Raw genomic sequence first — 144179 nt, 5'->3', positions numbered from 1 at the left:
CAAGTAAGCCCCACGAGCCTGGTTCACTCGAATGTCGACGACTCTTCACCGTCTTGGAATTTTAGGATCCAAAACAGATCCCTCTCTCTTCATTCTCAAAATAGGCCGTGTTATTGTTTATGTTCTTGTTTACGTGGATGATATTATTGTCACAGGTAATGACACTACGACTATCGATCAGATCATTCATCAACTGGGATCTACCTTTGCCGTCAAAGATCTTGGCAAACTTCATTACTTCTTGGGTATTGAAGCTGTTTCCCATGGCCATGACATTATTTTGTCCCAACACAAGTGTATTTTGGACTTACTTCAACGCTCCAGTCTAACATATTGTAATTCGGTATCATCTCCCATGAGCACTACTCAGATCTTGACTCCCGATGATAGTCCATACCTCTCCAACCCTGTTGCCTATCGACAAATTGTTGGAGCACCTTAGTATGTTACACTTTCTAGACCCGACATTGCCTTTGCTGTCAATAAGGTATGTCAGTTCAAGCATGCTCCCACTGAGAACCACTGGTCTGCTGTCAAAAGGATATTGCGCTATCTCAAAGGAACTGCTAATTTTGGTTTATTTCTTCATCACAACTCGGACTCCTCTCTTCAAGCCTTCACTGATAGTTGTTGGCAACCTACTGATGGCTCAAAAATTAACGCCTTCTCTAATTCTGATTGGGCTGGCTGCTTGGTCGATCGACATTCCACGGGAGGGTTTGCTATCTATTTGGGGTCCAACTTGATCTCCTGGAATACTCGCAAACAATGAACTGTTTCAAGGTCCTCTACGGAGTCCGAGTACAAGGCTTTTGCAGACACTGTTGTTAGTTGCTTTGGCTAAGGGCTCTCCTACATGAACTAGGAGTTTCTAAAAAATTCTCTCCCACACTATGGTGTGACAACCTTGGAGCCACATATCTCTCTGCAAATCCGGTTTTTCATGCCCGAACAAAACATGCTAAAGTAGATTTTCATTTTGTTCGTGAACAAGTTGCCCGAGGTCATTAACAGTCCAATTTATATCTACCAATGATCATATTGCTGATGTGTTCACTAAGCCTTTATCTTCTCAAAGATTTCTCTTTTTACGGTCCAAGCTACAGTTTATATTATAGTTAGACATATGTTTATATATCTTCTCAATGATCAGATTGCTGATGTGTTGCCCGAGGTCGTTCCCTGCCCTCAGCTTGCGGGAGAATGTTAAACATATGTTTAGATAGTCTATTGATAGTGTTTATATTATAGTGTATCTAAATGTAACTATCTATCCTATATATAAGATTGTAATCTACGCTTCATAATATACAATCAATTACCCTTTACATGGTTTAACTGTCAGAAAAGTTTCAGGATGCATTATTCAGTGGTGGAGTGGTGGATGACAGGTTGTGTGGTTAGAGATTGAAAAAATAGATGTTATGGGGCAAAGTGTGCATGAGGACTATTACAAAGAACCTTACTTAGTCAACAAAAGAGATAAAAGTGTTGAGTATCATGAAGATAAGAATATGGGTTCATTTGTTTCAATACATTCCCGGGAACATGATTTTTCTTATGGTGGAGTTGCATACTATAGTTGTTGCAAATGAGGTAATTAAAGCCTCTACTCCTTGTATCTCCAATCTGGATACCGAAAACAAGGTTACTAATGCAGGTGTGAATGGTAATTATGGCCAACTCTAATGACTTCAATGGTAATCAAGATGTTTGTAAGGAGATGAACAGGTTTTTTAGCTCAAATGAGGCCGAATCAGGCATGGGGTTATGTGTTGTTAACGCTGTTAAGGACACTGCGGACATGAAAAAAACACTAAAGGAGAGTGGTCAAAAAGACCACTGATAACTTGATGTGGATGATCTATTTTCAGCCTCAAATGACCATATTTGTAAGTCTAACTTTGTTGCAAAAACACTACTGATAACTTGATAGGATATCAAGATGAGATGGAAAATAAAAATCAATGAGAATATGATATTCTTTTGACAACAACAAATAGTAACACTAAAGATATAGAGGACGGTAAAGATAAGATATACAAATTAATATGTGATACTATTACTATCCTGTCTCGTGTGGTGGAGAAAAAGGGGCGGCCTAAAAGTGTTGCTTCTGAAAAAAAAAAAACACAAATGATACAAGAAATCTCATCTTTCAGAATCGGAGTCTTAAAATATTAAGGTGTAGCAAGTGAATTTTACGTAGTATCCAAATAAATTATAGAATCCTATCAAGGATTTGAGCTTTTGAGTCCATACACACGATAGACATTGTTGATAAGGCAACGGTCAAGATTTCAGCTCAAATTATGATCAAGAAATAGCACACAATTCAAGAAGTGTTTAATTTTGATACCTATGCTTAAAAGAATCATGGGGAAATAACATATAATTCCAAATGTGTTCAATTTTGTAGTAGAGGCTGGTATATATTATCTTAATTCTTCTGGAAAAGTAGGTCATAGACAATTGAGTTTGCAATAGCATCAGGCTACCCATTTTCCGAATGCATCTATTTTCAATTCATGCCAGTCATGTAGCCTCACTTTCTCAATCCTTTTCATGTGAAGGATGAGACCTTGAAGATCCCCCCTCACCCTACATAGAAACGAAAAGTAAGAAAATTTTAAAAGTTATATATTATACAGGATACAATACAAAATGCTATGAAAACAGATAGTTACTTGGAAGCGTATACATTAAGCGTATACATTATGTTACATTTTCTTGATTCAACAGTATTAATGATTCCTAGTGACACATCTCTTCCAAATTCTTGAAGCAATTTAAGCATTCTCAACATGTTGCTTGGTTCTATCCTAAGAATGAATCTATCAATAAGATTCCTTAAAATCAAGCAATATGCTTAAACAATTTCATGTTGTTTTCCAAAATGAAATAGTTTGTTTTTAACATAGAATTTACCCAAGAAATCTACTGAAGATGATTAATCTATGAATTGGTCCCAATTGCATATTACACTGTGACAAGTACAGGGAATGGTGAGAATTCAATCCTAGATTTTGACCCTTAGTGTTTAGACATGGTATGAACAGATATTTGTAATATTCAATGATTCCAAATTTTAATATTTCCACTTCAATGCATTCAATGAAAGGTTATAACTCCCTTATTTTGTTACACCCTAAACCAATTGAGAACTTTGATTCCTAATATTCGGTTGTGTATTCCTTTTGTTCACGCGATGAGAGAAAAGGTTTGGGTGTCAAAAAGTATACCTCATGTGCGCGACCACTTATGTCAGGCTTCCTTTGGGATAAAGCTCTGAACCAACAATATTCCTTTTGTACTGAAAACAGATAAAAAGTTATGTGTTAATCATTATTCACAAAAAAAAAACACTTGGACAAAGTAGTTGTACGAATTGGGTCCAGGTATATTTATGTGATCCAGCATATCAAAAAAGCCTTGATCAATTGAGTGTGCTGATAAGCCCCACACAGAGTAAAGAGAATAAGCAGGAAATTCACAACCGGAAACAAGTAACTGATAATTAATGATTTATTAGGGTTTTCCCATTCTTTCAAGAGGAAGGGCCTCTCAAATAGTTTTTGCAACTAGAATTTTCTTAGCTGACAATCTTCTAGAAAATGAAAAGTTTAAATACTCCTCAGGGTGGGGTAAAATGGATGCCACCACACCATATCAATTCACTTGATTATGACAGAATGGAAACTTCAGCTGTGTGCAGAAAAGAAACAGAGCATGAGTGAAACAGGGGAGGATAGAAATCTGGGAAAATTACTTGTTCTTCAAGTTTTTATTACTGAAAAGACTGAAAAAAAACTTAATTAAAAACGTCACACAACCATATCCTATTTATACTAAACTAATTGGAATCCTAAACTAACTCAAAACTTTAAATTAGGAAAGTTTTCCCAAAATACCCCTGGGACCAAAACTGTCCCCGTTTTTGAATCAATGTTTGGGTCTATTCATTTTATAAATTAAAAGTACAACTTTTATTTTTTACATTTTATAAAAAAAAATCTTATCTTATAGGTCAATAAATATCAATAATATATATATGATCCAGTTGTTTAAAAGATTTAAGTTATGATCCATTTGTTAAAATAAGTGGGTCATTGTCCATCTATTTAAAGAAAGTGGGTGATGCGTCAGGTAGGTCATTATACATAAGACATGAGAATAAAATATATTTAACAAAAATCACACCTACCTTGAAAGTTGGGGCCGTCTGGAATGAATTTACGATGATATGGAAACAATTGAATGCCATGTGAAAAAAAGTGCACGTGGTCCAGGATGTATTGTCCTGTAGTTGTTTGAAAAGGAGAGAGATCTCCACCAATTATGTGATTCCATGACTTGTAATAACCCAACACATCTTCTTCTTCTTCATCCATCTTCTCTCCATCATCCTCATACACAAGACTCACCCCACACTCCTTTACAAGTTCAAAATGTGGCGGTGTAACAGTAACAGTAATGTGGTCACCACCTTCCATCTCATTCATCCCAAACATCCAATGACTTAACACCACCCAACACTCTTGCCCTACACCAAATGGCATCCCGTAATGTTCGTATATCCACATACTGTTCTTTGTTATATTACTAACTGTGACCATCAGTGTAATGGGGAAATGATCAAGTAGAATTAAAGGCCTCTCATACCAAACTCGCCCTGTCTGCAGAAAGCAGAAGTTGATTCCTTTAAGGAGGTTGTTTGGAGATGATGATGGGATGGTAAATGATATCGATGGCCCTGCGCTTCTATGAATAAACCAACTCGGCATCTCCTCTGTGTCATATGTTGTGCTGAATATTCCAAATTCATATAACATCTGCCAAATACAAACATCTTAATTAAATGATTATATTATAGTATTTTATGTAGTCAAATAAAGAAAGACAGTTAACTGGACAAAACCTGCATTTGAGATTCCCTAGGATTATTTCCCCCGTTCCTTTTGTTATGGAGTAAATTAATCCAGCCCAAGCTACGTAATACCTTTTCCTCAACACTCATCATTGCTTGGATTTTCAGCGTGCCTTCAATTTCATACGGCCCACGTGTGAAAACTCTTGAAGAATAAAGTAACCTGAGGGGGGACATTTCAGGATCAAATACAACTTTTTCTAAAGACCCGGGATAAGAATGGAGCCACATTTCTTTTAGTGTGTGTGGAGGAAGTTCGACTGACTTCAATTTATTACAGTATCGCATACTAAGTATCTCAACCCTATGAAGGGTTCTCACACAATTGGGCATGGAATGGATAGGATTATTATCTAAATATAATTCCTTTAACAAGGACAGACTACTGAAATCCATAGGAAAGGATTCGGTGGACAAATTATTATTTGCAAGGGACAACCTTACTAGAGATCTTGGCAAAGAACTTGAAAAAAACTTCAAACGGCTTGGTATAGCACCCACAAAGGTGGAGGAAGAGGTTCTTGTGCTTATGCTAATGTTTTTGTTAGCATTGCACATGTCCAGTGAATCCATATCTAAATTTGTATCCTCAGTTTGAGATTCACCCAGATTACAACCATCTAGCAACATTGTTTTAACCTTCTTTAGCATGCCTATGATTCTTGGAAGGTTTTTAAGCTGCTTGCAGTAGCTTAGATCGATGAGGGCAAGTTCAACACACTGCTCAATTGATTCACTAACCTCAAGCAAACCAGTGCAATTTCTGACTATTAACCTCTCCAGAGCTGGGAATTGGTCAAAGTCACCAAGACTACAAAGTTGTTTACAGAAACTTAAATTAAGAACCTTCAATGATCCAAGCAACCTTTTGTTTTTAAAGCATAATCCATCCAACTATAAAAAATGGAAGAATTTAGAACTGTAGTAAAATTCAACTAAGCATAAAAAATAATAAATGAAGATAAGTTACCTTTTGCCTCTTCTCAAGTCGTTGTGGATTACTATAACAACCGATAAATGATTCAATATTGCTATATGACATGTCAAGAGCAACAAGATTCTCCATAGGTAGTTCTGAAGGTATATACTTCAAATGAAACCCATGCATACACAAACCTCTTAGTTCCGGTGGAAAGTTCTCATAAGACCCATTCATGTGAACATAATTGAGTTGTAATAGCATCAAATTATCCATCTTACTTAATGCATCTGTTTTTAGCTTATATGATGCACCCAACATCTCTTTCTCAAGCATGCGCATGTCAAGGGCAAGGCCAACAAGATTTCCCTTACCCTAAGAAGAAACATAATGTAAATAAAAAGTTAAGACCATACAAAATATTTTTAACATGCATACTTTTAAAACCACATATGACCTCTTACCTTTTTTTGTTTTAATACTCTGAATGACTCCTCATGACACCATAATAGACTTCGCTTCCATGGCTTGTCAAGTGATTCTTGATGTACTTCGAATCTTCCCATCTCTTGAACCAACTGATGCATCTTCAATTCGTTTTTCCCTCCAATTGTAAGAAGGAATCGGTCGAAGAGATTCGGGATTCCAGATCTTATGTTTATATTGCATGCCTTTAATATTGTTTCAGCAACATCTCGATCTATTCCAACAAAAAAACAAGCAATATACTTAAACAAGTCCTTATCATTTTTGGATGGCAAAGAGTTAAAGCTCATTCTCAAGACATTATTCACATGAGAATCTGTTTCTTTCTTTAGCCCTTCTATGCACCCTTCCCAATAAGTTACATCTCGATCATATAGAGATTTTCCCAATACTACAAGAGCCAATGGATGTCCTTGACAATACTTCACAAGCTTATATAACACCCCTTCATAACCTGTCTTGGGATAGTTGCATTTGAATGCATGGAGACACAAAAGTTTCCATGATTCGGTCTCATGTAAGCCTTGAAGCAAGAGCTCTGTATGCTTTGGTTTAATGTCTGTTTTGAATAGTGCACACCTCTCTATCAAACGTCTTTCCTTTGTGGTTATAATTATTTTGCTTCCTGGATGAAAACCTTTGCTCCCAAGTAATGCATCCAACTGATCAAGAGTGTTGATATCATCAAGAGCAAGAAACACCCTTTTACGAGCTACAATATTCTCTATCTTTGAGGTGTATACCAAAGCATCATGAACTTTAATTGAACTTGTTTTTGAAATGTCATTGCAGAGTTGTTTTTGTAAATCAAGCAACCCATTAAACTTTCCATCACAAGCCCTACTAATATCTTCGATACAACTGCTTTTGTGGAATTCATGAGAATATAACCCATAGACATGTTTGGCTAAAGATGTCTTCCCGATCCCACCCATACCCGAAATAGTGAGTATGTCTGCCGTATGTGAGGATCCATCTTTCAACCATGAAGTTACAAAGTTAATATGATTTTCCATCCCAATAAGTTGTTGTCCAACGCTCCTTAAGTGTACATGTAATCTATGATGGATGTCCTTCACAATTTCTTCAATAAACTCTGTCTCTAGCCTGAAATCAGATTTTATAAGAACCACAAAACAAACAAACCAGATTTGGAGATTTAATTTGTCCAACGATTCAAAATCAAAATTATATCATAACTAATAATTATAATCAAGTCCTTCACATTAAAACGATATTGTGTTTACACTTCTATGTTCTAACCATACAGGAATCCAATGTGTAAGGTCGTAAATATTTATGTATAAAAAGTTAAAAGATGCCAATGTAATACCAGATTTCACTAATGGGTAACCTAACTTCACTGTGTTTACACAAGACCATCATAACTATCCTTGTGGTGTGGTTGAAAAAAAGTGCCAGTTATAAGTAATCTTTTACTACTTAAAGGTAAGACTGTAAGAGAAGTTATTTATCATACAAGACACTATGATTTGAAGGTGGCATGGTATAATTAATAGTAGATGCATAGAAAACCCTTTAAATCTTGTTTTTTAGTAGAAAGCATACAAAATAATTGAAATAGTTTGTCTAAATGAACTAACTTATAATGAAGCACAAAATGCATAATAAATGTGTGAAATTTATATCCTAATACATCAAATATATGTATACTAAATGATGTTAAAGAAACTTATTGACATGTATTGGAGAACATGATACTATCATACATGTTTTAATCAAACAAAATTGAAGGATTATGGAAATATGGGTAAGAAAGTGGTTACCTTCCATTTACATCCTTTCCTTTCAAATTAGCTACTTCCATAAGCGCTTTATTCCATCGGTCCATCTTTCGAGCCCATTGACTTTTCTTATCTGCATTTGTCTCCGCCTCCATCATCCGTCTATGCTTAACCATTGCATCTCCAAAGCTACTTTGTTGTTTCCTTACATCGGTGGGCTCCACATGATAAAATATTGGGATGACAATATGGTTGGATGTGATACGCTGCTCAAGGATCAACACCAATTCATCCAGACACCATGTTGAAGAAGCGTAATTTTTGGACAAAACAATAACAGAAGCCCGAGATGCCTTAATTGCAGTCTCCAGTTCTGGTTTCAGATCTTCCCCTGTTTCAATCTCTTCATCATCCAAGAAGGTATTGATATTGGCATCAATGAGAGCCTTATGAAGGTGATCAGTGAAACTATGACGAGTGTCAACACCTCTAAAACTTAAAAATACATCATATCTATGATTATGAGTTGATGAGTTATGACCATGAGTTGATGAAGTAGGAACACGAGCTGATGAACTAAGACCATGAGTTGATGAAGAAGATGAAGATCCTTCTGGAAGATCAGATAGAACCACCATAATAAATTACGGGTTGATGACCCTTCACGTTTCTTAGTGAGCTCTCAAACTCCTCCTCAGATGTTATTAGTTACGAAAGTTGGTTTCACCCGTACAAAATGCCTCTGCACAATAGTAAATTATTGATTACAATATGCAACTTAAATCTCATCTGCTAATAGCAAATTATTGATGTAAAATAAAAATTACATTGCCATGTGAGTTATTTAAAAAGTAGCTGCTCACTTAACTGAATTGAGTTTTTTTGGCTAAGTTGGGGTGCAAAAAAATATCTAACCAATTTGTTTGTTGTACAACATCTCTATTTTATTTTGGTAAACCCACATAAGTATCCTTATTGTTGTCTAAATAAAATCCATTTGAAGTTCAGTTACATATTAAACAAATCAGCACCAAATACCATTCCAAAAACAACTAAAAGTCTTGAACAAGGAGTGTTCAGCACTTCACTGCTGGAACCAAAATCTACACAGACAAAGTGGTAAATACTTGTGTCCTAAAGATTATGAACTCACTAACAAAAATAGTGAGTGAGGATTCTAGTGCTCTAAATCTTTTTGTCTGCTAAAGCTTTAAGGCCCCGTTTGTTATGCAAGATAGGATATGATAGAACAAATTGTAATGCTTGGGACAAAATTGCAATTTTTGATCTCTCGATCTCTCGTGTATGAAAAAGACATAAATGCCCTGCTGATCCTCATAACTGAAATGCCCTTGAAAGTATATCTAGCTTGACAAATGCAGCCTAAAAGTTAGATCATGTAGCCTTCTGTCTAACTATATCAATTTGTTGATTCTTTTAGTAGGTGAAACAAATCCACTTTACCAAAATAGGAAAAAGATATACAGCCAAGAAAGGTGTCAAACAGAGACTCCATTGGCAATGGAGATAGTCATGGTAAGTTTCCTCTCTCATGTAACCCATTTACATTATGGTGTGAAAATTCCCTCATAATGTTTCTTTTCCATTGAAGTTTAGCATCAACTATAAGGTTTTCATTTATACAATTTTTGGGACTTCATTGCTTTTTTCCATAGCCGACTGTTATGGAGGCTGTTTCAGTTATCCTAGGAGGCGAACTACATGAAGGGTTAGTTGTTTGAGAACAAAAAGGTCCGAGACAACAACAGAACCCTACAACAAACAGGTATTTCCTTGGATTCTGACCTCAAGACTTTGGGATTTACATTTCCTCCAAGCTATTCCTTCTCCATTTTAAGATAAGAATTAAGAAGCGATTGCCAGGTCAGCAGCTAATCCCATTCTGATGCCATCCTTGGAAGTGAAAACTGAAGCATTATCAGCTGACCCAATTAACCACCAAATAACCAAGAAATGTGAAGTTTCAAAACATAGAACTTGAAGACTGTTTTCTGTATCAGAAGTAGAAGAACTTATGGAAGAAGTGGAAACACTTGAAACCGGAAGGTATGAATGATTTAAGTCACAAATGACATCAGCTTAGCTGACCAATGTCATATCATATGTCTTAAATCTACAAAGAAATCTCTTATCAGTTTTGTACCTCCAAACATAATTACATAAACCTAATCCAGCTTACTTTCAAACAGAAAGAGCAAAATCCTAATTTGTCTTGACAGATCCGCAAGTTTTGAACAAGGGGAACATCAGCTAGCAGGTAATCTAGAATTATGGCAATCGTAAATTGAAGTTTCTTGATTTTGAGTTTTTGGTTTACAATTAAGGATCTATAACACCATTCAAAAAGAACCAAATGTAAAAATTGTGTTTATGAATTCAAAATATAGAGTGATTAAGGAAGGAGTTTTTGAGAATCCGAGAATTGGACTGTAACTGATATGTAAACTAAACAAAAGTAGCTGAAATAAACAGAATTTTAATCACCTGTTTATGAAAATTCATATGATTATGTTGTGATCTGTGATTGATAAGTGAAATTCTTAGACAAGCAAAAGTAGCTGGTAAAGATGAGCAGAGTTTACATAAACCTGAATGCGATAACAGAGGAAAAATGAAAAGAGACAAAGGCCAAGAAAGATGAGCAGTAAGTCAGCAGTGAGTCCACGATGAAAGGAAGGGAGAGGGCGAGAGACTATAAATAAACAACGAAAATGTTGGTGTTTTCTTACGCGTTGGGATTTTCAGGGTTCTTTCCAAAAAAAAAAAAAAAAAAAAAACACGGTTTTGTTTCTTTTGAATTTCTTTTTTTATTCTTTTCTGGAATGGAAGACTAAATTACAAATATGGTCCTTGACATTTAGTGAAATTTTCACCTTGAGAACAAATTTTAAAAACGACACACAACCACCCGCCTTTATGGTCACATTTCTTTCATCGGTAGTCATTTTTACCAAAACTCATAAACTTTTCATTTAAGTTCAACTATAATAAGACTTTTTTAACCTTCCTTTGTCTTCTCATTTTTTAAATTGTGAATTTTAAATCTTTAATTGTTTTAGTAGGGTTTTTTTCGGAAAGTTTTTTATAAAAAAATTAGATGTTAGTACTTGATAGTTGTGATGAAAGTGGGCGATGATTTAATGAATGACGCTTATGTTTGTTAAGATTGAAAAATGATGAACTGTTTTAAAAAATGATTAAACAAAGAAAGAGGTTAACTTTAAAATGTAATATATATATATATATATATATATATATATATATATATATATATATATATATATAGTTGTAAGACCTGTATACTATACGAGTTAATTAAAATAAAATGTAAAATACAACTGATTAAACAAGAAGTTCATTTGAATTTGAAATTTGAAATAAGTAAAAATTTTGAGAAAAAAAACATGCAAAAACTAAATATTAAATACGAAGGTTTAAACTGTAAATCTATTTAAAATTGAAATTGAAGTTTGAAATATGAAATTTGAAATTTGAAATTAATATTCATTATGGTATATTTAATTTATAGAAACTAAATCAATGATATATTGAAAAATGAAAAATTAACTAATGACAAGTGGAAAATAAATATCTCAAAATTATGACAAAATGACAAGTGACATAATGCATGATAGAATGACATTTGGCAAAAATTATTTTCATTTATTAGGGATGATGAATACATAATTAGACTAGGCGAATGCCCGCGCGTTGCGCAGAAGCATCTATATAGCTGGAATCTTTACAAATATATGTTTTTTTAAATATAACAATAATGTTGTTAAATTTGATATAATAATTCGTATACTAAGTTGATATAATATATTAAAACTGCATAATCTTAATCTTTTGAATGACCTCTACCCGTGGGTTAATAATGAATAAAATTAAATATAATATATGGTTTAAAGTTATTTATAGTTGTTGTTATTGTTAATTAATTTTTTAAAATTTATTTGCTTGACGTTTTAATTTCTATCATTGTAATCATTTAAAATATCAAACAATTTTTTTAAAGGTAACAATATAATCATTTATATGGAGTTATTTTTAACTATTGTTATTGTAAGCTATTTTAAACTACTTATTTGAAAACTTTTATCGATTATAAAAATATCTTTAAGAGATATTTTAGTTAAATTGAGATTACAATTTAGTTTTTGCATTTAGCACTACAATTTATCACTTTTAACTATTCACAAAATATTCTTTGGGTTTTTTTAAGTGGAACTAAAATTTATATTGAAGTTGACCCTGTAATGTTATATTTAAATTAACAATTTAAGTAATTTGTTCAAACTGTTCAAAAGTTGTAGCTTTAAACTGATAATTGTTTACATACAACATCATATTAAATATAATAAATTAAGCATAATATGTTAAAAGTTAAAGACATAACTTTATAAGTAGAAGTAAAAATATTATTTTTGAATAGTGAAATTTAGTTTATTTATGATTACACTTTAGGTTTGATACTTATTTAACCTTATTAACCAACTTATAATCATTATTAGAAATATACTACAATTTATCACGTTTAACTATTTACAAAATATTTTTTGGGTTGTTTAAGTTGAACTAAAATTTATATTTAAGTTGATTATGTAAGATTATATTTAAATTAACAATTTAAGTATTTTATACAAATTGTTCAAAAGTTGTAGCTTTAAAATGATAATGGTTTACATATAACAACATATTAGACCTAATAAATTAAGTATAATATGTTAAAAGTTAAAAATATACCTTTATAAGTAGAAGAAAATATATTCTTTTAATATTGAAATTTAGTTTGTATATAATTACGCTTTAGGTTTTATATTTATTTAACCTTATTAACCAACTTATAATCATTATTAAAAAGAAATTGAAAAGTCATGGGAGTTTCAAATGAATGTGATGAAAGGAAAAATGAATGGGAGTTTCAAATGAATGTGGTGAAAGGAAAAATGCTTCTTTTATAAGTATATAAAGTTCAAAAGTTTTAAGACCAAAGTCTTAAACTAAGGAGCTTAAATTTCAACCATTAATTTTACATCTAATACATCTAATGGTATAAAATAGTGATCATTGTCACTTAAAAATAACCAATCATGTATCTCTTACTTTTTGATACCCACGACCATTAAACTTTCTCTTTCTAAATTTTTTATATTCCAAGTAAAATCTACATTCTCCCAAAATCGTTTCAGGAGACAGATCAAGCTTCAATAATGTTGCTATATTCTTCCAATATTACCCTTTGCCTGATTTTTTGTTTCTTTAACATCCTCTCTACTAGATCCACTTGAGCCACCATCAAATCTACCTGTAATTTTTTCCGGGCTTATCTTTCATATATAGTGGCTACGTGTCCTACACGAGCTTCTCATGGAACTTTATCCTTGCTTCGACGGTTCCTATTTTTTTGTATATTTGTGTCGTTCTTTTATTTTATGGAGTGTTTGTGTATTTGTTATATTAGCATAAGATGTTTTTTTGGTTTTCATGAGATGGCTGTATATTTCATTGTGATCTACTTTACTTTACGAGATGTCAATATATGAGGAGACATATTATCTCCACACCTTATCTAGATCTAAGAAAACGGAGGAAAAAGATGTAATCTCCAATAAGAGTGTGATAGAGAGGGAAGGGTTTTCGGATCTGTTACGACAAAGAGTTTTGAGATGAAATCGGGTTCTAAACTACGTGTCTGTCATGTTTGTGTGTACAGGTTTTGATTTTGTTATCTCCACACCTTATCCATATTTCTTTTAGATCTACAGGTTTTGATTTTGTTGTGTCTATAATTTTTGCTAATTTGGTCTTTGTATGGATTTACAGGAAAATAACGAGAATGTTGAATGTGTATGAATCTTATTTGGAATGCTTATGGATCTAGCAGAAAGTAACCACTTGCTTTCTCTTTTTTAAATCTTATTATTATGAATCTTTTGTTATATTATTATTTTGATATTTGAATGTATCAATTTCATGGATCTGGATAAATAGAAAAAAATTTCTTCATTTTTTAGTTTTTGATATTTGAATGTTTGTTTTGAGTACGCTCTTGATTTTGAACGATTTCATTGCTTGGAACATACTGATTTAGTTATTTGATTTTGAAAAGCTCTGTGTTTAAACTTTTAACTTTAATTTATGTTTTTTATTTTTCGTTTGCAGATGATTGTTGGCTACTTTTTTCCTGGAAGTAAAAACCAAACAAGATTTGAAGGTGTTGAAGTAGCTACACTACAAGAAACGAGACCTATAGGGACGACAAATGTCGTCTCCATAGGTTATAGAAAGTCGTCTCTATAGATATTGTATAGAATTTACATTCAGCTTCTATTTTTTGTTTACTTTTCCGGTTTTCTCAAATACAAAAGCGCAAAAACACTAAATTTAACTACAAAAACATTAAATCATACAATATCAAAACATTTGAATATCTTATACAGTTGTTTACTAAAACATACTACATAATTTGAACTTGTTTAAAAGTTTCATATATACAATATCAAGAAAACTGATTGTGTAGCCATGTTTACTTGTTTGCATCACCATCTTCAGACCTGAAAACATACAATTGGGAGAAGCTCATGACTTGGAGAAACTTTTGCAAGTAAGATGAAACCAAGATGGTTTGAAAGGCCTACTCACATGTGAATCCCCACAAAAATTAAATTGACCTTGTTGTCCAAAACTATTTTATCTGTTAATCTTCCTGTGCTAAAATTGAATACCTGAGACAATAGTTATATAAAAAAATAAGCCTTTAAAATGTACAAAATAAAACAGAATTTGACAAAAAGAAAAGAATTAATGATGAGACAACTTTTATTTGTGTGATTTTTAGAATGTACAACAGTAACTGTATATAGTAATGTTGTTTTAAACAACCAACTATCTGAAGTGTCTACTTTAGTCCCTCACTTAGGCTTTCAGTTTATTTGTGTGATTTTTTTATTAGAAATATTAATAACAGACAAAAAATAAAATTAGAAAAGCCACATCAGCAAGTGAAGTTTTTATTACTGTTTCTGGATTATCTGTTTCCGCTTCTGTTGTCACAAAGGCAATGAACTTTCCCTTCGGTACTACATTGTGAGAATATGAACAGCAAAACAAATACCTAAAGAAAAAACTTAAGAGCCATTTGAAAATTTGTAAATATGTTATTTTTGAGGGGTAAAAAAGTTATTATTACATGTCAGATTTGCGGCCTAGTTGTTTTTGGGGTAGGATGACTTGGGTTGAATGAGCATCATTAGTGTGTGGGATGGGGTGACTCACGATGCAAATAGCACGTGCTACTTTTCCAACTGCTTTTACCTGTTTCAACAAATGAGATTTTTTTTTTAATTTTAATTTCTAGTGATAAAGGTAAGATTAAAAGTTTATTAAAATTAAATTTTATACCTTATCGGGTAAATATGAGGGATCACATACTACTTTCTTGCATTTTGCAGTTTCTCCTTCTGTTGTAACACCAATTGTTTTCCCATCTTCAAACTCTACCTGTTTTTTGAAAGTAATTGAATCTGTCAATGGAATTGGAATATGACAAAGGATATTTTGGTCTTTTTGTAAAAAAATGAAGAATGGAATGGAATGAAATTGAATTCCCTTCACTCATGAAACATGGGATTTGAAGGAATCTAACAAAATTGAATTCCATCCTTGGAATGGAATGGAATCCGGAATTCCAGTTCTGTGGATTACCTTGCATTCTGGTTTGTTGAGCATGTAGCTGCCACCATAGACTGCACTCAAACGAATATTTTGGTCTTTTATCAAATAAAGTTAAAATATTTTCAAATAGAAAATTAAATAATTAAATAATTAAATAAACGAATCTTTTGTTATTGATTATACCTAAGGTAATTCTCCTAGTCCATAGAGAGGGTAGATATATAGAGAACCTCCTGCAAACCTAGCTAATGATTCTACATATAGCTATTTAGGAAATATAAAATACTATCACACAATGAGAAAAAATAACATCACTGTCCTTTCGGAATATCCGAATAGACGTGGTTCCTGAAAACCAAATAGACCAATCAATATGATATATCTTTAAAGCATTGTATTCATTAAAATTAGGGCTTAAGGTTTAGGGTTTCTTACCTTCTACACAGGTCAACTTCTTCAGTGCAGTCAACCCTCCCCATAATGATACGGCATCTATTTCTGGATCATGTCTGGGAACACAAAGGTGAGTCAGCAAGTAATAACCATTTAGTGAACATCAAGTAAAAATGGCAATCACCTGGTTCCAGGACTACTCAGGTGGCTAGGTGGCTGCAACTTCATTCGATTCTCCAGCCTGGTAATAAAATTGCGATAAGCCACATAACCTTTGCCATTGCATCTCCATTCCTACACACACCACAATTGTGCAATTCAAAAGCATAAGAAACAAGTATGCATACAGGAATTGCACAAAAACCAAGTACACACACAAGAATTGCATTAAAGGAAGCCGATAGTCAGAATTATAGGTTTTAGAAGATTCGCATAAAAGGAATGTAAGGAAAAATAGGTTTTGTGGTGGAGATCTGGATACCAACTTGGATCGTGATATCGCTTTCCGAACTGATATTTCTACCCTATGCCTGGGTTTCAAGAAATTCAGCCTAGGATAATCCAAGTGGACACTTACGATTCTAGGCACAGAAACTGTAAGCCAATATGCTAGAGGATTCTGAGAGTATGGTGAAAACGAGAGCTTAAGAACGTGCACTCCTTCTGATAATGAAGAGTCGTTTATATAATAAACGAGATTAGGGTTTCATTAGGGTTGGGCCATCATTAGTTACTTTGGAAGCAAGTCAGGATTAGGGACCCCAACCAGGGGCTCTGCCCCTTGGGCCCCGCTAGGGGCGCTGCCCCTAGACCCGGCCAAAGGGGCACTGCTCCTTTAGAAACCCCGGACCCAGGGGCTCTGCCCCCGGACCCCCAACTAGTCGTCGAACCGGCTTCTAATTTGATCTTATACATGCGTGCACTCCGCACCAACTCGTACACATATTAGAGTACAAATTATGAAGCCCCTTAGCTCACATGCTAATTCCAGTTACATAAAATGACCTGGTGACACTAAAATCACCAACAAGGAAGCTGATAGTCAGAATTATAGGTTTTAGAAGATTACCGAGTTGTACATACAACAGATTGACATGATTGCAGCTAACTTTGTTTACATCACAGAGTTATCAAGATTTGTAAAAACAAAGATGAGGTTCAACAATAATATAACTTACCTTGATTTTTGGTATGGTGTAAGATAAGCTTCCGAAATAAACCATTTGAACATACAATAACCTTGTTGCAGCCAAAGAAACCGTACAGAGCAAAATTGAAAACAAATCTCTATCGAATTTGAGTTTGTCGTCGTCATCATCGTTAACTTATATCCCAATTCCAGTTTCAAATACGTAATTCCTAACATATACCTCAATTATAGGTTCAAACAGAGAATTACTAACCTGGTAGCCGGTGTAGGGTTGGTATTCAATAGTAATTGTAACTGGATGTGAAAAGGATGCCGATAGTCAGAATCGGTGGCGTTGAAACTAATCGACATTGTTGAGCCTAATGGTGGTGTTAGACAACTAGCATGAGAATCCATGGAGAGAGGAAGAAGATGCACGGGGAGTGGGAGGTGAGGAAGTCGCCAGAGGAGAAGATAATGGTCGAAATTAGGGAAGGGAGAATCTCCGATCGAGAGTGAGAGAGAGAGAGATAGAGACTAATGATTGAGTGTGCGTGAACGAAACAAAGGAGGTTTTTCTCCTAATTTAAGTCGTAGAAAGATATGGGGATGACAAGTCGTCCCTATAGCCTTCCCCAAAACGCTCCTAATCCAGTTTCCTTCCCGCTATAACATGGTGAGACCGCTGTAGCTGCAAAATTCAAAAAAACAATTGTTAACTATATGGAGACGACATGTCGTCCCTATAGGGTATCTATAGAGACGACATGTGTCGTCCCTGTAGACCTCGTCTCTTTAGATGCTTATTGTTGTAGTGTAGCGTAACCTTGTATTTTTTTTTTCTTTTTCCTTTTTCTTTTGAATTATGCTACCGAACTTGATGTTTATGGGTAGTTTTATGTCATCAATTATGGATGCGGATTCTTAGATTAAAGTGTAATATGTTAGGTATGGCTAAGAAAAATGGTTAAAATTTATCTACTTTATTTATGTAAATAGTTTATTGGTTTTCATATTGTTTTATGATAATTTGGATTTCAGTTTTTGGGGAGAGATTGTCTTTAGCTTTCCTTTAAAAGATAAATTAGAGAAAAAACAATTGGATTGGAAGTATCCAAAGTAAGCATGAAGAGTTTGACTTTGTTTCTTTACAAACTTATAACTTCTAACTGCGAAAAACATATATTAGTAGTTATTCGTGGTCTAAAATATATTTGACACCTACTTTAAAATTAATACTACTATCCAATTTTTTTTATATAGCATAAACTATTATGGTAGGAATTTTTTTAAAAGGGTAAATGGCACAAAAAACACTCTTTTTACACAAAAATTCGATTTTGACACCGTGTTTTTTTTGTGTCAATTTTGACACTGTGTTTTTCAATTTGTTACAATTCTGACCACTTGACCGGTTAACCAGGTTACATACTGACGTGACATGATGACGTGTCAGTTTTGATGACGTGGCATGCTGAAATGATATGCCGACGTGTCAAAATTGAACTTTTTTCTCACAAAAAAACACTAAGTTTTCATTTTTTTCGATTTTGACACTAAGTTTAATTTTTTCTTTCAACTTTGACATTATGTTTTTTTGTTCCAAGTCGAACATCATTTTTTCCAATTTTGTTCAATGTTGATAATTTTCTATTTGAAACCGTATAAATATTTTTTTAATACATTTAAACCGTATAAATATGTTTTTTTTCAAATAAAAACCATAGTTTTGTATAAATACAATTTTTTTTCACTAAAACCATATTTTTATGTATAAATATGTATTAGTTATATAAAAATTGTATTTTATATTAAATATGCAACTTTAAAATGTGTTTGGAGGTTTGGAGGCGTGTAGTCGATCAAAACTTGGATATCAAGTTTGCAACCCATCAAATTTTTACATCTTATTAGAAGCTTATGGTTAGTTTGATTCTCATGATATAACTAGTGCTTTGAATATAAGAAAAAAAAACACCTTGTATTTAAATAAAAATGTGTTTTTTAAACAAAAAAAATATATTTATACGGTTTAAAATGTAATAAAAAAATATATTTATACGGTTTCAAATGGAAAATAGACAAAATTGAACAAAATTTGATAAATGATGTTCGATTTGGAACAAAAAAAATATAGTGTCAAAATTGAAATAAAAAATTAAACTTAGTGTCAAAATCGAAAAAAAGTGAAAACTTAGTGTTTTTTGTGGAAAAAAAATCAATTTTGACACGTCAGCATATCATGTCAGAATGCCACGTCATCAAAACTGACACGACATCATGCCACGTCAGCATGTAACCTGGTTAACCGGTCAAGTGGCCAGAATTGTAACAAATTGAAAAACACAATGTCAAATTTGAGACAAAAAAAACACGGTGTCAAAATCGAATTTCTGTATAAAAAAAGTGTTTTTTGTGCCATCTGCCCTTTTTAAAATGTTAATAAAATGTATAAAATGTTATTAATATAAGACCTATTGCAAATTAGTTAGTTTATAAGCAAAAAGCTTTGATCTGGGAAGGGTATAAAGGACATATTGGCTTATGATGAAATATGCATGCATTTTAACTATCAAAAGAAGAAAAAAGAAAATGGATTGAAAGTCTTTTATATTATTTTTTGGAAATGATTTTGTTGGGGAAAGTATACACCGTCAAAAAAATCATTTATGATGCCTGGTGATTCTAAATATATTGTGTAAAATTAATGTTCATATTTTAAACTTTCTTCAATGTAAAGCACTATTTTTCTTTGATTTTTATAAAGAGTTTATTTTCATTTATTTAAAGTAGATGCGTAAAATTGAAATAGAAAATATTTTTCAAATAACTTAAATAAAATTCAAAAAACGAGATTAAATTAACATTGGTGGAACAAAATACTTATCGATTTGGGGGATAGCGAAAACCGCCCAAACTCGAACATGTTCGGTTGGGGGGGGGGGGGGGGGGTGGAGATGCTTACGGTGATACCAAATATGAATTTATAAAAAGAGTTAGCTTATGAATAACCGAACTATCAAACACCGCCACATCTACGTACTTAGCTATAAACTATTATCTGAAAGGAACTATCCTACCAAAAACAATCCGTCAAAAGGTTAAAACGAACTATCTGACATGAAAACGAAACTAATCACCGCATGAAAACTATCTAGAGACAGTTGATCGCCGAAATGAAACAATTTGATGATCGCCGAAATGACACTAACTTTCGATTGGAACTAATCGTTGGAATGAAACAAGTCCCAGCCGCCGCATCGGGCGGCTACACTACTAGTATATATGTATATATATATATATATATATATATATATATATATATATATATATATATATATATATATATATATATATATATATAGAGAGAGAGAGAGAGCTAGGTTCAAATGTTTCTAGCAACTATTGTGTGCCTAAATGCACCAATGAGAATTCAAGAAATAATAAATAATTAATTAAATCATTAAAGGGTATTTTGGACTTTTTGTACTTTTAATTAAATGAAATAATTTAATTGGAATCCTATAATTAAGGTAATAATAGATTATCACGTATTTGATCCCTTAAATCATGGTTCCTTCATCTTCATAACCCTAATTCTATATCAGAGTATTCATCAAACTCCAATACGATTATCTTATTCACCCACCATAGTCGAAATGTACAACCACGAGATAGCCACCTCCACCGTATACAAATATGTAACAACATATCACACCACCGGCGACACCGTTGTTTTTCCCCTTCCAGCATCCAAACCCTACATCTGAAACCGTAACCACTATCCCAGTTTTGGTCAATTAAGAAACAAGTGTTCGATTTTGGTTCCAATTTCCCTATGAACAGATCGGTGTTCATCGTGTCACGCAAATAATCGAAGATGGTGTTGGCGGAGTTAGGGGAGCATTTCACGTGCTCTCCAGCAGATGAGCAATGCCACGATCATCGACGAGAAGGTCCTTAATGATTGTTTAAACGAGATCACGCGCGCTCTTCTTCAATCTGATGATCAGTTCAAGCTCGTTCGTGATATGCAAGCCAATATTAAGAAGATCGTCAATCTCGATGATCTCACTGCAGGTCATAACAAGCGGAGAATCATCCAGCAGGTGCATATTCTTGTTGTAGTACTAGTTTTTTTTCCCTCATATTTGTTGATCCGGTGTAATCTAAGCATATGTTGAATTAGTTAATTTGTATTGGTAATCGTTGATTGGATTATATGTGGCTGCTACAAGAAATTTGAAATAGGAAAATAAGGCAATGAAATTTGAATATAGTGGAATAAATTACAAACGGGGTGTGATTCAAGAAGTCTGGTTCCAGTGATTGAAACTGTACTTCAGCAAAATGTATAAAATCGTTTCAGATTGAATTTCAATTCCAAACTACAAGCATTCTAGCAGATAATAGTTGTTTACATAATGGAGGATAATGGAGGAGACATCTAATTTCTATATTTTTCTAGTGTTGAGTGTTTGCTTATGCTGTAGACGCTCATGATACTGTAGCATGTATTGGCCCAATGTTGTTAGGTTCACTTTGTGCTGTTTAACAATGATTTATCTATTTCTTCTAGGCTATATTAACCGAGCTCTGCAAGATGTTAGATCCTGGGAAGCCATCTTTCACACCCAAGAAAAGCAAACCAAGTGTTGTCATGTTTGTGGGTTTACAAGGTACCATGTTCATGTAACTTTTCTTGTTTGTAAACTGTAAATTGTCATCATACATTTATTTGCAGTATTTTATGTATTTGGATCCTTGATGACATGTGCTACTGAATGTGAATGACTCAGGGTCTGGAAAAACTACTACATGTACAAAATATGCCTATTACCACCAAAAGAAGGGCTGGAAACTAGCTTTGGTATGTACGTAAGTGTCATTGTCCTAATGTTGCTATGAATTTCACACCTGCAATTTAAGGGGTTGGTTGTACGAAAAGGGTTAAGCTGGGATTTTTTTTTCATATCCGAATGCAAACACCTATTAATTATATGAGAATATAAATATTACATAAAACATGTGTTACTAGTAATTCTGACAGAATACATTTATACATTCTGTGGTTTAGAATGTTTATATATATAGAAATACGATTGCAAATGGTAAATCACATGATTAATTCTTTATAGTGGCATGTAAAGTTATAACTAGCAAAGTTTATTCTATGTATTATGAGAAATGTATTCTATGTATTATGCAACATTGTATTCTAATTATTCTACCAGAATGTATTATATGTATTTTGCCAGAATGTATTCTATGTATTCTGTCAGAATGTGTAAATTGATAGGAATTGCAAGGAACATGCTTTTAACCATTCTTAGTTTTTGTTGCATTTGTGATAGAAATGGTCAGAAGAAGTGCTTAAAGACCTGATAAGAATGACTTGAAGAATGAGTCAAAGTTTGATCACACTCACAGTTTAAGAATCTTCTTATTTTTTAAGAATTACACTTGTAGTTATTAATGAATTGTATATTTAAGAATGCTGATTTTTTTGTGATATTCTTTTAGAATATATATAAATATATTAAAATGTGTAAGGTTATTAGTATGTAAGAATATGTATGAATTTGTATTTAAGTTCGAATGTATATGAAAATATAAAAATGTTGTTATTCTTCAACAGGTAGTTTAAGAATTCGGTTATTCTTCATTAATATTCTAATAGAATAAAGCTTTGAAAGAAAATTATTCTAATAAAAAAACATTCTGACGGAATAAAATTGGTTATGTTTACAAATTATGTTTAGAATTAAATTGAATTAATTTTAAAAAATCAGATTCTTAAAATTAGGAGAATTAATTATCCCTAAAATTCCGAAAATTTCCTTTTTTAAATATAGTTAATTGTCCAAAATACCTTTATGCTGAAATTTGTGTGATTATATAGTACATGTTACGCTATTGTAATATCATAGACTCTCAGATCATGATCATTGATTCTATTCCATCTGTGGTCCAAAACTGTGCATTCTGACACACAATAGTTACTAAAAACAAAATAACCTAACCCTTTCAAGGTTTTTTCAGGTTTTGCCCAAAGTTGAATTTTATGTCCGTTTTTACTCTAACATTTTCGAAAAAATGTTTGGTTTTACCCTTTTACCGGTGATAACAGGTTTTTCAGGTTACCATTATATTAAATTCGCAAAAAAACCCTTAAGTTTACCCTTTTTTTTTTTTTTGCATTTTTACCCTTAAGTTTATAATTTTTTTTAACACTTTTACCCTAAGTATTTTTTTTCATAATATACGTATTCATGCAGAAAAATCGTATTTATATACGAAAAAATGTTTAATTAAATATTGTATTTATATTTTTTTTACTGTTATATATATATATATATATATATATATATATATATATATATATGTTTGTTTGTTTGTGTGTGTGTGTTTGCAAGGTTATACCATTTAAAAAGATAAATAATATTTTTAGAATTATGAATACGTGTTTTATAGATATAGTTTTTAGAAGTATAAATACATATTTTTACATTTTTATATGTTAATATGTATCTATACTTCTAAAAATATATTTATACTTTAAAAAAAACCTATATCAAAATACATATTTACACTTCTAAAAATATATGTATTTACTTATATAAACATGTTTATGATTTAAGAAGTTTATATATATATATATATATATATATATATATATATATATATATATATATATATATATATATATATATATATATGTGTATTTAAATACATAAAAATACGTATTTGTAATTCTAAAAAGATATTAATTTGTTTTTTTTACATCTTAAATGGTTTATCCAAGAAAAAAATCTCATACACACACACACACACACATATATATATATATATATATATATATATATATATATATATATATATATATCAAGAAATAACATTAAAAAAATGTAAATACAATATTTAATTAAATTTTTTTCGTATATAAATATGATTTTTCTGCATGAATACGTATAATATGAAAAGAAAATACATAGGGTAAAAGTGTGAAATAAATTATAAACTTAGGGGTAAAAACGTAAAAAAAACTATAAACATAAGGGTTTTTTTGCGAAGTTAATATAATGGTAACCTGTTATCACCTGTAAAAGGGTAAAACCGATCATTTTTTGGAAAATGTTAGGGTAAAAACGGACATAAATTTGAACTTTGTGCAAAACCGACAAAATCCTGAAAACTTGAGGGTTTTTATGACATTAGCCCTATATATATATATATATATATATATATATATATATATATATATATATATATATATATATATATATATATATTAGTTTCTTATATCTAATGAAATCATAATTTTCAATGTTTTTTTTATCTAAATATCTATCTATATTTTATCAAGAACATTTTTGGTGCTACCCCTACTAAAACTATTTGGGTCCGTCCCGGCCTACTACCGCTACTGGCACCCACTACCATACTCCTTTATATTTTGCCATTTTTAGAGAATACAATTGTTAGAAAATACAAAATGATAATCCAAAACGGTCTTATTCTCTTATGGAAAATCAAAAAATCGAAACTAGATGTAAAATATATGAAAACTCAAATGAAAATTAATCCCAAAAATTGATTATGGTATGAAAACCATCTTCATATTCATTTTGGTTCACTAAATCTCATAAGAAGTTGAAGAAAAAACAAATATGAAATCGAAGTTAAACCCTACAACCCGTACTTGCAAAAAATCCAAATCTATATTTTAGAATGTTCATCCATGGCTATAATTTTTCTTAGATGCATCTTCAAGGGTTGTGATTTTGGAAGTCATCAAAACAAACGTGGTTGGGATTAGTATATTGACCAAAACATTATGTAATAGCAAATCTTAAAGCCCATATCTACATAGCTAATTATATGTTTTAAACACCAACGTAAGACCTGATGGGTTTTGTGCAAAACAAATAAACATTAACTCTTAAGTGTGCACGCAACCCTAATAAGGATCTATGTTTTCTCTATTGAACATAAAACTATGAACATAAAAAAGAAACCCTAATAACACTAGGTTATTTTCTAAAGTACTAAAAGAGATTAGGGTTTACACACCTTTTAGTTATTGTAGTAAATAACTAATGAAAACCTTCTTGAAAAACTCTTGGAAGCAAGCACCACAAATGATGTGTCTCTAATGGTTCACACCCAAACCCTAGCAACCAAGAAGATTTTGAGGAAAGAGGAGGGAGAAGGGAAATTTCGATTCTTTCTAGGAATAGGGTGATCAAAATTTGTGCAAGGTCTAAGCGCCTTTATATAGTACAATAAAGAAACCGTAGATAAGTCCCAAACCAATAAAATAGCATTATCTTATCTTTGGTAATTATCTAGCTTTCTAATTATCCTTCAAGGATAATTCTTAAGCTCCAAGAAAACCTCTAAAACCGTCCACCACCTTGAGCGAAGGTTCTGGAGCCTTTTGCTCAACTATTTAATAATTGCACTTTTAGTCCCTGCACTTAAATTAATTCCATTAATCCAAAAATTAATTCCAATTAGTTTTTGATTAATTATTAAATAAATATTACTATTTACAATTAATATATTATTCTCATAATGTATTAACTAATTATTTATTTTGATTTCTAATTAATTTATTAACCATATTGTAACATTCGTGTCCTTGGATGAATCGAGTTAGGGTTTTGGAGGGTCAAAAGATTGGATTTTTGTGAAAAAGGGGTCACGACGTGAGGAGGGCCACATGAAGATTTCATCCAGGACTGAGCTCACGACGTGAGCAATAAGAGCTCACGACGTGAGGGGCGCTGCAACCCAAGCCCACGAAGTATAGGGTTTTCCACGTATTTAAGCCCCCTTATCTCAGTTTTAGGGTTCATTTCTGAGCCTCCATTTTCCCCTAACTCAGAAAACCCTAACCCTAATCCATCTTGGTGATTTTGGATCCATTTTAGTGTTATTGCTAGCTAGAAGAAGAGGAAGAAGAGGTTCTAGAGTGTTGGTTCAGCAAGGAGGCTTCATCATCATCATATTGTGCACATTTTGGACCATTATAAGTACCCAAGATCAAATATTTATGAGCCCAAATTGCTAAATCTAAGTTCTAAGCTCCTTTTTGCATGTTTATGTTGGATTACATGCTTGGGATCAATAAAGTTGGCAACTTTATGGATCAGTGAGTCATTCTCCATGATTTAGTCTTACGGATCTGGAGTGTGGTTGTAATTTATGAATCTTTATTGAGTTTGAGGCAATTTCTTGTCATTTTGACCTAAGATGGGTTGAGGACATGCTTGGAGCATGCATATCCATAAATTAATCGTTTTTATTGGCCTTTGGAGTCCTTGATAACTTTTATAAGGAATAGGATTAAAGACTTAATGGATTAAGGACTTAAAAGTTGGGTTTTTAGCCTCAAACTGTTCTCACGACGTGAGACACAAGGTCTCACGATGTGAGAAGCGTTTGATCCCATTTCTGGTCATCTGTTTGGGGCTCACGACATGAGGGCATCCCCGTTGACTTTTCCTTGGCTGAGTTGGCTATGTCAAGTCGTGATGAGCTAGTAGCTAATTGAGTGAGCTCTCACGACATGAACAAGGCTGGACACGACGTTAGATGTGGTTTTTGGGCATTTGACCCTTGTTGGGCCCTAGTTTTCTGTATGTGGGCCTTTTTGGTTCTTCGGCCCATTAATGAAGTATCGAGATAAAAAGCAAAAAAGAAAAAGTGTGGGACAATAAGAGAGGGAAAGAGACAGTTTCCTCTCCCTCTCTCTCTCTCTCGTGAAGTTAACCACCACCACTCCACTCGACGCCTACTAGTACTGAGTTTGCAATAACATTAGGCTACCCAAGATTTCAGTTCAAATTATGAGGAAATAGCACACAATTCAAAAAGTGTTTAATTTTGATAACTATACAAGTTCAAATGTGTTAAATTTTGCACATGATTGAGTTTGCAATAACATTAGGCTACCCAAGATTTCAGTTCAAATTATGAGGAACTAGCATCTCTTTCTCAATCCTTTTCATCTGAAGGGGGAATCTTCACGGTCTCATCCTTCTTCTGAGTGTTGCCCTGTTGTTGTTTGAAAAGGGGAGAGATCTCCAACAATTATGTGATTCCATGACTTGTAGTAACCCAACACATCGTCTTCCTTCTTCTCTCCATCATCCTCATACACAAGACTTACCCCACACTCCTTTACAACTTCACCATATGTAACAACCCGTTATTTCAGGTCAATGTAATGACTAAAAGTCAAATCTTGTAATCTCTTTGTGAAGTAATAAAAATATCATCAAAAATGAAATGTTCAAAAAAATCTCCGTTTGAGTGTACTAAGTGGTAGATATCGTAATAAGGTTTCCAAAAATATAAAGAACACTAAAATCCGAGTTATAACGAAGAAGTTATGACCAATCGAAGATCCGTAACAATACCGGTAAAACGCTGTTAAGCATAAAATGAGAAATTTCAATAAAATACTTTTTAGCCTTAAGTATCTAAATGAAAGTCGTAGATATCCCTAAACCGTGAACATACATAAAAAGAACGCCCAAATCTGACTTCGTATGAGGAAGTTATGATTTTTCGAAGTTTTCAGACCTAGCAGTAGACAGCTAAAAACTCGAAATAGAGATCGAGCGGTTTTTAGCCCACACAACCTAAATGAAAGTTGAAGTTCTCGACAATAGTAATACAACGGTAAAAAGACAGACGAAAACGGACGTCGGATGAAGAAGTTATGGATTTTTAACGGACTTTTCCAGTCCCGGCCTGTTAAAAATATATTATTAAAAATAAATTCAAAATTAGCCGACGAAGTCTAAACGAGAGTTGTAGAGCCTTTTCTCACCTACGCGTGCATATAAAGAACGTTGAAATCGGAGCTCGTACGCGAAAGTTACGGATTTTACAAGTTCGGGACACAAAATCCGAGGCTGTCAGGCAGCCCACGACGTGAGCCAGAAGCTCACGATGTGGGATTTTGATTGATGGGTTCCAGACCTGGCCAGTAGACGTCGCGTCCATGGAAGAGATAAGATCAAGCTTCACGATGTGGGAGAGACTTTCACGACGTGGACCTCTCCAGGTTCACGACGTGAAGCCTGAATCATCCCTATAAATAGGACTCAAGGGCTACGGGTTTAGTTGCTCAATTCTTCTGGACCATCTTTTCATCTGAATAAGATGTATTGCCCTGTTGTTGTTTGAAAAGGGGAGAGATCTCCAACAATTATGTGATTCCATGACTTGTAGTAACCCAACACATCGTCTTCCTTCTTCTCTCCATCATCCTCATACACAAGACTTACCCCACACTCCTTTACAACTTCACCATATGTAACAACCTGTTATTTCAGGTCAATGTAATGACTAAAAGTCAAATCTTGTAATCTATTTGTGAAGTAATAAAAATATCATCAAAAATGAAATGTTCAAAAAAATCTCCGTTTGAGTGTACTAAGTGGTAGATATCGTAATTAGGTTTCCAAAAATATAAAGAACACTAAAATCCGAGTTATAACGAAGAAGTTATGACCAATCGAAGATCCGTAACAATACCGGTAAAACGCTGTTAAGCATAAAATGAGAAATTTCAATAAAATACTTTTTAGCCTTAAGTATCTAAATGAAAGTCGTAGATATCCCTAAACCGTGAACATACATAAAAAGAACGCCCAAATCTGACTTCGTATGAGGAAGTTATGATTTTTCGAAGTTTTCAGACCTAGCAGTAGACAGCTAAAAACTCGAAATAGAGATCGAGCGGTTTTTAGCCCACACAACCTAAATGAAAGTTGAAGTTCTCGACAATAGTAATACAACGGTAAAAAGACAGACGAAAACGGACGTCGGATGAAGAAGTTATGGATTTTTAACGGACTTTTCCAGTCCCGGCCTGTTAAAAATATATTATTAAAAATAAATTCAAAATTAGCCGACGAAGTCTAAACGAGAGTTGTAGAGCCTTTTCTCACCTACGCGTGCATATAAAGAACGTTGAAATCGGAGCTCGTACGCGAAAGTTACGGATTTTACAAGTTCGGGACACAAAATCCGAGGCTGTCAGGCAGCCCACGACGTGAGCCAGAAGCTCACGATGTGGGATTTTGATTGATGGGTTCCAGACCTGGCCAGTAGACGTCGCGTCCATGGAAGAGATAAGATCAAGCTTCACGATGTGGGAGAGACTTTCACGACGTGGACCTCTCCAGGTTCACGACGTGAAGCCTGAATCATCCCTATAAATAGGACTCAAGGGCTACGGGTTTAGTTGCTCAATTCTTCTCATTCTCGTGCTTATGCTCTGCATTTAATCCCTCGAAGACATCCCGAAACCCCGGTTCTCATATCCAAGTTCTGAAGGAAGTCTAGACCCCCGAGATTCCCGAGAATCCCGAGAAATCCGCTCTTCTAGTCGAAGTTCTGCTCGATTATTCTCTCAACTACTTCAAGCTACCACTTCAACCAAGTGAGTTCATACCCCTATAACTACGTTTTTAAATACCTTTTTAAATGCTTTTAGGGGGGGGGATACAAGTAAACACACGGCTAAAATTGTGTGAAACGTCAATCTTTGATATACTCTTCATACTGTTGTTTTAACTATCCCATGAAGTTATCATCATGCAACATGCTCACTACACCACTTTACTCTCTTGGGAAAACATCATGCTTTATAAATGAAATATGTTTTGTTTATAAGTTTGCATATTATAGAGTAAATATTTCAACTACAACATTTTGCATTTACAAGAACATGGCGATTTCTATTTTGCCTTTGTTAACATTGTTAAAAAGGATAATCAGTTCAGAAACAAATGCATTCGTTTTAATACGGGACTTAATTGAGAATTCGTGAGACGTTCATCTTCACTATACCTTTTAAAGGTACCGCTAGAAGTCCTGTTTATAACCAGAATCTCCCGTCTGGAGAACGTGATAAGTGTGTATAAATCTATACGGGACTAATGATCCCGCGCCCTGACTGTTAGCTACAGTCCTTTGGGTGACAGTTGTCATAACATTTCCACGCCTGAAGAACATCGCTACAGGCAAACTATGATAGTATAGTTATAAAAACTCACTAACTCACTGGATAGACAATTATTATGGTATTACCTTTTCACGGGAAAAGTAACTATTATGGTTCTTTTCACATACAAACACTATCTTCTTACAGTTTTATTTTATAATAAGACTATACATCATTCATTTAAGCATGTCACTGTTGCTTACAAGTTACGGTCTTGGTCATTTGAGACTGCATTTCACACTTAGGAAAATAAGGGTTTTTCCTGTTTCAAATACATATGGTTTATACAACGATCTTTCATACGCATTTCATACATTTATAAGAAAATATCGGACTTTCTTGGAAAACATACACAAACTTTCGAATGGCATACATTTTCTCAATACACTACTTATGAACTCACCAACTTAATTGTTGACACTTTTTCTTGAAATAACTTGTATTCTCAGGAAACCGCTAAGCCAGGTTTGCAACAACCTTTGGGGATTAACGCTCTGGCGTTAATAATATCTTTTGAATCATGATTTTGTATTTAACTTTCAAGAATGTAATAGTTACAATCATGTAAACTTTTTGAAATATATAATATGGTGGTGTGTACTTTCCTTACTATGCAATTATTATGATACTGAATATGAAGTCCTCCGCCCCCGAACGTTTCCGCCGTTCAGGTTTGGGAGTGTGACAGATTGGTATCAGAGCATTGTTTATAGTGAATTAAGTATATCAAAACCATTTTTGATATACAACTATAAATACAACTGGGCAAAAACACTCTGAGTGAGAGTTATACTTTTAAGAATTTAATTTTTATAAAGTAGACCTGCATTCATTTCATATCAATAGCAGTATCATAAATAGAACAAAATAGAAGTATTATAAATAAGTTGTGTAGTGCAGGTGTGCCTTGGAACATGTAATCGGAACTGGGATGAATATAGCCTGATCAACTATATTTTTCCGAGAGCCGACTAACGTGTGTCAGGGAGTGTCTGCAGTGGACAACAAGTTTAAAACTTACCAAAAGCATAACATTTAGAATACTATAGGAGTATTTGGGTAACAACAACAGTCAAACTCAAGTGTAAATTTACGTGCTTTAGTTTTTAGTCAATTCTTAACCCTATTCTCGTATAGACTCAATGGCTGGATTCCATCACCCCGGCGACCCCTACTACCCCAATCAAGGTAAAGGAGGATGGGTGGGAGATGACCCAGAAGAGGAAGAGGAACCCTTGGAAGATGAAGAAGAGGAAGGCTTTGATGGGACAGACTCAGAGCCATAAATAATCAATCCACCAGCCGTCCGACCCCCTGCCGTTAGGATGGGTTTTCAGGGACCAAATCCCATCTGGGGAAGCCACATCCACCATTGGAGCCAGCAACAAGGATTGCGCCCTCCTTACGGCATGTGTCGGGACTTCTACAACGTCAGTGGAGGAAGTTCAGCTGACCGAGCACTCCCAGTCGTGGTGGGCAAGCTAGCCAACTAGTCCGACAAATCAGGAGTCCAAGCGAACCGGATTCGCGAAGTCAACGTGGAGGTTCAAGGTAACGCTGCGGATATCCATCGCCTGGACAGGTTGCAGGAAAATGCTCACCTCCACACCGACACACTCCAGGAGCAAATGATTGCAGCCCTCTCCGAGATAAGGGAATTGAGGGAGCAGCAAGCTTCCTTTGACAGGCGTCTCATGGGAGCAAAGCAATCGGATGCGGAGTCAAGCTCCAAGCGTAACCCGCGTCGCAAGTAGTACTTGCCCGACTCCCAAAATTTTTATATAGAATAGGACTTTCGGCTAAAAGTTTTACTTTTCTTTAACTTTGTCTAATCGGAGACCTTTAGAAAGGTCAAATTTTCCTGACTTCAAAATGTAACCAAGCATATGTTTAATATATAATGACATATTTCTTTTGAGTGTTAATCCTTTGCATACCACTCCAATTCATAAGTTTATATTTTAGTATTTAAAATCTAATTATGAGTCAAACTCAAAACCTTGTTAAGGTAGAACCAAAATCGTAAAAGATTGAAATTTAGCTAACTCATTAACACGCGACTTTCAATCATTAAAGACTTATAGTCTTCATTATTATTTCTTTGTCAGCACGATGCCTCCTCGAAGGTCAGCACGCAGAAACGCAACACCAACGCCACCACCACCACCTCCAGCTTTAAGATCTCGCGATGGTATAGGCTGCCATCACCGCAGTAGTAGCAGCTGCGCTATCCAAAATAAACTCCAACGGCAATGGAGGGGCCGGGAGTAGCACAAATCATCAAAACCATGGCACCGGTCATGGTCATGTCAAAGAATGCACCTATAAGGAGTTCTCGAACGCAAAGTCGAAAACATTCAATGGCACTGGGGAGTGATTGCACTGATCCAATGGTTCGAAAAGACCGAAACGGTCTTTGAGATCTGCTCATGCCAGGAAGCGAGCAAGGTCAAGTTTGCTACTTGCACCTTCACGGACCGAGCCCTCACCTGGTGGAAGAGCCATGTGAAATCCGTGTCTCTCCCAGTCGCCAACGCCCTGAGCTGGGAGGACTTGAAAGTCCTACTACTAGAAGAATACTGCCCGAGGGGCGAGGTACAAAAACTAGAGCAGTAGCTCTAGAACCTAAAGATGACGGGGTCTGACCTAGCCGCCTACACGGCCAGGTTTAGTGATCTGTCCGCTCTGTGCCCGACCATGGTCAAACCAGAACCAAAGAAGGTGGAAAGGTACATTTGGGGGTTGTTTCCCCAGATCCAAGGGCATGTCTTGGCCTCCAACCCTATCACATTCAACAGCGTGAAGCGCTTGGCACAACATTTAATAGATCACGGAGTCAAACAGGGTACCATCACCATTGCTGCCGACCCACCAAAGGAGATACAAGATCCAAGGAGACATTAGAATAAGAGAAGGGGACAAAACCCTGCAAGGGAACCCCAAGAAACAACAAGTAGTGACGGCTCACACTGTTACTGTCCCTACTACCCCTACACCGACAAGTTCATACGTCGGTCAACTACTGAAGTGCAAAAAGTGCAACTTTCATCACCACGGGCCTTGCCGTGACTTTCAGTGCACTCGATGCTACAAGAAGGGACACACGGTCCGCTTCTGCAAGGAGCCAGCCCAACCAGCCGCTCCAGCCGCGAATGCCGGAGTAGGCCGCACCTGTTACGAGTGCGGATCAACAGGGCACTTCCGAAGGGACTGCCCGAAGGCAAACAATAGGAATGCCGGCGGGAGGGGCCGCGTATTCGCGATGGGCCAGGAGGAAGCCGTTGCAGACCCCACTATTGTTACGGGTACGTTTCTCCTCGATAACTCATATGCATGCATTTTGTTTGATAGCGGGGTGGAGAGGAGTTTTGTGAGCCATAGTTTTAAAAATCTACTCAAGCAATCCTCTCAATCATTAAGTGAAACCTTTATAGTAGAGATCGCTAACAGTAAAACAGAAGGCGCTAAGGAAATATACTTAAACTGTACCCTGACATTAAACAATAATCCCTTTCCAATCAACCTCATGCCAGTCTCAATAAAAAGTTTCGACGTCATCATAGGCATGGACTGGCTGAGTTCTCATCGTGCGGACATTTTATGTTACGATAAGGCCGTTCGCCTTAATCTGCCAACCGGCGAAACCCTCGTTATATATGGAGACAAACCCAGTACCACTCTTCGTATCATCTCGTGTATCCAGGCTCAGAAGTATCTACGCAAGGAATGCCACGCGTTTTTAGCACATGTAGTAGATGTGAAACGCGAAGTTCAAGACATCAAGAGCGTGCCTGACGTATGTGAATTTCCCGATGTCTTTCCTGAGGATCTTCCAGGAATACCCCCTGCCAGGCAGGTGGAGTTCAGAATTGATCTAATTCCAGGAGCTACCCCTGTAGCCAAAGCACCGTATCGATTAGCCCCAGCGGAGATGCAAGAGCTATCCAGCCAACTGAATGAGCTGCTCAACAAAGGATTCATCAGGCCGAGCTTCTCGCCTTGGGGAGCACCAGTGTTGTTCGTGAAAAAGAAGGACGGATCGTTCAGAATGTGCATCGACTACCAAGAGCTCAACAAGCTTACCATCAAGAACCGGTATCCCCTACCACGAATTGACGACTTGTTCGACCAACTCCAAGGAGAAAACTACTTCTCCAAGATCGATCTGAGATTGGGATATCACCAGCTGCGAGTTCTAGAGAGTGATATTCCCAAGACGGCCTTCCGAACAAGATACGGTCATTACGAGTTTGTAGTGATGCCGTTCAGACTAACCAACGCTCCTACCGTGTTCATGGACTTAAGGAATCGGGTATGTCGTTCATTCCTAGACAAATTTGTGATTGTATTCATAGATGACATACTCATTTATTCAAAGAGTAAAGAAGAGCATGGTCAGCACTTGAGGCAAGTCTTAGAGACATTACGAGGTGAGAAACTTTATGCAAAGTTCTCGAAGTGCGAGTTCTAGATTAGGAATGTGGACTTCCTAGGTCACGTGGTCAGCGAAGAGGGAATCCACGTGGACCCATCCAAGATCAAGGCTATCAAAAATTGGTCTGTGCCAACAACACCAACCGAGATTCGACAATTTCTAGGCCTTGCTGGCTATTACCGCAGGTTCATACAGAACTTCTCCAGCATTGCAAAACCTCTTACCTCCCTGACTCAGAAGGGTGTAACCTACAATTGGGGAGAGAAACAAGATACTGCATTTCAGACCCTGAAGCAAGCTCTGTGCAGTGCACCCATTTTGTCTCTTCTAGAGGGGACAAAAGACTTCGTAGTGTATTGCGATGCTTCCAATCAAGGGCTGGGTTGTGTACTAATGCAGCGAGGGAAGGTTATTGTGTACGCCTCACGACAACTGAAAACGCATGAGGTCAACTACACCACTCACGACATAGAACTTGGAGCGGTGGTTTTCGCTTTAAAGATTTGGAGGCATTACCTTTACGGTACAAAGTGCACCATCTTCATAGACCACAAGAGCCTTCAACATATATTCGACCAGAAGGAGCTAAATATGAGACAACGACGTTGGGTGGAGCTACTCAACGACTACGAATGTGAGATTCGTTATCATCCGGGAAAAGCCAATGTGGTGGCTGATGCCCTTAGTCGTAAAGAGTACTTTTGGTCGAAGAGTAAAGTCATTAACCATGACGATCCATTCACATCTGTCAACACAAATCAAGGAAGCCCAACTGGAAGCCTTGAAACCCGAAAACATGACAGGTGAAGCACGTAGAGGGATGGACAAGAATCTGGAGATCAAGAGTGACAGAGTACGCTACCTCATGAACCGAATCTGGACACCGAGGTTCGGTGGGTTTAGAGAGATAGTTATGAACGAAGCACACAAGACCCCATAATCCGTGCACCCAGGTTCAGATAAGATGTACCTGGATCTTAGACAACTCTACTGGTGGCCAAACATGAAAGCATAGATTACTACCTATGTGAGCAAGGGCTTGACTTGCGCCAAGATCAAGGTAGAACACCAGAAGCCCTCAGGTCTACTCCATCAACCCGAAAAACCTGAGTGGAAGTGGGAGCAAATTTCCATGGACTTCATAACCAAGCTATCCAAGACGCAGGGTGGTCATGATAGCATTTGGGTGATCGTCGACAGGTTAACCAAATCTGCTCACTTCTTACCGATCAAAGAGACTGATGAGATGGAGAAACTAACAAGAACCTACATCCGAGAGATCGTGTGACTTCATGGAGTGCCAATATCTATTATCTCGGACAGAGACAACAGATTCACTTCCAGGTTCTAGCAATCGCTGCAAAAAGCCATGGGAACTAGGCTGGATAAGAGTATATCCTATCACCCACAAACTGACGGGCAGAGTGAGAGAACGATCCAAACCCTAGAAGACATGTTGCGAGCATGTGTGATCGAATTTGGTAAAGCGTGGGATATCCACTTACCTTTAGTCGAGTTCTCTTATAACAACAGTTATCACACTAGCATCAAGACTGCTCCATTCGAAGCCCTTTACGGCGTAAGTGCAGATCACCTCTGTGCTGGGCGGAAGTGGGTGATACGCAGTTGGCAAAAGGTCTAGTCCCTAATAGCACTCTCACTGGTCCGTAAATCATTAGGGAAACAACTGAAAAGATTGTTCAAATTCGAGAGCGTCTGAAAGCCTCGAGAGATAGGCAAAAGAGCTATGCCGACAAAAGACGAAAACCGTTGGAATTCCAGGTTGGTGACCGCGTTCTACTAAAGGTCTTACCCTGGAGGGGCATGATACGCTTCGGGAAGCATGGAAAACTAAACCCAAGATACATAGGACCTTTCGAAATTACTTCAAGGATTGGTCCAGTGGCTTATAGACTTCAACTTCCAATCGAACTTAACAAAGTACATCCGGTGTTTCACGTATCTAATCTGAAGAAGTGTTTATCCGACGAAACTCTTGTAATTCCACTCGAGGAGATTGAGCTGAATGAAAATCTTAACTTTGTGGAGGAACCCGTCGAGATCATGGATAGGGAAATCAAACGAACTAAACAGAGTCGCATACCAATAGTGAAGGTTCGCTGGAATGCTAAGCGGGGACCTGAATTCACTTGGGAGCGACAAGATCAGATGCAACAGAAGTACCCGCATCTCTTCCCTAGTCCATAGGCTCTTATTTTGTAATTAATTTCGGAACGAAATTCCCTCTAACGGGGGGATGATGTAACAACCCGTTATTTCAGGTCAATGTAATGACTAAAAGTCAAATCTTGTAATCTCTTTGTGAAGTAATAAAAATATCATCAAAAATGAAATGTTCAAAAAAATCTCCGTTTGAGTGTACTAAGTGGTAGATATCGTAATAAGGTTTCCAAAAATATAAAGAACACTAAAATCCGAGTTATAACGAAGAAGTTATGACCAATCGAAGATCCGTAACAATACCGGTAAAACGCTGTTAAGCATAAAATGAGAAATTTCAATAAAATACTTTTTAGCCTTAAGTATCTAAATGAAAGTCGTAGATATCCCTAAACCGTGAGCATACATAAAAAGAACGCCCAAATCTGACTTCGTATGAGGAAGTTATGATTTTTCGAAGTTTTCAGACCTAGCAGTAGACAGCTAAAAACTCGAAATAGAGATCGAGCGGTTTTTAGCCCACACAACCTAAATGAAAGTTGAAGGTCTCGACAATAGTAATACAACGGTAAAAAGACAGACGAAAACGGACGTCGGATGAAAAAGTTATGGATTTTTAACGGACTTTTCCAGTCCCGGCCTGTTAAAAATATATTATTAAAAATAAATTCAAAATTAGCCGACGAAGTCTAAACTAGAGTTGTAGAGCCTTTTCTCACCTATGCGTGCATATAAAGAACGTCGAAATCGGAGCTCGTAAGCGAAAGTTACGGATTTTACAAGTTCGGGACACAAAATCCGAGGCTGTCAGGCAGCCCACGACGTGAGCCAGAAGCTCACGACGTGGGATTTTGATTGATGGGTTCCAGACCTGGCCAACAGACGTCGCGTCCATGGAAGAGATAAGATCAAGCTTCACGACGTGGGAGATACTTTCACGACGTGGACCTCTCCAGGTTCACGACGTGAAACCTGAATCATCCCTATAAATAGGACTCAAGGGCTCCGGGTTTAGTTGCTCAATTCTTCTCATTCTCGTGCTTATGCTCTGCATTTAATCCCTCGAAGACATCCCGAAGCCCTGGTTCTCATATCCAAGTTCTGAAGGAAGTCTAATCCCCCGAGATTCCCGAGAATCCCGAGAAATCCGCTCTTCTAGTCGAAATTCTGCTCGGTTATTCTCTCAACTACTTCAACCTACCACTTCAACCAAGTGAGTTCATACCCCTATAACTACGTTTTTAAATACCTTTTTAAATGCTTTTAAGGGGGGGGGGGGGAATACAAGTAAACACACGACTAAAATTGTGTGAAACGTCAATCTTTGATATACTCTTCATACTGTTGTTTTAACTATCTCATGAAGTTATCATCATGCAACATGCTCACTACACCAATTTACTCTCTTGGGAAAACATCATGTTTTATAAATGAAATATGTTTTGTTTATAACTTTGCATATTATAGAGTAAATATTTCAACTACAACATTTTGCATTTACAAAAACATAGCGATTTCTATTATGCCTTTGTTAACATTGTTAAAAAGGATAATCAGTTCAGAAACAAATGCATTCGTTTCAATACGAGACTTAATTGAGAATTCCTGAGACATTCATCTTCACTATACCTTTTAAAGGTACCGCTAGAAGTCCTGTTAATAACCAGAATCTCTCGCCTGAAGAACGTCGCTACAGGCAAACTATGATAGTATGGTTATAAAAACTCACTGGATAGACAATTATTATGGTATTACCTTTTCACGGGAAAAGTAATTATTATGGTTCTTTTCACATACAAACACTATCTTCTTATAGTTTTATTTTATAATAAGACTATACATCATTCATTTAAGCATGTCACTGTTGCTTAAAAGTTACGGTCTTGGTCATTTGAGACTGCATTTCACACTTAGGAAAATAAGGGTTTTTCCTATTTCAAATACATACAGTTTATACAACGATCTTTCATACGCATTTCATACATTTATAAGAAAATATCGGACTTTCTTGGAAAACATACACGAACTTTCGAATGGCATACATTTTCTCAAAACACTACTTATGAACTCACCAACTTAATTGTTGATACTTTTTCTTGAAATAACATGTATTCTCAGGAAACCGCTAAGCCAGGTTTGCAACAACCTTTGAGGATTAACGCTCTGGTGTTAATAATTTCTTTTGAAGCATGATTTTGTATTTAACTTTCAAGCATGTAATAGTTACAATCATGTAAACTTTTTGAAATATATAATATGGTGGTGTGTACTTTCCTTACTATGTAATTGTTATGATACTGAATATGACGTCCTCCGCCCCCGAACGTTTCCGTCGTTCAGGTTTGGGGGTGTGACACCATAGGGCAGTGTAACTATAATAGTAACATCGTCACTAGCCTCCATCTCATTCCTCCCAAACATCCAATGACTTAACACCATCAAACACTTTCGATATCCATTATATAAGTCGTAGTAACGTTCGTATATCCACGTGCGGTTCTTTGTTATATTACTAATAGTCATCATTTGCGTAGGATGGAAATAATCATCGTGTGATAAATCCAACCACTCACCACGAGGTTTTAATGTGTTCAGAAAGCAGAAGTTGAATCCTGTAAGGTGGTGTTTTGGAGATGATGATGATGGGATGGTAAATGATATTGATGGCCCCACGCTTCTATGCCTAAACCAACTCGGCATCTCCTCTGCCCTATACATTGTGCTGAATATTCCAAATTCATAAAACATCATCTGCCAAATACAACCACCTTAATACAACCACCTTAATTAATCAGCATAAGAAGTATATTATACATACTCACATTGAGACAAACAATTAAGTCAAAAAAAAACCTGGGTTCTAGATTCCCGAGAATTAGTTCCCAAGTGCCTTTCGTTAAGGAAGTCTAAATTACTCCAGCCAAAGTTACGTAATACCTTTTCCTCAACACGTACCATTGGTTGGATTTTCACAATGCCTTCAAATTCATATGGCAACCCTGCATAAATCAGCGTCGCCTGTATTGGTGATAACTCTAGTGGGGACATCTCTAGATCAAATACGACTTTGTTTGCATGATGCCTATCAACAGTAAAGACTAACCTGCGTAGTGTACGTGGAGGATGCTCAACTGACTTTATTTTCATACAATTCTCCATACTAAGAATCTCAAGCCTAGGAAGGGTTCTCACACAACTAGGCATGGAATTTATAGGATTGCAAGCTAAATATAATTCCTTTAACGTGGATAGGCAATTGAAGTCCATGGGAAAGGATTTAGTGGACAACCTATTATTTGCGAGTGACAACCTTACTAAAGACCTCGGTAAATAAATTATAAACAACTTCAAATCACTTGGTATAGCACCAACAAAGGCAGAGGACGAGGTTCTTGTATTTATGTCATTGCTTTTAGCCTTGTACAATTCCAGTGAATCCATACCCCTATTCTGGATTCCAGATTCACCGAGACTACAACCATCTAGCAACATTGTTTTAACATTCTTCAACATGCCTATGTTTCTTAGATGTTTTTCAAGCTTCTTGCAGTAGCTCAAATCGATGAAGACAAGGTCAACACATTGCCCAATTGATTCACAAACCTCAACCAAACCAATGCAATTTCTAACTATTAACCTTTCAACTGTAGGAAGTTGGTCAAATCCACCAAGACTATGAAGTTATTTGCAGAAACTTAAATTAAGAATCTTCAATGATCCTAGCAATCTTTTCTCTTTTAAGCAAGATCCATCCAACTACACAGATGGAGATAAATTAGAATAGTAGTAAAATTCATCAACTCAACTCAACATGGAGGAATGATAAATTAAATAAGTTACCATTTTCCACTTCACAAGTCGTTGTGGATTACTATACAAGAACAACAACAACATTAGCCCGATCCCATACAAATGGGGTAAGGGGGAGGTAGGCAGGTTGGCAGCCCCCCACATAGGGCTGAAAAACTGCTTCCGTAGGAGACCTCCGACAAAGATGAAATAAAAAATCAAATACAAAAAAAAAACAAAAGTAAATTTTTTGAAATAGCACACACATTTAATCGTTGTGGATTACTATAACAACCAAAAAAGACTAAATATTGTTGTATGACAGGTCAAGAGCAACAAGATTTTGTATAGGTAACTTATCCATGTTGTTGAATTCATCTGTTTTCAACTCAAATGATGCACACAACTTCTCCTTCTCAAGCATCCGCATGTCAAGGGAAAGGCCTAAAAGATTTCCCTTACCCGAAGAAAAAACCAATGGCCAAAAATAAAAATTAGACAACACAAAGTAGTTTGAAACATGCACACTATTGACAAGTATACACTGACCCTTACCTTTTTTTCTTTCAACACTCTGAATGACTCAAGACACCATAATCGACTTCGCTTCCATGGCTTGTCAAGTAATCTTCCCATCTCCTGAACCAACTGATGCATCTTCAATTCATTATTCTGTCCTATAGTAAGAAGGCATTTGTCAATGAGATTCGTGATCCCGGATCTTGTGTTTATGTCACATGCCTGTAATATTGTTTCGGTAAAATCTCTTTCTATTCCAACAAAAAAACAAGCAATATGTTTAAACAACTCCTTATCGTTTTTTTATGGCAAGGAATTGAAGCTCATTTTTAAGACATTATTATAGGGGAACTAATTTCATTCCTTAGCCCTTCGATGCACACTTCCCAATAAGCTACATCTCGATTATGTAGAGACTTTCCCAAAACTTCAAGCGCCAATGGATGTCCTTCACAATACTTCACAAGCTTATATATGAAACACCTCTTCATAACCCGCCTAGGATTGGTTGCACATGAAAGCATGGGAACAAAATGCCTTTCATGCTTGGGTTTAATGTTTGTTTTAAATAAAGAACAACTCTCAGTCAACCAACTGTCATTTGTTGTAATTATAACTTTGCTTCCAGGATGAAAGCCTTTGCTTCCAAGTAATGCATCCAACTGAACAAGAGTATTGATATCATCAAGAACTAGAAACACCCTTTTACAGGATAGTGCATTCTCTATCTTTGCGGTGTATACCGAAACATCATGGACTTTAATTGAACTTGATTTTGAAATGTCATTGTAGATTTGTTCTTGGAAATAAAGCAACCCATTAAACTTCCCATCACATTTCCTAGTGATATCTTCAATATAGCTGCTTGTATGGAATTCATGAGAATATAGCCCATAGACATGTTTGGCTAAATATGTCTTCCTGATCCCACCTATACCATAAATAGTAAGTATGTTTTCCATATGTGATGATCCATCTTTCAACCATGAAGTTACAAAGTTAATGGAATAGTCCATCCAAATAAGAAGTGGTTGAGCAATCCTTAAATGTACATGTAATCTACGGTGGATGTCCTTTACAATTTCTTCAATAAACTCCGTCTCTAACCTGAAACTTGCTTTTATAAGAACTTCAAAACACAATCTACAAAACTAATGAACCAGATTGGGAGATTTAATTTATTCAAAGATCCAAACTAATATTATATTATAGTTGTTATTATTAATCGAGTTCTCACATCAAAACCATATTGTGGTTTGCTTCAATCTGAACAAAATTCCATGAAATACAGGATTTCACTAATGAATAAGGTCATAAATATTTGCTTATGATAAGAACAAAGCATCCAACGAAATACAAGATTTCACTAATAGGCCACCAAACTTCAGTATGTTTCTACAAGACCATAAAACTTAACAATCGATATGGTTTTACATGGATTTGAACAAAATGCCTTGAAATACTTATAAATTATCTTTTAATAAATAGAACTAAAAGCACCTATTTATCATAAAAGTTGCTATGATTTGAAGGTAGTATGGTATAACTAATAGTAGACACATAGCAAACCCATCAAACTTTGGTTTTTAAATAAAAAGCAATTTAAAAATAGTGGAGAAGGTTCATCAAAATGCACTAACTTATGATAAAATACAAAATGCATAACAAACATTTAAAAATTATCAGAATGGCTAACCCATGTATATGAATTGGTTTATGAGATCACATATTTGAAAACTTATTTTCAATTATGTGCATATTCTATATATCCTAATACATCAGATATATGTCTATTTAATGACTCAAAAAAACTTATTGAAATGCATAGGGAGATGAATAAGGGTAAGAAATTGGTTACCTACCATTTATGTCATTCCCTTTTAAACCAGCAACTTGTGTAAGTGCTTTATTCCATCCGTCCATCTTTTGAGCCCATTGACTTCTTTTATTTGCATTTGTCTCTGCCTCTATTGTCTGTTTATGCTTAGCCATTGCATCTCCAAAGCTACTTTGTTGCTTCCTAACATGGTTGGATGTAGGGATGAGAATTTGGCCCGAAAACCCGAACCGAACTGAATTAGGCCCGAATAAGCAATTCGATTCGGTTTTTGGGTATTTATATGAGGCTTATTCGTTTTTCGGGTTATTCGGTTCGGTTTACCCGAATAAGCGCTTATTCGGGCCGAAAGGACCGAACCGAATTTGAAAAGTCACAATTTTTATTTTCCGATTCAGCATGTTTGCAAAATTTTAGCCAACTTTGAAGTGTCATAACGTCTTCGTTATTTGTCCGATTAGTCTGATTTTTTTCCAGCTTGTAGTTCACAATTTATACTACAACTTACATTATTTAAAATGAAAGAGTTGGGGGAGCTTAAACACTTCTTGGGGCTAGAAGTTGATCGCACGAAGGAAGGGTTATTCCTCTGCCAACAAAAGTATACAAGAGATATACTTCAAAAGTTTTACATGTTGGACTGTAATCCGGTATCAACACCAATAGATCCAAATGCCAAGATATGTGCACATGAAGGAAAAGAGTTGGACGATGGAACAATGTATCGACAAATAGTGGGTAGCCTTATCTACCTAACTTTATCTCGGCCTGGCATCGCTTATGCAGTTGGAGTTATGAGTCGATACATGCAAAGCCCGAAGAAACCTCATTTGGATGCGGCCCGACGGATCTTGAGATATGTCAAAGGTACAATTGACTATGGTCTCTTGTATAAAAGAGGGGAAGACTGCAAATTAGTTCACAATTTATACTACAGCTTACATTATTTAAATGAGTTATTTGGTTGTATATTCAGTGAGATACAGACCCCTAAACATGGGGTATTGAAGATGAGTTTTTCTGTTGCAGCATGTTTGCAAACTTTTAGCCAACTTTAAAGTGCCATAACGTCTTCGTTATTTGTCCGATTAGCCAGATTTTTTTTCGTGCTTGTAGTTCACAATTTAAAATACATTTTACACTATTTAAATGCATTATTTGGTTGTATATTCAGTGAGATAAAAGCCTCTAAACATGGGGTATTAAAGCTGAGTTTTTTTGTTTCAGCATGTTTGCAAATTTTTAGCCAACTTTGAAGTGTCATAACGTCTTCGTTATTTGTCCGATTAGCCCAATTTTTTTCCCATCTTCTAGTTCACAATTTAAACTACAGTTTACACTATATAAATGCATTATTTGGTTGTATATTCAATGAGATACAAGAACCTAAATAAGGGGTATTAAAGCTGTTCTTTTTACCAAAAAAAAAATACTAACATTTACTTTATTATAATAGATCGTACATATGTTCGAGATGTTTTGACCCCGCAAAAGAAGATTTCAAAATTTTAGAGCTATGGTTGGATTTCTCGAGAAATTCAAGGTGAAAACCGACATAATATCGACATCAACAAAACCAATGACACATCGTTTTTTTGGAGAAATATATGATGTGTACAAACACAAATTCTAACTCTTTTTGCACATTTGAAACAATTATATATAAATTGTATTATTTTTAATTAACAAATTTGTTTCTTTAAAATATTTGTTATGAAATCATAAACTACAAAAATCATACAAAATACAATATTTATAATCACATTGTAAATGTTATTTGGGTTATATAATCATAATACTTTTTATCCGGTTCTTTTCGGTTATAATACATTCTTAATCATCTTGTACATGTTATTCGGGTTATTCGGGCCGGAACCGAACCGAACCGAATAATACCCGAACCGAACCGAACCCGTATTGCTTATTTGGTTTGATTTTCGGTTCATACAATTACCCTTATTCGGTTCTCGGGTTATTCGGGTTCGGGTCGGTTCGGTTCCGGCCCGAATAACATCCCTAGTTGGATGTCATCCGTTGCTCAAGGATCAGCACCAATTCATCCAGGCACCATGTTGAAGAAGCATAATTCTTAGACAACACAATAATAGAAGCCCGAGATGCCTTAATCGCACTCTCTTGTTCCAGTTTCAGATTCTATGCAATGGACCATGGACTTGTACGCTTATATGCATGATTGGATTCATTTTCAAGTTATATTTAAGTGTTTTCTCTATTGATAGTATTGCAAGAGTGAAAAAGTTATTGGAGCTGTCATTTGGAGTTGTTTGACAGATATAGTTTATTGGAGCTGCTTGAAGTTTTGGGTGCCATTTCTATTGTAGTTTTAGGTTGCTGATTGTGTCCCTCTGCTTCTTCATATGCTCTAAGTAAGTGGTGTTGTGGATATTTCATGAAGATTACTAGCTTTGATGTGGATATTATTACTTTAAATTGGTGACTCAATTCAATTTAGAGTTTTCAAATAGTGTATCCTTTCATTGATTCATGTCGCTTTTTGGCCAAGTTGAATTGGTTTATTGTCTCCAATGATATAGTTTTGGCTAATTGCTTTTTAGCCATGTTGCATCTTCTTTCATCATTTGGGTGTTGCTTCTTAGTTTTTGTTTTTGGTGCCATTTTGTTGTATTCAATTTAGGTTGGTTACTATAATTGTTTCATATGAGATAATTAAAGCCTCTACTACTTGTATCTCCAATATGGATACTAAAAGCAAGGTTACTAATACAAGTGTGAATGATAATTATGGCCAATTAAATGACTTCAATAGTAATCAAGATGTTGGTAAGGAGACGAACAGTTTTTTTAGTTCAAATGAGGTGGAATCAGGCACAGGGTTAAGTGATGTTCAAGTTGTTAAGGACAACGAGGACATGGGAAAAAACACAAAATGAGAGTGGTGCATAAAGATCACTGATAACTTGATGTAGATGATTTATTTTCAGCCTCAAATGACCATATTTTGGAGTCTAACTTTGTTGGAAAAATACTAGTGATAACTTAATATGATATCAAGATGAGCTGGAAAATGAAAATAAATGAGAATATCATATTCTTTTGGCAACAACAAAGAGTAACAATAAATATACAGAGGATAGTAAAGCGAAAATGTATAAATTAATATGTCCTATCTCGTGTGTTGTGTTCTAGCCTCCAAAGCTACAGTGCCTCCAAAGCCTCCAAAGCTACAGTGATGAAGGATGTACAAATGGTGGCTTCCATGTGTATAAATAGAGGCTTCATCTTCAGTTGTGAAGCATCACAAACACAGAGAAAGAGATAGTATAACACTTAGTGTGAGAGTGTTAGTGAGAGGGTTGGTTTTTTTTAATAGTTGAGTGTGAGAGTTGCTCCTCCTATTGTAATTCTATTTTAGTGTTTAATAGAAGAGTTTTCCAACCCCAACAACTGGTATCAGAGCCCCGTTTGGTGTCCAGGGAATTCTTTATGAATTTCTCTGTTTTTTAGCCAATTTTTTTTTGTCTCAAAATCCATTTTTGAGTACACCGTTGGAAAGGGCTTGTTTCAAGGATTCCGAAAATATATTTTTCGTAATTTTTTGACCACGGGAAGACCTCCAAAACGCCGGTGAAAGTTGGTCAAAACTCGCCGGAAAAACCAGGTGGCCGGAGAAGGAGTGACGTCACCAGTGACGTCATCATTGACCATAATTTTAGAAAGTTGCCGTTTAGCCCCTGAAGTTCCAGAAAGTTGCACACAGGTCCCTCTGTATCTGAAAAACAATAGTTCGGTCCCTATTGTTCTGAAAATAGCTGTTTTCGTCCCTGGAGTTCTGAAAAGTTTCAGAAAGGTCCCTGGTTCGCAGAAACGTTTCAGATTGGCCCCTGTAAGTTCCGAAAATTACAGTTTACCTCTTATTGTTCTGAAAAGTTACAAATTAACACATAACTTTTCAAGTAAGTATATTTTGACCCCGAAAAATTCTACCCCACCATTTTTGACACTCCCGAGTCCAACCGTGAGCTCGGTTTTATCTAATTTTTCCTCGAAATATTTGTAAAATAAATTTGCAATTATTTTCGATGGAATCTACAAGTACGATTACGATGGTTCGACTTACGCCCACAAATTACAACATGTGGAAGCCAAGGATGGAAGATTTTCTTAATCTAAAAGATTTAGCAGAGCCTATAGAAAAGCAAGTCGTTAAACCCGACACAAAAACAGAAAAAGTTTGGACGAGAATAAATAGGAAAACAGTGGCATAATTCGACAGTGGATCGACCATAGTGTTTTTCATCATGTCTCTCAAGAGACAGATGCGTACAAACTTTGGGAGAAGCTCGAGAATATGTATCAAGAAAAGACAGCACGCAACAAGACCTTACTGATGAGGCGCCTTGTAAACCACAAGTTACGAAGTGGTATGTCCATAACCGAGCATACGAGTCAGTTCCAGGATCTCGTAAATCAGCTCGGTGCTGCTGATTGGGTTCTCAAAGATGAGGAACAAACCATATTGCTCTTGAGTTCTCTACCGGATAATTGGGAGACGCTTGTTGTTACTCTCAGCAATTTTGCCCCTGGTGGTAAAGTGACAATGGAGATGGTCACAGACGCCCTAATGAACGAGGAAGGCAGAAGGAAAGAAGCTGGTACAGAGTAGTCTTTTGCCCTCGTGTCAGAAAACAAAGAAAGAGGCAGAGGCAGAACTGGAGATCGAGGTCGAGGTAGAGGTGGTGGCAGACATGGTCAAAGTAGAGGAAGATCCCAAGATCGTGGGAAATCAAGAGACCAAGGGAAATCGCGAGAGCGAGGTAAATCTTCAAATACATGGTTCGAAGGCTATTGCAATCATTGTAATTATTATGGCCACAAAAGGAATGATTGTCGAAGGTTCTTACGAGAGTAGCCCGAGACAAGCCAGAATTCAAGCAGGGAGAATAGTGAAACCATGGTCACCATAACACAAGACGTTGCCCTTGTTACATACGAGGAGGAAACATGCCTACATGTTGGAACTCATAATGATGAGTGGGTGATTGATAGCGTTGCGTCATATCATTCGACTCCAAACCGGGATTTATTCACTACTTATATACCCCCGTGAAGATGGGAAACACTAGTTTCTCAAGCATTGCTGGTATCAGTGATGTGCATTTAAAGACCAATGTTGGATGTACATTGGTGCTGAAAGATGTTCGACATGTCCCAGAGCTGAGAATGAATCTTATCTCAGTTGGAGCTCTTGATGTTCAAGGATATGATAATCAATTCAAAAATGGCACCTGGAAGTTGTTAAAAGGTGCTATGGTTGTTGCAAGGGGACATCTTGATGGTACTCCTTATAAAAGTCATGCAAAGCTACTTCAGCCAAGTCTCATTGCTGTTGAAGAAGGGACATCACCAAACTTGTGGCATAGAAGACTAGGCCACATGAGCGAGAAGGGATTGACGACTCTTGCAAAGAAGGAGTCCATTTCAATGGAAAAAGATGTTGCCCTGGATCCTTGTGAATACTGCCTATTTGGGAAACAACACAAAGTTTCCTTTAGTTCCACAAGAAAGAACCGCTCTAAGTTGCTGAGCCTTGTCCACTCCGACATATGTGGACCCATTGAAGTAGAATCTCTTGGTGGAAGCCGTTATTTTGTGACATTCATTGACGATGCATCATGAAAGGTATGGGCATAGTGTCTGAGGACGAAGGACCAAGTTTTGGACCGCTTTAAAGCTTTTCATGCAATGGTGGAAAGACAAACATGCAAGCAGTTGAAATTTCTCAGATCAGATAATGGAGCCGAGTACTATTCCCGTGAGTTCTCTACATACTACATGGAACATGGTATCAGACATGAAAAGACTGTCCCACGAACCCCACACAACAATGGTGTAGCAGAACGGATGAATCGCACCATTGTTGAGAAAGTTCGATGCATGCTTAGCATGACTAAACTCCCAAAGTCATTCTGGGGTGAAGTTGTATTGACAGCTTGCTATCTAATAAACAGGTCGCCTTCCGTTCCACTGAATTTTGAAGTTGCGGAGAAGATATGGACAGGTAAAGACATATCATATTCTCACTTAAGAGTATTTGGGTGCAAGACATTCGCACATGTATCAAGTGAATTGCGGAAGAAGTTGGACCTCGAATCCACTCCATGCATCTTTATTGGATATGGAGATGAAGAGTTTGGGTACAGGCTATGGGACCCAGAACTAAAGAAGGTTATTCGAAGTAGAGATGTGGTTTTCTATGAAAACCAGTATTATGATTTCAAGGCATCGGTTAACAAGCAACAAAGCTCCAAAGTTTCAGATATAATCTCTGAAAATAAAGATGATGTTTCCACTGACGAAGAGGATGAAGAAGTTGATGATGCAAATCAAGAAGGTGTTGAGCAGGGGGAGCTTCCACCCCTGGATATATCAGATCCATTGTCAGAAGTTGAAAATGAAGGAAATCAAGTTCGACGATCCGAATGAGTTCGTGCTCCATCAAGAAGATATCTGACTTCAAACTACATCCTTCTTATCAGCGAGGGGGAGCCAGAGAGCTTTCAAGAAGCTCAATCTCATATTGACAAAGCAAACTGGCAGAAGGCCATGGAAGAAGAAATGAATTCTTTGCAAAAGAATCAAACATATGAATTGGTGAAACTCCCCAAAGGAAAGAAATCCTTGAAAAAGAAGTGGGTTTTCAAGTTGAAGAAAGACGGAAAGGGAAATACTATGAAGTATAAGACAAGACTCGTTGTCAAAGGTTTCCAACAAAAAGAAGGAATCGACTTTGATGAAATTTTTTCGCCGGTTGTGAAGATGATGTCTATTCGAGTTGTACTTGGATTAGTTTCCAGTCTAGATCTTGAACTTGAGCAGATGGATGTGAAAACAACCTTTCTCCATGGTGATCTGGATGAAGAAATATACATGGAGCAACCTGATGGTTTTAAAGTCCCAAAGAAAGAGCATCTTGTTTGCAAATTAAAGAAGAGCCTGCATGGTCTTAAGCAAGCCCCAAGGCAGTTGTACAAGAAGTTTGATTCATTTATGATGAATCACGAGTACAAGAGAACAGTTGTAGACCACTATGTCTATCTGAAGAAGTTTCCAGATGGGAAATTTGTCATCCTTTTGCTCTATGTGGATGATATGTTGATAGTGGGCCAAGATGCAACGATGATCAACAACTTGAAGAAGGATTTGTCTAAATTCTTTGATATGAAAGACTTAGGCCCAACACAACAGATACTGGGCATGAAAATTATCCGTGATAGAAAATCAAAAAAATTGTTCTTATCACAGGAGGAGTATGTTGAACGTGTGATCAAAAGGTTCAACATGGAAAGTGCCAAGCCCGTTGGAACACCCTTGGCTAATCACTTCAAGTTGAGTAAGAAAAATTGTCCCTCTTCTGAGAAAGAAAAAGAAGAGATGAAAGCAGTCCCTTATTCCTCAGCCGTAGGAAGTCTTATGTATACGATGGTATGTACAAGACCAAATATTGCTCATGCTGTTGGTGTTGTGAGTAGATATCTAGCTAATCCGGGAAAGCAACACTGGGAAGCAGTCAAGTGGATACTTCGATACTTGAAGGGTAGTTCAAAATTATGTTTGTGTTACGGGGGAGCAAAGCTAATCGTGGAAGGTTATACAGATGCCAATATGGCAGGAGATCTTGATAGTAGGAAATCTACATCAAGTTGCATTTTCACTTTGGTAGGGGAGCTATCTCGTGGCAATCCAAGTTACAGAAGTGTGTCGCACTGTCAACTACAGAAGTCGAGTATATAGCTGCTGTTGAAGCTGGGAAAGAGCTTATATGGATGAAACTGTTTCTTCAAGAATTAGGCTTTCCACAAGAAGAGTACATCATTCATTGCGATAGCCAGAGTGCTATGGACCTAAGTATGAACTCGATGTACCATTCCCGCACAAAACATATTGATATCCGTTATCACCGGCTTAGAGAAGCAATTAAGGGACGAGAATTGAAGTTGTTAAAGATCAACACCAACAACAATCCTGCAGACATGTTGACAAAGGTGGTGACACAAGAGAAACACAAACTATGTGGTGACAGAGTTGGGATGAGGATTGTTGGACGGAGACTGGAGGGGGAGATTTAATGTGTTTCAGCCTCCAAAGCTACAGTGCCTCCAAAGCCTCCAAAGCTACAGCGATGAAGGTTGTATAAATGGTGGTTGCCATGTGTATAAATAGAGGCTTCATCTTCAGTTGTGAAGCATCCCAAACATAGAGAAAGAGATAGTATAACACTTAGTGTGAGAGTGTTAGTGAGATGTAATAGTTGAGTGTGAGAGTTGCTCCTCCTATTATAATTCTATTTTAGTGTTTAATAGAAGAGTTTTCCAACCCTAACTTCGTGATGTGAAGAAAAAGGAGAGACCTAAAAGTATTGCTTCTAAAAAAACAAATAATACGAGAATTCTCATCTTTCAGAATCGGAGTGTTAAAATATTAAGGTGTAGCAAGCGACTTTTACATAGTACCCAAATAAGTTATAGAATCCTATCAAGGATTTGAGATTTTGAGTTCATAGACACGATTGACATTTTAGATAAGGCAATGATTGAGACCCAGATTTTAGTTCAAATTATGAGGAAGTAGCACACAATTCGAAAAGTGTTTAATTTTGATAACTATACAATTCCAAATGTGTTAAATTTTGCACATGACTGAGTTTGCAATAACATTAGGCTAACCAAGATTTCAGTTCAAATTATGAGGAAGTAGCATCTCCTTCTCAATTCATTTCATCTGAAGGATGAGACCGTGAAGATTCCCCCTTACCCTACATAGAAAGGAAAAGTAAGAAAAAAATTTATATGTTATATATTATACAAGATACAATACAAAATGCTACGAAAACAGATAGTTACTTGGAAGCGTATATATTATGTTACATTTTCTTGATTCAACATAAAATTAATGACTCCTAGTGATACATCTCTTCCAAACTCTTGAAGTAATTTATGCACTCTCAACATCCTTCTTATTCTCTTTACTCTGGTTATGATTAACATAGAATTTGCCCAAGAACATCTACTGAACATGATGAATCTATGAATTTGACTCAAATGCATATCAAGTACAGGGAATGGTGAGAATTTGATCCTAGATTTTGACCCATTGTATCTAGACATGGTATGAACAGAAAATGATTCAAAATTTTAATGTTGCCATTTTCAAACGTTCATTGCAAGGTTATAACTCCTCTTATTTTATTACATCCTAAACGAATCCAGAACTTTGATTCCTAATATTTGGTTGCGTATGCCTTTTGTTCACATGAAGAGTGAAAAGTTCGGGTGTCAAAAGGTATACCTCATTTGCACGACCAATTATGCCAGGATTTCTTGGGGAGAAAGCTCTGAACCAACCTTTTTCCTTTGGTGCTGAAAACAGATAAAAAGTGATATGTTAATCATTATTCACAAACAATCCACTTGGACATAGTTGTAGTACATATTGGGTAATAATAAGCTCCCACATAGAGTAAAGAGAATAAGAAGGAAATTCACAACCAGAAACAAGTTACTACTAATGAATGTTTTATATGTGATCCAACATATCAAAAAAGCCTTGATCAATTGAGTGTGCTGATAAGCTCCCACATAGATTAAAGAGAATAAGCAAGAAATTAATCACAACCAAAAACCACTAACTGATATATATATATATATATATATATATATATATATATATATATATATATATATATATATATTAGGGTTTTCCTATTCTTTCCAGAGGAAGGGCTTCTCCATTAGTTTTTCCTACTACAATTTTCTTAGCTAACAATCTTCTAGAAAATGAAAATCTTAAATACTCCTCAGGGTAGGGTAAAATGGATGCCAGCACACCATACCAAGCCAAAAACAAAGAGAGTGCAGTGCTTCACCCATAACGGAATTCCTGGACCTCCTGCTTTAGACTAGATGGAATCAATGCTTGGGTCTATTTATTTTAAAAATTAAAAGTACAACTTTTATTTTTTATACTTTATAAAAACAAAATCTTATGTTATAGGTCAATAAAATCAATAGTAAATGAGTGGATTTGGGTCATATGATCCAATTGTTTAAAAGATTTAAGTTATGATCATGTGTTAAAATTAATGGGTCATTATCCATCGATATAAAGAAAGTGGGTGATGGGTCAGGTAGGTCATTATACATAAGACACGAAAATAAAAAATATTTAATAAAAATCACATCTACCTTGAAAGTTGGGGCCGTCCGTAACGAATTTACGATGATATGGATACAATACAATGCCACATGAAAAAAACTGCCGGTTTCTTAGAACGAATTGTCCTGTAGTAGTTTGAAAAGGAGAGAGATCTCCACCAATTATGTGATTCCATGACTTGTAATAACCCAACACATCTTCTTCTTCATCCATCTTCTCTCCATCATCATACACAAGACTCACCCCACACTCCTTTGTAACTTGATCATCTTGATCCGTAACAGTAATAGTAACATGGTCACCAGCCTCCATCTCATTCATCCCAAACATCCAATGACTTAACAACACCCAACACTTTGGATCTACACGATCTCTTTCCAAGATACGTTCGTATATCCACGTGCGATTCTTTGTTATATTACTAATTGTCATCATTGGCCTCCAAGGGAACTGGCCATATGGAACAGGAAAAGAATCATCGGGGGGTTTCAATGTGTCAGCAGAGAAGCAGAAGTTGAGTCCTGTAAGGAGCTTGTTTGGAGATGATGATGATGGGATGGTAAATGATATTGATGGCCCCATGCTTCTATGCCTAAACCAACTCGGCATCTGCTCCGCCTCATACCTTGTGCTGAATATTCCAAATTCATAAACCATCATCTGCCAAATACAACCACCTTAATCAATAACCATAAGAAGTATATTATACATATTCACATAGAGACAAACAATTAACTAAAATAAACCTGGGTTCCAGATTCCTGAGAATTAGCTCCCAACTGCCTTTCGGTAAGGAAGTCTAAATTACTCCAGCCCAAGCTACGTAATAACTTTTCCTCAACACATACCATTGGTTGGATTTTCACAATGCCTTCAATTTCATATGACAAACCTGGATAAACCAACCACGCCCGCCCTGGTGATAGCTCTAGTGGGGACATCTTTGGATCAAATACGACTTTGCCTAAAGGATACCCATTAGCAGAAAAGAGCAACATGCTTAGTGTATGTGGAGGATGCTCAACTGACTTTAATTTTATACAATTCTCCATACTAAGTATCTCAAGCATAGGAAGGGTTCTCACACAACTGGGCATGGAATTTATAGGATTGCCATCTAAATATAATTCCTTTAACATGGATAGGCAACTCAAGTCCATGGGAAAGGATTTAGTGGACAAATTACTATTTGCTAGTGACAAACTTACTAAAGACCTCGGTAAATAAACTGTAAACAACTTCAAATCACTTGGTATAGCACCCACAAAAGCAGAGGAAGAGGTTCTTGTATTTATGTCAACGTTGTTAGCCTTGCACAATTTCAGTGAATCCATATCCCTATTATGGATTCGAGATCCACCAGGACTACAACCATCTAGCAACATTGTTTTAACGTTCTTCAACATGCCTATGTTTGTTGGAAGTTTTTCAAGCTTCTTGCAATAGCTCAAATCGATGAACACAAGTTCAACACAATGCTCAATTGATTCACAAACCTCGAGCAAACTAACGCAATTTCTAACTATTAACCTCTCAAGAGCAGGAAATTGGTCAAAATCACCAAGACTACGAAGTTGTTTACAGAAACTTAAATTAAGAATCTTCAGTGATCCAAGCAACCTTTTCTCTTTTAAGCACGATTCATCCAACTGCGGAAATGGAAATAAGTTACAACAGTAGAGAATTTCATCATTGCAAGATGGATGAATAATAAATGAAGATAAGTTACCTTTTGCCTCTTCTCAAGCCGCTGTGGATTGTTATAACAACCAATAAATGATTCAATATTGCTATATGACACGTCAAGAGCAACCAAATTCATCATCGGTAAGTCTAAAGGTATTGACTTTAAACGAAATCCATGAATACACAAGCCTCTTAATTCCTCTGGAAAGTTTGCATAAGACCCATTCATGTGCACATAATTGAGTTGTAGTAGCATCAAATTATCCATGTTACTTAATGCATCAGTTTTCAACTCATACGATACACCCAACTTCTCTTTCTCAAGCATGCGCATGTCAAGGGTAAGGCCTAGTAGATTTCCCTTACCCTGATAAGAAACATAATGAAAAAAATAAATAAATTAGGCAATACAAAATATAATGGACATACACATTACTAAAAGCATGGACGGCCTCTTACCTTTTTTTGTTTCAACACTTTGAATGACTCCTTATGGCACCATAATCGACTTCGCTTCCATGGCTTGTCAATTGATTCTTGACGTACTTCAAATCTTCCCATCTCTTGAACCAACTGATGCATCTCCAATTCATTATTCCATCCTATACTAAGAAAACATCTGTCAATGAGATTCGTGATCCCGGATCTTGTGTTTATATCACATGCCTCTAATATTGTTTCGGTAACATCTCTATCTATTCCAACAAAAAAACAAGCAATATGCTTAAACAACTCCTTATCATTTTCGTATGGCAAGGAGTCGAAGCTCATTTTCAAGACATTATTTATAGGGGAACTAATTTCTTTCTTTAACCCTTCGATGCACCCTTCCCAATAAGCTACATCTCGATTATACAAAGACTTTCCCAAAACTTCAAGAGCCAATGGATGTCCTTCACAATACTTAACAAGCTTATCAGACACCTCTTCATATCCCGCCTTGGGTTGATTGCACGTGAATGCATGGGACCACAAAAGTTGTTGTGATGCAAAATCATCTAAGCCTCGAAGCAAATGTCTTTCATGTTTGGGTTTAATGTTTGTTTTAAATAAAGAACAACTCTCAGTCAACCAACTGTCCTTTGTTGTAATTATAACTTTGCTTCCGGGATGAAAGCCTTTGCTTCCAAGTAATGCATCCAACTGAACATGAGTACTGATATCATCAAGAACTAGAAACACCCTTTTACGGGCTAATGCATTCTCTATCTTTGCGGTGTATACTGAAACATCATGAACTTTAATTGAACTTGTTTTTGAAATGTCCTTACAGAGTTGTTCTTGTAAATCAAGCAACCCATTAAACTTTCCATCACATTTCCTAGTGATATTTTCAATATAGCTGCTTGTGTTGAATTCATGAGAATATAGCCCATAGACATATTTTGCTAAAGATGTCTTCCCGATCCCACCTATACCATAAATAGTAAGTACGTCTACCGTATGTGAGGATCCATCTTTCAACCATGAAGTTACAAAGTTAATATGATTTTCCATCCCAATAAGTTGTGGTCGAACGCTCCTTACGTGTAAATGTAATCTACGGTGGATATCCTTCACAATTTCTTCAATAAACTGTGTCTCGGACCTGAAACTTGATTATATAAGAACTTCAAAACACAATCTACAAAACTAATGAACCAGACTGGGAGACTTAATTTATTTAAAGATCCAAACTAAGATTATATCATAGCTTTAAATTACTAATTTAGTTCTCACATCAAAACCATATTGTAGTTTGCATCAATCTCAACAAAATGCTATGAAATACAAGATTTCGCTAATGGATGGTCATAAATAATTGTTTATAATATGACCAAAGCAACCAACGAAATACAAGATTTCACTAATAGGCCACCAAACTTCACGATGTTTCTACAAGACCATCAAACTTAACCATCAATGTGGTTTTACATGGATTTGAACAAAATGCAATAACATAGTTATAGGTTATCTTTTACTACATACAACTAAAAGCAGTTATTTATCATATAAGATACTATGATTTGAAGGTAGTATGGTATAATTTTTAGTAAAGGCATAGCAAACCCATCAAACTTTGGTTTTTAAATAAAAATCATGTAAAAATCATGGAGAAGGTTCATCTAAATGCACTAGCTTATGATAAAATACAAAACGCATAACAAACATGTAAAAGTTATCAGAATGGCTAATCCATCTATATGAACTGGTTTATGAGATCACATATTTGAAAACTTATTCTCAATTATGTGCATCATCTATATTATCCTTATACATCAGATATATGTCTATTTGATGATTTATGCATAGGGAGATGAATAAGGGTACGAAAGTGGTCACCTGCCATTTATATCATTCCCTTTTAAATCAGCAACTTGTGTAAGCGATTTATTCCATCTGTCGATCTTTTGAGCCCATTGACTTCTTTTATTTGCATCTGTCTCAGCCTCCATTGTCTGTTTATGCTTAGCCATTGCATCTCCAAAGCTACTTTGTTGCTTCCTCACATGCGTGGGCTCCACATGATAAAATATTGGGATGACAATATGATTGGATGTCATACACTGCTCAAGGATCAACACCAATTCATCGAGGCACCATGTTGAAGTAGCGTAATTCTTAGACATCACAATAATAGAAGCCCGAGACGCCTTAATTGCACTCTCCAGTTCTGGTTTAAGATCTTCCCCTGTTTCAATCTCTTCATCATCCAAGAAGGTATTGATACCAGCATCAATGAGGGCCTTATGAAGGTGATCAGTGAAACTATGACGAGTGTCAACACCTCTAAAACTTAAAAATACATCATATCTATAACCATCAGTTGATGAATTATGACCATGAGTTGATGAAGTAGGAACACGAGCTGATGAAGAAGATGAAGATGCTTCTGGAAGTTCAGATAAAACAACCATTATGAGTTATGGCACCCTTCCCACGATTTTGTTTATTTATTTAAAGTTTCTCCTTATATACAGGGTGTATCTTAGTAAGTTCTGAAACTCCTCCACATGTTATGGGTTATGAAAGTTGGTTTCACCGGCTTTCCTAACATGTTTTTCAATGTAGGGATCTAGTACATAATGCCTCTACATAAATTCGAAAATATTAATATATACTGTATGCAACTTAAACCTCATCAAACAATTTGAAAGTCAATGATAATAGAACCCTCGGAATCCTCGAAAATAAACTTTATAGTGATTAGATTACAACACATATGAACTCTAAATGTGTAAATATGGCACTTTTTATTCCCAAACTTCAAGTTTCGAGTAGATTTGGAGCTATATAGTACAGAGTGTGTGTTTTAACCCTTCTTTTGGATTTGATTAACTCACATAAACATGCCTGCTATTGTATAAATAAAATCCATTTGATGCTCACTTAAACAAATCAACACCAAATACCATTCTGTAAACAACTAGTACAAGATTCACTGTTAGCCCTCATAAGAGAAATTGCAATACACAGAGGAAATTTCAAGCTTGCACTGCATATCAACAAACAATTAAAAGATTTAAACAAAAAAGGAGTACGTTTCTTGACAAGGATGTTTATAGATCCACTAAATTAGCAACAAAAATCTTTTCAACTTTGAAATTCTGTTTCACTTGATCTAGTATTAGCATGTATCTAAAGAATTTCGATTTTTATTCTTGGGCTTGATCCAAATGATATGCTTTTGAAACTAACAAGCCATGCCTTGTCTAAGGTTTCAATTTTAAACAAGGTTTCAATTTTAAACTCTCCAGAATTAATTGAGCAACAGTAATTGAAATACACAAATTCAATCATCTGTTAACAAAAAAAAAATGATTATGGTATAATTTATGATTAATAACATGAAATTGTCTAACAACATGTGAAACTAAACTAAAAGAATGTCCCTTCATAGTTAACTACCGACATGAAGACAAGCAGACCTGATGCAGCGATGTTAGAGAACGAACAAGCAGTGACGAGTCTGAGAATGTTGACGACTGAAAATTACAGAGTTTTGTCTGCAGGGCAATGTCAAGTGGACGAGGAAGGAAGGGAGACTGCAAAATAGGATAAGATGGTGTGGTTCTCCTTTGCCTTCTCAATCGACGGTTTTCTCTTTTTATTATTTTCTAAAGATAAGGATAATTTTAAGAAAATTGATGGTTTTCAATACGAGAATGTAGTGGTTTCTTTTACTGATTCAGGGTTTTGCTTTTTTTATTTTTAATTTTTTTTTTAATTACTAATATTTAGCCATTTATAATGTTTTCTGAATAGTATACATAATAATCATAATTTTGTGGACTAATTACAATGGCTCCTGATTTATCCACGGGATTTTCAAATCCATCCACAAAAAAAAAAAAAAAAAAAAAAAGAGTTTATGGACAAATATAGCCTCAGGCCTTGATTTAATTTTTAGGTATTTAATTAAGAAACAAAAAGCCCATGTTTAGAAACTCTAAGAAACACAGACGGCGTTATTTCTTCAACCAGCGTTCCTTCCCTCGGCAACGTTACTTCAGCCAACGCTTTTTCATCAGGCGCTGCTGCTTCACCGACTTCTTCTTCAGCCCACTCTCAAACGATCTTTAGTTAAATTTAATTGTTATCTTTCATCTCCAAGCAATTAAACCATTCTTAACTTTATGTTCATTCACATTTTACGTAACTTCATGAGAGTGCATGACACATTAATAATTTAATATTCACTTTGATTTTTATATCAAGCCATGTTCAATATTTAATTGATTACCATGGCAAGCCATGTTACATCTTCCTGTGAACAGAAACTAGAACTTTTAATTGAGAAAATTAGGACAATCATATGTAGGAATAATTATCAACTGAGCTACAAGTTAAAATGCTAAATCGATTCTTGAATGAGCAAATTAATTATATGTTAAAATGATAAATGTATTCTTGAATAAACAAATGGGTTATATGTTTGAATAATTAAACCCATTAAGTAAACTGCAACAGTGCTTTTTTGACACCCCACCAAAACCATTAAGGAGAGCAAAATCCCACTTGAGAACAAGATAAGATAAGATGTTACATCTTGCAAGACTTCCTCAGTAGTGGAGAAAATGACACCCCACCAAAACCTTCTCTGAGTTTCGTATATACACCTGGGTAAGCTGAGATAAGAGTATTACCAGTGGATCATAAATTTTCAAGATTTCCAGTAAGCAGTAGAACTATCAGAAATTTCCAAACAAAATATTTAGGATTTACCATACCTCCACTAAATAGCCCCGAAAAATAACTAGTGTTGCATGTACAACAGTATAGTATTTTGCAAATTTGTTACCAATCCAATGTATTTTCAAAAAACTATATTTATCACAACATATATAGTAAAACAAGTTCTGGTTTTTGGGCCCGCCTAACTTTTAACTAAAATGAGGTTTTATGCCCTGCGTATTACGGTGAATGTATTAATTAATCTCATATTTTGGACTGAATGAATTAATACAATAGGTTGGTATAAGATTAGTAGTGTAATTTACATATTTAGGAGGATATTTAATTTCTCTTTAAGGATAAAATCACAAGGATGACCATATTTACCTACTTGAGACAAGATTCCATGCATATCATTTACTTCATTCAATTTTAAAATGGTAGCCATGCTTCTTTCTTTACCACAATGGATTTCAAGGAGATCCCACCTGAACATATTCATCAGACTAAATAGCTTTTGACCTTTTCTACATTCACATAGCACCAAGGAGAATGTATTGCTTTTCCTTTTAAAATTCTCTGTGGGCCCAGATGTTTGCTTTTGAATCAGTTGACATAACCTCCCACCATATGCATCCTAGAACACGTTTTCTTCCACCATGGCCTCACTTGAATCCATACATCTTGATTCCTCGCGAATTGTAAAAGGAAAACATTTTTTTCTTCTTCTCCAAGCATCGAATGATGTTCATGCCAACTCATGTGATTTCATCCTATTGAGTGTGAATCCACAGAAAAGTTAGTCAAAAATGTTGATTAAAAAGGAATGGTGATCCGGTTCTTACGGACCATGTTTTGAGGCTTTTTTCTTAAAGTCTGGTTGAAGACCCGGCTGTGTTTTTTTGACTACTTCTGATTTCCATCTCTATATAAGAGATTACTCTGTATTTTGTAAATAACAAAAACCAACATCACTGAAGATAAATAAAAGCTCCAAGTTACCCTCGTGTGGACGTAGGTCAGAAATAGACCGAACCACCTTAAATCTTTGTGTTCTTGTTAATCTATAATTCGTGAGCTGAGAGTGAGAGTTTTGTGTTCGTGTCTCGATCCTAACAAGTGGTATCAGAGCGTTGGTTTAGCTCCAGAAGGTGATTTTCAGTTTTTTGGTCGAAATTTGTTTTCGTCAAAAACGATTTTGGTGTATACCGTTAGAAAGGTCTCGTTCCGAAGATTCCGAAAATATTTTTTTCTGAATTTTTCGACCACCGGAAGACGTCCAAATCGCCGGTCAAAGGTTCGCCGGAATAGTGACCGGGAAAACCAGTTCGCCGGAGAAGACGACACTGTAGCGCCGGAGCCTTGCCGGAGAAGACGACACTGTACGTCGGAGCCTTGCCGGAGAAGACGACACTGTACGCCGGAGACCTGCCGGTGAAGACGACACTGTAGCGACACTGTAGCGTCACTGTAGCAGAATTTGAAAAACTCAGATTTGGTCCCTAAAGTTCCAGAAAATTACAAGACAGGTCCCTGTTCTTTCAGAAAATTGCAAAAATGGCAGAAGATGGTAAAATCAAAATTGACAAGTTTGATGGAACCGATTATGGATTTTGGAAGATGCAAATTGAAGATATGTTGTATCAGAAAAGTTTGCATTTGCCTATGTTGGGCGAACAACCGGATGACATGTATGATGAAGAATGGAAGTTGTTGGATCGACAAGCCTTGGGTGTAGTTAGGCTTTCATTGGCAAAGAGTGTTGCGTATAACATTGTTAATGAAACAACTACTTATGGAGTATTTAAGGCTTTGTCCAACATGTACGAGAAGCCGTCCGCTTCCAACAAAGTGTTCCTCATCAAACAATTGGTTAACACCAAAATGAAGGAAGGCATGTCAGTTACCGCTCACATAAACGAGTTTAACTCGATTATCTCTCGTTTAGCCTCAGTTGCAATAAAGTTTGAAGATGAAGTACAAGCGCTCCTCCTTTTATCATCTTTGCCTGATAGTTGGTCAGGCACCGTCACAGCTGTTAGTAGTGCATCCGGCACTATTAAACTCACTTTCGAGAGTATTCGTGACTTGATTGTAAATGAAGATATCAGACGGAGAAGCAATGGTGAGACTTCTAGTTCTAGTTCTTTGTTGCATACAGAAAGTAGTGGAAGAAGAAAAGAAAGAGGACGTAGTCGAGGCAGATCAAAGTCTAGAAAAAGGGGGCAGTCCAAGAACCGAAAAGATATTGAATGTTGGAATTGCAAAGAAAAAGGTCACTTTAGAAACCAATGTCCAAAACCACAAGCTGAAAAGAAAGAAGTACACAATGTATCCTCTGAAGAATCGGGATATTTTCTCATATGTTGTGTTGAGAATTCAATGGAATCCTGGATTATGGATTCGGGTGCCTCTTTCCATGCTGTCTCATGCCCAGATATGGTCAAGAACCTACAAACAGGTGACTTTGGCAAAGTTAGTTTGGCCGATGATCAAGTGCTTGATATTACGGGTATAGGAGACGTAGATTTGAAGACCTCCATGGGAACCACCTGGACATTGAAAGATGTCAGGGTTATCCCAAACTTAAGGAGAAAGTTGATTTCAGTTGGTAAGTTGGATGATGAAGGACTTAATGTTCACTTTGGGGGTGGACAATGGAAAGTGATCAAAGGCAACTTGGTGATTGCCAAAGGAAAGAAGAAAGACACTTTATACATGGTAGAAATACCTGGTGATGGTGTTCATGCCGTAACCATCAATCCGAGTCCATCTAATTTATGGCACCAACGACTCGGACACATGAGCGATAAGGGATTGAAGATGTTGGCTCAGAAAGGGAAGTTTCCAGACTTGAAGAAAGTTGAAACTGAATTTTGTGAATCTTGTGTTCTCGGGAAACAAAAGCGGGTTACTTTTGTAAAGACGGGGAAGACACCGAAAGCTCAGAAGTTGGAGCTTGTTCACTCGGATGTATTTGGACCAACATCAGTTTCATCTCTAGGAGGCAAAAACTACTATGTAACCTTTATCGATGATTCAACACGCAAGGTATGGGTCTATTTTCTTAAAAATAAATCTGATGTATTTGATACTTTTAAGATATGGAAATCTGTTGTTGAAAATGAAACTGATTTGAAGGTAAAATGCCTGAAGTCGGATAATGGTGGTGAATACATAAGCAAGGAGTTTGTTGACTATTGTGCGAAAGAAGGGATAAAGATGATCAAGACGGTCCCAGGAACTCCTCAGCAGAATGGTGTAGCTGAGAGAATGAATAGAACTCTGAATGAAAAGGCTAGAAGCATGAGGTTGAATGCCGGTCTACCCAAAACATTTTGGGCCGATGCAGTTAATACTGCAGCCTACTTGATCAACCGTTCACCGTGTGTTCCCTTGGATTTTAAATTACCAGAAGAAATGTGGCAAGGGAAGGAAGTAAGTCTCAAACACCTGAAAGTCTTTGGTTGTACTGCTTACAGTTTGTTAAAAGATGGTGACAGGGATAAACTTGATTCAAAGACCAAGAAGTGCACATTCATTGGTTATGGGTCAGATGAAATGGGTTACAGGCTTTGGGATAGTGAAAGCAGAAAGATAATCCGAAGCAAGAATGTCACCTTTAACGAAGCCGAGTTATACAAAGACAGAAACAACAAAAGTCCAGAAGATCAGAAGGAGTATGTTGAGTTTGAAGGTGTTGAAAAGAAGAAAGAAGCTCCAGTCGAAATCCCTGAATCTGGGGATGATTCAACTGATAGTGGGAGCTCAGGGGATAATTCCAGTAATGATTCTGAAGATGAAGAAACCAGTCCTCCAACTCCAGAGTCCCCAGTCACACCTCAAGTTCAACTAAGAAGATCTTCCAGAGTCACAAGACCACCAAACAAATACTCACCATCTGTCAACTACATTCTTTTGACAGAAAACGGTGAACCCCAATGTTACTCTGAAGCTATAGGGTTGAAAGATTCATTGCAGTGGGAGCTAGCAATGAAAGATGAAATGAAGTCGCTTGAGAAGAACAACACATGGCACTTAACAAAGCTTCCAGTTGGGAAGAAGGCTCTTCAGAATAAATGGGTTTTCAGGGTCAAGGATGAACATGATGGTACCAAACGGTACAAAGCAAGATTAGTAGTCAAGGGCTTTCAACAGAAAGAAGGAATTGATTTCAATGAAATATTCTCTCCAGTAGTGAAGATGACCACTATCAGACTTGTTCTCAGTATTGTAGCAGCAGAAAGTTTGCATCTAGAGCAACTAGATGTCAAGACAGCTTTTCTACACGGTGACCTAGATGAAGACATTTACATGACACAACCAAGACAGCTTTTCTACACGGTGACCTAGATGAAGACATTTACATGACACAACCAGAGGGTTTTCAGGATAAAGGCAAAGGAAACTTGGTGTGTAAATTGAAGAAGAGTTTGTATGGTCTGAAACAAGCACCCAGACAATGGTATTTGAAGTTCGATAACTTCATGAGAAAAGTTGGTTACAAGAGATGTGACAATGATCATTGTTGTTACATCAAGAAGTTTAAGGGTTCTTATATCATTCTACTACTCTATGTAGATGATATGTTGATTGCCGGTTCAGACATGTCAGAGATCAAGAAGTTGAAGAAACAGATGTCTGAAGAGTTCGAAATGAAAGACTTGGGAGCTGCAAAGCAAATACTCGGGATGAGTATATTCAGAAACAAAGATGGTTCTTTAACACTATCTCAAGAAAAGTACCTTGAGAAAGTATTAGAGAAATTCAGCCTTAAAGATGCCAAGATCATAAGCACACCTTTGGGAAGTCACTTTAAGCTTTCTAAAGCTCAGTCACCCAGATCAGATGAAGACAATAAAGAAATGGCTAAAGTTCCTTATGCATCCGCAGTTGGTAGCCTCATGTATGCAATGGTATGCACGAGACCAGATATAGCTCATGCAGTGGGAGTTGTTAGTAGATTCATGTCCAATCCGGGAAGAGAACATTGGGAAGCAGTTAAATGGTTGTTGAGATACTTGAAAGGGACTTCAAAGACGGCATTAAATTTTAAGGGAAAAGACGTAGTTCTGAATGGTTATGCAGATGCAGATCTTGGTGGTTGTAAAGATTCATACAAAAGCACCACAGGGTATGTCTTTACAGTGGGCGGCACTACAGTAAGTTGGATGTCCAAACTACAGAAAAGTGTTGCCCTTTCAACCACAGAAGCAGAGTATATGGCAGTTGCTGAAGAAAGCAAAGAGCTTATATGGTTGAAGAATTTTCTCAACGAACTTGGCAAAGAACAAGATGATTGTGCATTATTTTGTGACAATCAAAGTGCAATTCATCTTGCAAAGAATCCCGTCTTCTATTCGAAGACAAAGCACATACAGCTGAGATATCACTTCATCAGAGAAAGAATTAATGATGGCACTCTGAAGTTGAATAAGATCAAAGGAACTGAAAATCCAGCTGATATGTTGACTAAGGTTGTCACCTTAGAAAAGTTGAAGCTTTGCATAGCTTCAACTGGCCTTCAGGATAATTGAAGAGAAGGCCGGGTAACTAGGATGGAGTCAACATCAAAAGTGTTTTACAGAAATACAGATGCACAGTTGAAGCACAAGTGAAGATTGTTTCGTGGCTTCAAGTGGGAGATTATTGATTGTGAATCCACAGAAAAGTTAGTCAAAAATGTTGATTAAAAAGGAATGGTGATCCGGTTCTTACGGACCATGTTTTGAGGCTTTTTTCTTAAAGTCTGGTTGAAGACCCGGCTGTGTTTTTTTGACTACTTCTGATTTCCATCTCTATATAAGAGATTACTCTGTATTTTGTAAATGACAAAAACCAACATCACTGAAGATAAATAAAAACTCCAAGTTACCCTCGTGTGGACGTAGGTCAGAAATAGACCGAACCACCTTAAATCTTTGTGTTCTTGTTAATCTATAATTCGTGAGCTGAGAGTGAGAGTTTCGTGTTCGTGTCTCGATCCTAACACATCCTTTGTAATTAATACATACAACCTTTTAGCTGTGTACTTTTCCTGGTGACTGATGAAACAAGCACACATAATTGATTTAAGTGTGAGATGTGGAAACGGAGAAGGATTGTAGTTTGTGTCCTAATCCATGACAATCAAATGGACTCATCAAAATTGATTAATAGTTTTTGTTGACTTTGGAGCACATGAAATATTTTCTCTTTCTTGTAATATGACGGAAATGCCCTTGCTTTGAGAAACATATATCGAGTGAACCAAAATCTTTGTTTTGGAATTTGCATTGTACCATTGCTTCTTTTTTCTTTTGCCTGATGTACAAATTGATCTCCATGTGAGAGAGTGGACAATAGAGGGGTAGTAAGTATTGACTTTGTTAGAGAGCATTAGGAGAAAGTTTCTTTGGGGAGGTGTTGATAACAAAAGGAAGATCCATTGGAATTAATTGTTTTGTTTGGCGTGTGATTTCCAATAAGGTTCCAGTGGCTAAAAACCTTGTTAATAGAGGTGCCATATCGTAAAATGTCAAGTATGTGTATTTTGTATCTTGATTATATCTCTAACAATTCAAGAAGTTCAATTTACTAAATCGGGCTAAATGTAACAAACATAACTTTGATCTGTTTATAATAGCATCCTACTTTCATTCCTGCATATTACAACAACATACTTTGAAAACCTATTAATTGTAGCAATATCATCCCAATACAAAGCAATTTTCACGTTTATAATTGGATAGATTCTTCACAGTATTGTGTCCTAATCACAAAATAAGTTGAAAATGCAATGTCATTACTAGGTAGATTTTTCAAAGTACAATGCCTTAATAAAAAATATATATATAAAATACAGTGATGTAATAGAAACAAACGGATGTAGAATGCTATAACACAAATAATGAAAGTACATTGCTAGTTTTTGAAGCGGGTGTTTTGGTGTAGAAAGGGCTTCGTGAAGTGTTTCTTTCCCTTTACTTCGGTAAGTAATTACTTGTTTACTAAATTACAAAAAGCATCCATGTGTTTTATCTTTTTATAAATTCAGTCCAACAGTTTCATACTTTGCTTTTTCAGTCCAAAAAAAAAACATTTGCTCATACTGTTAGTCCTTGGTTGCCCATCCATTAAATCCATTGAAATGAGCATATGCATAAAAAGTAATATAACATAGAGATGAATTTTGTAATTTAGTCTTCTTTGTTTCTTTGTTTCAATAAGTTTCAAGAAATAGCAATGTGTTTCATTGATTTTTTTTACTATAGCATGCCATTTTAAGTGTCTTCCTATTACAACATTGTAATTTGAAAAATATACTCGGTTATAGTAATGTAATCCAAAAAGAAATTTTTAATGCTATACTTGGGAAAAAATTTAATAGTATGATGTCCAGATAAGAAAAAAACTTGAAAGTAGGATGTTATAATTTGGGTAGATTTTTCAAAGTAAAATGCCTTGATATGATAAAATGTAAGTAGAATGTTGTAATAATAAAAAGAAATAAAAGCAAGATGCTATAATAGACAAATGAACAAAAGTATGTTGCCATTTCTTGCATTAATTAGCCCGACTCTTAATTACACTTACCGTTGCTTATATAAAGTGCATTTGAACAAATTGCAACTGCTTAATGTTAAGTATAGGTTTTAGGAATGATCTAGATGGTCTAGTGTTTTGTAATTGAAAAGTATTGCAAGAGTGAAAAAGTTATCTTTAAGTGGTTTGCATCTTTACATGTTACACATAGCTGATCAATTTTTCGTATAATAGCCACAATTAAAGCAAAATAATTACTGGGCTTATTATGTGGGTCCTATCATGTAACTGCTTCAGTCTTTTTGTTTATTACTATTACTATTACTATTACTATTACTATTACTATTACTTTAAAAGCTTACAGGTTGTTGATTACTTCCCAAAATTCTTAGAAACAAGTTTCTTGTTTTTTTTGTTTTTTATAACATGATTATTATTATTATTATTATTATTACTACTTTAAAAGCTTACAGATTGTTGATTACTTCCCAAAGTTCTTAGAAACAAGCTTCTTGTTTTTTTGTTTTTTATAACATGAACCTTTGATGATCTAATTAAAAGGATATTTATGTGGCAATAGCAAAATGATTCCTATTAAGGCCATTTAGGTATTGGCTAACCATCTCTCATATCTACAAAAGAAGTTAAGGACATGACAACCTTATATTGCTTTTAAAGCGGTGTTGTCTGGTGTTTTTCGTATTGTTTTTCCTCAATTGCTTTCACAGTGCTCAATTGCTGTCTTGTAGTCTCTGGCTCTCTGCTTCAAGTTAATGGGTGGAAAGATTTTTTTTTTTTTTTTGGAGTTGTTTGATAGATGTAGTTTATTGGAGCTGCCTGAATTGGTGTTTCTGCTTCAAGATTTTGGTGCAAGCTATTGTACTTTTAGGTCGCTTCTTCATGTGCTGAGAGTAAGTGGTGCTCTGAATATTTCTTGAGGATTGTTACTGGTGCAAAATAGTATTATGTTAAAGTGGTGGTGTACTCAATCAATTAAGAGTTTTCAAATATTGTCGGTCTCCTTTCATTACTTTCTATTCTCCAATTATTTCATGATGTTACTGTTTGGCCAAGTTCAAGTGTTTTATTGTCTCCAATTATTAGTAATGGCTAATTGTTGTATTCAAATATGGATTGTTTCATGTTTCATCAGGAGGTTTACCCTCACTGGTGTTATGAGATTAATCCTTTTTAAATCTCTACCGAACCAGATTGCTTCAGGGGAATTTGATAGGTGTTATTAGGAGTATGAGTGAGCTTCCTTCAATCCAACAACAGAGGAATCTTGTATCTCCAATGTGGATACTGAGAACAAGATTACTCTGGCCAATTAAATGATTTCAATAGTAATCAAGATGTTGGTAAGGAGGTGAATGGGTTTTTTAGCTCAAATGAGGAGAAATCAGGCAAGGGGTTATGTGATGTTGAAGTTGTTAATGACACTGAGGACATGGAAAAAAAACACTAAATGAGAGTGGTGCAAAAAGACCACTGATAACTTGATGTAGATGGTTTATTTTCAGCCTCAAATGACCAGCTTTTGGAGTCTAACTTTGTTGCAAAAACACTACTGATAACTTGATAGGATATCAAGATGATATGCAAAATGAAAATAAATGAGAATATTATACTCGGAAAATGAAAATAAATGAGAAGATATATAAATTAATATGTGATACTATTATGTCTCGTGATGTGAAAAAAAAGGGGTGACCTAAAAGTGTTCCTTTTAAAATAAAAAAACAAATGATAAGAGAATTCTCATCTTTCAAAATCGGAGTCTTAAATATATTAAGGTGTAGCACGCTAATTTTACATAGTACCCAAACAAATTATAGAGTCCTATCATGGATTTGAGATTTTGAGTCTAGTACCCAAACAAATTATAGAGTCCTATCATGGATTTGAGATTTTGAGTCCATAGACACGATGGACGTTGTTGATATGGCAATGATTAAGACAAAAGTTTCAGTTCCAATTATGATAAGGAAATAGCACACAATTCAAGAGGTGTTTAACTTTGATAACTATGCTTAAAAGAATCATGGGGAAATAACATACAATTCCAAATGTGTTTAATTTAGCAGTAGTGGCTGGTATATATTATCTTAATTCTTCTGGAAAACTAGGAGATATATAGCTCATTGAATTGCACACGATTGACCCTGAAGATTCCCCCATTTGCCGAATGCATCTATTTTCTGTTCATGCCAGCCATGTAGCCTCTCTTTCTCAACCCTTTTCATGTGAAGGATGAGACCTTGAAGATTCCCCCTCACCCTACATAAGAGGTAAAAGTAAGAAAATTGTAAAAGTTTATGTTACATTTTCTTGATTCAACAGTATTAATGATTCCTAGTGACACATCTCTTCCAAACTCTTGAAGCAATTTAAGCATTCTCAACATGTTTCTTGGTTCTATCCTAAGAATGAATCTATCAATAAGATTCCTTAAAATCAAGCAATATGCTTAAACAATTTCATAGTGTTTTCCAAAATGCAATAGTTTGTTATTAACATAGAATTTACCCAAGAACATGTACTAAAGATGATTAATCTGTGAATTGGTCCCATTTGCATATTACACTGTGACAAGTACAGGGAATGGTGAGAATTCAATCCTAGATTTTTACCCATGGTATTTAGACATGGTATGAACAGATATTTGTAGTATTCAATGTTATGAAAGAAGTATATGATCAACTAGAGCAATAGAAATAAAACAAACGAAATTGAAATATATATATATGTAATATACAAGAATCAGTTTACAGAAAACATACTTGAAGATTTACGTTTACAACAGAAACACAAAAAACGAAATTATGTAGATTGAGGCCTGCAAATTGCAGTGTCCTAAGACAGAAATTTCCCTGGTAGGGATCTGTCTAGAGGATACAACAATCAATCCAAGAAGTACTCTTGAATCTGTCGAAATTTCTATGTCCCCTTCATCTTCATCTTCAGGAAGAACGAATTTTGAAGAGAATTTGTGGTGATTGTTTCTGTAACCCCTCACAAATGACAGAAATCATGTATTTATAGGTATTGATTATGACAGTTAAAAACTGTCAAAACCGAAAATAACTTCCAAATACCTGTCATTCAGTGATTACGAATTTAATGAAAATAAAGAATAAAAATTAATTTCGTAATTAAAAATTATTTAATTAATCAGGAAGACCCCAAGAGCCCCAAGGCCCAAGGCCCATCTTTTGACCATTAAATATTCTCTTGATATTAGCCTATTTTGAGTCCAATTAGGCTAATCCAACACCACAACCCAAGCCCAATATGCTTAACCCATTACTTGACCCATTTAATTAAATGAGTGGGACAAGACATATAAGGTGGGAGAAAGTTTTCTCTTCCACCAATGTGGGATAAGTCCCACATTATTAAGCAAAGTTCCAACAATACCCCACATTTTCTATTCAAACTCCAAGAATACCCCACATTTGAATAGAAAATAAGTGAACTTTGATATTCAAATAAGGGAAGTAAGATATGACATGCATCTGAATAGGTGTTGTAAAACTTGAACCTTTCATAGTGAGTACTACTTGGATCTACTTTGTGGGTAGTGAACTAGATTCTTGAACTAACCACTTTTTATAGTAGAATAATACAAGAAGTATCACACATATCATATCTAAGCATAGATCATTTCTTACAGTTGTGTTCATTTCGGTCATGAACGATCCTTTCTTCATGAGACTTTTAGAGAGCTTAGCCGTATCAGCTCCCAAAGATGCGACCTCACATCCATCTCACATAGGTAATACTAATCTGGAACAATCCGTACTTATTCCACTATAAAAGCTATCAGCATTATTAAGAATAAAGAATTCATCCCTATATCATCAACGGAAAAACACAAAATAAATATCATATGAGTGAGCATACCTTTGTGTTAGTGCTTCTTTGAGTCTTCCCAAACTAGTTGTCCTATTGAACCTAGACCATGGGATCTCCAATGTTGCTAGGTTAGGTTTCCGCCAGGTGGTGACTCATTGTGTTGGGTTTAAGCCCATTCCCTTGATGTGAACAGAACTTGCTCTATACTAAGGCCTTTTGTCAAGGGATCAGCTATATTTTCCTTTGACTTTATGTAACTAATGGAAATGATTCCATTCTTCAGCAAGTCTCTTATTGTAATATGTCTACGCCTAATGTGTCTCGACTTGCCATTGTATATCTGACTTTGTGCTCTAGTAAGAGCAGCCATACTATCACAATGTATGCCAATGGCAGTAACAGGTTGAGGCCACAGAGGAATACCTTCTAGGAAGCTTTTAAGCCATTCTGCTTCTTCAGCAGCTTTGTCTAAAGTAACAAACTCTGCTTCCATTGTAGAGCGAGTATTCACAGTTTGCTTAGATGATTTCCAAGAGATAGCAGCTCCACCAAGAGTGAACACATATCCACTTGTGGATTTTGCCTCTGAGGTATTAGAAATCCAATTTGCATCACAATACCCTTCAAGAACAGGAGGATATCTCGTGTAATGCAATCCATAATTCATTGTATGCTTTAAATATCTAAGCACTCTCACTAATGCATACCAATGATCTTTCCCAGGATTGCGGGAGTAGCGGCTCAATCTACTTACACTATAAGCCCAGTCCGGTCGAGTACAATTCATAATATACATTAAGCTACCAAGAACTTGAGTATATTCTAACTGAGCTACACTATCACCTTTATTCTTCTTAAGATGACTTGAAGGATCAAAAGGGGTGACTACCGGCTTGTCATCATAGTGTCCAAACTTCTTAATTACACTTTCAATATAATGGTACTGAGTAAGAGTATAACCATCTGATCTTCTTTGAACTCTTACACCAACGATCACATCTACTACTCCCAAGTCTTTCATGGAAAAGGAGGAGTGTAGCATTTTCTTGGTTTGATTGATCACATCCAAATTAGTACCCATTATAAGCATATCATCCACATACAAGCATATGATAACACAAGCATTCTTGTATTGTTTGACATAAACACATTTATCACATTCATTAATTCTAAATCCATTAGAGAGTAATATGTTGTCAAACTTCTCATGCCATTGCTTTGGAGCCTGTTTTAGTCCATAAAGTGATCTAACTAACTTACAAACTTTGCTTTCTTGACCCTTAACCACAAACCCTTCAGGTTGGTTCATATATATTTCTTCATCTAGTTCACCATACAAGAAGGCAGTTTTCACATCCATTTGGTGTATTTCCAAATTGTGAATGGCTGCAATTGCTACTAATGTGCGAATTGATGTAATTCTTGTAACAGGTGAATAGGTGTCAAAGAAGTCTTGACCCTCTTTTTGACGATACCCTTTAGCTACTAAACGAGCTTTGTACTTCTCAATTGTACCATCAGGTCTAAACTTCTTCTTGAAAATCCATTTGTGCCTAATTGGTTTTTGCCCAGGTGGCAAATCTACCAATTTCCAAGTGTTATTCTGCACAATGGAATCGATCTCACTTTTGATTGCCTCTTTCCAAAAGGGAGCTTCAGAAGAATCCATAGCATCCTTATAAGTTTGTGGTTCTTTATTCACTACATAGGTCATGTAATCAGGTCCAAAATCTTTGGCAATTTTGCCCCGTTTGCTTCTTCTGGGTTCTAAGTTCTCTTCTTGAACCTTAGAAGAACTCTCTTCATTTGATTGTAAACTTCTGTCTGGAATGGTATCATTTAGTCCATCATCTAGAGGTCTTTTCCTAGAGTAGGTAACCTCTTTCCCTTTATCCTTAAAAGGAAAAATATTTTCAAAGAATTCAGCCTCTGCTGATTCCATGATGGTTTGGTTATGGATATCATCAACATGTGATTTAAACACAAGAAACCTATAGGCTGCACTATTCATGGCAGGGCCAAGATAGATGCAATCTATGGTTTTTGGTCCAAGTTTAGTCCTCTTAGGAAGAGGTACTTGTACCTTAGCAAGACAACCCCACACTTTCATCCTTTTATAAGAGGGTAACCTCCCTTTCCACTGATGATAGGGTGATTTATCACTCTTTTAATGAGGAATTCTATTAAGAATTGAGTTTGCTGCAAGACATGCTTCTCCCCACAGATTATGTGGTGCTCTAGAAGTAATTAACATTGAATTAATCATGTTTTTCAATGTTCTATTCTTCCTTTCTGCCACTCCATTTTGCTGAGGAGTATATGGAGCAGTTTTTTGATGTATAATACCATTTAAGGAACAAAATTCAGCAAAGTCTTTGGATTCATATTCTCCTCCTCGATCAGACCTTAGAATTTTGATCTTTTTGTCAAGTTGATTTTCAACTTCAGCCTTGTAATTCTTAAAATAATTCAAGGCTTCATCTTTGGTATTTAACAAATAAATATAACAATACTTGCTGCAATCATCAATAAAAGATATATAATAATTCTTTCCTCCTCTTGTAGGTGTTGCTCTAAAATCACATAAATCAGAGTGGATTAAGCCAAGTATTTCATTAGATTTTTCAACTGATTTATGAGGATGTTGTGAAAATTTAGATTCTACACAAACCTCACATTTTCTGTTTTTATCTAATGTACATTTTGGTAACATGCCAAGTTTTGCCATTCTTTGAATAGAACGAAAATTGACATGTCCCAAACGAGAATGCCACAAAATTGAAGGATCATGCATATACATAGAAGAGGGGCTAGTAGTGCCCATTATTGCATTAGCATTAACATTGGTTACATCATTGTTTGGTGTTTCAACACCATAGTACAAAGGTAAGACACTGACTTTGAAGAGACCCTCACTAAGGTATCCTTTTCCAACATACACCCCACCCTTGGTGAGAACAAACTTATCAGACTCAAATACAAGTTTGAAACCTTTGTTACTAAGAATAGGACTAGAAATCAAATTCTTAGTAATTTCAGGAACATGCAAAACATCACTTAAAATGAGTTCTTTTTCAGAAGTCAGTTGCAGCTTCACTTTTCCCTTTCCCTCAACTTTTGCAGTAGAGCCATTCCCCATAAACATTGGTTCAGAATCCGAGACTTTCTGGTATGTAGAAAACATAGTTCGGGAGTTGCAAATGTGCCTTGTGGCTCCAGTATCAATCCACCAATCCACACAATTGCTAACCATGTTGGTTTGAATCATTGCAACAAACTGATTTGGTGATTCAACCATGTTGGCTTGACCAGAATTTCCTCCACCAGAATTACCACCATTGTTTCCATTGTTTCCTCCATTGTTTCCTCCATTATTTCCTCCATTGTTTCCTCCTTGACCCCTCCTGAATCTGCAATCTTTGGCCTTGTGTCCAATTTTGCCACAAACATAGCATGGACCAGAATTCTTCTTGAAATTCTTCTTGTTAGGGCCATGATTTTTGCCATCTTTGGAAGAGTTTTTGGAGCCTTGCTTCCCTTTCTTGTTGTTGTGTTTTTTCTTTGAAGTACTTGGTTCTCCAACAAAGTTTGCACTTGGTTTCAAGGAATTTGCATCTGCCTTCTCATTCAATCTGTTATCTTCTTCCACACGAATTCTCAAAACAAGTTGCTCAAAACTCATGTCATCAGTTAAGTGTTTAAGATATAATTTGAAATTCTTCCAAGAAGGAGGAAGTTTTTCAATGATTGAACCAACAAGAAAGTTAGAGTTTATACCCATACCTTCAACTTCAAGATCATGTGCAATGACTTGAATTTCCTCCACTTGTTTGAGGACAGATTTAGTATCCACCATCTTGAAATTCATGAACTTTCCAATCACGAATTTCTTGGAACATGCCACTTCTGTTTTATATTTCTTTTCCAGTGATTCCCATATCTCTCTTGCAGTAGTGATGGTAGAGTAGATATCATAGAGGGAATCATCCAGGGCATTTAGAATATAATTTCTGCAATTATATTCATTTGTGTTGCAAGTTTCCACAACCCTTTGGTGTTCTGCCAATTGGGCTGCAGTGGGTGGTGTTACTCCTTCTGCAGTAGTTGTCCCAGTGGGAGGAGAGGGAGAATCATCAGTGAGAACATTGGAAACATGAAGAGTTGTTAGATAAAACAACATCTTTTGTTGCCATCTCCGAAAATCTGAGCCTTTGAATTTCTCAGGCTTTTCCACATGTGTTTTGATGATGGAATTTTGATCCATTCTTCACTCTTTGATTTCTGTCTTAGATTGTTATGACAGAAGTATATGATCAACTAGAGCAATAGAAATAAAACAAACGAAATTGAAATATATATATATATATATATATATATATATATATATATATATATATATATATATATATATATATATATATATATATATATATATATATATATGTAATATACAAGAATCAGTTTACAGAAAACATACTTGAAGATTTATGTTTACAACAGAAACACAAAAAACGAAATTATGTAGATTGAGGCCTGCAAATTGCAGTGTCCTAAGACAGAAATTTCCCTGGTAGGGATCTGTCTAGAGGATACAACAATCAATCCAAGAAGTACTCTTGAATCTGTCGAAATTTCTATGTCCCCTTCATCTTCATCTTCAGGAAGAACGAATTTTGAAGAGAATTTGTGGTGATTGTTTCTGTAACCCCTCACAAATGACAGAAATCATGTATTTATAGGTATTGACTATGACAGTTAAAAACTGTCAAAACTGAAAATAACTTCCAAATACCTGTCATTCAGTGATTACGAATTTAATGAAAATAAAGAATAAAAATTAATTTCGTAATTAAAAATTATTTAATTAATCAGGAAGACCCCAAGAGCCCCAAGGCCCAAGGCCCATCTTTTGACCATTAAATATTCTCTTGATATTAGCCTATTTTGAGTCCAATTAGGCTAATCCAACACCACAACCCAAGCCCAATATGCTTAACCCATTACTTGACCCATTTAATTAAATGAGTGGGACAAGACATATAAGGTGGGAGAAAGTTTTCTCTTCCACCAATGTGGGATAAGTCCCACATTATTAAGCAAAGTTCCAACAATACCCCACATTTTCTATTCAAACTCCAAGAATACCCCACATTTGAATAGAAAATAAGTGAACTTTGATATTCAAATAAGGGAAGTAAGATATGACATGCATCTGAATAGGTGTTGTAAAACTTGAACCTTTCATAGTGAGTACTACTTGGATCTACTTTGTGGGTAGTGAACTAGATTCTTGAACTAACCACTTTTTATAGTAGAATAATACAAGAAGTATCACACATATCATATCTAAGCATAGATCATTTCTTACCGTTGTGTTCATTTCGGTCATGAACGATCCTTTCTTCATGAGACTTTTAGAGAGCTTAGCCATATCAGCTCCCAAAGATGCGACCTCACATCCATCTCACATAGGTAATACTAATCTGGAACAATCCGTACTTATTCCACTATAAAAGCTATCAGCATTATTAAGAATAAAGAATTCATCCCTATATCATCAACGGAAAAACACAAAATAAATATCATAGGAGTGAGCATACCTTTGTGTTAGTGCTTCTTTGAGTCTTCCCCAACTAGTTGTCCTATTGAACCTAGACCATGGGATCTCCAATGTTGCTAGGTTAGGTTTCCGCTAGGTGGTGACTCATTGTGTTGGCTTTAAGCCCATTCCCCTCGATGTGAAGAGAACTTGCTCTCTACTAAGGCCTTTTGTCAAGGGATCAGCTATATTTTCCTTTGACTTTATGTAACTAATGGAAATGATTCCATTCTTCAGCAAGTCTCTTATTGTAATATGTCTACGCCTAATGTGTCTCGACTTGCCATTGTATATCTGACTTTGTGCTCTAGTAAGAGCAGCCATACTATCACAATGTATGCCAATGGCAGTAACAGGTTGAGGCCACAGAGGAATACCTTCTAGGAAGCTTTTAAGCCATTCTGCTTCTTCAGCAGCTTTGTCTAAAGCAATAAACTCTGCTTCCATTCTAGAACGAGTATTCACAGTTTGCTTAGATGATTTCCAAGAGATAGCAGCTCCACCAAGAGTGAACACATATCCACTTGTGGATTTTGCCTCTGAGGTATTGGAAATCCAATTTGCATCACATTACCCTTCAAGAACAGGAGGATATCTCGTGTAATGCAATCCATAATTCATTGTATGCTTTAAATATCTAAGCACTCTCACTAATGCATACCAATGATCTTTCCCAGGATTGAGGGAGTAGCGGCTCAATCTACTTACACTATAAGCCAAGTCCGGTCGAGTACAATTCATAATATACATTAAGCTACCAAGAACTTGAGTATATTCTAACTGAGCTACACTATCACCTTTATTCTTCTTAAGATGACTTGAAGGATCTAAAGGGGTGACTCCCGGCTTGTCATCATAGTGTCCAAACTTCTTGAGTACACTTTCAATATAATGGGACTGAGTAAGAGTATAACCATCTGATCTTCTTTGAACTCTTACACCAAGGATCACATCTACTACTCCCAAGTCTTTCATGGAAAAGGAGGAGTGTAGCATTTTCTTGGTTTGATTGATCACATCCAAATTAGTACCCATTATAAGCATATCATCCACATACAAGCATATGATAACACAAGCATTCTTGTATTGTTTGACATAAACACATTTATCACATTCATTAATTCTAAATCCATTAGAGAGTAATGTGTTGTCAAACTTCTCATGCCATTGCTTTGGAGCCTGTTTTAGTCCATAAAGTGATCTAACTAACTTACAAACTTTGCTTTCTTGACCCTTAACCACAAACCCTTCAGGTTGGTTCATATATATTTCTTCATCTAGTTCACCATACAAGAAGGCAGTTTTCACATCCATTTGGTGTATTTCCAAATTGTGAATGGCTGCAATTGCTACTAATGTGCGAATTGATGTAATTCTTGTAACAGGTGAATAGGTGTCAAAGAAGTCTTGACCCTCTTTTTGACGATACCCTTTAGCTACTAAACGAGCTTTGTACTTCTCAATTGTACCATCAGGTCTAAACTTCTTCTTGAAAATCCATTTGTGCCCAATTGGTTTTTGCCCAGGTGGCAAATCTACCAATTTCCCAGTGTTATTCTGCACAATGGAATCGATCTCACTTTTGATTGCCTCTTTCCAAAAGGGAGCTTCAGAAGAATCCATAGCATCCTTATAAGTTTGTGGTTCTTTATTCACTACATAGGTCATGTAATCAGGTCCAAAATCTTTGGCAATTTTGCCCCGTTTGCTTCTTCTGGGTTCTAAGTTCTCTTCTTGAACCTTAGAAGAACTCTTTTCATTTGATTGTAAACTTCTGTCTGGAATGGTATCATTTAGTCCATCATCTAGAGGTCTTTTCCTAGAGTAGGTAACCTCTTTCCCTTTATCCTTAAAAGGAAAAATATTTTCAAAGAATTCAGCCTCTGCTGATTCCATGATGGTTTGGTTATGGATATCATCAACATGTCATTTAAACACAAGAAACCTATAGGCTGCACTATTCATGGCAGGGCCAAGATAGATGTAATCTATGGATTTTGGTCCAAGTTTAGTCCTCTTAGGAAGAGGTACTTGTACCTTAGCAAGACAACCCCACACTTTCATCCTTTTATAAGAGGGTAACCTCCCTTTCCACTGATGATAGGGTGATTTATCACTCTTTTTATGAGGAATTCCATTAAGAATTGAGTTTGCTGCAAGACATGCTTCTCCCCACAGATTATGTGGTGCTCCAGAAGTAATTAACATTGAATTAATCATGTTTTTCAATGTTCTATTCTTCCTTTCTGCCACTCCATTTTGCTGAGGAGTATATGGAGCAGTTGTTTGATGTATAATACCATTTAAGGAACAAAATTCAGCAAAGTCTTTGGATTCATATTCTCCTCCTCGATCAGACCTTAGAATTTTGATCTTTTTGTCAAGTTGATTTTCAACTTCAGCCTTGTAATTCTTAAAATAATTCAAGGCTTCATCTTTGGTATTTAACAAATAAATACTTGCTGCAATCATCAATAAAAGATATATAATAATTCTTTCCTCCTCTTGTAGGTGTTGCTCTAAAATCACATAAATCAGAGTGGATTAAGCCAAGTATTTCATTAGATTTTTCAACTGATTTATGAGGATGTTGTGAAAATTTAGATTCTACACAAACCTCACATTTTCTGTTTTTATCTAATGTACATTTTGGTAACATGCCAAGTTTTGCCATTCTTTGAATAGAACGAAAATTGACATGTCCCAAACGAGAATGCCACAAAATTGAAGGATCATGCATATACATAGAAGAGGGGCTAGTAGTGCCCATTATTGCATTAGCATTAACATTGGTTACATCATTGTTTGGTGTTTCAACACCATAGTACAAAGGTAAGACACTGACTTTGAAGAGACCCTCACTAAGGTATCCTTTTCCAACATACACCCCACCCTTGGTGAGAACAAACTTATCCGACTCAAATACAAGTTTGAAACCTTTGTTACTAAGAATAGGACTAGAAATCAAATTCTTATTAATTTCAGGAACATGCAAAACATCACTTAAAATGAGTTCTTTTTCAGAAGTCAGTTGCAGCTTCACTTTTCCCTTTCCTTCAACTTTTGCAGTAGAGCCATTCCCCATAAACATTGGTTCAGAATCCGAGACTTTCTGGTATGTAGAAAACATAGTTCGGGAGTTGCAAATGTGCCTTGTGGCTCCAGTATCAATCCACCAATCCACATAATTGCTAACCATGTTGGTTTGAATCACAGCAACAAACTGATTTGGTGATTCAACCATGTTGGCTTGACCAGAATTTCCTCCACCAGAATTACCACCATTGTTTCCATTGTTTCCTCCATTGTTTCCTCCATTATTTCCTCCATTGTTTCCTCCTTGACCCCTCCTGAATCTGCAATCTTTGGCCTTGTGTCCAATTTTGCCACAAACATAGCATGGACCAGAATTCTTCTTGAAATTCTTCTTGTTAGGGCCATGATTTTTGCCATCTTTGGAAGAGTTTTTGGAGCCTTGCTTCCCTTTCTTGTTGTTGTGTTTTTTCTTTGAAGTACTTGCTTCTCCAACAAAGTTTGCACTTGGTTTCAAGGAATTTGCATCTGCCTTCTCATTCAATATGTTATCTTCTTCCACACGAATTCTCAACACAAGTTGCTCAAAACTCATGTCATCAGTTAAGTGTTTAAGATATAATTTGAAATTCTTCCAAGAAGGAGGAAGTTTTTCAATGATTGAACCAACAAGAAAGTTAGAGTTTATACCCATACCTTCAACTTCAAGATCATGTGCAATGACTTGAATTTCCTCCACTTGTTTGAGGACAGATTTGGTATCCACCATCTTGAAATTCATGAACTTTCCAATCACGAATTTCTTGGAACATGCCACTTCTGTTTTATATTTCTTTTCCAGTGATTCCCATATCTCTCTTGCAGTAGTGATGGTAGAGTAGATATCATAGAGGGAATCATCCAGGGCATTTAGAATATAATTTCTGCAATTATATTCATTTGTGTTCCAAGTTTCCACAACCCTTTGGTGTTCTGCCAATTGGGCTGCAGTGGGTGGTGTTACTCCTTCAGCAGTAGTTGTCCCAGTGGGAGGAGAGGGAGAATCATCAGTGAGAACATTGGAAACATGAAGAGTTGTTAGATAAAACGACATCTTTTGTTGCCATCTCCGAAAATCTGAGCCTTTGAATTTCTCAGGCTTTTCCACATGTGTTTTGATGATGGAATTTTGATCCATTCTTCACTCTTTGATTTCTGTCTTAGATTGTTATGACAGAAGTATATGATCAACTAGAGCAATAGAAATAAAACAAACGAAATTGAAATATATATATATATATATATATATATATATATATATATATATATATATATATATATATATATATATATATATATATATATATATATATATATGTAATATACAAGAATCAGTTTACAGAAAACATACTTGAAGATTTATGTTTACAACAGAAACACAAAAAACGAAATTATGTAGATTGAGGCCTGCAAATTGCAGTGTCCTAAGACAGAAATTTCCCTGGTAGGGATCTGTCTAGAGGATACAACAATCAATCCAAGAAGTACGCTTGAATCTGTCGAAATTTCTATGTCCCCTTCATCTTCATCTTCAGGAAGAACGAATTTTGAAGAGAATTTGTGGTGATTGTTTCTGTAACCCCTCACAAATGACAGAAATCATGTATTTATAGGTATTGATTATGACAGTTAAAAACTGTCAAAACCGAAAATAACTTCCAAATACCTGTCATTCAGTGATTACGAATTTAATGAAAATAAAGAATAAAAATTAATTTCGTAATTAAAAATTATTTAATTAATCAGGAAGACCCCAAGAGCCCCAAGGCCCAAGGCCCATCTTTTGACCATTAAATATTCTCTTGATATTAGCCTATTTTGAGTCCAATTAGGCTAATCCAACACCACAACCCAAGCCCAATATGCTTAACCCATTACTTGACCCATTTAATTAAATGAGTGGGACAAGACATATAAGGTGGGAGAAAGTTTTCTCTTCCACCAATGTGGGATAAGTCCCACATTATTAAGCAAAGTTCCAACAATACCCCACATTTTCTATTCAAACTGCAAGAATACCCCACATTTGAATAGAAAATAAGTGAACTTTGATATTCAAATAAGGGAAGTAAGATATGACATGCATCTGAATAGGTGTTGTAAAACTTGAACCTTTCATAGTGAGTACTACTTGGATCTACTTTGTGGGTAGTGAACTAGATTCTTGAACTAACCACTTTTTATAGTAGAATAATACAAGAAGTATCACACATATCATATCTAAGCATAGATCATTTCTTACCGTTGTGTTCATTTCGGTCATGAACGATCCTTTCTTCATGAGACTTTTAGAGAGCTTAGCCATATCAGCTCCCAAAGATGCGACCTCACATCCATCTCACATAGGTAATACTAATCTGGAACAATCCGTACTTATTCCACTATAAAAGCTATCAGCATTATTAAGAATAAAGAATTCATCCCTATATCATCAACGGAAAAACACAAAATAAATATCATAGGAGTGAGCATACCTTTGTGTTAGTGCTTCTTTGAGTCTTCCCCAACTAGTTGTCCTATTGAACCTAGACCATGGGATCTCCAATGTTGCTAGGTTAGGTTTCCGCCAGGTGGTGACTCATTGTGTTGGCTTTAAGCCCATTCCCCTCGATGTGAAGAGAACTTGCTCTCTACTAAGGCCTTTTGTCAAGGGATCAGCTATATTTTCCTTTGACTTTATGTAACTAATGGAAATGATTCCATTCTTCAGCAAGTCTCTTATTGTAATATGTCTACGCCTAATGTGTCTCGACTTGCCATTGTATATCTGACTTTGTGCTCTAGTAAGAGCAGCCATACTATCACAATGTATGCCAATGGCAGTAACAGGTTGAGGCCACAGAGGAATACCTTCTAGGAAGCTTTTAAGCCATTCTGCTTCTTCAGCAGCTTTGTCTAAAGCAACAAACTCTGCTTCCATTGTAGAACGAGTATTCACAGTTTGCTTAGATGATTTCCAAGAGATAGCAGCTCCACCAAGAGTGAACACATATCCACTTGTGGATTTTGCCTCTGAGGTATTGGAAATCCAATTTGCATCACAATACCCTTCAAGAACAGGAGGATATCTCGTGTAATGCAATCCATAATTCATTGTATGCTTTAAATATCTAAGCACTCTCACTAATGCATACCAATGATCTTTCCCAGGATTGTGGGAGTAGCGGCTCAATCTACTTACACTATAAGCCAAGTCCGGTCGAGTACAATTCATAATATACATTAAGCTACCAAGAACTTGAGTATATTCTAACTGAGCTACACTATCACCTTTATTCTTCTTAAGATGACTTGAAGGATCAAAAGGGGTGACTACCGGCTTGTCATCATAGTGTCCAAACTTCTTAAGTACACTTTCAATATAATGGGACTGAGTAAGAGTATAACCATCTGATCTTCTTTGAACTCTTACACCAAGGATCACATCTACTACTCCCAAGTCTTTCATGGAAAAGGAGGAGTGTAGCATTTTCTTGGTTTGATTAATCACATCCAAATTAGTACCCATTATAATCATATCATCCACATACAAGCATATGATAACACAAGCATTCTTGTATTGTTTGACATAAACACATTTATCACATTCATTAATTCTCAATCCATTAGAGAGTAATGTGTTGTCAAACTTCTCATGCCATTGCTTTGGAGCCTGTTTTAGTCCATAAAGTGATCTAACTAACTTACAAACTTTGCTTTCTTGACCCTTAACCACAAACCCTTCAGGTTGGTTCATATATATTTCTTCATCTAGTTCACCATACAAGAAGGCAGTTTTCAAATCCATTTGGTGTATTTCCAAATTGTGAATGGCTGCAATTGCTACTAATGTGCGAATTGATGTAATTCTTGTAACAGGTGAATAGGTGTCAAAGAAGTCTTGACCCTCTTTTTGACGATACCCTTTAGCTACTAAACGAGCTTTGTACTTCTCAATGGTACCATCAGGTCTAAACTTCTTCTTGAAAATCCATTTGTGCCCAATTGGTTTTTGCCCAGGTGGCAAATCTACCAATTTCCAAGTGTTATTCTGCACAATGGAATCGATCTCACTTTTGATTGCCTCTTTCCAAAAGGGAGCTTCAGAAGAATCCATAGCATCCTTATAAGTTTGTGGTTCTTTATTCACTACATAGGTCATGTAATCAGGTCCAAAATCTTTGGCAATTTTGCCCCGTTTGCTTCTTCTGGGTTCTAAGTTCTCTTCTTGAACCTCAGAAGAACTCTCTTCATTTGATTGTAAACTTCTGTCTGGAATGGTATCATTTAGTCCATCATCTAAAGGTCTTTTCCTAGAGTAGGTAACCTCTTTCCCTTTATCCTTAAAAGGAAAAATATTTTCAAAGAATTCAGCCTCTGCTGATTCCATGATGGTTTGGTTATGGATATCATCAACATGTGATTTAAACACAAGAAACCTATAGGCTGCACTATTCATGGCAGGGCCAAGATAGATGCAATCTATGGTTTTTGGTCCAAGTTTAGTCCTCTTAGGAAGAGGTACTTGTACCTTAGCAAGACAACCCCACACTTTCATCCTTTTATAAGAGGGTAACCTCCCTTTCCACTGATGATAGGGTGATTTATCACTCTTTTTATGAGGAATTCCATTAAGAATTGAGTTTGCTGCAAGACATGCTTCTCCCCACAGATTATGTGGTGCTCCAGAAGTAATTAACATTGAATTAATCATGTTTTTCAATGTTCTATTCTTCCTTTCTGCCACTCCATTTTGCTGAGGAGTATATGGAGCAGTTGTTTGATGTATAATACCATTTAAGGAACAAAATTCAGCAAAGTCTTTGGATTCATATTCTCCTCCTCGATCAGACCTTAGAATTTTGATCTTTTTGTCAAGTTGATTTTCAACTTCAGCCTTGTAATTCTTAAAATAATTCAAGGCTTCATCTTTGGTATTTAACAAATAAATATAACAATACTTGCTGCAATCATCAATAAAAGATATATAATAATTCTTTCATCCTCTTGTAGGTGTTGCTCTAAAATCACATAAATCAGAGTGGATTAAGCCAAGTATTTCATTAGATTTTTCAACTGATTTATGAGGATGTTGTGAAAATTTAGATTCTACACAAACCTCACATTTTCTGTTTTTATCTAATGTACATTTTGGTAACATGCCAAGTTTTGCCATTCTTTGAATAGAACGAAAATTGACATGCCCCAAACGAGAATGCCACAAAATTGAAGGATCATGCATATACATAGAAGAGGGGCTAGTAGTGCCCATTATTGCATTAGCATTAACATTGGTTACATCATTGTTTGGTGTTTCAACACCATAGTACAAAGGTAAGACACTGACTTTGAAGAGACCCTCACTAAGGTATCCTTTTCCAACATACACCCCACCCTTGGTGAGAACAAACTTATCAGACTCAAATACAAGTTTGAAACCTTTGTTACTAAGAATAGGACTAGAAATCAAATTCTTAGTAATTTCAGGAACATGCAAAACATCACTTAAAATGAGTTCTTTTTCAGAAGTCAGTTGCAGCTTCACTTTTCCCTTTCCTTCAACTTTTGCAGTAGAGCCATTCCCCATAAACATTGGTTCAGAATCCGAGACTTTCTGGTATGTAGAAAACATAGTTCGGGAGTTGCAAATGTGCCTTGTGGCTCCAGTATCAATCCACCAATCCACATAATTGCTAACCATGTTGGTCTGAATCACAGTAACAAACTGATTTGGTGATTCAACCATGTTGGCTTGACCAGAATTTCCTCCACCAGAATTACCACCATTGTTTCCATTGTTTCCTCCATTGTTTCCTCCATTATTTCCTCCATTGTTTCCTCCTTGACCCCTCCTGAATCTGCAATCTTTGGCCTTGTGTCCAATTTTGCCACAAACATAGCATGGACCAGAATTCTTCTTGAAATTCTTTTTGTTAGGGCCATGATTTTTGCCATCTTTGGAAGAGTTTTTGGAGCCTTGCTTCCCTTTCTTGTTGTTGTGTTTCTTCTTTGAAGTACTTGCTTCTCCAACAAAGTTTGCACTTGGTTTCAAGGAATTTGCATCTGCCTTCTCATTCAATATGTTATCTTCTTCCACACGAATTCTCAACACAAGTTGCTCAAAACTCATGTCATCAGTTAAGTGTTTAAGATATAATTTGAAATTCTTCCAAGAAGGAGGAAGTTTTTCAATGATTGAACCAACAAGAAAGTTAGAGTTTATACCCATACCTTCAACTTCAAGATCATGTGCAATGACTTGAATTTCCTCCACTTGTTTGAGCACAGATTTGGTATCCACCATCTTGAAATTCATGAACTTTCCAATCACGAATTTCTTGGAACATGCCACTTCTGTTTTATATTTCTTTTCCAGTGATTCCCATATCTCTCTTGCAGTAGTGATGGTAGAGTAGATATCATAGAGGGAATCATCCAGGGCATTTAGAATATAATTTCTGCAATTATATTCATTTGTGTTCCAAGTTTCCACAACCCTTTGGTGTTCTGCCAATTGGGCTGCAGTGGGTAGTGTTACTCCTTCAGCAGTAGTTGTCCCAGTAGGAGGAGAGGGAGAATCATCAGTGAGAACATTGGAAACATGAAGAGTTGTTAGATAAAACAACATCTTTTGTTGCCATCTCCGAAAATCTGAGCCTTTGAATTTCTCAGGCTTTTCCACATGTGTTTTGATGATGGAATTTTGATCCATTCTTCACTCTTTGATTTCTGTCTTAGATTGTTATGACAAAAGTATATGATCAACTAGAGCAATAGAAATAAAACAAACGAAATTGAAATATATATATATATATATATATATATATATATATATATATATATATATATATATATATATGTAATATACAAGAATCAGTTTACAGAAAACATACTTGAAGATTTATGTTTACAACAGAAACACAAAAAACGAAATTATGTAGATTGAGGCCTGCAAATTGCAGTGTCCTAAGACAGAAATTTCCCTGGTAGGGATCTGTCTAGAGGATACAACAATCAATCCAAGAAGTACTCTTGAATCTATCGAAATTTCTATGTCCCCTCCATCTTCATCTTCAGGAAGAACGAATTTTGAAGAGAATTTGTGGTGATTGTTTCTGTAACCCCTCACAAATGACAGAAATCATGTATTTATAGGTATTGATTATGACAGTTAAAAACTGTCAAAACCGAAAATAACTTCCAAATACCTGTCATTCAGTGATTACGAATTTAATGAAAATAAAGAATAAAAATTAATTTCGTAATTAAAAATTATTTAATTAATCAGGAAGACCCCAAGAGCCCCAAGGCCCAAGGCCCATCTTTTGACCATTAAATATTCTCTTGATATTAGCCTATTTTGAGTCCAATTAGGCTAATCCAACACCACAACCCAAGCCCAATATGCTTAACCCATTACTTGACCCATTTAATTAAATGAGTGGGACAAGACTTATAAGGTGGGAGAAAGTTTTCTCTTCCACCAATGTGGGATAAGTCCCACATTATTAAGCAAAGTTCCAACAATACCCCACATTTTCTATTCAAACTCCAAGAATACCCCACCTTTGAATAGAAAATAAGTGAACTTTGATATTCAAATAAGGGAATTAAGATATGACATGCATCTGAATAGGTGTTGTAAAACTTGAACCTTTCATAGTGAGTACTACTTGGATCTACTTTGTGGGTAGTGAACTAGATTCTTGAACTAACCACTTTTTACAGTAGAATAATACAAGAAGTATCACACATATCATATCTAAGCATAGATCATTTCTTACCGTTGTGTTCATTTCGGTCATGAACGATCCTTTCTTCATGAGACTTTTAGAGAGCTTAGCCATATCAGCTCCCAAAGATGCGACCTCACATCCATCTCACATAGGTAATACTAATCTGGAACAATCCGTACTTATTCCACTATAAAAGCTATCAGCATTATTAAGAATAAAGAATTCATCCCTATATCATCAACGGAAAAACACAAAATAAATATCATAGGAGTGAGCATACCTTTGTGTTAGTGCTTCTTTGAGTCTTCCCCAACTAGTTGTCCTATTGAACCTAGACCATGGGATCTCCAATGTTGCTAGGTTAGGTTTCCGCCAGGTGGTGACTCATTGTGTTGGCTTTAAGCCCATTCCCCTCGATGTGAAGAGAACTTGCTCTCTACTAAGGCCTTTTGTCAAGGGATCAGCTATATTTTCCTTTGACTTTATGTAACTAATGGAAATGATTCCATTCTTCAGCAAGTCTCTTATCGTAATATGTCTGCGCCTAATGTGTCTCGACTTGCCATTGTATATCTAACTTTATGCTCTAGTAAGAGCAGCCATACTATCACAATGTATGCCAGATGGCAGTAACAGGTTGAGGCCACAGAGGAATACCTTCTAGGAAACTTTTAAGCCATTCTGCTTCTTCAACAGCTTTGTCTAAAGCAACAAACTCTGCTTCCATTGTAGAACGAGTAGTCACAGTTTGCTTAGATGATTTCCAAGAGATAGCAGCTCCACCAAGAGTGAACACATATCCACTTGTGGATTTTGCCTCTGAGGTATTGGAAATCCAATTTGCATCACAATACCCTTCAAGAACAGGAGGATATCTCGTGTAATGCAATCCATAATTCATTGTATGCTTTAAATATCTAAGCACTCTCACTAATGCATACCAATGATCTTTCCCAGGATTGTGGGAGTAGCGGCTCAATCTACTTACACTATAATCCAAGTCCGGTCGAGTACAATTCATAATATACATTAAGCTACCAAGAACTTGAGTATATTCTAACTGAGCTACACTATCACCTTTATTCTTCTTAAGATGACTTGAAGGATCAAAAGGGGTGACTACCGGCTTGTCATCATAGTGTCCAAACTTCTTAAGTACACTTTCAATATAATGGGACTGAGTAAGAGTATAACCATCTGATCTTCTTTGAACTCTTACACCAAGGATCACATCTACTACTCCCAAGTCTTTCATGGAAAAGGAGGAGTGTAGCATTTTCTTGGTTTGATTCATCACATCCAAATTAGTACCCATTATAAGCATATCATCCACATACAAGCATATGATAACACAAGCATTCTTGTATTGTTTGACATAAACACATTTATCACATTCATTAATTCTCAATCCATTAGAGAGTAATGTGTTGTCAAACTTCTCATGCCATTGCTTTGGAGCCTGTTTTAGTCCATAAAGTGATCTAACTAACTTACAAACTTTGCTTTCTTGACCCTTAACCACAAACCCTTCAGGTTGGTTCATATATATTTCTTCATCTAGTTCACCATACAAGAAGGCAGTTTTCACATCCATTTGGTGTATTTCCAAATTGTGAATGGCTACAATTGCTACTAATGTGCGAATTGATGTAATTCTTGTAACAGGTGAATAGGTGTCAAAGAAGTCTTGACCCTCTTTTTGATGATACCCTTTAGCTACTAAACGAGCTTTGTACTTCTCAATTGTACCATCAGGTCTAAACTTTTCTTGAAAATCCATTTGTGCCCAATTGGTTTTTGCCCAGGTGGCAAATCTACCAATTTCCAAGTGTTATTCTACACAATGGAATCGATCTCACTTTTGATTGCCTCTTTCCAAAAGGGAGCTTCAGAAGAATCCATAGCATCCTTATAAGTTTGTGGTTCTTTATTCACTACATAGGTCATGTAATCAGGTCCAAAATCTTTGGCAATTTTGCCCCGTTTGCTTCTTCTAGGTTCTAAGTTCTCTTCTTGAACCTTAGAAGAAATCTCTTCATTTGATTGTAAACTTCTGTCTGGAATGGTATCATTTAGTCCATCATCTAGAGGTCTTTTCCTAGAGTAGGTAACCTCTTTCCCTTTATCCTTAAAAGGAAAAATATTTTCAAAGAATTCAGCCTCTGCTGATTCCATGATGGTTTGGTTATGGATATCATCAACATGTCATTTAAACACAAGAAACCTATAGGCTGCACTATTCATGGCAGGGCCAAGATAGATGCAATCTATGGTTTTTGGTCCAAGTTTAGTCCTCTTAGGAAGAGGTACTTGTACCTTAGCAAGACAACCCCACACTTTCATCCTTTTATAAGAGGGTAACCTCCCTTTCCACTGATGATAGGGTGATTTATCACTCTTTTTATGAGGAATTCTATTAAGAATTGAGTTTGCTGCAAGACATGCTTCTCCCCACAGATTATGTGGTGCTCCAGAAGTAATTAACATTGAATTAATCATGTTTTTCAATGTTCTATTCTTCCTTTCTGCCACTCCATTTTGCTGAGGAGTATATGGAGCAGTTGTTTGATGTATAATACCATTTAAGGAACAAAATTCAGCAAAGTCTTTGGATTCATATTCTCCTCCTCGATCAGACCTTAGAATTTTGATCTTTTTGTCAAGTTGATTTTCAACTTCAGCCTTGTAATTCTTAAAATAATTCAAGGCTTCATCTTTGGTATTTAACAAATAAATATAACAATACTTGCTGCAATCATCAATAAAAGATATATAATAATTCTTTCCTCCTCTTGTAGGTGTTGCTCTAAAATCACATAAATCAGAGTGGATTAAGCCAAGTATTTCATTAGATTTTTCAACTGATTTATGAGGATGTTGTGAAAATTTAGATTCTACACAAACCTCACATTTTCTGTTTTTATCTAATGTACATTTTGGTAACATGCCAAGTTTTGCCATTCTTTGAATAGAACGAAAATTGACATGTCCCAAACGAGAATGCCACAAAATTGAAGGATCATGCATATACATAGAAGAGGGGCTAGTAGTGCCCATTATTGCATTAGCATTAACATTGGTTACATCATTGTTTGGTGTTTCAACACCATAGTACAAAGGTAAGACACTGACTTTGAAGAGACCCTCACTAAGGTATCCTTTTCCAACATACACCCCACCCTTGGTGAGAACAAACTTATCAGACTCAAATACAAGTTTGAAACCTTTGTTACTAAGAATAGGACTAGAAATCAAATTCTTAGTAATTTCAGGAACATGCAAAACATCACTTAAAATGAGTTCTTTTTCAGAAGTCAGTTGCAGCTTCACTTTTCCCTTTCCTTCAACTTTTGCAGTAGAGCCATTCCCCATAAACATTGGTTCAGAATCCGAGACTTTCGGGTATGTAGAAAACATAGTTCGGGAGTTGCAAATGTGCCTTGTGGCTCCAGTATCAATCCACCAACCCACACAATTGCTAACCATGTTGGTTTGAATCACAGCAACAAACTGATTTGGTGATTCAACCATGTTGGCTTGACCAGAATTTCCTCCACCAGAATTACCACCATTGTTTCCATTGTTTCCTCCATTGTTTCCTCCATTATTTCCTCCATTGTTTCCTCCTTGACCCCTCCTGAATCTGCAATCTTTGGCCTTGTGTCCAATTTTGCCACAAACATAGCATGGACCAGAATTCTTCTTGAAATTCTTCTTGTTAGGGCCATGATTTTTGCCATCTTTGGAAGAGTTTTTGGAGCCTTGCTTCCCTTTCTTGTTGTTGTGTTTTTTCTTTGAAGTACTTGCTTCTCCAACAAAGTTTGCACTTGGTTTCAAGGAATTTGCATCTGCCTTCTCATTGAATCTGTTATCTTCTTCCACACGAATTCTCAACACAAGTTGCTCAAAACTCATGTCATCAGTTAAGTGTTTAAGATATAATTTGAAATTCTTCCAAGAAGGAGGAAGTTTTTCAATGATTGAACCAACAAGAAAGTTAGAGTTTATACCCATACCTTCAACTTCAAGATCATGTGCAATGACTTGAATTTCCTCCACTTGTTTGAGGACAGATTTGGTATCCACCATCTTGAAATTCATGAACTTTCCAATCACGAATTTCTTGGAACATGCCACTTCTGTTTTATATTTCTTTTCCAGTGATTCCCATATCTCTCTTGCAGTAGTGATGGTAGAGTAGATATCATAGAGGGAATCATCCAGGGCATTTAGAATATAATTTCTGCAATTATATTCATTTGTGTTCCAAGTTTCCACAACCCTTTGGTGTTCTGCCAATTGGGCTGCAGTGGGTGGTGTTACTCCTTCTGCAGTAGTTGTCCCAGTGGGAGGAGAGGGAGAATCATCAGTGAGAACATTGGAAACATGAAGAGTTGTTAGATAAAACAACATCTTTTGTTGCCATCTCCGAAAATCTGAGCCTTTGAATTTCTCAGGCTTTTCCACATGTGTTTTGATGATGGAATTTTGATCCATTCTTCACTCTTTGATTTCTGTCCTAGATTGTTATGACAGAAGTATATGATCAACTAGAGCAATAGAAATAAAAAAAAACGAAATTGAAATATATATATATATATATGTAATATACAAGAATCAGTTTACAGAAAACATACTTGAAGATTTATGTTTACAACAGAAACACAAAAAACGAAATTATGTAGATTGAGGCCTGCAAATTGCAGTGTCCTAAGACAGAAATTTCCCTGGTAGGGATCTGTCTAGAGGATACAACAATCAATCCAAGAAGTACTCTTGAATCTGTCGAAATTTCTATGTCCCCTTCATCTTCATCTTCAGGAAGAACGAATTTTGAAGAGAATTTGTGGTGATTGTTTCTGTAACCCCTCACAAATGACAGAAATCATGTATTTATAGGTATTGATTATGACAGTTAAAAACTGTCAAAACCGAAAATAACTTCCAAATACCTGTCATTCAGTGATTACGAATTTAATGAAAATAAAGAATAAAAATTAATTTCGTAATTAAAAATTATTTAATTAATCAGGAAGACCCCAAGAGCCCCAAGGCCCAAGGCCCATCTTTTGACCATTAAATATTCTTTTGATATTAGCCTATTTTGAGTCCAATTAGGCTAATCCAACACCACAACCCAAGCCCAATATGCTTAACCCATTACTTGACCCATTTAATTAAATGAGTGGGACAAGACATATAAGGTGGGAGAAAGTTTTCTCTTCCACCAATGTGGGATAAGTCCCACATTATTAAGCAAAGTTCCAACAATACCCCACATTTTCTATTCAAACTCCAAGAATACCCCACATTTGAATAGAAAATAAGTGAACTTTGATATTCAAATAAGGGAAGTAAGATATGACATGCATCTGAATAGGTGTTGTAAAACTTGAACCTTTCATAGTGAGTACTACTTGGATCTACTTTGTGGGTAGTGAACTAGATTCTTGAACTAACAACTTTTTATTGTAGAATAATACAAGAAGTATCACACATATCATATCTAAGCATAGATCATTTCTTACCGTTGTGTTCATTTCGGTCATGAACGATCCTTTCTTCATGAGACTTTTAGAGAGCTTAGCCATATCAGCTCCCAAAGATGCGACCTCACATCCATCTCACATAGGTAATACTAATCTGGAACAATCCGTACTTATTCCACTATAAAAGCTATCAGCATTATTAAGAATAAAGAATTCATCCTTATATCATCAACGGAAAAACACAAAATAAATATCATAAGAGTGAGCATACCTTTGTGTTAGTGCTTCTTTGAGTCTTCCCCAACTTGTTGTCCTATTGAACCTAGACCATGGGATCTCCAATGTTGCTAGGTTAGGTTTCCGCCAGGTGGTGACTCATTGTGTTGGCTTTAAGCCCATTCCCCTCGATGTGAAGAGAACTTGCTCTCTACTAAGGCCTTTTGTAAAGGGATCAGCTATATTTTCCTTTGACTTTATGTAACCAATGGAAATGATTCCATTCTTCAGCAAGTCTCTTATTGTAATATGTCTGCGCCTAATGTGTCTCGACTTGCCATTGTATATATCTGACTTTGTACTCTAGTAAGAGCAGCCATACTATCACAATGTATGCCAATGGCAGTAACAGGTTGAGGCCACAGAGGAATACCTTCTAGGAAGCTTTTAAGCCATTCTGCTTCTTCAGCAGCTTTGTCTAAAGCAACAAACTCTGCTTCCATTATAGAACGAGTAGTCACAGTTTGCTTAGATGATTTCCAAGAGATAGCAGCTCCACCAAGAGTGAACACATATCCACTTGTGGATTTTGCCTCTGAGGTATTGGAAATCCAATTTGCATCACAATACCCTTCAAGAACAGGAGGATATCTCGTGTAATGCAATCCATAATTCATTGTATGCTTTAAATATCTAAGCACTCTCACTAATGCATACCAATGATCTTTCCCAGGATTGTGGGAGTAGCGGCTCAATCTACTTACACTATAATCCAAGTCCGGTCGAGTACAATTCATAATATACATTAAGCTACCAAGAACTTGAGTATATTCTAACTGAGCTACACTATCACCTTTATTCTTCTTAAGATGACTTGAAGGATCAAAAGGGGTGACTACCGGCTTGTCATCATAGTGTCCAAACTTCTTAAGTACACTTTCAATATAATGGGACTGAGTAAGAGTATAACCATCTGATCTTCTTTGAACTCTTACACCAAGGATCACATCTAATACTCCCAAGTCTTTCATGGAAAAGGAGGAGTGTAGCATTTTCTTGGTTTGATTGATCACATCCAAATTAGTACCCATTATAAGCATATCATCCACATACAAGCATATGATAACACAAGCATTCTTGTATTGTTTGACATAAACACATTTATCACATTCATTAATTCTAAATCCATTAGAGAGTAATGTGTTGTCAAACTTCTCATGCCATTGTTTTGGAGCCTGTTTTAGTCCATAAAGTGATCTAACTAGCGTACAAACTTTGCTTTCTTGACCCTTAAACACAAACCCTTCAGGTTGGTTCATATATATTTCTTCATCTAGTTCACCATACAAGAAGGCAATTTTCACATCCATTTGGTGTATTTCCAAATTGTGAATGGCTGCAATTGCTACTAATGTGTGAATTGATGTAATTCTTGTAACAGGCGAATAGGTGTCAAAGAAGTCTTGACCCTCTTTTTGACGATACCCTTTAGCTACTAAACGAGCTTTGTACTTCTCAATGGTACCATCAGGTCTAAACTTCTTCTTGAAAATCCATTTGTGCCCAATTGGTTTTTGCCCAGGTGGCAAATCTACCAATTTCCAAGTGTTATTCTGCACAATGGAATCGATCTCACTTTTGATTGCCTCTTTCCAAAAGGGAGCTTCAGAAGAATCCATAGCATCCTTATAAGTTTGTGGTTCTTTATTCACTACATAGGTCATGTAATCAGGTCCAAAATCTTTGGCAATTTTGCCCCGTTTGCTTCTTCTGGGTTCTAAGTTCTCTTCTTGAACCTTAGAAGAACTCTCTTCATTTGATTGTAAACTTCTGTCTGGAATGGTATCATTTAGTCCATCATCTAGAGGTCTTTTCCTAGAGTAGGTAACCTCTTTCCCTTTATCCTTAAAAGGAAAATTATTTTCAAAGAATTCAGCCTCTGCTGATTCCATGATGGTTTGGTTATGGATATCATCAACATGTGATTTAAACACAAGAAACCTATAGGCTGAACTACTCATGGCAGGGCCAAGATAGATACAATCTATGGTTTTTGGTCCAAGTTTAGTCCTCTTAGGAAGAGGTACTTGTACCTTAGCAAGACAACCCCACACTTTCATCCTTTTATAAGAGGGTAACCTCCCTTTCCACTGATGATAGGGTGATTTATCACTCTTTTTATGAGGAATTCTATTAAGAATTGAGTTTGCTGCAAGACATGCTTCTCCCCACAGATTATGTGGTGCTCCAGAAGTAATTAACATTGAATTAATCATGTTTTTCAATGTTCTATTCTTCCTTTCTGCCACTCCATTTTGCTGAGGAGTATATGGAGCAGTTGTTTGATGTATAATACCATTTAAGGAACAAAATTCAGCAAAGTCTTTGGATTCATATTCTCCTCCTCGATCAGACCTTAGAATTTTGATCTTTTTGTCAAGTTGATTTTCAACTTCAGCCTTGTAATTCTTAAAATAATTCAAGGCTTCATCTTTGGTATTTAACAAATAAATATAACAATACTTGCTGCAATCATCAATAAAAGATATATAATAATTCTTTCCTCCTCTTGTAGGTGTTGCTCTAAAATCACATAAATCAGAGTGGATTAAGCCAAGTATTTCATTAGATTTTTCAACTGATTTATGAGGATGTTGTGAAAATTTAGATTCTACACAAACCTCACATTTTCTGTTTTTATCTAATGTACATTTTGGTAACATGCCAAGTTTTGCCATTCTTTGAATAGAACGAAAATTGACATGTCCCAAACGAGAATGCCACAAAATTGAAGGATCATGCATATACATAGAAGAGGGGCTAGTAGTGCCCATTATTGCATTAGCATTAACATTGGTTACATCATTGTTTGGTGTTTCAACACCATAGTACAAAGGTAAGACACTGACTTTGAAGAGACCCTCACTAAGGTATCCTTTTCCAACATACACTCCACCCTTGGTGAGAACAAACTTATCAGACTCAAATACAAGTTTGAAACCTTTGTTACTAAGAATAGGACTAGAAATCAAATTCTTAGTAATTTCAGGAACATGCAAAACATCACTTAAAATGAGTTCTTTTTCAGAAGTCAGTTGCAGCTTCACTTTTCCCTTTCCTTCAACTTTTGCAGTAGATCCATTCCCCATAAACATTGGTTCAGAATCCGAGACTTTCTGGTATGTAGAAAACATAGTTCGGGAGTTGAAAATGTGCCTTGTGGCTCCAGTATCAATCCACCAATCCACATAATTGCTAACCATGTTGGTTTGAATCACAACAACAAACTGATTTGGTGATTCAACCATGTTGGCTTGACCAGAATTTCCTCCACCAGAATTACCACCATTGTTTCCATTGTTTCCTCCATAGTTTCCTCCATTATTTCCTCCATTGTTTCCTCCTTGACCCCTCCTGAATCTGCAATCTTTGGCCTTGTGTCCAATTTTGCCACAAACATAGCATGGACCAGAATTCTTCTTGAAATTCTTCTTGTTAGGGCCATGATTTTTGCCATCTTTGGAAGAGTTTTTGGAGCCTTGCTTCCATTTCTTGTTGTTGTGTTTTTTCTTTGAAGTACTTGCTTCTCCAACAAAGTTTGCACTTGGTTTCAAGGAATTTGCATCTGCCTTCTCATTCAATCTGTTATCTTCTTCCACACGAATTCTCAACACAAGTTGCTCAAAACTCATGTCATCAGTTAAGTGTTTAAGATATAATTTGAAATTCTTCCAAGAAGGAGGAAGTTTTTTAATGATTGAAACAAGAAGAAAGTTACAGTTTATACCCATACCTTCAACTTCAAGATCATGTGCAATGACTTGAATTTCCTCCACTTGTTTGAGGACATATTTGGTATCCACCATCTTGAAATTCATGAACTTTCCAATCACGAATTTCTTGGAACATGCCACTTCTGTTTTATATTTCTTTTCCAGTGATTCCCATATCTCTCTTGCAGTAGTGATGGTAGAGTAGATATCATAGAGGGAATCATCCAGGGCATTTAGAATATAATTTCTGCAATTATATTCATTTGTGTTCCAAGTTTCCACAGCCCTTTGGTGTTCTGCCAATTGGGCTGCAGTGGGTGGTGTTACTCCTTCTGCAGTAGTTGTCCCAGTGGGAGGAGAGGGAGAATCAACAGTGAGAACATTGGAAACATGAAGAGTTGTTAGATAAAACAACATCTTTTGTTGCCATCTCCGAAAATCTGAGCCTTTGAATTTCTCAGGCTTTTCCACATGTGTTTTGATGATGGAATTTTGATCCATTCTTCACTCTTTGATTTCTGTCTTAGATTGTTATGACAGAAGTATATGATCAACTAGAGCAATAGAAATAAAACAAACGAAATTGAAATATATATATATATATATATATATATATATATATATATATATATATATATATATATATATATATATATATATATATATATATATGTAATATACAAGAATCAGTTTACAGAAAACATACTTGAAGATTTATGTTTACAACAGAAACACAAAAAACGAAATTATGTAGATTGAGGCCTGCAAATTGCAGTGTCCTAAGACAGAAATTTCCCTGGTAGGGATCTGTCTAGAGGATACAACAATCAATCCAAGAAGTACTCTTGAATCTGTCGAAATTTCTATGTCCCCTTCATCTTCATCTTCAGGAAGAACGAATTTTGAAGAGAATTTGTGGTGATTGTTTCTGTAACCCCTCACAAATGACAGAAATCATGTATTTATAGGTATTAATTATGACAGTTAAAAACTGTCAAAACCGAAAATAACTTCCAAATACCTGTCATTCAGTGATTACGAATTTAATGAAAATAAAGAATAAAAATTAATTTCGTAATTAAAAATTATTTAATTAATCAGGAAGACCCCAAGAGCCCCAAGGCCCAAGGCCCATCTTTTGACCATTAAATATTCTCTTGATATTAGCCTATTTTGAGTCCAATTAGGCTAATCCAACACCACAACCCAAGCCCAATATGCTTAACCCATTACTTGACCCATTTAATTAAATGAGTGGGACAAGACATATAAGGTGGGAGAAAGTTTTCTCTTCCACCAATGTGGGATAAGTCCCACATTATTAAGCAAAGTTCCAACAATACCCCACATTTTCTATTCAAACTCCAAGAATACCCCACCTTTGAATAGAAAATAAGTGAACTTTGATATTCAAATAAGGGAATTAAGATATGACATGCATCTGAATAGGTGTTGTAAAACTTGAACCTTTCATAGTGAGTACTACTTGGATCTACTTTGTGGGTAGTGAACTAGATTCTTGAACTAACCACTTTTTACAGTAGAATAATACAAGAAGTATCACACATATCATATCTAAGCATAGATCATTTCTTACCGTTGTGTTCATTTCGGTCATGAACGATCCTTTCTTCATGAGACTTTTAGAGAGCTTAGCCATATCAGCTCCCAAAGATGCGACCTCACATCCATCTCACATAGGTAATACTAATCTGGAACAATCCGTACTTATTCCACTATAAAAGCTATCAGCATTATTAAGAATAAAGAATTCATCCCTATATCATCAACGGAAAAACACAAAATAAATATCATAGGAGTGAGCATACCTTTGTGTTAGTGCTTCTTTGAGTCTTCCCCAACTAGTTGTCCTATTGAACCTAGACCATGGGATCTCCAATGTTGCTAGGTTAGGTTTCCGCCAGGTGGTGACTCATTGTGTTGGCTTTAAGCCCATTCCCCTCGATGTGAAGAGAACTTGCTCTCTACTAAGGCCTTTTGTCAAGGGATCAGCTATATTTTCCTTTGACTTTATGTAACTAATGGAAATGATTCCATTCTTCAGCAAGTCTCTTATCGTAATATGTCTGCGCCTAATGTGTCTCGACTTGCCATTGTATATCTAACTTTATGCTCTAGTAAGAGCAGCCATACTATCACAATGTATGCCAGATGGCAGTAACAGGTTGAGGCCACAGAGGAATACCTTCTAGGAAGCTTTTAAGCCATTCTGCTTCTTCAGCAGCTTTGTCTAAAGCAACAAACTCTGCTTCCATTGTAGAACGAGTATTCACAGTTTGCTTAGATGATTTCCAAGAGATAGCAGCTCCACCAAGAGTGAACACATATCCACTTGTGGATTTTGCCTCTGAGGTATTGGAAATCCAATTTGCATCACAATACCCTTCAAGAACAGGAGGATATCTCGTGTAATGCAATCCATAATTCATTGTATGCTTTAAATATCTAAGCACTCTCACTAATGCATACCAATGATCTTTCCCAGGATTGTGGGAGTAGCGGCTCAATCTACTTACACTATAAGCCAAGTCCGGTCGAGTACAATTCATAATATACATTAAGCTACCAAGAACTTGAGTATATTCTAACTGAGCTACACTATCACCTTTATTCTTCTTAAGATGACTTGAAGGATCAAAAGGGGTGACTACCGGCTTGTCATCATAGTGTCCAAACTTCTTAAGTACACTTTCAATATAATGGGACTGAGTAAGAGTATAACCATCTGATCTTCTTTGAACTCTTACACCAAGGATCACATCTACTACTCCCAAGTCTTTCATGGAAAAGGAGGAGTGTAGCATTTTCTTGGTTTGATTGATCACATCCAAATTAGTACCCATTATAAGCATATCATCCACATACAAGCATATGATAACACAAGCATTCTTGTATTGTTTGACATAAACACATTTATCACATTCATTAATTCTAAATCCATTAGAGAGTAATGTGTTGTCAAACTTCTCATGCCATTGCTTTGGAGCCTGTTTTAGTCCATAAAGTGATCTAACTAGCGTACAAACTTTGCTTTCTTGACCCTTAAACACAAACCCTTCAGGTTGGTTCATATATATTTCTTCATCTAGTTCACCATACAAGAAGGCAATTTTCACATCCATTTGGTGTATTTCCAAATTGTGAATGGCTGCAATTGCTACTAATGTGTGAATTGATGTAATTCTTGTAACAGGCGAATAGGTGTCAAAGAAGTCTTGACCCTCTTTTTGACGATACCCTTTAGCTACTAAACGAGCTTTGTACTTCTCAATGGTACCATCAGGTCTAAACTTCTTCTTGAAAATCCATTTGTGCCCAATTGGTTTTTGCCCAGGTGGCAAATCTACCAATTTCCAAGTGTTATTCTGCACAATGGAATCGATCTCACTTTTGATTGCCTCTTTCCAAAAGGGAGCTTCAGAAGAATCCATAGCATCCTTATAAGTTTGTGGTTCTTTATTCACTACATAGGTCATGTAATCAGGTCCAAAATCTTTGGCAATTTTGCCCCGTTTGCTTCTTCTGGGTTCTAAGTTCTCTTCTTGAACCTTAGAAGAACTCGCTTCATTTGATTGTAAACTTCTGTCTGGAATGGTATCATTTAGTCCATCATCTAGAGGTCTTTTCCTAGAGTAGGTAACCTCTTTCCCTTTATCCTTAAAAGGAAAATTATTTTCAAAGAATTCAGCCTCTGCTGATTCCATGATGGTTTGGTTATGGATATCATCAACATGTGATTTAAACACAAGAAACCTATAGGCTGCACTATTCATGGCAGGGCCAAGATAGATGCACTCTATGGTTTTTGGTCCAAGTTTAGTCCTCTTAGGAAGAGGTACTTGTACCTTAGCAAGACAACCCCACACTTTCATCCTTTTATAAGAGGGTAACCTCCCTTTCCACTGATGATAGGGTGATTTATCACTCTTTTTATGAGGAATTCTATTACGAATTGAGTTTGCTGCAAGACATGCTTCTCCCCACAGATTATGTGGTGCTCCAGAAGTAATTAACATTGAATTAATCATGTTTTTCAATGTTCTATTCTTCCTTTCTGCCACTCCATTTTGCTGAGGAGTATATGGAGCAGTTGTTTGATGTATAATACCATTTAAGGAACAAAATTCAGCAAAGTCTTTGGATTCATATTCTCCTCCTCGATCAGACCTTAGAATTTTGATATTTTTGTCAAGTTGATTTTCAACTTCAGCCTTGTAATTCTTAAAATAATTCAAGGCTTCATCTTTGGTATTTAACAAATAAATATAACAATACTTGCTGCAATCATCAATAAAAGATATATAATAAGTCTTTCCTCCTCTTGTAGGTGTTGCTCTAAAATCACATAAATCAGAGTGGATTAAGCCAAGTATTTCATTAGATTTTTCAACTGATTTACGAGGATGTTGTGAAAATTTAGATTCTACACAAACCTCACATTTTCTGTTTTTATCTAATGTACATTTTGGTAACATGCCAAGTTTTGCCATTCTTTGAATAGAACAAAAATTGACATGTCCCAAACGAGAATGCCACAAAATTGAAGGATCATGCATATACATAGAAGAGGGGCTAGTAGTGCCCATTATTGCATTAGCATTAACATTGGTTACATCATTGTTTGGTGTTTCAACACCATAGTACAAAGGTAAGACACTGACTTTGAAGAGACCCTCACTAAGGTATCCTTTTCCAACATACACCCCACCCTTGGTGAGAACAAACTTATCAGACTCAAATACAAGTTTGAAACCTTTGTTACTAAGAATAGGACCAGAAATCAAATTCTTAGTAATTTCAGGAACATGCAAAACATCACTTAAAATGAGTTCTTTTTCAGAAGTCAGTTGCAGCTTCACTTTTCCCTTTCCTTTAACTTTTGCAGTAGAGCCATTCCCCATAAACATTGGTTCAGAATCCGAGACTTTCTGGTATGTAGAAAACATAGTTCGGGAGTTGCAAATGTGCCTTGTGGCTCCAGTATCAATCCACCAATCCACACAATTGCTAACCATGTTGGTTTGAATCACAACAACAAACTGATTTGGTGATTCAACCATGTTGGCTTGACCAAAATTTCCTCCACCAGAATTACCACCATTGTTTCCATTGTTTCCTCCATTGTTTCCTCCATTATTTCCTCCATTGTTTCCTCCTTGACCCCTCCTGAATCTGCAATCTTCGGCCTTGTGTCCAATTTTGCCACAAACATAGCATGGACCAGAATTCTTCTTGAAATTATTCTTGTTAGGGCCATGATTTTTGCCATCTTTGGAAGAGTTTTTGGAGCCTTACTTCCCTTTCTTGTTGTTGAGTTTTGTCTTTGAAGTACTTGCTTCTCCAACAAAGTTTGCACTTGGTTCCAAGGAATTTGCATCTGCCTTCTCATTCAATCTGTTATCTTCTTCCACACGAATTCTCAACACAAGTTGCTCAAAACTCATGTCATCAGTTAAGTGTTTAAGATATAATTTGAAATTCTACCAAGAAGGAGGAAGTTTTTTAATGATTGAAACAACAAGAAAGTTACAGTTTATACCCATACCTTGAACTTCAAGATCATGTGCAATGACTTGAATTTCCTCCACTTGTTTGTGGACATATTTGGTATCCACCATCTTGAAATTCATGAACTTTCCAATCACGAATTTCTTGGAACATGCCACTTCTGTTTTATATTTCTTTTCCAGTGATTCCCATATCTCTCTTACAGTAGTGATGGTAGAGTAGATATCATAGAGGGAATCATCCAGGGCATTTAGAATATAATTTCTGCAATTATATTCATTTGTGTTCCAAGTTTCCACAGCACTTTGGTGTTTTGCCAATTGGGCTGCAGTGGGTGGTGTTACTCCTTCTGCAGTAGTTGTCCCAGTGGGAGGAGAGGGAGAATCATCAGTGAGAACATTGGAAACATGAAGAGTTGTTAGATAAAACAACATCTTTTGTTGCCATCTCCGAAAATTTGAGCCTTTGAATTTCTCAGGCTTTTCCACATGTGTTTTGATGATGGAATTTTGATCCATTCTTCACTCTTTGATTTCTGTCTTAGATTGTTATGACAGAAGTATATGATCAACTAGAGCAATAGAAATAAAACAAACGAAATTGATATATATATATATATATATATATATATATATATATATATATATATATATATATATATATATATATATGTAATATACAAGAATCAGTTTACAGAAAACATACTTGAAGATTTATGTTTACAACAGAAACACAAAAAACGAAATTATGTAGATTGAGGCCTGCAAATTGCAGTGTCCTAAGACAGAAATTTCCCTGGTAGGGATCTGTCTAGAGGATACAACAATCAATCCAAGAAGTACTCTTGAATCTGTCGAAATTTCTATGTCCCCTTCATCTTCATCTTCAGGAAGAACGAATTTTGAAGAGAATTTGTGGTGATTGTTTCTGTAACCCCTCACAAATGACAGAAATCATGTATTTATAGGTATTGATTATGACAGTTAAAAACTGTCAAAACCGAAAATAACTTCCAAATACCTGTCATTCAGTGATTACGAATTTAATGAAAATAAAGAATAAAAATTAATTTCGTAATTAAAAATTATTTAATTAATCAGGAAGACCCCAAGAGCCCCAAGGCCCAAGGCCCATCTTTTGACCATTAAATATTCTCTTGATATTAGCCTATTTTGAGTCCAATTAGGCTAATCCAACACCACAACCTAAGCCCAATATGCTTAACCCATTACTTGACCCATTTAATTAAATGAGTGGGACAAGACATATAAGGTGGGAGAAAGTTTTCTCTTCCACCAATGTGGGATAAGTCCCACATTATTAAGCAAAGTTCCAACAATACCCCACATTTTCTATTCAAACTCCAAGAATACCCCACATTTGAATAGAAAATAAGTGAACTTTGATATTCAAATAAGGGAAGTAAGATATGACATGCATCTGAATAGGTGTTGTAAAACTTGAACCTTTCATAGTGAGTACTACTTGGATCTACTTTGTGGGTAGTGAACTAGATTCTTGAACTAACCACTTTTTATAGTAGAATAATACAAGAAGTATCACACATATCATATCTAAGCATAGATCATTTCTTACCGTTGTGTTCATTTCGGTCATGAACGATCCTTTCTTCATGAGACTTTTAGAGAGCTTAGCCATATCAGCTCCCAAAGATGCGACCTCACATCCATCTCACATAGGTAATACTAATCTGGAACAATCCGTACTTATTCCACTATAAAAGCTATCAGCATTATTAAGAATAAAGAATTCATCCCTATATCATCAACGGAAACACACAAAATAAATATCATAGGAGTGAGCATACCTTTGTGTTAGTGCTTCTTTGAGTCTTCCCCAACTAGTTGTCCTATTGAACCTAGACCATGGGATCTCCAATGTTGCTAGGTTAGGTTTCCGCCAGGTGGTGACTCATTGTGTTGGCTTTAAGCCCATTCCCCTCGATGTGAAGAGAACTTGCTCTCTACTAAGGCCTTTTGTCAAGGGATCAACTATATTTTCCTTTGACTTTATGTAACTAATGGAAATGATTCCATTCTTCAGCAAGTCTCTTATTGTAATATGTCTGCACCTAATGTGTCTCGACTTGCCATTGTATATCTGACTTTGTGCTCTAGTAAGAGCAGCCATACTATCACAATGTATGCCAATGGCAGTAACAGGTTGAGGCCACAGAGGAATACCTTCTAGGAAGCTTTTAAGCCATTCTGCTTCTTCAGCAGCTTTGTCTAAAGCAACAAACTCTGCTTCCATTGTAGCAGCTCCACCAAGAGTGAACACATATCCACTTGTGGATTTTGCCTCTGAGGTATTGCAAATCCAATTTGCATCACAATACCCTTCAAGAACAGGAGGATATCTCGTGTAATGCAATCCATAATTCATTGTATGCTTTAAATATCTAAGCACTCTCACTAATGCATACCAATGATCTTTCCCAGGATTGTGGGAGTAGCGGCTCAATCTACTTACACTATAAGCCAAGTCCGGTCGAGTACAATTCATAATATACATTAAGCTACCAAGAACTTGAGTATATTCTAACTGAGCTACACTATCACCTTTATTCTTCTTAAGATGACTTGAAGGATCAAAAGGGGTGACTACCGGCTTGTCATCATAGTGTCCAAACTTCTTAAGTACACTTTCAATATAATGGGACTGAGTAAGAGTATAACCATCTAATCTTCTTTGAACTCTTACACCAAGGATCACATCTACTACTCCCAAGTCTTTCATGGAAAAGGAGGAGTGTAGCATTTTCTTGGTTTGATTGATCACATCCAAATTAGTACCCATTATAAGCATATCATCCACATACAAGCATATGATAACACAAGCATTCTTGTATTGTTTGACATAAACACATTTATCACATTCATTAATTCTAAATCCATTAGAGAGTAATGTGTTGTCAAACTTCTCATGCCATTGCTTCGGAGCCTGTTTTAGTCCATAAAGTGATCTCACTAACTTACAAACTTTGCTTTCTTGACCCTTAACCACAAACCCTTCAGGTTGGTTCATATATATTTCTTCATCTAGTTCACCATACAAGAAGGCAGTTTTCACATCCATTTGGTGTATTTCCAAATTGTGAATGGCTGCAATTGCTACTAATGTGCGAATTGATGTAATTCTTGTAACAGGTGAATAGGTGTCAAAGAAGTCTTGACCCTCTTTTTGACGATACCCTTTAGCTACTAAACGAGCTTTGTACTTCTCAATGGTACCATCAGGTCTAAACTTCTTCTTGAAAATCCATTTGTGCCCAATTGGTTTTTGCCCAGGTGGCAAATCTACCAATTTCCAAGTGTTATTCTGCACAATGGAATCGATCTCACTTTTGATTGCCTCTTTCCAAAAGGGAGCTTCAGAAGAATCCATAGCATCCTTATAAGTTTGTGGTTCTTTATTCACTACATAGGTCATGTAATCAGGTCCAAAATCTTTGGCAATTTTGCCCCGTTTGCTTCTTCTGGGTTCTAAGTTCTCTTCTTGAACCTTAGAAGAACTCTCTTCATTTGATTGTAAACTTCTGTCTGGAATGGTATCATTTAGTCCATCATCTAGAGGTCTTTTCCTAGAGTAGGTAACCTCTTTCCCTTTATCCTTAAAAGGAAAATTATTTTCAAAGAATTCAGCCTCTGCTGATTCCATGATGGTTTGGTTATGGATATCATCAACATGTGATTTAAACACAAGAAACCTATAGGCTGCACTATTCATGGCAGGGCCAAGATAGATGCAATCTATGGTTTTTGGTCCAAGTTTAGTCCTCTTAGGAAGAGGTACTTGTACCTTAGCAAGACAACCCCACACTTTCATCCTTTTATAAGAGGGTAACCTCCCTTTCCACTGATGATAGGGTGATTTATCACTCTTTTTATGAGGAATTCTATTAAGAATTGAGTTTGCTGCAAGACATGCTTCTCCCCACAGATTATGTGGTGCTCTAGAAGTAATTAACATTGAATTAATCATGTTTTTCAATGTTCTATTCTTCCTTTCTGCCACTCCATTTTGCTGAGGAGTATATGGAGCAGTTGTTTGATGTATAATACCATTTAAGGAACAAAATTCAGCAAAGTCTTTGGATTCATATTCTCCTCCTCGATCAGACCTTAGAATTTTGATCTTTTTGTCAAGTTGATTTTCAACTTCAGCCTTGTAATTCTTAAAATAATTCAAGGCTTCATCTTTGGTATTTAACAAATAAATACTTGCTGCAATCATCAATAAAAGATATATAATAATTCTTTCCTCCTCTTGTAGGTGTTGCTCTAAAATCACATAAATCAGAGTGGATTAAGCCAAGTATTTCATTAGATTTTTCAACTGATTTATGAGGATGTTGTGAAAATTTAGATTCTACACAAACCTCACATTTTCTGTTTTTATCTAATGTACATTTTGGTAACATGCCAAGTTTTGCCATTCTTTGAATAGAACGAAAATTGACATGTCCCAAACGAGAATGCCACAAAATTGAAGGATCATGCATATACATAGAAGAGGGGCTAGTAGTGCCCATTATTGCATTAGCATTAACATTGGTTACATCATTGTTTGGTGTTTCAACACCACAACCCAAGCCCAATATGCTTAACCCATTACTTGACCCATTTAATTAAATGAGTGGGACAAGACATATAAGGTGGGAGAAAGTTTTCTCTTCCACCAATGTGGGATAAGTCCCACACTATTAAGCAAAGTTACAACATTCAATGATTTCCGATTTTAATATTTCCACTTTAATGTGTTCAATGAAAAGTTATAACTCCTCTTATTTTGTTACACCCTAAACCAATCGAGAACTTTGATTCCTAATATTTGGTTGTGACGAGAGAAAGGGCAAAAAGTATACCTCATGTGCGCGACCAATTATGTCAGTCTTCCTTTGGGAGAAAGCTCTGAACCAACAATCTTCCTTTTGTTCTGAAAACCGATAAAAAGTTATGTGTTAATCATTACTCGCAAATAATCCACTTCGACAAAGTAGTCGTATTGGGTCCAGATATATTTATATGATGCAACATATCAAAAGACTTAATCAATTGACTGTACTGATAAGCTCCCACACAGAGTAAAGAGAATAAGCAGAAACTTCACAACCAGAAAAAGGTAACTGATAATGAATGATACTAGAATTTATATAATAGGGTTTTCCCATTCTTTCAAGAGGAAGGGCCTCTCCAATAGTTTTTGTTACTAGAATTTTTTTAGCTAACAATCTTCTAGAAAATGAAAACCTGAAATACTCCTCAGGGTTGGGTAAAATGGATGCCAACACACCATACCAAACAAAAAAGGCCGTCCCCCTGTCCTAAAGAGTGATAAGGACTTGATCCCAACTAACTTCAGCCAAACAAGAGTGATACAAAATAAAAATAAAACTTTCTTAATTGCAGCCAAACAAGGGTGATAAGGACTGGACTTGATCCCAACTAATTTGATGGGCTTCCTGGACCTCCTGCTGTAGACTAGACGAATCAATGCTTGGGTCTATTCATTTTATAAATTAAAAGTACCAACTTTTATTTTTTATACTTTTATAAAAACAAAATCTTATCTTATAGGTAAACAAAATCAATAATATATATATTTAACAAAAATCACATCTACCTTGAATGCTGGGGCCGTCTGGAATGAATTTACGATGATAGGGAGACAAGTGAATGCCATACCCAAAAAACCGCCAGTACTCTAGGATGTATTGCCCTGTAGCTGTTTGAAAATGAGAGAGACTCACCCCACACTCCTTTACAAGTTCATTATATGGCAGTGTAACAGTAACTGTAACATGGCTCCATCTCATTCATCCCAAACATCCAATGACTTAACACCACCCAACAATTTCCATCTACAATAACTCTGTCCATGTGACGCTCGTATATCCAGATGCAGTTCTTTGTTAAATTATTAATTGTCATCATTGGCGACCAAGGGAACTGGTCACATGGAACTGGAAAAGAATCATTGGGGGGTTTCAATGTGTCAGCAGAAAAGCAGAAGTTGAGTCCTCTAAGGAGCTTGTTTGGAGATGATGATGACGGAATGGTAAATGATATTGATGGCCCCACACTTCTATGCCTAAACCAACTCGGCATCTCCTCCGCCCTATACATTGTGCTGAATATTCCAAATTCATAAAACATCATCTGCCAAACACAACCACCTTAATTAATCAGCATAAGAAGTATATTATACATATTCACATAGAGAAAAACAATTAATTAAAAAAAACCTGGGTTCCAGATTCCCGAGAATTAGTTCCCAAGTGCCTTTCGTTAAGGAAGTCTAAATTACTCCAGCCCAAGCTACGTAATATCTTTTCCTCAACATGTACCATTGGTTGGATTTTCAAAATGCCTTCAAATTCATATGTAAAACATGCAGAAGTCACCTGCCATGATGATAACTCTACCGGGGACATCTCTGGGTCAAATACGACTTTGCCTAAAGGATACCCATTAACAGAAAAGAGCAACCTGCTTAGTGTACGTGGAGCATGTTCAACTGACTTTAAGTTTTTACAATTGTCGATACTAAGTATCTCAAGCCTAGGAAGGGTTCTCACACAACTAGGCATGGATTTTATAGGATTGCCATCTAAATATAATTCCTTTAACTTGGATAGGCAATTGAAGTCCATGGGAAAGGATTCAGTGGACGACCTATTATTTGCTAGTGACAACCTTATTAAAGACCTCGGTAAATAAACTGTAAACAACTTCATATCACTTGGTATAGCATCCACAAAGGCAGAGGAAGAGGTTCTTGTATTTATGTCATTGTTTTTAGCCTTGCACAATTCCAGTGAATCCTTACCCGTATTCTGCATTCCAGATTCACCGAGACTACAACCATCTAGCAACATTGTTTTAACATTCTTCAACATGCCTATGTTTCTTGGAAGTTTTTCAAGCTTCTTGCAGTAGCTCAAATCGATAAAGACAAGGTCAACACATTGCTCAATTGATTCACAAACCTCAACCAAACCAATGCAATTTCTAACTATTAACCTCTCAAGTGCAGGAAGTTGGTCAAATCCAACAAGATTACGAAGTTGTTTACAGAAACTTAAATTAAGAATCTTCAATGATCCTAGCAACCTTTTCTCTTTTAAGCACGATCCATCCAACTGCGGAAATGGATATAAGTTACAACAGTAGAGAATTTCATTAATGCAAGATGGATGAATAATAAATGAAGATAAGTTACCTTTTGCCTCTTCTCAAACCGATGTGGATTATTATAACAACCAATAAATGATTCAATATTGCTATATGACACGTCAAGAGCAACCAAATTCATCATCGGTAAGTCTAAAGGTATAGACTTTAAATGAAATCCATGCATACACAAGCCTCTTAATTCCTCTGGAAAGTTTGCATAAGACCCATTCATGTGCACATAATTGAGTTGTAGTAGCATCAAATTATCCATGTTACTTAATGCATCAGTTTTCAACTCATATGATACACTCAACTTCTCTTTCTCAAGCATGCGCATGTCAAGGGTAAGGCCTAGTAGATTTCCCTTACCCTGATAAGAAACATAATGCAAAAAATAAATAAATTAGGCAATACAAAATATAATGGACATACACATTACTAAAAGCATGGATGGCCTCTTACCTCTTTTTGTTTCAACACTTTGAATGACTCCTTATGGCACCATAATCGACTTCGCTTCAATGGCTTGTCAATTGATTCTTGACGTACTTCAAATCTTCCCATCTCTTGAACCAAATAATGCATCTCCAATTTATTATTCCATCCTATACTAAGAAAACATATGTCAGTGAGATTCGTGATCCCGGATCTTGTGTTTATATCACATGCCTCTAATATTGTTATGGTAACATCTCTATCTATTCCAACAAAAAAACAAGCAATATGCTTAAACAACTCCTTATCATTTTTGGATGGCAAGGAGTCGAAGCTCATTTTCAAGACATTATTTATAGGGGAACTGATTTCTTTCTTTAACCCTTCGATGCACCCTTCCCAATAAGCTGCATATCGATTATGCAAAGACTTTCCCAAAACTTCAAGAGCCAATGGATGTCCTTCATAATACTTAACAAGCTTATCAGACACCTCTTCATATCCCGCCTTGGGTTGGTTGCACGTGAATGCGTGGGACCACAAAAGTTGTTGTGATGCAAAATCAACTAAGCCTCGAAGCAAATGTCTTTCATGCTTGGGTTTAATGATTGTTTTAAATAAAGAACAACTCTCAGTCAACCAACTGTCCTTTGTTGTGATTATAACTTTGCTTCCGGGATGAAAGCATTTGCTTCCAAGTAATGCATCCAACTCAGCAAGAGTACTGATATCATCAAGAACTAGAAACACCCTTTTACGGGCTAGTGCATCCTCTATCTTTGCGGTGTATACCGAAACATCATGAACTTTAATTGAACTTGTTTTTGAAATGTCATTACAAAGTTGTTCTTGTAAATGAAGCAACCCATTAAACTTTCCATCACATTTCCTAGTGATATCTTCAATATAGCTGCTTGTGTGGAATTCATGAGAATATAGCCCATAGACATATTTTGCTAAAGATGTCTTCCGGATCCCACCTATACCATAAATAGTAAGTACGTCGACCGTATGTGAGGATCCATCTTTCAACCATGAAGTTACAAAGTTAATATGATTTTCCATCCCAATAAGTTGTGGTCGAACGCTCCTTAAGTGTAAATGTAATCTACGGTGGATATCCTTCACAATTTCTTCAATAAACTGTGTCTCGGACCTGAAACTTGATTATATAAGAACTTCAAAACACAATCTACAAAACTAATGAACCTGGGAGATTTAATTTATTCAAAGATCCAAACTAAGATTATATTATAGCTTTAAATTATTAATTGAGTTCTCACATCAAAACCATATTGTAGTTTGCATCAATATGAACAAAATGCTATGAAATACAAGATTTTGCTAATGGATGGTCATAAATATTTGTTTATAATATGACCAAAGCAACCAATGAAATACAAGATTTCAGTAATAGGCCACCCAACTTCACGATGTTTCTACAAGACCATCAAACTTAACCATCAATGTGGTTTTACATGGATTTGAAGAAAATGCCATGACATAGTTATAGGTTATCTTTTACTACATACAACTAAAAGCAGTTATTTATCATATAAGACATTATGATTTGAAGGCAGTATGGTATAATTTTAAATAAAAATCATCTAGAAATTGTGGAGAAGGTTCATCTAAATACACTAACTTATGATAAAATACAAAACGCATAACAAACATGTAAAAGTTATCAAAATGGCTAATCCATCTATATGAACGAGTTTATGAGATCACATATTTGAAAACTTATTCTCAATTATGTGCATCTTCAATATATCCTAATACATCAGATATATGTCTATTTGATGATTTAGAAAAACTTATTGAAATGCACAGGGAGATGAGTAAGGGTAAGAAAGTGGTCACCTACCATTTACGTCATTCCCTTTTAAATCAGCAACTTGTATAAGCGCTTTATTCCATCGGTCCATCTTTTGAGCCCATTGACTTCTTTTATTTGCATTTGTCTCTGACTCCATTGTCTGTTTATGCTTATCCATTGCATCTCCAGAGCTACTTTGTTGCTTCCTAACATGTGTGGGCTCCACATGATAAAATATTGGGATGACTATATGGTTGGATGTCATACGCTGCTCAAGGATCAGCACCAATTCATCCAGGCACCATGTTGAAGAAGCGTAATTCTTAGACAATATGATAACAGAAGCCCGAGATGCCTTAATTGCACTCTGTAGTTCCGGTTTCAGATCTTCCCCTGTTTCAATCTCTTCATCATCCAAGAAGGTATTGATATTGGCATCAATGAGGGCCTTATGAAGGTGATCAGTGAAACTATGACGAGTGTCAACACCTCTAAAACTTAAAAATACATCATATCTATGACCATCGGTTGATGAACTATGGCCATGAGTTGATGAAGCAGGAACACGCGCTGATGAACTAAGACCATGAGTTGATGAAGAAGATGAAGATTCTTCTGGAAGCTCAGATAAAACCCCATAATAAATTATGGGTTGATGACCCTTTACCTTTCTCAATAAGCTCTCAAACTCTTCACTTGTGCTTTAATGTCAGGACCCGTACAAAGTGCCTCTGCAAAATAGCAAATTATTGATTACAATATGAAACTTAAATCTCATCTGCTGCTAATAGCAGAGTATTGATGTAAAATAAAAATTACATTGCCATGTGAGTTATTTAAATTGTAATTTTTGATCTCTTGATCTCTCATTTATGAAAAAGACGTAGATGCCCTCCTGATCCTCATAACTAAAATGCCCTTGAAAGTATGCCTAGCATGACAAATGCAGCCTAAAAGTTAGATCATGTAGCCCTCTATCTAACTAATATCAATTTGTTGATTCTTTTAGTAGGTGAAACAAAGCCACTTTACCAAAATAGGAAAAAGATATACAGTCAAGACAGGTGTCAAACAGAGACTCCATTGGCAATGGAGATAGTCAAGGTAAATTTCCTCTCTCTTGTAACTCATTTATATAATGGTGTGAAAATTCCCTCAGAATGTTTCTTTTCCAGTGAAGTTTAGCATCAACTATATGGTTTTTATTTATACAATTTTTGGGACTTCATTTCTTTTTTCCAATTTAAGATAAGAATTAATAAGTGATTGCCAGGTCAGCACCTAATCCCATTCCGGATGTGGGATTTTCAAATTCTTCTCAGGGTTCTCCTCAAACAACTAGTTTAGACTACCATGTTGATAAGAATCAAGATATTTTACCCTTACAAATGGAATCGCCAAAAGCGAAAACTGAAGCATTATCAGTTGATTTAGAAGACTGTTTTCTGTATCAGAAGTAGAAGAACTTATGGAAGAAGTTGAAACACTCGAAACCGGGAAGGAATCAATGATTTAAGTGACAAATGACATCAGCTTAGCACAGAAATTTCATATCATATGTCTTAAATCTACAAAGAAATTTCTTATCAGTTTTGTACCTTGAAACATAAACCTAATCCAGCTTAATCTCAAACAGAGAGAGCAAAATTCTAATTTTGCTTCGACAGATCCACAAGTTTTGAACAAGGGGAACATCAGCAGGCAATCTAGAATTATGACAATCGAATATTGATGCTTGTTGATTTTGAATGTTTAGCAGATAACATCATTCAAAAAAGAATCAAATGTAAAAATTGTGTTTATGAACTCAAAATATAAAGTGATTAAGGAAGGAATTTTCGAGATTTGGAGAGCAAAGTTTGGTTCATCACTCTGGACATGAAGCAAGAACGTGCCGAACTGTAGCTTTAAACTAAACAAAAGTAGCTGAAATAAACAAAATTTTAATCACCTGTTTATGAAAATTCAATTGATTATGATGTGATATGTGATTGATAAGTGAAATTCTTAGACAAGCAAAAATAGCTTGTAAGGATGAGCAGAGTTTACATAAACCTGAAGTGGCGATAACAGAGGAAAAATGAACTGAGACAAAGGCCAAGAAAGTTGAGCAATAAGTCAGCAGGTAGACGTTGAGTCGACGATTAACGAAGGGAGACAGTGAAAGAATATAAACAAAAACGAGAGGCTTTCAGGGTCCTTTCCGAAAAAAGAAACACGGTTTTGCACTTTTCCTTCTTTTGAATTTCTTTTTTTTATACTTTTCTAGAACGGAAGACTAAATTACAAATGTAGACAAATAGAGAGTGATCACATTTGCTATACCGAAAACCGAGAGTCGTAACGTAGTCTGTGAAGCGTTGGTACCATGCGCGGGGTGCTTGTTTCAAGCCGTATAAGGACCGCTTTAATCTGCAAACATGATTAGGAAATCTAGAATCTCGAAAACCAAGGGGTTGATGCATAAAAACAGTCTCAGAGCGGTGCCCATGAAGGAAGGCATTTTTGACGTCGAGTTGGTTGATCGCCCACTTTTTGTATAGAGCAATGCTGAGAACCGTCCGAATGGTAGCCGGTTTAACGACTGGGCTGAAAGTTTCCTCGCAATAGACACCCACCTGTTGAGACCTGCCATCACAAACCAAACGCGCTTTATAGCGCTCTAAGGAACCATCAGCCTTTGTTTTATGTTTAAAAATCCACATACACCAAATAATGTTCATGTTGGAGCGACGAGGTACTAAATCCCAAGTATTATTATCAATAAGAGCGTTAAACTCGTCAGTCATGGCATGGTTCCACTCAGGTATAGATAGAGCATCAATGGGGTTGCGAGGAAGGGGAGCAATGGTGGTGGCGGTAGAAGTATGTAAGGATAAAGGTTGTTTTAGTTTAGTGATGTCGGGCATACTCCGGGTGGTAATGGTGCGAGTTGGTGGTGGATTGGGAATATGAGTGGGTGATTGGGCGTTGGTTGTAGGAAGTGGTGATATGTTCTGTTGAGTGTTGGTCTGCCGGCGACGAGAATAAGTATGGATGAGGGGTGGTGCATCGGCGGTAGTAGTGGAATTTATAGGTGGCGGAGTCTTTGGGGATGTGGGTGTGAGTCTACTTGACTCGATATTCTGAGAAGAGTTGGGAGAGATTGGAGTGGAGACAGGAGATGTTTGGTCAGTGGGATAGTTAACCGAATCCCAGACGGTTGGATGTGGTTCGGTTGTGAGTGAATGTTGAAGGAAGTCATAGACGGGAGGGGACGAGTGAAGTTTAGCAAATGGGAAAACATGTTCATCGAATACAACATGTCGTGATATTATGATCTTGCGAGTGGAAAGTTCGTAGCATTTATACCCCCCTGTGATTGGATTGATATCCAAGGAAGACACAAGGAGAGGATCGGTTTGCAAGTTTATGACTGGAGGTGGAAGGTGTGAGAGGATAGCATAGGCAACCGAAAACTTTAAGATGATCATAGGTGGGATGTTTGTGAAAAAGAAGGAAAGTAGGAGTAGAATAGTGTTTTGTTTTGTGTGGAAGAATATTGAGAATGTAAGTGGCCATTTGAAGGGCATGGTGCCAAAAGGTGGTAGGGAGAGACGCGTGAGCAAGGAGAGTACGAACCATGTTATTGATGGTGTCGGATGGTTCGTTCCGCTTTTCCATTCTGCGGTGATGTGTGAGGACAAGAAAAACGAAACTGCATACCATTAGTAGTGCAAAAGTTATGAAAGGACTTGTTGTTATATTCGGTGCCATTGTCACACTGGAAACTTTTGATGGGACGTTCAAATTGAGTGGTGATGTGTTTATAGAAGTTGAGAAAAACAGAGAAGACTTTTGATTTGTTGGATAGTGGGTAGGTCCATAAATAATCAGTGTAATCATCAATAAACAAAACATAATAACGGTGACCTCCCGAGCTAAGAACGGGTGAGGTCCATAGATCACTATGAACAATATCAAAAGGTAAAGATGTAAAGGATGTAGAAGCATAAAATGGTAACTTGATATGTTTTCCAAATACACAAGATTGACAAATATGTTTATTAGAAAAAGAACGAACATAAATAAACTAGTTTTTATTTAAAACACGTTAAGAAGAAGATCCGGGATGTCCCAAGCGATGGTGCCAAAGATCTTGTGACAAAGCAGCAAATGTGGAAGGACATGTGACTTGTGCATTTGGCAGTGAAAGAGGGTAGAGATCTCCGGTTCTATCACATCGGAGGATAGGAATCTGCATCTGGTAATCCTTCACAAGACAACCAAAAGGGTAATAGTAACAGAATTATCAGTGGTAAGGCGACGGACAGACAAAAGGTTTTTAATGAGGTTCGGAGCATGCAAAATATTTAAGAGTTTGAGAGGTGGGAAGGGAGGCTGAAGTGTGGTGTGTCCAGAGCCATGAATCGGTATGTGTGAACCATTACCAACGACAATACGGTTTGGTCCGCTATTATTAACATAAGTTGACATTTTACCTGTGGTATTTGTCATGTGATTGGTGGCGCCTGTGTCAAGATACCAGTTGGGGTCCTGATTCAGTGTCATCGTGTGCATGGCCTGTTCGATATTAGTGGGAGTGTAAGCTTCAGAGGTAGCATAAGCATGTGCAGGAGAAGGACCCAAAATGCCGGCTGCTGGTGGGCGAAACTGATAACGAGGAGCTGTAGGGTATGGAACCGGTGAAGAGTTCCAAGTAGGGCCATTCCAGTTCATCCATGGTGGATGTTGCTGTTGAGTATACGATCCACGCCCACGACCGCGTCCCCGACCCCTTCCGCGCATGCCCCTGCCCCTGCCACGATAAAAACCTTCGGAGGTGCCTCTAACCGAAGACCGAGGATGATGAGATTGTAGCGTATCTGAGATATCACGCTGGTCATGACTGCCAGAAGGCACGACATTGGCTGATGGCGGTGCGACAGTGGTGACGGATGAAGCAGTAAGGGCGTTTCCGGTGGGTGTTTGTAGAGATTTCCTGGTTTCTTCAAGACATAACTTTGATCGGGTGGTGTAGAAGTCGGGAAGCGGTGTAGATTGTTGGAGAAGGGTAGAAATGCTATCGTATTGATCCGTAAGGCCAGCGATAAGTTGCAGTACCAAACGTTGATTATCAACAGGAGCATCCACATCAGTGAGTTGATCTGAAAGGTTCTTGACTTCTTGACAGTAGGCAGCCATATTGGCAAAGTTTTCAAGTTTGGTGTTGGTGAATTTTTGTTGAAGGTAGAGAGCTCTGGCAGGTTTACTATCAATGAAGATATGCTCTATTGCTTTCCAGACATCAGCTGCGGTGGCTCCTGGAGTGAGGATGGTGATAAGTAGATCTCTAGATATTGTCCCATATATCCATTGCAGAACAATGGCATCTAGGTGGGACCATTGTTCATTGGTCTTAACAACATCTTTATCTTTTTCACTGGTAGAAGAGGGAGTGACTTTAGCAGGAGGCAGGATATGATCGAGTACCTGGAAAGCACGACAATGGATTCTGAATAGTTCAGCCCAAGATGTATATTGTCCGTTTTCGATCTCAAGAGTAATAGGAATGTAATTGCGGATGTTTGATACAGTAACAGAAGGATGAAGAGGAGTTGACATTGGATTAGATGAGATCCAATGAGTATAACATGAAGAAGAGATGAGAGGGACGATGATTTGCAACTAGGGTTGAAGAATTTCGGCTACTAGGTTTCACAGAGAAGGCGTCGCTCTGATACCATAATAGAATCAGGCAAAAATCATCTGTTCCCTCTTATTCACGTGAATATAAATAGGTTACAATATTTACACTTGACAACCTCTCAAATACAAATAATACAATGTATCACAATATATATTATATAATCGGCTAGTCTAATACTATTCCATCTCCATTTCAAGATAAGAATGATGAAATGACTGCCAGGTCAGCAGCTAGTCCCATTTCGAATGTGGGATTTTCAAATTCTTCTCAGGGTTCTCCTCAAACAACTAGCTTAGACAACCATGTTGATAAGAATCAAGATATTATACCCTTACAAATGGACTCGCCAAAAGTGAAAACTGAAGCATTATCAGTTGAATTAGAAGACCGTTTTCTGTATCAGAAGTAGAAGAACTTATGGAAGAAGTTGAAACACTCGAAACCGGAAGGTATGAATGATTTAAATAACAAATGACATCAGCTTAGCTGACTAATGTCATATCATATGTCTTAAATCTACAAAGAAATCTTTTATCAGTTTTGTAACTCCAAACATAAACCTAATCCAGCTTAATTTCAAACAGAGAGAGCAAAATCCTAATTTTGATTCCACAGATCTGCAGGCAATCTGGAATTATGATAATCTAATATTGAAGCATGTTAATTTTGAGTGTTTAGCTTACAATTAAGGAGCAGATAACATCATTCAAAAAAGAATCAAATGTAAAAATTGCGTTTATGAACTCAAAATATAAAGTGATTACGGAAGGAATTTTCGAGATTTGGAGAGCAAAGTTTGGTTCATCACTCTGGACTTGAAGCAAAAATGTGCTGAACTGTAACTTTAAACTAAACAAAAGTAGCTGAAATAAACAAAATTTTAATCACCTGTATATGAAAATTCAATTGATTATGATGTGATCTGTGATTGATAAGTGAAATTCTTAGACAAGCAAAACTAACTTTTAAGGATGAGCAGAGTTTACATAAACCTGAAGTGGCGATAACAGAGGAAAAATAAACAGAGACAAAGGCCAAGAAAGTTGAGCAATAAGTCAGCAGGTAGACGTTGAGTCGACGATTAATGAAGGGAGACAGCGAAAGAATATAAACAAAAAACGAGAGGCTTTCAGGGTCCTTTCCGAAAAAAGAAACACGGTTTTGCACTTTTCCTTCTTTTGAATTTCTTTTTTTTATACTTTTCTAGAACGGAAGACTAAATTACAAATGTGGTCCTTCCAGTTTAGTGAAATTTTCACTTTGAGGACGAATTTAAAAAATGATACACCACGAGTCCTTATGTCTCATTTTCTTGCATTGGTAGTCCTTTTTACGAAATCACATAAACTTTTCATTTAAGTTCAATTATAAAAAGACTTTTTTGACCTTCTTTTATCATGTCTGTTTTTTTCTCTATAAACCCCCAATCCTATCCCACTTATCATCCACCACAACCTACTACCAATGGCGAATGTAGTTAGTTGGTAGTAGTAGCATCAATGTCTCCCTAGAAGTTAGAAAAAAAATGGATTTCATATCTTTGATCTAATGTGCACCTAGGTGCAAATCCAAGTAAACGCTCAACTATTCACTAAATTAAAAATCCAAATAAATATCTCATTATGTGAATCAATTAGCCAGTTAGGTCATTACGTGAATCAGATAGTCAAAACATATACGACATACTTCAATAGCAAAAGGGGGGAAAATGGGTTCTCTTGTCCCTCCTTCACTGCAAGTCGACCACAAATAACAAAAGTTTGGCGTGTTCTCTTATAAACAAGTATTACCTTAATCCTTAATACTTTAGTTTAATTTACTTGTTCAAATTGAAACGCTAAAATTAATCAATTAGTTCTTCATTTGTTATTTATTTATATTTTAGTGAAATTAGGTTTAAATATTCAATTGTGAATTTTAAATCTTTAATATTTATTTATGTTTTTTTTGGGGAATTTTTTTATAAGAAAATTGGATGTTGGTACTTGGTAGTAGTGATGGCGATGATTTTATGAATGACACTTATGTTTGCTAAGATTGAAAAATGATGATTTGTTTTGAAAAAGCAATAAACAAAGAGATTAACTGTAACATCCTAAAATTTAAGACTAGGTTCTTAAATTAATAAAGTAATAAATGAAAAAAGTAATTTATATAAATAAATCATCAAGGATTAATCATATCATTATTGGTATGAAGTTTAGAAAGCTAGAAGTGAAAATAATAACATTGTAGATGTTAAAGGACCAAAAGTGTCACGTTGGCAATGTAAGTTTACCGGTTAATGAAAGGGGTCATAAAATTTAAATAATGGATGGGGAAGGACTTATTTTGTCAAAACTTAAGTTAAAATCATAAATACTAAAGTTTGGTGGGTTTTAGCGAAAACAAGGAATGTTAAAGGACTAAATGTGACAAATCTGAAATTAAGAAGGCTTCCTCTTCATATCAGCCAAATGAGAACGAAAAGAGAAGAAAAGAAGAGGTTAGATGACGATTCAAGCTCAATAGAAACCCTAGGGGATGATCTCAAGCTTCTTTAGTTCATTTGGTGCAAGTTCTGAAGAACTCAAGTGGCTCAAGGTATAATTTCTCATCATTTTCACCTTGAATTCGAGTTTGATGAGTGGATTAAACCCTAATGGCAATTTTTATGTGATTCAATGATTAGGTTTTTGATTTCTAACCTCCCTTGAGTGGTTTCTATGGTTCTAATCTCAATCCAATCATCATATTGATGGATTTGATGGTTTGGATAAAAAGCTCCATGAACCCTAGAAATCTAATTTGGGGATAATGCAATTTATGATGAAATTGGATTGTATTCTATGACTGTAACGAACCAAATTTCCAAACAAAATTTTCATTTTTAAATAATCAAAACATTCCCATAAAACATGAAATCTCAATGACAACTGTTTTCAAAATCCATAACATCAATATTTTATTTCAAATATCAAAGTGTCCCCATGTAAAATGCCAGAGAGAGTGCACGTTGCGCCATCAAGCCTGGCCCTTGCCCTTAGGCACTAAAGTACCTGAAACAAACAAAAAACTGTAAGCTAATGCTTAGTGAGGTCCCCAGAGCATACCCCACACAATCCACATAATCACATAATCCATATTAGCTCTATAAGCTATTCACAATACATAAGCCACACATATAAACATATAAGGATGCCATGGAAACCTTCCAAGGCCATATACCAAGTGCCGCTGGAAACCCCACGTGGTCTTAACTATCTGCCATGGGAACCCCCCACATGGTCTTTGCTAGCTGCTATTGGAACCCCCATGTGGTCTTGGCTACCTGTCGTGGGAACCTCCATACAATCTTCACTAACCATAGAAATAACATACGAGATAAACATGTAAACATACTAGGAAGCCTTGGAAACCCTCCAAGGACTTATACTAAATGTCATAGGAACCTCCTCATGGTCCTAATCTACTGCCATGGAACCCTCCCCCCCCCCCCCCCCCTCCCGGGGGTACTTCCATACAAATATCATACCGACATATCACATAATCAACTAATAATTGATATATCATGTAATGGCCGGCCTTGGTGCATTGGACCCATAGGTATGGTGAGAAGACTCACCTCTCAAGAAATGCTGAACTGATAAGATAAGTTCCAACTTGCAGCTCTAACTCAAATGTCTACAACTATCATGCGATTAACTTTGTCAAAATCCCGAAATACCAAAAATACCCTTAAAATCAAACTTGGTCAACCATGGACAAGGTCAAAGTCCACAGTCAAGGTCAACAGTCCATGTTGACCCTAACTCGTCGAGTGCATCTAGCAACTCGTCGAGTTCCTTCAGTGTTCAGAAGACCTGGAAAAACCCTAGCCAACTCGGCAAGTTGTCTCATCAACTCGTCGAGTTCACTCAGTATTCAGAAAGCGGGGTAACTCGATCAAACACGGTGAGTTGCCAGGGCAAATCGTCGAGTTTTCCCCAGTCTAAACCTATTCAGCCCTTTTTAGTCGAATCTAAAGCTCCAAAGTACAGATCCAGTCCCTTAGGGTGTAGTTACCATGTAAAGTTCCCAACTTTACGTGCATAAAAGGCTTCAAGGGGATAAAAATGCTAAAACCAAACTTGATAATAGGTTTAGGGCATGAAGAAAGGCCAAATCTTGATAAAGTCGATTACTGTATGACTATAGGGGCCTAGAAGAGTTCAAATATGAAGTTACAACTTCAATTCATTCCCATCTTCCAAAGATAGGTCCAAAATGGGCTAAAAAGGCCCTAATCTCTTGAATGGAGAGATCTAACCAAAGAAAGATCAAGATAATGGCTTTTTATCTTCAAATGGTTGCTACCACCAAGTATACGTTGGATATTTAAGCCCCTTCTCGTTCCAAGCTCTTGATTCTTTGATTTCTTCAAAAATAACGTACCAAACACACTCTTTAGCCTTACACACACTCAATATGGAGGTTTATCTCAATTAGGGCTTGCTTCTGGACTGTAGAGACAATAAGGCAGGCCACAAATCCATAAGTTCTTTATATAGGGTGCAAAAACCTGGAAAATTAGGGTTTTCCTTTCCAGCGCCTACTCGTCGAGTTGGGCCTCCCAACTCGTCGAGTAGGGTCCTTAACCCGCGTCCAGAAAAATCTCTACACGACGAGTTGGAGCTGCCCAACTCATCGAGTTTCGGTACAAAACCCTAAAACTTGAAAAAAAATATTACCTGAACCAAGCGTTACAAATCTCCCCCACTCAAACTAGACTTTGTCCTCGAAGTCTGCTGATGCTAACAAGTCCGAGTAGTGCTCCCGCATCTCCTCCTCCGGCTCCCATGTCCATTCCGTACCCCTTCGGTGCTGCCATTACACCTTCACTAGCTTCACCTCCTTATTACAAAGGACCTTAGCATTCCTATCCAAGACCACAACGGGCCTCTCAATGTAGTTCAGGCTCTCATCCACCTGAATGTCATCCAAAGATATAACAGCAGCCTTGTTAGTAATACACTTCTGGAGCTGAGACATGTGGAAGGTGTTGTGAATCTGGCTAAGCTCGTATGGTAGATCCAAACGGTAAGCCACCTTGCACACCCAGGCGGTATTCCTGAATGGACCAATATATCGGGGCCCTAAATTTCCCCTATTCCGGAACCAAATAACACCCTTCCACAGTGACACTTTCAGCAATACGAAGTCTCCCACCTAGAACTCAAGATCCGTGCGTCGCCGGTCAGGATAGCTCTTCTAACGTCTCTGCACGATCCGCAACCTATCGCGTACCTGCTGGATCAACTCGGTAGTTTTAAGCACCACCTCGGTGCTTCCCATGACTCAGTTCTTAACTTCGCCCGAACAAATTGGGGTCCTACACCTCCGACCATACAACATCTCAAACGGGGGTCGGTCGATACTAGCATTGTAATTGTTGTTATATGAAAACTCTGCTAGTGGAAGGTATGTATCCCAACTCCCTCCAATATCCAAAATGAATGCCCGCAGCATATCCTCGAGCGTGTGGATCGTCCGCTCACTTTAGCCATCTATCTGGGGGTGATATGAAGTGCTGAAGTCTAACTGTGTGCCCAGTTCTTCATGGAACTTCCTCCAAAGTCTGGATGTAAACCGAACATCCTGGTTAGAGACAACTGACACCGACACCTCGTGCCTAACCACCACCTCTCGCACATAAATATCTGTTAATTTCTCAGTAGAGATGCTCTCAGAGATCGGAATAAAATAGGCACTCTTTGTCAATCTGTCCATTATAACCCAAATGGCATTGACACCCCTCGCGGTCCTCGGTAACTTCGTGATGAAGTCCATGGTGGTCTCTTCCCACTTCCACATAGGAATGGGTAGCGACTGAACCTTGCCATGAGGCCGCTGATGTTCGGCCTTGACCTTCCTACAGGTCAAGCACCGCTCCACAAACCAGGCAATCTCCCTTTTCATGTAGGGCCACCAGTAGGTCAGCCTCAGATCTCTATAAAATTTTGTAGCTCCTGGATGTATAGAGAACTTGGACTTGTGTGCTTCTTCCAATATCTTCTGTCTCACTCCCCCAGTCATCGGTACCTATACCCGGCCACACTGTGTCAAGAGTCCCAGACCAACCCGTACAAATAAGGGAAACTGACCCCAAATCTGCTCTATCTTCAAGTTCTCTTTCTTCAAACCTTCCTCTTGAGCCTTTTTGATCATATCTAATAGTGGAGAGACCACCATCATCCTCAAACAAACGTACGTGATCGAGGAACCCGCCGTCTTGCGGCTCAAAGCATCGGCCACCATGTTGGATTTCCCTGGATGGTATAAAATCTTGCAGTCATAATCTTTCACTACATCCAACCATCTCCTATGTCGCATGTTCAGGTTTTGCTGATCCATCAAATACTTTAAACTCTTGTGGTCAATATAGATGGTGAACCGCACCCCGTATAAATAATGCCACCAGATTTTGAAGGCAAACACCACTGACCCCAATTCCAGGTCGTGAGTGGGTTAATTCGCCTCATGAGGCTTCAACTGCCTCGAGGCGTACGTGATCACATGCCCCATATGCATCAGAACCGCCCCTTGTCCCGAGATCGATGCATCACAATAAACCACCAAATCATCCAACCCTCGGGTATTACTAGAATCAGGGCCTCACCTAACCTCTTCCTCAAGGTCTCAAAAGCCAACTGTTGGTCCCGGCCCCACCGAAAAGTCACATTCTTCTTGGTCAAATAGGTCAATGGCCCAGCGATCTTGGAGAAATCCTAGATGAATTTCCGATAATACCTCACTAGACCCAAGAAGCTACGGATCTCAGATGCGTTCTTCGGTACTTCCCACCGCATCACTACCTCAACCTTGGCTAGATCAACCGAAATACCCTCTTGGTTGATGATGTGCCCCAAAAATATCACCTCTCGCAACCAGAAATCACACTTTGAGAACTTTGCATAAAGCCTTTTCGTTCTTAGTGTCTCCAATACCTCCCTCGGATGCTACTCGTGTTGCTCCCTGGTTTTAGAATAGACCAGGATATCATCAATGAAAACGATCACTGACCGATCAAACATCGATCTACACACCCTGTTCATGAGATCCATGAACGCTGCTGGGGCATTGGTGAGCCCGAATGGCATCGCCACAAACTTATAGTGTCCGTACCGAGTCCTGAAAGTTGTCTTCGGTATATCCTCAGCCTAATCCACATTTGATGGTACCCTGACCGAAGATCAATCTTGGAAAACTAAGACGCACCCTGCAGCTGATCGAACAGATCATCAATCCTCAAGAGCGGATAACGATTTTTCACCGTTAGCCTGTTAGCTCCCTATAATCGATACACATCCTGTATGACCCATCCTTCTTTTTCACGAACAGGATCGGTGCTCCCCATGGGGAACTACTCAGAAGAATGAACCATCGATCTAGCAACTCCTGAAGCTGCATAGACAGCTCATGCATCTTGGGCGGAGCTAGCCGATATGGTGCCTTAGCTATCGAAGCGGCACCCGACACTAAATCAATGTGAAACTCTACTTGCCTCTTTGAGGGAACCCCAGGCAACTCCTTGGCAAAGACATCCCGATAATCCTGTACAACCGGTACACTTCCCAAATCTGTCAGGGCCTCAACCCTCATATCCGAGACATACGCCAAGAAACTTGAACAACCCTGATGAAGAAGTCTCCTAGCCCTCGCAGCTGAACAGAGGGTTGGCCCCCGCGAGGCCCTTTCTCTATGAATAACCAGTTCTCCCCCACTTGGGGTTCAAACTCTCACCAGCTGGCGCTCACAATCTATCATGGCCCCGTTGGACCCTAACTAGTCCATCCCAACGATCACCTTTAACCCTAGTAATGGTATCAAAACCAGGTCGACACGAAACCTCTCCCCAAGCACATTCAGGACACAGTCTTGATAAACCCTTGCAGCACTCACAGTCCGGTCATCCGCTATCTCAACCTCAATCGGGGAATCCAAAGTCCCCGGAGCATCCCGAAATTTCTTGCTAAGCGCAAAGGACATGAACGATCGGGTAGCTCCCAAATCAAAAAGAACGTGAGCCGACATACCATTGACCAAAAAGGTCCCTATACAGGAGCACACAAATATATATATATATATATATATATATATATATATACACACACACACACACATAAGCAATACACATCAATGTCAAGCAGGAAAAATAAAATACGTACCAGCCACGACGTTTGCGCTGCTCGAGCCTCCTCGGTAGTTAACTGAAATGCACGGCTCTTCACCGTAGAAGCACGCAAGTATTGATGAATGTATTAGATATATAATATGAGTAAGTGTGTAGTTGCTTTCTGATAATACATATATATGAATTATACTCTATGAAATACGTGCTATGTGATTATATACTATTTGTTATGTGGTATGAGTATTGAATGAATATGTTATACATGTTTTAAGCTGTATATAAACAAGTATATTTTATCTACAAATATGTTGGGTAGAACATGGGTAGATAGTGATGTGTGATGAAATAAAAGTGATGAGAGGCCACGATGTGATTGTGATCTAGTCGTCCAGCAGAATATGGTTGACGACCACGAAATTTTCTAGACAGTTCAGTGGAACGCTGGCAGGCTCATAACCTGTAGGTGTAGTGAACTTGGGTGTTCATTTGCTGTATTCTATCCCCCTCATGGTTGCCTTAGGACATTCATTGCTGAGGAAACCCATTTTCAGTAGTGTCCGTCCCAATGAAAATCCTAGATTAGGTCCCTTGTAATAGTTGTTGTCATAGGGACGTAAAGTGAGGATAACGGAAATGGGTAATCGAGTTATTGTTGGTTGGTGATATTAAATATAATTATTTATTGTGGGTTGAAAACCATATATGCTCACCAGGCTCCCAAGCCTGACCCACTCAGTTTCTTTGTATTACAGGTAGTGGCGCGGGAGCATAAGTTGGAGAACTTGTGAAGATATTTTTATTTATAGACCAGTAGTTGTATGTAACTGTGTAAGGTCTATGTTTTATTGTTTATGATTTTGTGTCTGTATCGGAACATGACATCCCGAGTTTTGATAAATAATGAAAATACATTTCTTTAAGAAATGCTTTGATAAAACTTATTTTATCATGTATTGTTTTGGGGACAAATTCCGCAACTCTTTTAAAGCAATGGATTTACTCTGAAATTATTTTAAAAGCATAAACAAAATTGGTCTTTTCTGGCCGTGATTTTGGGGATGTCACAGTTGGTATCAGAGCATTAGTTTAAGCGAACTAGAAATTTGTAGGATTTCTAGACTTAAACTTAGAATGCTAAGTGAAATTGTGAGATGTGTTTCTGTTATATTTCAGACACGAGCACTAGTTTATTTTAGGAAGGTTGCCTAAAATGCTTTATGTGCTAAATGTTATATGTTTACCATATATGATATTATTTGTTCAGGTCTACAGTTTGTTGCCAACCGGATCTGAAAGCTTATGTGTTTAGGATTCTAAGCGTATGACTACGGTATTAGAACTAGCATGTAAACGTTTCGGAGTGATATGGACGATTTATTTATCTATCGTGGATGAGGATCTAATTTCACTTTATTCGGTGTGTAGATCAAAAATGTTTAGAACCAGAATTGGAGTTGGAAACGTGAACGAAAACATGAATCAACCACCTGTGATTGGACAAGTAGTTGTTGTAGCAGCAGCACCTGAGCCAATGACAATGGCTGGGGTACAAATGATGTTTCAAACAATGTTGGATCATCAGATGGAAGAAATGAGACGTCTGCTTAGGCAGAATCGTGAAGAACTGTCAATCCAAGTGGAAGAGCCCGAAATGAATGGAGGGCATTCGGAGGAAGGTAACTTCAGTGGGATCATTGGCCAAGCCAACCCACCGATAGTTAGACAAAATAACCACGATGGAGGAAATGATGGACTTGGATGCAAGTACAAAGACTTTTTGATTTGCAAACCATCGACCTGTCACACCCCAAAACCGGAACGGCGGAATCGTTCGGGGGTGGAGGACGTCATGTACAGTATCACAACAATGCAAAGTAGTAAACAAGAAACAACATCATCCATTGCATTAATAATATAATTTCATACAAGTGTGTTCTGTCAAGTTATATAGACACCAAAAATAATATACATCAAAATAAAGATGAGTCTTGAATGAGCTCCATCTTCTCAAAAACCTGGCTCCGGTACCTGTCTACTGGCGACCTGAGAATACAAGTTATTTTGAAAGAGTTTATCAGCTTTAAAGCTGGTGAGATCATAAGTATATTAGTGTCTGTGTTTGTATGAAAGTGTTTGTAAGTCTGTAATGTATAAGTCTTGTAAAAGTTTGCAATTGTTTGAACTCTCCTAGAAAACCCTATGTTTCCTACTAAAAGTAGCCTTCTACCAAGGCATCTAGTGTCTGTGTGTGTGTCTCCTATAAGAGTATGTATTTTCCCAAATCTGGCTATCATTAACCAAAAATATAGTTTTTACATTATTGTTTATTGTGTGAATATCACAAAGTAAAATGTAATGGGAAAATGAAATAGTACTATAGTGTTGTATTAAGTAACTACTGCTGTACTAACTACTTTAAACCAATTGTTATTTAAAGGACCATGTGATCGGCCTGTATCCTGCTACCGACTCAATAGAAAAACGACGATGTAAGACGTCGTAAGAAATGACGTTTGGCACCCGTAGACTTGCAAGTCCCACTGTAGCGAGCAGCAAGGTGTAGGATAGTCAATCCAATATAGATCTATACACAAACTCATACGCTCCCCAATTAAGGAGATCCTGGATACAAAAACGGTCATGGCAGGTAGTGTCATGCCCCGTTTAGTGGCTCACATAACTGTAATAATGTATATGTAATGAATGTGCTAGCTGTATTGTATGTTCTCCTTCTGTCTAGCCTGTATGTTCTCTCTGTATGGTATTGTTTGTTATCTCTTTCTTTGTATGGTATTGTTTGTTATCTACTATGTATGGTATTGTTTGTTATCTACTCTGTATGGTATTGTTTCATGTATGAACTGACTCTTTGTATGTTTCATTGTTCTAGTAATAGTTTTAGTATCTTCCTAAACTACCCCTATAGTAGCTTACTAGTAATGTATAAACATGTTTGTATACCCTTGCTACCCAAAGGTATTGAGCTGGATGAAAGAAGTAACCCTTTTATGACTATATATGTATACATGATATACAACTAATATTTAAACGACCTTCGGACGGATAACCATTGCCCTAAAGCCACATCCAAACAAGGAAAAGGAATTAAAGCGAGCTAGCCTTCCTAAGTCCTTTAAACATTACTTATATAACTATACATATATAGGCATGCATCTGACAATATATAAGTATAAAAAGAGTTTAAGTAAAAGTATTTGACATGAAAAGGAGTTTGTAAACAGTTTGAGCTAAAACAGTTTGAAAAGTAAGAATTTCACTTGCTGATAGTTATTAATCACATGCGACTGATCTAATAACTATAATAGATCAACTTGTATCCCCCCCATAAAAGCATTTAAAAACATTTAAAAGGTTAATTAAGGGGTATGAACTCACCTGTAGTGAGTGGTTTGGATGTACTGATGAAATAGGATTGCTAGGTGTCAAGTGAAGACTTGTACACACTCAATGATCCTAGTTAACATATAATATCACATATATGCATCCAATTAGTCTTTAAACAACTAATTAACAAAATTAAGACATCCTAAGACATGAAAAACAACTTATATAAGTGTTATAAGTCCTAAGGATTGCATCTAAGTGTTGTGGGACATTGCTATTGAGTTTAGGGTTCAAGGAAACCGTTTATATCAGTTTACACTTTTATGACCATAAATTATTGAGTTTACGGTCGTAAACCCATGAGTTTACGGCCGTAAACTCATGCTCTTTTGACCATATGTTGTTTTGAAGCTCTACAAGTCCTTAGAAGCATTTCCACTTGAAGCATAAGCCTATGGAAGTGATTAAGGCACCAATTCACTCCTAAATGGAGTTTACGGTCCCTAGACCATTTGTACTTGGGTTTACGACCGTAAACCCTTATGGTTTATGGTATTTTGACGTTTTCATGTCCTTAACTCAACAAGGAAAGGATCCAAGCTAGTTTCCAAGGCTTAGAAGGGCATAGGGCACACTTTGGCACCCTTTTTAGGGTTTACGGTCCAAGAACATCTTGGACCGTAAACACCCTTGATCTTGCCTTTCTTGGGTGTTTTCTTGGTGTATGGAAGTGTAACAAGCCTTAATATACTCTAGGATAGAAGTACTTACAAGATAGAGGCTTGAAAAGGTGTTAAAAGTCCAATAACACTAGTGTGTGTTCTTGGTGTTCTTGGTGAAACTTGAAGATCTAACCTTTTGGAATGATTTCACGGATTGAAGTGTGTTAAAACACTAGATTAAGTAATATATAAACTTAAAAGGGCTAGAAACAATTACTAGTTGAAGATCTTTGAAGAAATGTTGGATGATACTTGATAGAGAATTGAGTTTGGATCTTGAATTTGTGAAAAAGGGTAAATAATGACTAAGTGTCATATATATACCCCCAAAATAGGGTTTACGACCCTAAACACCTTTGTTTAGGCCGTAAACTCCAAACTCTTGGAGCTTTGGGACTTTATTGTTGCACAATAAACCCTAGAGTATCCTCTCTCCTGGTATCTCCTGAAGTACTAACTTAAAAAGACTCAAACTTATTCCAAAAAGCTTGAAAGTTAGCAGAAACTGTTTTGACTTCTATTGAATTGAAATGTTGTACAGAATAGAAAATTTTGGGTTGTCACATCATCCCCCCCTTAGAAGGAATTTCGTCCCAAAATTAGAGTTTAAGCAAATAAGTAGTTACAAAACTAAGTAAAAAGATGAGGATATTTCAGTTTCATCCGATCCTCTCGTTCCCAAGTGAATTCAGGTCCTTGCTTGGCGTTCCAGCGAACCTTTACTATAGGGATACGGCTTTGTTTCGTTTGCTTGACCTCCCAGTCCATTATCTCTACAGGTTCTTCCACGAAGTTGAGGCTCTCGTTGATCTCGATCTCGTCGAGTGGGATTACAAGAGTCTCGTCGGACAGACACTTTTTCAAGTTCGAGACGTGGAAAGTAGAATGTACGTTACTGAGCTCGCGAGGTAAGTTAAGTTTGTAAGCTACAGGGCCAATTCTGGCAAGAATCTCGAAAGGCACAATGTACCTTGGATTTAGCTTTCCACGCTTTCCGAATCGTATCAAGCCCTTCCAGGGTGAGACCTTCAATAGAACACGGTCGCCCACCTGGAATTCCAACGGTTTCCTTCGTTTATCAGCGTAGCTTTTCTGTCGGTCTCTAGAGGCTTTTAATCATTCACGAATCTGAATGATCTTCTCTGTCATTTCCCGTATGATCTCCGGACCCGTGAGAGTGCTCTCAGGAACTCGTCCTTTAGCTAACTGGGTATCACCCACCTCAGCCCAGAACAGAGGGGATCTGCACTTTCGGCCATAGAGGGCCTCGAATGGAGCAGCCTTTATGCTCATGTGATAACTGTTGTTGTAGGAAAATTCGACAAGGGGTAAATGAGTATCCCATGCTTTCCCAAAGTCAATCACGCAGGCTCGCAACATATCTTCCAAGGTTTGGATAGTCCTCTCACTTTGTCTGTCGGTCTGCGGATGGTAGGTTGTACTCATGTCCAGCCTAGTCCCTAGGGAACTTTGTAACGACTGCCAGAACCTCGAAGTGAATCTACTATCTCTTTCTGAGATAATGGATATGTGAACACCGTGCAGTCGTACAATCTTCCTAATGTAAGTTCTTGTAAGCTTCTCCATCTTGTCTGTTTCCTTGATAGGCAGGAAGTGCACGGACTTGGTCAATCTGTCGACGATGACCCATATGGTATCAAGTCCACCCGTTGTCTTGGGCAACTTGGTTATGAAGTCCATAGTAATCCGCTCCCACTTCCATTCCGGTATCTCTGGCTGTGTAGAAGACCAGAGGGTTTCTGGTATTCGACCTTGACCTTTGCGCAAGTAAGGAATTTACTTACGAAGGTAGCAATCTCCGCTTTCATGTTAGGCCACCAGTATAGCTTTTTAAGATCCAGATACATCTTATCTGAACCTAGATGGACGGAATAAAGAGTGTTGTGCGCCTCGTTCATGACCAAGTCTCTGAAACCACCGAGCTTCGGGGTTCAGATCCGATCCATGAGATAATAAGCTCCGCCACCCTTAACCTCCAAGTTCTTATCCATCCCTCTCAGGGATTCACCCGCCACATTTTCAGGTTTCAAAGCGTCGAGCTGAGCCTCCTTAATTTGTGTGGACAAGTGTGAATGGATAGTCATAGTCAATGATTTGACTCTACGACCAGAATATTCTTTCCGACTTAGGGCGTCAGCTACTATGTTGGCTTTACCCGGATGATAACGAATTTTGCATTCGTAGTCACTGAGTAGCTCGACCCACCGTCGTTGTCTCATGTTGAGCTCCTTCTGGTCGAATATGTGTTGTAGGCTTTTGTGGTCTGTAAAGATAGTGCTTTTTGTTCCATACAGGTAGTGTCTCCAGATCTTCAGAGCAAACACAACTGCTCCCAGTTCAAGATCGTGGGTAGTGTAGTTGACCTCATGTGTCTTCAGCTGTCTCGAGGCATAGGCGATGACCTTACCTCTCTGCATCAGAACACATCCTAGTCCTTGATTTGACGCATCGCAATAGACGACGAAGTCTTCTATCCCTTCTGGGAGGGATAATATTGGTGCGGTACACAAGGCTCGTTTGAGCGTTTGGAACGCTCTCTCATGCTTCTCTTCCCAGTCAAAGGATACGCCCTTCTGGGTCAGTGTCGTAAGAGGCTTCACAATGCTGGAGAAGTTCTGAATGAACCTGCGATAGTAGCCAGCGAGTCCTAGAAATTGACGAATTTCAATAGGCGTCTTCGGTGCTGAGCAGCTCTCAATGGCTTTAATTTTGGAAGGGTCCACGTGTATTCCCTCTTCGCTAACCACGTGCCCTAAGAATTCGACTCATCGGATCCAAAATTCGCATTTCGAGAACTTCGTATAGAGCTTCTCCGAACGTAGTGTTTCTAAGACTAATCGCAGATGTTGACTATGCTCCTTCTTACTACGAGAGTAGATAAGTATGTCATCGATGAAGACGATGACAAACTGATCCAAGTAAGGACGACACACCCTATTCATTAAATCCATGAATACAGCGGGCGCGTTTGTTAATCCGAACGGCATCACTACGAATTCGTAGTGCCCATAACGAGTTCGGAAGGCTGTCTTCGGAACATCCTCCCCTAACACTCGTAGTTGGTGATATCCGGATCTTAAGTCGATTTTTTAAAAGAAGTTCGCCCCTTGAAGTTGATCAAATAAATCGTCGATCTGCGGCAAAGGATAACGATTTTTGACGGTCAGTTTGTTGAGCTCCCTGTAGTCGATGCACATGCGAAACGATCCATCTTTCTTCTTGACGAACAAGACCGGAGCTCCCTAAGGTGAGAAACTTGGTCTTATAAAGCCCTTGCTGAGCAGTTCGTTAAGTTGACCGGACAGTTCTTGCATCTCTGCGGGTGTTAGACGATAGGGCGATTTGGCTACTGGGGTAGCCCCTGGAACTAAGTCGATTCTGAACTCGACTTGACGTTGCGGAGGTAATCCTGGGAGTTCTTCTGGAAAGATGTCTGGAAAGTCGCGTACTACTGGAATGTTCTGAATGTCTTTCGTTTCTTGGCTCACATCGACCACATGAGCGAGGAATGCGCGACATTCCTTTCGCAAGAATTTCTGAGCTTGGATGCTCGAGATAATACGAAGGTTTGTGTCGGGTTTGTCGCCATATACTACTAGAGTTTCGCCAGACGACAGATATAGGCGTACAACCTTTTCATAACACATGATGTCGGCACGATGAAGACTCAACCAATCCATGCCGATAATGACGTCGAAACTTTTAATTGAGACCGGCATGAGGTCGATCGAAAAGGAATGGCTATCTAGTGCTAGGGTACACCCTATGTATACACTGCTAGTGCTCTCTGTCTTTCCATTAGCCATTTCTACAGTGAATGGTTCTTTAAGTACTCGTGATTTTTGCTTAAGTAAATGAGCAAATTTTTGGTTCACGAAGCTCCTCTCCGCTCCACTATCAAATAGTATACATGCATATGAGTTATCGAGGAGAAACGTACCAGTGACCACTGTGGGGTCGGCTACCGCTTCCTCATGGCCTATGGCCAGAACTCTTCCTACTCCTCCGGCATTTCCTGCCTTAGGGCAGTCCCTCTTGTAGTGGCCCACCTCGCCACAATTGTAGCAAGTCTGGCCCACACCAGCACCGGGGACTTGGTTGAGTGGTCTCGCCGGAGCTTTACAGAAACGGGCGGTGTGCCCCTTCCTGTTGCAGTTTGAACACTGCATTTCCCGATAGGCTCCTGTGTGGTGGAAGTTGCACTTGTTGCACTTAGGCAAACTCCCAGAGTACTGCTTGACCGGAGCAGCAGCGGCAGGTGCTATCGCAGCATGAACTGCCACGACCTGCTGCTTTTTGGAAGCCTTTTTCTTCTTCTTGTCATCCCAGAATTTTCGCTTGGAATCAGCGGTTCTGGCGGGTTCTGAGATGGCCAGGGTTGTTGTTGCGGCCGGGGTACGGACCCCGTGGTCAATGAGCCGCTGTGCCAATCGCTTGGCACTATCAAATGTAGTGGGGTTTGAAGCCAAAACATTTCCCTGGTATGGCGGCATCAGCCCCCATATATATCTCTCTATTTTCTTTCCCTCCGTGTGAACCATGTTGGGACAGAGGGCCACCAGTTCACAGAACCTGGCGGTATAAGAGACTACGTCGGAGCCCTTCATGGTTAGGCTCCAAAGTTCCTCCTCCAGCTTTTGGATTTCGCCCCTTGGGTAGTACTCCTCAATCATGAGGTCTTTCATAGTATCCCAGCCCATAGCATTTGCCACCACAAGAGATAGTGACTTGACATGGCTATTCCACCATGTCAGGGCTTTGTCTTCAAAGGTGCAAGCGGCGAACTTGACCTTGCTCCCTTCTGGACAGGAGCAGATCTCGAAAACCGATTCGGTTTTCTCGAACCATTGCGAGAGGGAAATGACTCCGCCAGTCCGTCTGAAGGACTTGGGCTTGCAGTTGGTGAAGTCCTTATAGGAGCACTCTCTCGAGCGCACCGGGATTTCACCATGAGTAGATAGGACCATGAGTAGATAGGACAGGGGGCAATATCTCTCGAGCGCACCGGGATGTCACCATGAGTAGATAGGACAGGGGTTCCTCCTCCAGTGGAACCAGACGAATGATATTGAGCCATGGCTGTAGCCACAGCTGCAGCTACAGCAGCATTTAATGCTACCATATCGATTTGAGGAGCAGGTGGGGTTGGTGCGGGAGGCTCGCGTCTTGTTGATTTACATGGAGGCATCTTTGAACTATAAGTTTAGAAAGATGAAAACATTGATAAGAATTTGATAGAAAAATGATGAGAATGACTCATGGACTAACTCTCCATAGCCCAACAGCACAATTGAATATCACGATTGAACGATGATCTAGTACTAGCAGATGATAGCAATTGGATATTAATTTCCAAGAGATTAGATATCTGTCAATAATATTGGAATTACAGATGTAACAAGTTCAGGAAAAATGGCCTAGAAGTAGGCCTTACATCAACCAAGATGGGAAAATTTTGACAGAACTACGATCTAATCAAGACCTAACAGGTCTAATATTGACAGAGATAGGAAATTAAACTAGAGTTTTTACATAACTAAGTTATATCCAAAAGAGAAGTCGATGAGACTCTATCGGCGATGAGAACTACCAGAGTGAGTCCTCGAATCCGACAGAAGGCGTTCTATGTCCCTAATGCGTCTTTCAGATCTTGCTTGCTGAGCTTAAAGTTCCCTGACTTCAGCTCGGGTTTCAGTAAGTTCTCTTTGCAGGGCTGCATTATGAATCAGGGTTCTTTCCTGAGCAGACTCTAGCTGACGAATGCGGACTGTGTTAACGCCGGAGTTGGCGTCAACCTCCACGACCTGGTCAATAGCTGCTCGTCCTTGCTCCGTGTTCCGAGCAATCCTACGAACCATGATGGGAAGGACCCTGTCAGCTGAACCTCCCTCGGTGAGGTTGTAGAAGCTTCTGTCTCCATTGTAGGGAAAGGGTTGACCCTGTTCCTGACTCCATCTGTTCAAGTTTATGGCTCACAAGGGTGTGAGTCCTTGAAATGCTGGACGAGGGTTCAAGTTTGGGTTTTGAGCAGCTGGGGGTAGGTTGTTGACTTCAGGTTCCGAGTCAGAACCATCAAAAAAACCTTCAGCTACATGATCATCCAATGGAATTGGGTGATCATCTTCTGGCTCTTCTCCAAGCCATCATTCATTACCGTTGTTGGGGTAGTACGGGTCTCCGGGGATATGGAATCCAGCCATGAAATCTACACGAGAAAAGGGATATAAGAAATAACTAAATTAGACGAACTAATTAGATAATTATAAGATGATCTTTACCAGTTGCTTCAATACATGTTTAGTGCATACCAGTTATATGTAACCCAGACGGGATAGACCTTCGAATAAGTGACCCTAACTCGAAGCCCACCACCAAACAAGGACAGGAAGTAAAGCAAAGATCACAGATTCTAAGTCTATGATATCCTAGCACATATAACCTTAGTGTATCCACTAACCAACCATTGACATATTAATAAAGACCTTTAATTCTCAGATAAGTAATTATAGTAACACAAAATACTCCTATAGTATTTTAAGTTTATGTTCTGTTCTACTGTTCTTGTTGTAGTAGTGTTGGTAAGTTTTTAGACTTGTTGCAACCTCACAACCATACTTAGGCACATGCTAATCACTCCTCTGATAATGTAGTTGATCAGGCTACATCTTCCCAGGGTTGACCATATGTCTCTAAGTCTACTTGTGTTGCCCAACAATCGTAATACTTTTGTTCTGTCCTAGTGACACTGATTTTAGTATGAATGCAGGTATTGTATACTTAGTTAAATATTTTATTATTTAAAAGTATAAACTCTTTATCAGAGTATTTTAATCCCGCTGTGTTTATAGTTTGTATATCTTTTATTATTTCACTTGCTGATAGTTATTAATCACATGCGATTGATCTAATAACTATAATAGATCAACTTGTATCCCCCCCATAAAAGCATTTAAAAACATTTAAAAGGTTAATTAAGGGGTATGAACTCACCTGTAGTGAGTGGCTTGGATGTACTGATGAAATAGGATTGCTAGGTGTCAAGTGAAGACTTGTACACACTCAATGATCCTAGTTAACATATAATATCACATATATGCATCCAATTAGTCTTTAAACAACTAATGAACAAATTTAAGACATCCTAAGACATGAAAAACACCTTATATAAGTGTTATAAGTCCTAAGGATTGCATCTAAGTGTTGTGGGACATTGTTATTGAGTTTAGGGTTCAAGGAAACCATTTATATGAGTTTACACTTTTATGACCATAACTCATTGAGTTTACGGTCGTAAACCCATGAGTTTACGGCCGTAAACTCATGCTCTTTTGACCACTTGAAGCATAAGCCTATGGAAGTGATTAGGGCACCAATTCACTCCTAAATGGAGTTTACGGTCCCTAGACCATTTGTCCTTGGGTTTACGACCATAAACCCTTATGGTTTATGGTCTTTTGACGTTTTCATGTCCTTAACTCAACAAGGAAAGGATCCAAGTTAGTTTCCAAGGCTTAGAAGGGCATAGGGCACACTTTGGCACCCTTTTTAGGGTTTACGGTCCAAGAACATCTTGGACCGTAAACACCCTTGATCTTGCCTTTCTTGGGTGTTTTCTTGGTGTATGGAAGTGTAACAAGCCTTAATATACTCTAGGATAGAAGTACTTACAAGATAGAGGCTTGAAAAGGTGTTAAAAGTCCAATAACACTAGTGTGTGTTCTTGGTGTTCTTGGTGAAACTTGAAGATCTAACCTTTTGGAATGATTTCACGGATTGAAGTGTGTTAAAACACTAGATTAAGTAATATATAAACTTAAAAGGGCTAGAAACAATTACTAGTTGAAGATCTTTGAAGAAATGTTGGATGATACTTGATAGAGAATTGAGTTTGGATCTTGAATTTGTGAAAAAGGGTAAATAATGACTAAGTGTCATATATATACCCCCAAAATAGGGTTTACGGCCGTAAACACCTTTGTTTAGGCCGTAAACTCCAAACTCTTGGAGCTTTGGGACTTTATTGTTGCACAATAAACCCTAGAGCATCCTCTCTCCTGGTATCTCCTGAAGTACTAACTTAAAAAGACTCAAACTTATTCCAAAAAGCTTGAAAGTTAGCAGAAACTGTTTTGACTTCTATTGAATTGAAATGTTGTACAGAATAGAAAATTTCGGGTTGTCACACGACCTGATGGGTTTTGAGCACTACATCATTCCTATGGTGTACATGCAAACCCTAATAGCTTTTAGATCTAGTTTGTCTAATAAACATGCAATTGAAAATCCAAAGCCATAAACCCTAGATCTAATAAACTATAACTGAAATTAGGGTTTAGATCTTACCTTTGATTGTTATATAGCAATAACAATCAATTCCTTGGCTTCAGAAAGCTTAGTGCCTCAAGTGTTGCACCTCTAATGGAGTCACAAACACCACTAAGCAACTAGATGAAGAAGAGAAGAGGAGAGGCACTAAAAAACGTCTGGAAACCCTAATCCAAGTGTTAGCCACGTTTTTGGTGCCTAAGGGTTCCTTATATACTTAGGCTATTAGGGTTATCAAACTAGGAAACCCTAATCTGACTGCTTAGGCCCTAAGCAGCCCATGGACCCCTTTAGAATATCCCTTGGACGAATTCCTAATGGGCTTCCCATAAAATTCGTCCAACCTATTATGCTTAAGTGATCCATAGCCCAATTGTAATTATCTTATAATTACAATTCCAGTCCCCTTAAGTTTAATTAATCTCTTTTAGCCACAAAATTAATTCTTAATTAATTCTTGACTAATATTAATTAAACATTATGATTTCTCCTTTAATATATTATTCTTATAATATATTAATAAATCATAATTAAACCTTTCTCTCCTTAATTCATCCTACATATTGCTATGGTGAAGGCAACCCAAAAGGACCATGCTCATAATCGGGTCAAGTACATACCAAAATAGTTATGGACTTAGACACTAATCTAACAGTCTCCCACTTGGATAAGTCTAATAACTATTTTGCATGACTTCAGAACCTAATCAACAATCGTAGCTTTCAAAAGCCGATGTCAACTCTGATCTTATCAGATACACGTGCCCTTTAGATAAGCGATCATATATTCCTCCATTATCAAGATATCTTATAGAAACAAGATATGAATCTTAATCAATCTCTCTATACTGTTTCCCGACATCCGATTTATGACGACTGACAACAGACTACAATTGAACACATCAACTTAGTCCCGGCTTGGCCAAGCGCTTAGGGTGTCATCACTAAATCATCGAGGGGCCCACAGATATCGCTTTTATCCCACTTTGGGTAAAAGGAATGGATAAACTTCGACTCAAATGCTCGCTTGTACTCACTCATCGAATCACACACAACAATAAGTTTTATAACACCAAGTTACTGGTGCGTTTACTTATCATCAATGTGCAACCGACCGGCAAATAACAACTCACATGTCTTGGTTTCAAGAATATACAATGTTATCGTCTCACTAATCATCCGTGATAAATCCATGAAGTGATTCAAGTGAGCGTGGGTTTAATCCAATACTTTAATCTTATCAAAGCACTCATGAACTCTGCAGCAAACTTGTGCTATGTCTAAACACTTTAGGCAATCTACAGACAGATTCATGACAGTCTTCCTTCATACCTACTTCCAACGTATGACCGACTGTGGAGGTTCGAATAACCCAGTTATTCTGGAAGTCAAAACATGCAAAATGAAATGCAACGATAATACTTAATCCTATATGGCCCCAAACTTTTGAGCGTAAATAAAACACTTTTATTTAAACACCATATTGACTACTCATTATTCATTGTTTATTGTTTCGGATAATCAACTTATTACTTGAATTACAACAATAGCTGTCTCATGCTCCGAGCATGCACACTATGTTACCTATGATCCTTACTTTGTGAAATAGATCAATTGAAAACCTTTCCAATGAAACTCATTTCACAATTCCCAATCCTCATCATTAGTGTAAGAATACCAAATTCTTGCCACTTTTGGAATATGTCAGATTCTAACATTTTATGCAACGATCCTTTCGTAATGTCATAGCACAAAAGTCATCAAGACTTGGCTAATGAAATTCCAAGGTATTCTATTGGAAATTGTTACAAGACAATTCCATAGACGCGAAGTCTCACATTCAAAGTACATTCCTTTGAACATCCTTCTTGCATAAAAGTTTCTAATCTAGCCATAGACTCTCAATATCCAACTCCCAATATGGAAACATTTCCATATTTGCCATATGACAACTCATTCTAAATAGAGTCTTATTTATTCAAAATAATGTCAACATGGTCCATCCAATACTATACTTCCAACTACTCACAAGCAACAAATCCTTGGCGAACCTTAGATCGTCCTTTGATAGTTGTTTAATTATTTTAGCCAAAACCGTTCTAGTCCTTTTTCCCTCTTAATGCGCTAAGCATTTGGAAAATTTTAGAATGATAAAACATTATAGCATATGCAATCGATCCTATACCCGAAGCGTATGGAACATGATTCATAATGTCTCACATGAAGACGTGATACTTTACCAGTCTTCTGCTATAATATTTCTAATTGCCATGTTCTCACAATTTTGATTATGAAAAGGGATGCCGTAATCATAACCAAATTTTGAGAATGCAATTATCCTTTCCATATATAGAATTTCCTCATGTTGAACCATTCCAACACAACATTCATATATATTTGACTAAATTTGATTAAAATTTCACAATCTAAGCCTTTAGATTTGAAATGAAGTATAATATTCTCTCCCTTAATTATGGCAAAACAACTTTTCAACCCCTACAACTTGGTAAAGTGAATCTTTGTTTTCTATAATTAATATTGCTAACTTTCAATACTTGAAATAATAATCATGCTCCCACTAACACGATGATTATTACCATACAAGCATAACACTTATGCTCCCACTAGCTTTGATATATATTCAGAAAACATCTGAACTTCCAGAAAACAATGTTTATTGAATTCCTTAAGTTCATATTTCTAAATACCTGATGCTTTGATAAGCCTTTATGTAAGCTTCTTAACCTCATACACCTTTGCCTTAGAAAGCTCACATGTGTGTCTAAAGAAATTCAGAACTTATGTTACTATGTCCCAAATGTTCAGACCAATTGCCAAATCTCACAATTCGAACTATGAAGAGGGATGCCGTAATCATAATCGAATTTGAGAATACAATTTTCACAATTGCAATCTTTTTAAAATCTCTCTCAGTGAAAGAATTTCCTTACAATCATTTTCATGAAGGAGGGAAACCTCATGACACTTAGATTTTAAAGTGTATGTGTTCCTATCCATGTGAATTTGCCAAAACCAAAGTTTGCGACAAATCCAAACTCTTATGGACCGAACGTGCTCAATCTCGATTTTTTGCCTCATTGTAACATGAATGCCCACCATGTCTTCCAAGAAACTCACCCTTTCATATCAATGTACTTTCCATTGATCAAGGTGCTTTGTCTTTATGCATTCAAATGAGAACTCATAGAACTCATATTGCATAGTTGACTTAATCTGGAATGGCACAGAAACAAAATTATGTCAACACGATAGGTCGCCAACCTCAAGTCGTGTGCTAGTTATTAACTATTGGTTTATTCTTGATTAGCTATTGAACTTTTCAAGACAATTGAGAGTCCCACTAACTTCTTGACATATATGATTCTCTTGTCAAGAAACATTCATTGACAAAACAAATATTCAAGAATTAGTGCGAAATCTTATCAAGACTAACACTTCACATAACTGGTCCTAGTTGGTCTTTGACTTATCCAAGACATCACAACTTACCAATTTCAAATGTACAAGAATAAGAAAACTTTTCCCAATTCCACATTTTTTGAGAGTTATAAACCTACTAAAGACGTGTCACTCAATTCGCAATATTGGAGTATGACTCTAAGATTCGATATTGGAACGAAGTATGATTGACTTCTTGATTTAACCATTTCAACAATTCCCGATTCTTCTTCTTAGACATACAAATGTACTAAGACTCTCTTAGAGGATCAATTAAGATATGGTTCTTAATCATTAAGACTTATCATAAAACACGATAAAAGGTACTCTCCCTTCTTCTTAGAATAGAGAAACTTTTATCTTTCTGCCTTTTTGATTCTTCTTATTCGTTCTGCCATTAATTGAAACCTTTTCAATCAACTCAGAATTACACTTAATCTTATAAGTATAATCATATTTACTAAACTTTAGTAAATCATGACGAATATCTTTATCACTCTTGTGGTGGACTTGATCAACGCACAACCTAGTGTACTTGATCTCCTAGTCCTTCACTTGACACTTCGTCAAAGAATTAGCCTAATTTCCAAATATGAAGTTTATCATTCATCACATAACCAAGTTGTATGATTCCAAGTTTCTGTCCAATTGAAACTTGGGCGATGAGAAACTCTCCCTATTTGGTGAATTCTCGACATTTCCACAAATAACATAATTAAGAATCAAATCCATTATTGCTAATAGTAGAAACATTCAAACATCAATTTTTCATACATGTTATTGCAATAAAAAATAAATAAGACAAAATCAAATTTTATTTTATTGCGGAAAAACTTTGTCCTTACAATGCAACTCAACTGAAAAACTATGCTATTACATATTCCTAAGCAATCTATTCTAACTCCAAGTAGTAGCTCAAAAATCCAATCTTTAAACAATGCGATCGAAATCCATTTTTCTTCACGATTAGATTCAGCTCACTTCTTCCCTTAAGCTTCCTCTCTTTTCTTCGATCCTACAAAACATCAAAATGTAATCTTATCACATCATGTATTAAGAACCTAGAATAGGAACTCAAAAGAGTTAGATATTTGATTTTACCTGAAGTAGTGCCATATGCCTTGACTCTCCCATCTCTTAGATCTCTCAGGTAGTTTGGGCAGCTTCGTCTCCAATGCCCCTTCTCTTGGCAATAAAAGCAAATGGACTCCTTTGGCACAGCACATGGGACAATCTCATACTTAGTCCTTTCTGGACTTCCAATGTTGCCAGTGTCCATTGAAGTTTGGGAGTTTGATTCACCAGACAAATTTGCTTGATCAGCACACCAAATCATCGCTGATTCAGCAGCTATAAGCAAATAGGTCAAATCAATGATGGTCACGTCGTGGTCCATCATATAGTACTCTCTAACGAACTCACTATATGATTCAGGAAGTGACTGAAGAACCCAGTCAACAGCCAACTCACCTGAAATCTCGACACCCAACATCCTTAACCTGTCAATGTGTGACTTCATCTTTAAGACGTGTACACACACAGGTTGCCCATCTTTGTGTTTACTTTCCAAAAGGGCTTGAGTTAGCTTGAACTTTTCAAGCCTTCGAACTTGTGGGTCAGGGAGAATAATTGGAGGAGGTGGAGGAAGTGAAGCACGATTTCTGGTTCCTCGATCATATCGTGGAATATCATCTTCATTTGGAAAACTTGTTCCATGGGATTTGGGAAGACCATAGTTAGATTCATACATCTACAAAATGGGAGAAATTCAAGTTAAGTTGATTAGAATCCTTGATGTAACACCCAAATGAAACATCAAGGCTAGGATCCAACACAATACTCTACAACCTAGAAGAGGGATGCCGTAATCTAGTTGTCGAATATTTGAAGGTAGGTAAATGACGATTTACCAATTTCCACCATGAAAAACAAAAATGAAGTTTAAGTTTTAAATGTATTGAAACTCCTAGATCCTTTGAGATTCATTGAACTTTTTAATGGCATGTTTAATCTCGATTATGCCCTACTATTTACGACTGGGATGTTGAGGATCACAAACAAGGTGTGAATAACCATGTGAATCACGTGGTGCACTCAATGCTACTATCACCTAATCAATG

The 144179-nt window shown here is 36.8% G+C and overlaps 6 protein-coding genes and 1 long non-coding RNA gene across 18 annotated transcripts; 1 reads left to right on the top strand and 6 right to left on the bottom strand.

The window, feature by feature from the left end:
- Positions 1-2082: 2082 nt before the first annotated feature.
- LOC145163476 (disease resistance protein RUN1-like) lies at positions 2083-10798 on the bottom strand. Of its 5 annotated transcripts, none has more exons than XR_013739699.1 (9): positions 9884-10782; positions 8120-8819; positions 6311-7439; positions 5898-6221; positions 4919-5821; positions 4205-4832; positions 3243-3313; positions 2360-2601; positions 2083-2116 (listed from the first exon to the last, which is right to left on the bottom strand). XR_013739699.1 is itself a non-coding variant. In XM_079082332.1 (9 exons), the coding sequence occupies exons 2-9, from the start codon at positions 8713-8715 to the stop codon at positions 2554-2556; spliced, it is 3423 nt and encodes a 1140-aa protein (XP_078938458.1). In that variant the 5' UTR covers positions 8716-8819; positions 9884-10782; the 3' UTR covers positions 2275-2553. The 5 variants fall into 5 exon arrangements, 4 of the variants coding, with proteins under 4 accessions (XP_078938458.1, XP_078938452.1, XP_078938440.1 ...); XM_079082332.1 differs by lacking the exon at positions 2083-2116 and having other exon boundaries at positions 2275-2601; positions 4919-5090; positions 5367-5821; XM_079082326.1 differs by lacking the exon at positions 2083-2116 and having other exon boundaries at positions 2275-2601; positions 10687-10798.
- Positions 10799-14465: 3667 nt separating this feature from the next.
- On the bottom strand, positions 14466-15832 carry LOC145107881 (guanosine nucleotide diphosphate dissociation inhibitor 2-like). 3 transcript variants are annotated; one of them, XR_013708014.1, is made up of 5 exons: positions 15806-15832; positions 15503-15601; positions 15291-15415; positions 14744-14826; positions 14466-14655 (listed from the first exon to the last, which is right to left on the bottom strand). XR_013708014.1 is itself a non-coding variant. In XM_079044847.1 (4 exons), exons 1-4 carry the CDS (start codon positions 15827-15829, stop codon positions 14799-14801), a joined length of 276 nt encoding a protein of 91 aa, XP_078900973.1. In that variant the 5' UTR covers positions 15830-15832; the 3' UTR covers positions 14466-14798. The 3 variants fall into 3 exon arrangements, 2 of the variants coding, with proteins under 2 accessions (XP_078900973.1, XP_078900965.1); XM_079044847.1 differs by having other exon boundaries at positions 14466-14826; XM_079044839.1 differs by lacking the exons at positions 14466-14655; positions 14744-14826 and adding an exon at positions 14915-15215.
- Positions 15833-21309: 5477 nt separating this feature from the next.
- On the top strand, positions 21310-22172 carry LOC145107875 (uncharacterized). The gene is made up of 3 exons (XR_013708012.1): positions 21310-21406; positions 21877-21976; positions 22097-22172. It is a non-coding gene; the product is annotated as an uncharacterized LOC145107875 (long non-coding RNA).
- A 6290-nt stretch (positions 22173-28462) lies between these two features.
- LOC145125916 (TMV resistance protein N-like) lies at positions 28463-43240 on the bottom strand. Its single transcript, XM_079061327.1, has 7 exons — positions 43111-43240; positions 41844-42377; positions 41285-41499; positions 41053-41186; positions 39794-40613; positions 39326-39691; positions 28463-28636 (listed from the first exon to the last, which is right to left on the bottom strand). Exons 1-7 carry the CDS (start codon positions 43238-43240, stop codon positions 28463-28465), a joined length of 2373 nt encoding a protein of 790 aa, XP_078917453.1.
- Positions 43241-51537: 8297 nt separating this feature from the next.
- Positions 51538-59042, bottom strand: LOC145163459 (disease resistance protein RUN1-like). 3 transcript variants are annotated; one of them, XM_079082301.1, is made up of 8 exons: positions 58874-59042; positions 57288-57837; positions 55425-56559; positions 55009-55332; positions 54026-54928; positions 53309-53939; positions 52413-52483; positions 51538-51879 (listed from the first exon to the last, which is right to left on the bottom strand). In XM_079082301.1, exons 2-8 carry the CDS (start codon positions 57572-57574, stop codon positions 51832-51834), a joined length of 3399 nt encoding a protein of 1132 aa, XP_078938427.1. In that variant the 5' UTR covers positions 57575-57837; positions 58874-59042; the 3' UTR covers positions 51538-51831. The 3 variants fall into 3 exon arrangements, with proteins under 3 accessions (XP_078938427.1, XP_078938430.1, XP_078938435.1); XM_079082304.1 differs by having other exon boundaries at positions 55425-56553; XM_079082309.1 differs by lacking the exon at positions 57288-57837 and having other exon boundaries at positions 55425-56553.
- Positions 59043-69615: 10573 nt separating this feature from the next.
- LOC145163434 (disease resistance protein RPV1-like) lies at positions 69616-119134 on the bottom strand. Of its 4 annotated transcripts, XM_079082278.1 has the most exons (8): positions 118925-119134; positions 112396-113078; positions 110556-111690; positions 110140-110463; positions 109163-110059; positions 108541-109076; positions 107783-107853; positions 69616-69923 (listed from the first exon to the last, which is right to left on the bottom strand). In XM_079082278.1, the coding sequence occupies exons 3-6, from the start codon at positions 111591-111593 to the stop codon at positions 108690-108692; spliced, it is 2646 nt and encodes an 881-aa protein (XP_078938404.1). In that variant the 5' UTR covers positions 111594-111690; positions 112396-113078; positions 118925-119134; the 3' UTR covers positions 69616-69923; positions 107783-107853; positions 108541-108689. The 4 variants fall into 4 exon arrangements, with proteins under 4 accessions (XP_078938404.1, XP_078938402.1, XP_078938408.1 ...); XM_079082276.1 differs by lacking the exon at positions 69616-69923 and having other exon boundaries at positions 107185-107853; XM_079082282.1 differs by lacking the exon at positions 69616-69923 and having other exon boundaries at positions 107185-107853; positions 110556-111684.
- Positions 102867-103412, bottom strand: LOC145125790 (uncharacterized). Its single transcript, XM_079061206.1, has one exon. It carries the CDS (start codon positions 103410-103412, stop codon positions 102867-102869), a length of 546 nt encoding a protein of 181 aa, XP_078917332.1.
- Positions 119135-144179: the final 25045 nt, after the last annotated feature.

This window comes from Lactuca virosa, chromosome 1 (assembly GCF_052849685.1).
Source record: "Lactuca virosa cultivar CGN04683 chromosome 1, Lactuca_virosa_CGN04683_v6, whole genome shotgun sequence".
NCBI lineage: Eukaryota > Viridiplantae > Streptophyta > Magnoliopsida > Asterales > Asteraceae > Lactuca > Lactuca virosa.
Note: the sequence above shows the minus strand (reverse complement) of the source record. Positions and strands in the feature narration are given on the sequence as shown.

What these genes read in the sequence shown, in the direction of transcription:
- LOC145163476 (XM_079082326.1), bottom strand. Translation starts at nt 8,715, where the DNA reads ATGGTGGTTCTATCTGATCTTCCAGAAGGATCTTCATCTTCTTCATCA. An exon ending in GAGTATTAAAACAAAAAAAG is followed by an intron (nt 6,222 to 6,310) that starts GTAAGAGGTCAT and finishes GTTTCTTCTTAG; the next exon opens with GGTAAGGGAAATCTTGTTGG. An exon ending in GACTTGAGAAGAGGCAAAAG is followed by an intron (nt 5,822 to 5,897) that starts GTAACTTATCTT and finishes CATTTTTTATAG; the next exon opens with TTGGATGGATTATGCTTTAA.
- LOC145163459 (XM_079082301.1), bottom strand. Translation starts at nt 57,574, where the DNA reads ATGTCTAAGAATTACGCTACTTCAACATGGTGCCTCGATGAATTGGTG. An exon ending in AAGTGTTGAAACAAAAAAAG is followed by an intron (nt 55,333 to 55,424) that starts GTAAGAGGCCGT and finishes GTTTCTTATCAG; the next exon opens with GGTAAGGGAAATCTACTAGG. An exon ending in TAATTGGTCGTGCAAATGAG is followed by an intron (nt 51,880 to 52,412) that starts GTATACCTTTTG and finishes CTTTCTATGTAG; the next exon opens with GGTAAGGGGGAATCTTCACG.
- LOC145107881 (XM_079044839.1), bottom strand. Translation starts at nt 15,829, where the DNA reads ATGCTCAACAAACCAGAATGCAAG. An exon ending in TCAACAAACCAGAATGCAAG is followed by an intron (nt 15,602 to 15,805) that starts GTAATCCACAGA and finishes TTCAAAAAACAG; the next exon opens with GTAGAGTTTGAAGATGGGAA. An exon ending in CTAGGCCGCAAATCTGACAT is followed by an intron (nt 15,216 to 15,290) that starts GTAATAATAACT and finishes TTTTTTCTTTAG; the next exon opens with GTATTTGTTTTGCTGTTCAT.
- LOC145125790 (XM_079061206.1), bottom strand. Translation starts at nt 103,412, where the DNA reads ATGGATCAAAATTCCATCATCAAAACACATGTGGAAAAGCCTGAGAAA.
- LOC145125916 (XM_079061327.1), bottom strand. Translation starts at nt 43,240, where the DNA reads ATGGCTAAGCATAAACAGACAATAGAGGCAGAGACAAATGCAAATAAA. An exon ending in AAAAGGGAATGACATAAATG is followed by an intron (nt 42,378 to 43,110) that starts GTAGGTAACCAA and finishes TGTGTTTTGAAG; the next exon opens with TTCTTATAAAAGCAAGTTTC. An exon ending in GAGTGTTGAAAGAAAAAAAG is followed by an intron (nt 41,187 to 41,284) that starts GTAAGGGTCAGT and finishes TCTTCGGGTAAG; the next exon opens with GGAAATCTTTTAGGCCTTTC.
- LOC145163434 (XM_079082278.1), bottom strand. Translation starts at nt 111,593, where the DNA reads ATGGAAAATCATATTAACTTTGTAACTTCATGGTTGAAAGATGGATCC. An exon ending in AAGTGTTGAAACAAAAAGAG is followed by an intron (nt 110,464 to 110,555) that starts GTAAGAGGCCAT and finishes GTTTCTTATCAG; the next exon opens with GGTAAGGGAAATCTACTAGG. An exon ending in CTCGGGAATCTGGAACCCAG is followed by an intron (nt 109,077 to 109,162) that starts GTTTTTTTTAAT and finishes TGTGTTTGGCAG; the next exon opens with ATGATGTTTTATGAATTTGG.